General features: G+C 42.2%; 1 protein-coding gene across 2 annotated transcripts; it reads right to left on the bottom strand.

The window, feature by feature from the left end:
* Positions 1-13,278: 13,278 nt before the first annotated feature.
* KCTD1 (potassium channel tetramerization domain containing 1) lies at positions 13,279-114,374 on the bottom strand. Of its 2 annotated transcripts, none has more exons than XM_075270601.1 (5): positions 114,168-114,374; positions 34,185-34,363; positions 18,721-18,865; positions 16,470-16,775; positions 13,279-14,955 (listed from the first exon to the last, which is right to left on the bottom strand). In XM_075270601.1, exons 1-5 carry the CDS (start codon positions 114,174-114,176, stop codon positions 14,797-14,799), a joined length of 798 nt encoding a protein of 265 aa, XP_075126702.1. In that variant the 5' UTR covers positions 114,177-114,374; the 3' UTR covers positions 13,279-14,796. The 2 variants fall into 2 exon arrangements, with proteins under 2 accessions (XP_075126702.1, XP_075126701.1); XM_075270600.1 differs by lacking the exon at positions 114,168-114,374 and adding an exon at positions 66,527-68,396 and having other exon boundaries at positions 13,284-14,955.
* Positions 114,375-132,440: the final 18,066 nt, after the last annotated feature.

The raw sequence follows: 132,440 nt of genomic DNA, 5'->3' as shown, positions 1-132,440 counted from the left end.
GCAGCAAGGAGAGTTTAATCCACTGAGAAACACAAGCAGCCACACAGTTTCCTTGTCCACTATCTGGACATAGGTGGTATCTCCATTGCATACCCCTGTTTCTACCCAGACCATTTTTGAGCAATTACACCACACAACAAAAAAAAACAAACTTTCCACGGATATCTTAGTATACAATAATCGATCTTAGTCAATTTGAACATGCTGATTTCAAATATGCAAACCGTTTTTCTTTATCACCCTCCATTCTTGAAATATCTACGATTTAAAATTTTATATTTCAATTAATTACTTCAAAACATAAGAAATGTAATTTTGCACAAAAACTTATATTTTAAAAGTTATTGCTACATGAATTTTAAACATGAACATGGCTATAGCTAGTGAAATGATATAACAAAAATTCAGTTTGAAGTCTAATATCTGTAAAATATGTGCAAAAATTTGTTAAACATGTTCATGGTTTAAATTTCTTCGCTGTGGACTTCCATTTGTACTGATGAGTTGACAAATCACACTTAAGCAAGGGGCTACACAGTGGCTCAGTGGTTAGTACTGTAGCCTTGCAGCACTGGAGTCCTGGGGTCGAATCCCACCAGGAACAACATCTCCAAGGAGTTTGTATGTTCTCACAGTGTTTGCATGGATTTCTTCCCATAATACAAAGACATACTGATAGGAAAAAATGTACATTGTGATCCCTATATGCGGCTCACAATCTACATTAAAAAGAGAAAAAATCACGCTGAACGTCCAACAGTAGTCTGCCAACATCGCTGCACTCCACCAACCCTGATAGCGTGACTCCATCACTGAAATGTCCTGGTGGAAGCGCTCGTCATGTTCATCGCTGACTGCGCCTAGGTTTTCTGGGAAAACGTCCAGACATAAGTCAAGTGAATGAATTTTCAGAGACATTACAGCCAAGCTGTTTGTACACACTAATACATTTTTGTACAACATTCACGTAGTCAGCACTTTTCTTATTTCCAAGGAAATTGATTATGACTGACTTGAATGCCACCCACGCATCTTTTTCAGCAGCACTTAGAATGTCTTGAAAGTTTTCATCAGCCATGATTTCTTTTATTTGTGGACCTATGAATACACCTTCTTTTACCTTTGCATAACTCAACCCTGGGAACTTGTTGCACAGGTACCGAAATGCATCAGTGTCGCTGTCTAATTTGTTGACAAAACTTTTCATAAGTCCCAACTTTATATGAAGCGGTGGCATGAGAATCTTGTCACGATCATCCAACGGCTGCATTCCTGGCTGCATTCTGCCTCTGGCCAATTTTTCTTGATGTAGTGTTGCTTCCTATCTCTGTGGTCTCATTCGCTATGCAAGGATGTGATTAGTTAAAAATTATTTTTGCCAATGATAGAGCCCCTTTAATAAATAATTATAATGCAATATTCTTTATTAGAGATGAGCGAATATCGGGCCGTTCGGGATATTCGATTCCAATTGAATACCACGCGGCAAATGCAGTAAAAATTCGTATCCCCTCCCACCTTCTCTGGCGCATTTTTTGCACCAATAACTGTGTAGGGGAGGTGGGACAGGAACTACGACAACGGAGGCAATGAAAAAAATTGAAAAAACCCATTGGCTGCCGAAAACATGTGATCTCTGATTTATAAGAATAGCCACCACATCTTCATTTCATTTTCCGGCTTTCAGACATAGGGACAGACGTGCTGCTGAGGGCTAGATAGGGATTAGCTTCAGATAGGCATGGAAAATCAGAAGAAGAACAACAGCTCTTTTCAGTGCTATATACTTCAGGGAGAGGAGTCGATATACGCTCAATCCAGCTTTGCCGGCGGTGCCTCCCCAAACACATAACAGGGATAGGGTGAATTCACACTGAGTAAACGCTAGCTTATTCTGAACGTAAAACACGTTCAGAATAAGCGGCGTCTAAAGCAGCTCCATTCATTTCTATGGGAGCGGGGATACGAGCGCTCCCCATAGAAATGAATGGGCTGCTTCTTTCACTCCGTGCAGTCCCATTGAAGTGAATGGGGAGTGCCGGCGTGTACGCTCCGGCATGAGCAGAGCTTGCCGTATACGCCGGCACTCCCCATTCACTTCAATGGGACTGCACGGAGTGAAAGAAGCAGCCCATTCATTTCTATGGGGAGCGCTCGTATCCCCGCTCCCATAGAAATGAATGGAGCTGCTTTAGACGCCGCTTATTCTGAACGTGTTTTACGTTCAGAATAAGCTAGCGTTTACTCAGTGTGAATGCACCCATACTCTGCAATTCAGTCCAGCGATATACGCTCAACCCAGCTTTCCAGGCAGTGTCCTCCCAAACACCTAACAGGGATACAGAGCAATTAGGTCCGGCTATGTACGCTCAACCCAGCTTTCCAGGCGATGTCCCCCCAAAATAGGGATACAGAGCAATTAGGTCCGGCTATGTACGCTCAATCCAGATATCCACGGTGTGTACCCCCAAAACCTAGGTGGGAGACACAGAAATTCAGTCAGTCTATGTACGCTCAATCCAATTTTTTACGGTGTGTACCCCCAAAACCTAGGTGGGAGACACAGAAATTCAGTCAGGCTATCTACACTCAATCCAATTTTTAAAGGTCTACCCCCTAAAAGTTATGTGTGAAACACAGCAATTCAGTCACGCTATAAAAGCTCAGTCCAGTTTTTTAATGCTGTACCCCCAAAGCTAAGTGGGAGACACAGCCATTCAATCAGGCCATGCATGGTCAAACCTGTTTTTAATGCTGTACCCCCCAAAGCTAAGTGGGAGACACAGCAATTCAATCATGCTATATAATCTCAATCCAATTTTTAAGGGTCTACCCCCCAAAGCTAAGTGGTAGACACAGCAATCCAATCAGGCTATATCAGCTCAATCCAATTTTTAAGGGTCTACCCCCCCAAAGCTAAGTGGAAGACACAGCAATTCAGTCAGGCTATATAAACTCAATCCAATTTTTTGTTCAATCCAGTATTATTTGCTCTCCATGATGTGAAGTATGAGTTTGTCTCTTGAAAAGCAACGCAACATGAAGTCAGCCATGTGTGCCAGTGTGTTACTTGGCATGACTTCGCTGCCCCCAACCTTAAGGGTCACTCTCCATTTCCTCCATTTTCCACACCCCTTCACACCATCCGTGCTGGAGCAATGGGATGCACTGAACTTCACCCTCAAGCCTCGTGTGGGACAGTGACATGAAATGCCACTTCATCCCCCTCGTCTTCCTCCACCAGCCAACAGTGTGAAGATTACAAGAGTGTGCTCTGAATCTTTTCAGCCTAGCAGAGGCTACTTTTCACTTACGAAAATGGCCGCACTTTGACCAGTATATCAGGCACAATGGTGTAGGTTTCAAAGAACCTTTGCACCAACAAGTTGAAAACGTGGGCCATGTGTGGACCGTGTTTGAGTCTGGCAAGCTCCAGATCTGCTACCAGGTTCCGGCCATTATCACATACGCAAACATGCCTGAGCCCAGGTGCAGCGGGCAAACCATATTGCCATATCATCCTGGATGGCATCCCTCACCTCGGAGGCAGTGTGCTGTCCCCCAAGCTTATGAGCTTCAGCATGGCTTGCTGACATCTCCCCACGCCAGTGTTACAGCGTTTCCAGCTCGTAGCTGGGGTCGAGGTTGCAGCGCAGGAGTAGGCTTTCAGAGAAACCCTGCCATGAATTTTGGGCTGGGAGAGGAGATAGGGCACCCCAGTTTGCACCCTGGGCCCAGACTTCACTACATTCACCCGGCCTGTCATTAAAGAGAAGCAGCATCCCTGACCGCAGGCGCTTGTCGATGCGTCGGTGGTCAAGTGGACCTTGCAGCCCGACTGATGTTATGGGACACGTGCAGACGCAAGACGGGGACAGCACACCAAGAGAAGTAGCAACGACTAGGCCCAGCATAAGGAGGTGCCACAGCTGCCATCTGATGACGGAAGGCCTGAGTATCCAGAAGCATAAACGCCAACATCTCCAGGGCCAGCAGTTTTTAGATGAGGATGTTGAAGGCTTGGGCTTGTGGGTGACTTGCGCTGTACTTCTGCCTGCAATGAAACGCCTGGGAGATGGGGAGTGGCTGGGAAGAGGCGCATGATGGTGCAGGCAAAAAGGGCGGATGGGGGTGACCTCCCCAAAGTGTCAGAGACAGATGTGTATGTGTCCAGGCTGTTGGTCTGGACTGCAGCACCAGCACTTTAAACAGTGGAAGAGGCAGTGTCGGCAATGCCGGGTGGCGATTGTCCTGCGTTTGCTCTCTCCCACTGAGCTTGCCTTCCAAATCACAGCGCACGCAAGAGGTGGTAAGGTTGCTCTTTTCAGAGCCCCTACTCAGTTTAGACTTGCAAAGTTTGCAAACCGCACTAAATTTGTCATGTAACTGACATGTAAATGATGGGTCTATCCATTGGCTGTTCATTTTGATGAAAGTCAGCCGGTCAGCACTGTCAGCTGACATGCGGCTGTGCTTATCCGTGATGATGTCACCGGCTGCACTGAAGACACTTTCCGATAGCACGCTGGCGTCAGGGCAGGAAAGGACCTCCAAGGCGCATAGCGCAAGTTCCAGCCACAAATCCAACTTGGAGACCTAATAAGTGTAGGGCGCATAGGGATCGGAGAGGACAGGGCTGGGGTCGGCTGGTGACACTAGGCCCCTCAGTGGTGGTAGTTTGGCCAGGGGGTGCCGCTAGCCTCCTGTGTGACAATGAGATCATCTGCCACTTCGTCATCCTCCTCTTTCTTCATCAATATACGCTGTGAAGCGGACAGGAGTGTGCACTGACTATCCTGCTGGGATGGTTCTGCTCCTATGCCCAACTCCTCAGCGTACAATGCGTTATCCCTGATGGCAAGGAGGGATTCTTGCATCACGCACAGGAGCAGGATTGTTATACTCATGAGTGCGTCATCACAGCTGACCCTCTTGGTGGACTCCTCAAAGACATGGAGAAATCTCGCATAAGTCTGCCAACATGGGCCAGTTTTCCGTGAGTGGCTAGTACACGGAAAATCTTTGGCCTTGCTGCCTCTGGACATGCCTCTGCCTCTAGCCACCTTTTTTGCTGCTGAGCTTGCCTGCACATTTACACTGCTTTCGTCCCTACACATCACCCCTGTCCATGCCACTGCCTCTAGCCACCTTTTTTCCTGCTTAGCTTGCCTCCACATCTACACTGCTTTCCCCGCTAGACATCACCCCTGTCCATGTCGGGTCGGTGGCCTCGTCGTCCACCAACTCCTCTTCCAATTTCTCCCTCTCCCCTTACTACAAACCACACATAACCACAGCTTGCCCTAATGGCAACAGTGTCTTGTCATCATCACTGAGGCTGAGAAATGCCGGTTGTGGGTCCACAACCACAAAATTGGTAGGAAATGGCGGATGCTCCAGTATTTGGGCATCAAGACACAGACAGTCGTCTGGTAGCTCCTGCGATTCGGGAATTGGTTCAATAGATGGAGAGACAGTAAAATGACCCAAAAAGAGATCCTGGGAGGGGGTAAGGGTGGGATGCCTCTGTTGCGAAGATTGGGCATGTTGGGAGGAAAGAGGGGCAGACTCTTGGGTATGAACACGACTGCAGGTAGTGGCTGACTGGCTGGTGGAAAAGCAGCTGGTAGCATTATCCGCTAGCCATTGTAACACCTGTTCCTGGTGCTCGGGCCTGGTCTGCGTTGTACCTTGCACCCTGCTTAATGCAGCTGTCATATCAGGAATTGCGATGAGCGCATGCTAATGTTGATGAACCCTTGAATTTTGGAGATGGAACTCCATCAAAGGTTGCTGCTGCTCACACACCCTGCTCAACATATGGTATCTAGGGTTTCAGCATGTGGTGAGCTTGCACAACAGCCGAGTTACCTGGGGTAGAGGCAGCACGTATGCTCTTACAACTATCTTACCCTATCGCTCTGTGACTAAACTATAAGTGCCTATTGCTACCTTTACCTAATTGTCAGATCAGTAATTATAGGAGGTGTGAACTGAACCTCAGATCTGACTTCTAATTCCCCTATTAGTATGGAGTGGAGTTTATAATAATATCCACTGAGTACACTGTTGAACCATTGGGTTTTGTTATAGGGTGGATATCCCATCGAAACAATCTGGGGGTCTGTCTACCGCTCTAATATTATTAGTCCTCTGCATTGTTAGGGACTGTCTGAAGACACCATACACCGCAATATATCAGGTGTCTTCACAGCAACAGATTGAAGTGTGACACTGGGTGTTCTTGTGTCTATTCATTGTAGAATCCTTTTAACTGGGTATACAATAAATAGTCTCACTGTAATTCTGAATATATCTCTGACGAAGTGGGAGTCAAGTCCTTTAGGGCCCCTTCACACGGCGTAAGCGCGCCGCTCATTTAGACACGTATACACGTGCCCGAGCGCAGTGCTTCAAAACAGAGTCCACTGATTTCAATGGGAAGCGCGCGTATATGCCGTATGGTGACGGTGATATGTATTGCTGGCCATTCTCTTTCAGACCTCTCTCTCCCTTACACACTTTGGGAGCTGGGATAAGGTTACATATAGGCTGTACATATATCATATATGAGCAAATCATAATCAATGTGATAATTATATGCCCAGCTATTACATGGTGTAAATAGAGAAGTATATATAATAATTTTAGCTTCACAATTTATGGGCACAGCTCTCCCTACTGTCCACAGGTATACTTATGTAACTTATACAGTAAAAGGAGGTAGTGTCTTTTCAGGACTGCTATAGCACAGCAGTGGTGTCGTTACAATGGGATGCTTATATAGACTGTGGTATTTCATCTGCTCCCCCATCATTTAAGTTACCGTTGGCAAGTGACCTTACAGGATCCCTCCCCTGCCTGTCTTTGGTGTGGTAGATAGTTACAAATAGGGGATCCTCCACCCTCCGACAAACAGCTATATCTGATGCTTTCTTTTTCTTGGGATTACATATTTACCAAATAGTTAAATAAAAGTTTTCATCTCTTTACAATTTTCTTTTGCCATTTGATTCCATGTTCTATAAGGGGGGTGTACACCTTGGTAATGACTTTGGGAGTAGTAATGTTCCCCTATTCACAATAATATATAAGGGTTTAATTGGGAAGTATGCTCTGATATTAGAGTGTGTGTGTGGGGGGGTGATACTATGAACAAAAGTTCATGGCACCCCCTTCCCTGAGGTCATCTAAAATCAGGAGCGTGAGAAAGTATTCTCTTCTCCATGATCGTTGTTAGAACCATTAGACACTGGGTAATGCCATGGGCGTATCTACTAGGGTAGCAGACATAACAATTGCTACGGGGACCAACATCTAAAGGAGCCCATTTCTAATATAACCTAGGATGCAATTACTAACTAGGGATGTGGAAAACTAAGTACCGCTTCATTGCTTGGCTGGGACACTATAATGCCTGCATGTGACATTATAATCAGGGCTGTAGAGTCGGTAGCCAAACCAATGACTGAGACCCTTCCACACAGCCCCACTCCGACTCCTTCATAAATGGCTCACAGCCTTGGTCAGACTGAAGCACATGAAAAAAATCTAATGATTGAATAGCTAAGAAAGTAAATATGTAACAAAATATGCAAATAATACAGTATACAAAATGAATAATTGAATAATATAATTAAAAATAATTAATCATTTTAATTTAAAGCTGCAGTCATTGCCTTTATTTTACGACAACTCCCAAAACTGGCCCAGACTCCGACTCCACAGCCCTGATTGTAATTACCCATCATTATAATTAGACCTCGTCATCACTGCCTTATATGTGTTCAGTGAACGTTCTCCCCAATAATAAAAGACAGTCCAGAAATATTTTTTTGGAAACAAATATTTACAATAAAAAATGTACAAGGAAGAAATACATGTACATAAAAAAAATCTAACCATGCCCCACCCATAGACAGATATGGTCATTGTGTTTGGTCGTATGCAGACAAACTGATGGATTTTTACAAGTTACTTGAGCGGAATTTATTTGCCTAATATTCACAAATTAATCACATTGAAATGGTAGTATTTCTTCTTGTGGAAATACGCAATTCACATGATTCGGATGCCAAGGTACCCAAGATTTGGATTTGGATTGGATTTGTAATTTTAGGTCTGTTTAGGGGGTGAGGTGGCTCCTTGGGTTGTGCATTCTAGATGGTTTTCTACATTTTTTTTTTGTACAGAAGAGTTAAATTTCAGGCTCACACCATTGTACAGTTTATATATCATCTACATAAAAAATGAATAAACTTTGTAAATACAGCAATTACTTTGAGTTTTTTGAGTTCCATTGTGTGCTATAAAAGCTGCATTCACAGTTCTACTGGTTGTCAGTGTAAGCCATTGCCTTGCTTGTCGACAAACACCCTACAGCCTAGAGGGTATTCCCATCTGGGACATTTATGGCATAGCCACAGCATGTGCTCTAGGGCCTCAAGCGATCTCAAAGTGGGGCTAACCTTGCAGGTTCTGTGAGTAGAGAGGTGGCTATGCATGCATCAATCTCTTCATTCACTTATATTGGATATCTGATCATAGCTGAACATGGAGGCTTGGCTATTCTTGGAACTTCCATAAAAGTGAATTGAGAGAGCTAAGCATGCCCAGCTGACTTACAGTACTGGACAACCCTTTTATGTATGGTTTCAGATAAGTGTATGTAATATCATCCATTGTGCATCTACAGAAAAAATTCAGTTTTACATCCATGTTGAAGTCCATATGGTAATGGAAGAGACAGATTTGGAGACCGATCCCAAAGTCTGTGCCCTTCACATCACGGACTGAAATAGTTTGTGCTGCAATTTTTAACTGGAGCTCTAGACTACTTATATTGTAGCGTTACACTGTATATTATAAAGTATTGACAGATTTCTGTAATGTAACTTTTTCAACTATAAAGTGAAACCCCATTAGTACCTGAGAATGTGTGCCTGTTCCAGTCCTTCACGGTATGTGTCCATTTTTTACAAAGTAATATGAACTATATTTCTATACAAAAACAAAGGGATCTATGACCACTTTTTTAGGAGTTATGGTCCTCTAGACTATGATGGGGTGATCTTTTTATTTTATAAATCGCTGTGAGATCGGAGCCTGAAAATCTTAGCAACTGCCAATGAAAAATAGAACTGCCAGGATCCTATGCTTGGAGGAATCCCATCCACAGTGTTATAACTCGGATCGCAAATGGGTTTGTCATTTCAATGGTTAAAAAAGTTGCACATTTAGCTATGGAGTTGGGTGCTATGACATAAGCATCAATGCCACCGCTAATGCTGGCCTGCACCTGAATTAGCAGCGCCCAATAACACTCCTATAACAGTACCCCTTATGATCAACCAATTACTACAATGTGATTCAATGTGTTCTGTAATTGAAGAAGTTGCCCTATTTAGGATAAATCCCATCTATATACCCTGTTGGAGCATACCGCATCATAGTGGGCAATTCCTTGGCTCAGGCCCCCCTTGTATTAGCCAGAATAGAGTTTTACTAAAATAAAGCCGCTCTGGCCCTGGAAGACTCAGCACATCCTATTCATTTGTAGGACACCACACACCAGTACCCTGGGATTTCAGCTGTGAATCGGATCAGATGGTTCTCTAGGTTGTCCTGGTGAGATACACTCCCCTTTTGAATGAATGAATATATATATATATATATATATATATATATATATATATATATATATATATAAACTAAATATCTTTTTATGATTTCGGGTTAGAACACAGAGCAGATTTGGAAACTGTGTAACAGTAACATTATAAAAGTAGGAAATTAAAGGGTCTTCCTGTGAACATAACCATATTTAATGTTGTAGTAATTAAAAATCCCATCTTAGTGGTGACAGTCTTTTTCCTTAGTAGGAAGGAAATCACAGCTGGGTTTCAGAAAGGCCCCACACCATAGAAAGTTCTTTCATTCATGGTCATATAAACTGGCAACCCATCAAAACAAAAGGCTGTCAACACTAAGATGGCTACAGAAAATCTTTAAAATCCTTAAAAGTTTTTAATGATTTATATTTGCAAAAATGTTTAAGTTTTAATTGTCTACAGATTTAAATATGGTTACGTTCATGGGAAAATTCCTTAACTAGAGAGAGACAGCGTACCAGGAAGAAGGTTGGGAATCATAAAGGGGGCACAACATGCCAATCGTAGGCTAGGGGTCCTGACAATATCTTTCTTTAGTGACCTTCATCATAATGGACCATAATTGTGGTTTTACTAGTAAACCCTTATTGCATGAGGAGTCGATGATTTATACTTTACGCATTACAATATGGATGGCGAACAGCTTAAAAGAACCAGAAATAATACAGATGAGGACCTAAAAACATCTGATCCTCAGAAGGAAGGGAAGAAAAGACGATCAATATTTAATCACCATGTTTACTAAAAATTATGTATTCCAAATATGATCCCATTAAAAATTCCAAAGGCATAACTTATAACCAAACTACAAATGGCAGTAGTGTAAAAACAAACAGAGGTCTGTAAAATGAGGAATAGTTTGACGTTATACACAACCATAGACTAGTATACAGCAGTCGGTTTATACCTTTAGCTTCTAAACTCTTGTACCGCATAAATGAATTAGAGAGATGAACACACAGACAAAATAACTGGGCAACGTATACAGCACAGCGAGGTCAATGTGGTCAATGTTTGCTATAGTAAGTGCAATAGATGTATCCTTCACCTATCCTCTTGGCTCAACATGCCCCGAGGTTTAAAAAACAAATATGATTTTGCAATATTCTGTCATGTGATGTCTATCCCATTTCTGTCTCTGTGTGGCCACCCAGTAGTTATGAATTGCAGTCTGTCAAGGGTTTCCCTAACATGTGGCAATGAAGGACTTTTTAGGATAAGTTGTGGTGTGTGTACATGATGAATTGGGTTATTTCTGGTTGTTCTATGACTTATATTCTGCATAGTTTCCCCTCTTTAATTATTGGAGCAGATTTACAGACTGGATTTTTGTATGCCAGTCTTAATAAAGGGATTACAGGTGCAATACATGCCTCATTTCTTGGCACGCACCCGGCCATCAAAATAGAAATCTATGCCAATCAGGTAACTTGCATAGATTTTATGTATAACTCATACGAGAAAACAAGTTGTAACAAGTATGTTGCCAGAAAACTGCTGAACTGAATTAGATAGTAAATTCCACCCAACAAAATGGTTACCTGTGGACCCCATACACTATTATAATGGGGTCCACCGGGTTTCCGTCCGAAAAAGGTGGAAAAATACCCCAGATTTTTCTCTCCGCATTTTTGATGGAATCCCCAAACGAAGACCATGCACAGGTGTGAACCTAGCCATAGACAGCACCTGGATAATGCAGGAGATTCTTCTCCCTATGGCCCTCTCAGTTACAGCAGTGTCATAAACAGTATTGGCGTGTATAAAGCACTTGCCTCGAATAGAAACCTATTAGCTCCAGCCCCATGTCTCTGCTCATTTCTCCTTCTTTCTCAAATTTTCCTCCTCCTTCTCCCTCCCACCATATACTCTATGGGTACATGTACTATATTGGAGAGCTTGGGAAACAGCAGAGACTTCAGAATGAATGAAGAGAGCAGGAGGGAGAAGGAAAAGAGCCTGATAAGGCCGGGTTCACATGGGGATTTTTGGACCTGACTTTGAGGCAGAGGTCGCCTCAGAATCTGGTCCAAAAAAACAGCTAGCCGCGACTGGATGCCAGTGCACTACATCGGCATCCAGTCTCAGCATTCCGCTCTGGATTAGGCCCAAATGAATGGACTTAGTTGGGAGGGAGTGCCGCGCAATGGACACTGCTTGAAGAAAGGGCATGTTGCTTCTTTTTTCCTCGAGCGGAAAAGGGAACCCATTGAATTCAATGGAATTCCGCCTCAAAATCTGTTCCAAAAATCCCTGTGTGAACCCAGGCAAAAGAGCATTTTCTCTGATCAGATATATTGCAAAGCTTGCACTTATGATTTATGCAACGTCAGATGAAACGTTAGTGGCCATTCACCTAAATTTGAGCAGAGATGAGGTTGGACACTTCTGTACTTTTCCCCAGAGTGGACAATGATCTGTCACAGAAACAATAGGCTTTGTTATTTCTATTGTGACGTGGGCATTTAGGACAGTTCAGATGGGCACTTTTATTCAATATCCACACACTGGGATTAATTCTGTACTTTAGTTTTTGCTTAAATCCCATAAAAATCCTTCAATTTCCTGTCTGTGTGAAACGAATATGATAGCTATATAGAACCTGTTCAGCTATACAGTACATGTCCGTGACAAGTCTTCCCAGTAAGCTGCAAAACGCTGCACGTAGTGGGGTTTCCTATCAAGCGCCATCTCCCCCTCCTCCCAGTGTGACGGGGTCTCCTGCCCTGATATTCCTCTCACTGACATAGTAGTGTATGCCGGGATGCAGACGTCTCCTCAGAGAGGAGGAGGAGGAGATGGCCTTAGATGAAGATATCTGTAATGCCTTTTCTAATAGTTATATAGGAAAAAAGAGATAATAGATCTGAAAGCGGTGAAAGAATAAAATAAGAAGTAGCTGCAGTGTTTTTATATAGAAAGACTCCTTAGGTTTGGCAGACCACAATTCATTCATGAAGGGGTTCTCGATTTCTACAAAAGCGATGGCTTGCCTTGGGAATAGGCCATCACTATCGATCAGTGAGGTCTAACTCTTAGCACATGGCTTGTTTAGTAGCCCCATACTACCCTACTATTACAGCTCACTGAATCTTTAAAGGGGTTGTCCAGGTTCAGTAAATATGTTATACTTTGTATAATGGAAAGTTATATCATTTATACTATGTGATGGACGCACAGCTTGTTACAGTCATGGCACAGTAATCACACCTCTGTGTTGTTAGGCCAGGGTCACATATGTGAGTCTCCGCTGCAGGATCCACCAAAATTTGCAAAGAGAATTCCTGTACAGACATCTTTTCTGTCAGCCAGTTTCAGTATAAAATGGTGGAAACCCGCCGGACCCCATTATAGTTTATGAGGTCTGTGGGCGACTGCTGTTTTGGTGGAGCTGAACGATGGACACGTGACTACCTGGCCTTACTTGTTGGTTACCTTTGTGTCCATCCTATGACCATGGACTGTATATTACATCACCATGCGCTGATTTGTATCCCCTGGAGGTGAACAATGAATCACAACAAGCAGAGAGCCAGATAACTATGAGAACTTGATGGAGAAAATATATCTGATAAGTGTATTGTTTCATTATAGGAACAATGCTGAAACTGGAAAACCCCTTTAAGTGAACGGGTCTGAGCTGAAACCTCACACACAGCTGCTCCTAAACTATTTGGTGCCAAGAGTCAAATCTCCCGAGGGTAGGCCATCAATATTCTAGTCCCGGGAACCCCCTTTAATGTTAGCTGAGCCAGTTATTTGTGTGTGTGAACATTCTCTCCTGTTACCAGAAACCTCTTACATAGAGCAGTGAAGACTTTTACTTTATTTTTGGACCAGTCATTTCACTTCAAGCCAAATCTAGGAATAAAATTCTGTAAGGTCAATCATTTATGAAAGATTCATAAAAAAAATAAAATAATGGCCACCAGTTGCTATACTATCCTTCTGATTTAAGTTGTGCTGTCTTCAATATGTGTAGGCAACAGGTTCACTCCAAATTTTGTAATGCTCATACACATATCTGGATAGAAATAGAAGAGGTGACACTGCGCACAGCCCAAATTCATCTGCGCCCAGTTAACACTCACTTAATAACTAATCAGTAAAGAAATTCATCGCCAGTATAGCCATCGCCAACATGCAAGTAGGGGACGCACTTTGGCTATGATGATGGTACCAATGGCGGCTCATCTTCCATGTAAAATAAAACAGGCACAGGCAAAACTATGAAACTGGGCCAATGTCACCAGTCAAAATAGATAAAAGGTGCACAAGTTGTCAATTCATGTTCATCTGGGGTAGACTGGGTTTGGTCTACAGCAACGTAATTTGGCTCCAACTTTTATTCAGGCCATAAGTTTACCAAAAAAAATAAAAAGCTGAGTGGTTTACCAAATAGAACATTTTTTTTCTTTAGAAAGAGTTTTTATAAACCCATCATAAATAAAGATCAGATACAGATCATAAACTTGTTCCAAGTAAATTAAAGGGGGGCATAAACAAGGTATAAAATGGCTTTATGCATGAAGCTGGTATGTCTCACCTGGCAGTAGCCAGGTCTCCGACTGGTAGTACCCAGAGCCCATGGTACAGTCCAAAAAGACAGGGTTGTTGCCTGTGCCAACCAATCAGCAGTGATTTCTCTAAAATAAAGCAGTGATCTGATTGGCTGCTACAGGGACCGCCTCCTCGTTCTAATAATTTTATAAATAATCTCCTAGCTTGTATAAATAACCCAAGTATAAGTGAATTTGGGAGCGCTCCTGAAGGGGTCGGTGTGGGTCCTCAGCCCCTGACATCTTTGAAGGATTCTTTTCATTGGCTAAAATTCTATAATGAACAGAATACAAACTATGGACAGAAGTCATCTTATGGTATATGCGCATGTGTACATGGTCTTGGGTGGGAATAAAGTGTAGTATTACAGTACCCTTTTGTATTTTTAGAGTTTATTATTTGAACATCCTGCAGTTGCCGTCGTGACGTGTATTCCTGATACCGCTGTGTAACAGCTCTTAATGTCTTTTGAGGTGACGGAAATGTCTTTAAATCAGTGTCGATTATGGGATCCAAGTCCCAACTGCTCAGAAATTGTCCAATTTTGCATAAGAAAAGTGTCTGTTCAATCTAATGGCTCCTGCTTTATTCGAATAACAGAAGGTGCGCGAGATGTCCTTTTCAGTTCTCGTCTCAGTACATATTCACTAAACTGAGAAGAGTCAACGCCTCCACCGCATGAGCCCACAATTTCAAAGCCACGTTGCTGCAACCTCTCCAGCACCTAGAAAAAGAAAAGGCAATGATGTCCATAAAGACAGGCCGAGAAGTAACGTACAACATTGTAAAACTACTATACAATATTCTCAATAGCGGAGCATGCAACTCTAATACAGTGTGCTTTTTTTTTTTTTTTTTTTTTTTTTTTTTTTACAGATTTCGTAGCAGAATTTCGGCAGATTTTACACTATGCATTGTGGAAATTGGCAGAAGAAACTGTCAAATTTCATTGTGTATATTTTCTTTACATATTTAGTAGAAACTCATCCACTTTTTGGTATTGTAAGCATAGGGACACAAATTTAAGTTTTTAATAAAAAGTGATACCATAACTTCAGAAACTTCAGAAACTGCATCAACAAAACCTAAAATGGGTTGTGTCCTTACACTAATAAATTTTCCAAAAGTTGGTGTCCACCACATGTGAACATTCCTTAAACCTTTTGTTTATGTATAAAATAAATCTCATGTCAATCATTCAACTTCTCCAAAGAAGCCAATGGGGCCAATTTGTACTCCCTTTTGTCTGTCACCCACTACCTGTAAGGGCGGGTTCACATCTGCGCCCGGTCTCTGCTTTAGCCAATGCGGCGGGTTTCCGTCTTCTGCTCTGTGAAACTGTACAGGAGACGGAAACTCGGTGGTCAGTTTTCAAGCCCATTCACTTGAACGGGTTTGCAAAGGTGACCCTCCATGAGTGTCTTCTGCTGGTCCGTGAGGAAACCAGACACAAAGTCCTACATGTCCGACTTTGTGTTCGGTTAAAAAAAAAAAAAAAAAAAAAAAAAGTTTACATGCGGACAGGCAGAAGACGCACACAGGTTTCCGTCCCCTGTCCAGTTTCGCGGGGCAGAATACGGAAACTGTCCAGATTCGTTAAACCGGAGACCAGGCGCAAATGTGAACCTGACCTAACATGCTGAATGGAAAAAATGTAGGGGACAGATGGAAAAGAGTAAGGCTGTAGAATCAGACTACACAGCACTTGTTTGCTGTCTGTCTCTATGAAGATGCACGCAGAGGAGCTGTATACACACAACCAAAACTATAGGTAATTTGTGATCTTAGATAAAGTTCCTTTAGATGCACTGAGGCCTGAAATAATGTATATATGTGTATATATATGCCTAACTTCAGAAATTGTGTTATACCATCCTGATGAAGAGATCTCTATAGAGTCTCGAAAGCTCGATGTCATCAAAAAATTTTTTAAGTTAACCATTAAAAAAGGTATCAACTACTGAGGACTTCCCTCAAAAAATTTCTTTCATGTACAATTAGTTGTGAAGGCAGACATGGCCGCTAAAGTATAAAATGATGCTACGCTCAGAGTCTGGGGTGTATAATGTACCCCAACAGTTCAGCAAGTAAAGAAATACAAAAAACAGTTTACATGACTTTGTTAAGGGAATTGTATGCTGCCTATCCTATCCCTGAAACAGACAGACACAAGAGCTACAGACAAACTAAGAGCACAAAAATACCATATAAATTTAAGCAGTTTTTTTTTTTTTTTACCTGAACAGAGTTGAGGTGACAGTAGCCATTGAGCGGAAATCTAATAACGTGCGTAGAGTCGTGGTTCCAGCCCGCATTAACCGAATTACACATCACATCCCCGATTTCTGGAAAAACTTCCTCTATTAGAGATTTGTCTCCGCTCAACGTAATCCTTTCACCGAGATCTGGGGCCACTCTGACAACTAAGCACTCACAGGGCCTGGAAAAACGCCCAGCTTCCCTGTCCTGCTTCCACCTCTCCAGTTCCAGAAGCATGGGCTGAAGCTGAAAGTACTTGGCCTCTTCATACAGCAATGTATAATCCTGGAATAGTGCAATGAAAATACAAATAAAACGTATTGACGTCCATCAATGCTTCCACAGGACATAGAGTAAATGACAATAGCCATGTTTAACATTTATCTGTTCCATTTGAGGGTGAGCTACCATCTGTGTACATGAGAAGTTATACTACATCTGGTCATTTTATGTCTTTTTAGTGGTCTGTCCCTCTACATGCTGTAGCTGGAATATGGAGACGTCTCTAAACTGGTAAGCGGGGACTAGCTGCCATGTACTGTATACACTAGTGAAAGGACCTATATAGAGAAGTACTGAACCGTACTGATGTGAGTAATGTACATTTCTATTCAGCCTTAAAGTGTGTGTTTTTTTCTCGTATCTCCCATGTTTCCTGCTCACTCCTCCCACTGACTTGTCCATAGACTTCTCTAGGGATAGATAGTCATCCGAGTCATGTGACCTTCAGTCCATCTTGAGACAGACAGAGCAGTGAAAGTTATTTTAGCAAAAGAAGAAGGAGCTGGAAGACAACCTGATAAGAGCAGAAAGAGGCATTTCTCACTTTTACAAAGTTTCTTATAAACGCCAATACTATTTATTTACCGTATATACTCGAGTATAAGCGGACCCGAATATAAGCCGAGGCCCCTAATTTTACCACAAAAACTGGGAAAACTTATTGACTCGAGTATAAGCCTAGGGGGGAAATACAGCAGCTACTGGAAAATTTCGAAAATGAAAATGGTCGGAGTTTTTGGGTGCAGTAGTTGCTGGGTGCTGGGAAAGGGGAGGGGGTGTTTTGGTTGCCTGTCTGCCCCTTCCCTGAGGACTGTTTTTTCTTCCCCCACTTGGAACTCAGCCTGGCTGAATATAGGGTATCTGCAGTGCTCCTATTAACCCCTTCCTGACAGAACAGGAGCACTGCAGATACCCTATATTCAGTAGAATGGGCACTTTCAGACACAAAACATGTGTTTGTGTTTTGCAGTAATTTTCTACTTTTGTATGTATTCTAGGGAAAGGAAGGATTTAGAACTTTTACTTTTTTTAAATTTTTTTTTCTTTTGCACTATTTCATGGGAGATTCTATACATTGATATTGTGGCTGGTCATAGACACCCCCCCCTAAATAATTTTTTTTTTTTTTCTGCTGACTCGAGTATAAGCCGAGGGGGCTTTTTCAGCACAAAAGCTGGGCTGAAAAATTTGGCTTATACTCGAGTATGTTGGCAGATATGCATTACCTTTAAAGAGGTTAAAATGGGTTGTGTCAGCTAAGATATGTCAATGACTGATCAGCTGGGTCTGCCCCACTCCAATCCACTGAGCAGAGTATCAGTGGCTAGGAACATTGTGCCTACAGGCTGGCTCAGATAGACTATATCTAGAGGCCTGTCCATAGTCTGTCCTGAGACGGCCCTTTATATAAGAATCAAGCGCTGATAAATCAAAATATAATAAAAAAAACTTCCATTAACAGCACTGCTTTTATACACACTACTTCATAGCTACATCTGGTATGCATTGGTATTGCTATAAAAATTTGCACGAAGATCTGATAACTCTCTGTATTAAAGGGAGTCTGCTACATATGTGTCTACCCTTTGCTTAGCTCAGATTTATATTAAGGACTCGATACAATACTGCAACATGCTAGCTGCTGTAACTATGTTTCTGCGACTTACATTACAATCGCCTTGTGTCCACATATAACATATTACCTTGTGACACAATATCACAAATCAATATTGTCTTGAAAATCTGATCATCTTGTGACACATATACAAGTGTCTAGCCAAGAGGACAAGTACGGAAGGACACATCTGCAATCCTACATACAAGTCCATGGATTACCAGCCCTGTTACTGTTGGAGAAAGAATTATACATATTTAGGTAGCTAAATATAACTCTTATCACCTACAAATGTGAAAATGTGATAGCTGAATAGGAACAGGATTTACTCACTTTGAAATCATCAGAGATAAGAAGTTTTGATGTGCGCAGGAAGTTCAGTATATAACGAAACATTTGGCCATCTCTGTCGATAAAGTAATGCTGCTTTAAACTGTCCAAGACAATGGGCTCCGTTCCATCAAACAGCCTTCCGATCCTGCAGGCAGACAATTCACTTCATTATATGAAGATCATATACTACATGTAAAACACTTAGTGACATGACTGTAATATGCACAAAATCCTGGACAAAGCAGTGCTTACATACAAGAAGAGCACGTACAAGGCGCCTAGGCCTCGTAATGTAGGAATGACAGGTACTCCTTGGATTAGACAGAACATGAAGTTGTGATCTTTCTGTATTAACTACTTAGTTGTATAAGTGTTATCACAGTACACCACTAATATTATATAAATGATAAGGAAAAACAGAATATTCAATGAAACTCTGTACTATAGTAGTATAGCCTGAGTAAGCTTGCTTATACTGTATAAACATGCTGCTCCGCATAGTTTGACCACTGGGTGGCACTGTTCAGGTACCTTCAAAGCATTTCATTGAACTATACAGCGCCAATTACAAAGAATAAAGAAAAAATATCTAGATCAATACAATAAATTATACATATTGACAACGTAAAAAAAAAACATTTCGTAACATCGAGTGGTATGTCCAAGATGAGTGCAAGGGTTATTTTTATTACCATTTATCAATGGCTGAAAGCAGAATATGCTCTTGGCCTTATGGTACAAAGCCGAAGGGTATGTTCACACAGCAGTAAATTCTGCTCAAAGTTTTTATGCCAAAACCAGGACAGAGAGAAAGTTTAATGGAAGGTAATTTACATTGGTGTTTTCGGGAAATCCTTACTAATACTGAAGCAAATGAGACCTAAAAAATGGGGGCGAAATCCTTAAAGTGACAAAACAACAAGTCATTTATATGACACATACAACATGCTATGTACTGTCAGTCACTCCCCTGTGTCATGGCATGTTATTTTGTCAGCTACGTGGCATCACTTCCTGTCTGTCTGACCACGGACTGTTGTCTCCTAACAGATATAGCTGGAGAGGTCACAGAATATAAGGAGCAGTCATAGAACATGTCCCAGGCAGAGCTACACTGCTAGAACGTGTGCTTGAAGTCATGTATAAGTATAAAGTAAGGATGTAATACACATAGAGGGGAGTCTTTTGTCTGCCTGGTAACTGTCTATGATGGAATAAAGCTACGCATACACGTAAGATTGAGTCCTCCCGACTCTCCCTTGATGGTAGAGGTCACAATAGATAGGACTGGGCTGCTGGCGTTCAATGAGTCCTATATTCATTTTTCCAAGGAGAGATAACGTGCCATTAGAGATGTCTGGCAGGGACTTACTCATGTCTTACCATTGAAAGCACATGCACACTTGACCGAGACAAGCGAGCACAAGTATTGAGGTGTTGGCCAAATGTGAATGGCCAAGTTCTGGCTTTAAGTCTCTTACCAGTTCCCAGCATGTCAACCTAGCTCTGCAGATAGATTAGGGTCATCTGAACCAATAACGGTGTTTCCCCCTCTGTTTTTGTCAATATATAAATTAGAACCTTGGAGCAATGAGGGCATGGCTCTTGCTCCAATAAGGTAAGCAGCGACGCCATCATTTATCCAAAGATCCATTTGCACACTGAGAAACACAGCGATATTTCAGCAAGATATTCCCCAGATTCACAAAGGGAAAACACCACGAGATTCAGGCAACAGTGTTTTCTCCTCGGTGCCTCCATTGCCGAAATATTGCTGTTTTTGCTAAGAGGCAAAAAAGCTTTTTGGATGTCATGGAAATTAAAAGGGTTGATTTTCTTTTTTTAGAAATAGTGCCCCCTATTTATATGGGTAGTGCCTGGTACTGCGGCTCAGCCCCACTCCATTTATAATAGTTAATTTCATAGAAGAGACACCGGATTACAGCTTGTTCTTGGTAAGGGAAATCTGCCAATGCATAAGATTCTTCTTACTAATATTCACTACAAGGAAATAAGCAAATCGTCCAAACCTCTCCCTATTTCCAAGTAGAATCCACTCCCTAAAAACCAGTCTGTGCCAGTCAAAACTCCAACACGAAGAAGGTCTATATTTATGATCCGTTTTAGTTCTGAAAGATAGCTTACATACGCGACCTTACAGCGGACACATAAGGGGGTTATCTCAAGATAGAAAACTGTATAGAATAATGAACGTCCGTGGCTGCAGTGTCACTGCCGGTCCTGCAGCAATGGCGTCATTCATTGCTCACGTTACCCCAGTATCTAGTCACTGACCTCCGTGGTCACATGTGTGTGTGTACACTGTACGTTGTTGCATAAAAATGCATGTGGGGTTTTTACATAAAAATGTATGGTTTTCAAGTGAAAATGCGCCCAATGACTGACTGCAGTGGTCACGTTATCTGTGCAGGAGACATTTAATGGAAGAGTAATAGTGCTTATTCACACTATAGGGTTTGCTGGCTGTGTGCTAGCCATTTAGTGAGGGCCAGCACACGGCCCCATAGAAAATACTGGCTCTATTCACATCACCATTTTTTTTTTTATTTAACTGTCCGTGTGACCGATCAGATAAATGATAGAACAAGACTAAGACTAAGTCTATGAGGGATCTGTGAAAACGAGTTGCCCTTGGCACTTGGTACTTTCTCACAGCCGAGTTCACGGCACATTGCTGTAATATACAGGCCCTTTAAATAAGTCAAAGATAACATTCAATGAATCCCTGTACTAGAACCATGAACAGGACTTTGTTGTTTTTGTTTATGACACTGATGGTCTATCCTTAGGATAAGTCATCCATATCAGATTGGTGGGGAGAGGTCCGACATCAGCTATTCTTGACAGTCTCCAGAACTATACAGTGTACAGAGTCAAGAGCAGAAGGCTCCATACACCATTTAGTGGCCATGCCAGATTATCCTAAGGACAGGACATCTATATCAAACCCTTCCAAACCCCTTTAAATCCTTCTGTACCTCAAAACTGAATAGTAATATTTCAGTTTTATTTGCACTAAGTTTATGTAACTACAAAGAGACAACTTATAAAATGTCTTTCTATAGAGAAATAGTGCTGTGGTTAAAAGATATATTCATTTGACTAATAAAGGGATTGTCCACTTTCAGACAAGCATTGAAAGACAAATGTTTGTGTAATGAGAAATCTACAACTTTCCAAGACACTTTCTGTATCCGTTCCTCATGGTTTCTAGATCTCTGCTTGCCGCAATTTATTCTACTTACTCCCAGTGGATAAAAAGCAGTCCATAGTCATGTGATTATACAGTCCATGATCATGCCATATACAGTCCATGGTCAGGTGATGGACACACAGGTGCACAACTCATTACCAGGCAGATGTCTGTGCTGACTGTAATGAGCTGTGCACCTGTGTGTCCATCACATGACCTCTGATTGTATATCACATGACCATGGACTGTACATCACATGACCATGGACTGTATATGACATGATCAGGGGCTGTATAATCACATGACTATGGACTGTACATCACATGACCATGAACTGTACATCACATGATCATGGACTGTATAATCACATGACTATGGACTGTACATCACATGACTATAATCACATGACTATGGACTGTACATCACATGATCATGGACTGTATAATCACATGACTATGGACTGTACATCACATGACCATGAACTGTACATCACATGATCATGGACTGTATAATCACATGACTATGGACTGTACATCACATGACTATAATCACATGACTATGGACTGTACATCACATGATCATGGACTGTATAATCACATGACTATGGACTGTACATCACATGATCATGGACTGTATAATCACATGACTATAGACTGTACATCACATGACCATGGACTGATTTTTATCCACTGGGAGTAAGTAGAATGAATGAGAGCAAGCATTGATCTGGACTTGATATAGAAAGTATATTGGAAAATTCTTTCATCTTAACTTTTTGGTACAGTTTTTAATGCTTCACGGGTGAAATACATTAAATATATTTGTCATGTAAAATAAAAAAAACTGAACCAAAAACTGCATCAAATCCATAGGGCAAATGGGCCTTGTGGTACCAGACACAGAGTCAGTATGACCATCCTGCGTTTTTGGCGCTGGACCTCTGATTTGGACAGCAGGCCACGACTTCCACTCTATCTGCATCTTAAGGATGGGGCCCCACGTTGTGAAAAGGCATCGTCTTACAGTACCTCCAAAGTGGATGGGATTAGCCATAGTCACATTGCACGAAAAAAAATCAGCATCTTTAAAAATGCCTGTGTTTTTGAAAATCGCAGCATGTCAATTTTACATGGCTTTTTCCATATGTACGGTATATAAAAGGGGCAGAAAGTCAAAGAGGGAAAATTCAATGCCGCGTTTTTTTTTCCCTGTAGCGTTTTTGCTGGGTCTCGCTCCATGGGTCCTTAGCCTAAAATTTAGATAAAACTGAGTACAATGTAGGAACACAGGACTATTATTTCCATGCTCCACAACTCAGGCTTCAGCTTATCAAGTCTACAGCATGGAGGTGCAATGAGCGCAAAGCCGTAGACAGCACTACCGCCAGTGCCTACAGAAAGCTCCATGGAAACAGGGTTAGGGGATATACCTTTTTTTTTTTTATTGGCAGAAACCCTTATGCGGGGACTGTGGGGGTGGCCGAGTTATGAAACCTTTGCAAGGCCCTGGCAGTCTCTTCTGATGCTAATTTGATGTGGTTTTGACTGCACCCATTCTGTCCATATGTACGTGCCAATATAGACATGTAGGCGCACCTACTGACGTTATCTGGAGACCAGGCTATACAGGTTTGGGTGCACCCTGGCAATAGTTGTAAGTACTCCGTACATGCACGTATCATATTCTCCTATATATACAGTTTGTCCACAGCAAGAACCCAAAGCGCGTTGTGCTCCCAGCAGGAAATAACATCATAGATGCTTTTTTACCATAGAATTACAGTACCTCTGCTAAATGAAGGGTTATTATCTGAACCCTGCCATGGGTGGTTTGTCCTGTGGATTTGCGTCCTATTTTCTACACCCTGTTTAAGTGGATTGTGTACTGCCCATGCATTATTTTCCACTTGTGATTCATGAGGTTTTTCGACTGCTGAGAATGTAATAGTCCCTAGACTTGTACACTGTTTACTGTAGGATTACGAAAGGTTTGGTAATTATATGTGTGAACACGTGACATCACCTCAGAAGCACTCGGCTCTGCCGCTGCCTGTGAAGAATGCAGGAGTCACGTAAGGACACCCCGCACACTGCCTGCTTCTGTACTCGGGCTCGGCTTACAGGCACCCACAAGTGACTTGACAATTTGTTTGCAGCTTGCAGGGCACAACACGCCTCTCTGACAACACCTAGCACACGCCAATTGTTTGACAATACAGAGAGGGGCGTAAATAGAACAGTGGGAGATATATTCAGACATGGCAGGTCAAAAGAGAAGGATATGCTAAAAATGACCCAAAAAATCCATAAATAAAGCTAGAGAGAGGGAACTACACGCATACACAATGTATCCAGTCCTGCATTTAGAGATTCTCCTGTATAATTTTGAGACCAAATATAGTTTAAAGAGGATCCGCCGCCGCACCCAGTATTTGTGCGTTAGTAAATACGTGTACTATTTATATAAGAGAAATTCTGCGGCATCTTTCTTACAAGTCTGCACTGTGCTCAGTTAGTCTTCCTTGAAATGGATGAATAATTAACATCCTGTGCCAGTTGGGGGCGTCTCTCTACATTGTCTGACTTTGCCCAGTCAGTGCTGACACTGTCGGACTATGTAGGGCACACCCCTTTAACAAGGAGAACGCTGACACCCAATTTTCAATTTACTCATAAATATTCAGGAGGAATAACAGCGAAGCGGCAGAGTGTTACAAGAAAAGATGTTCCAGAAATTGTCATTGCATGAGAAATACACCTATTTATTAATCGGTCATGTCAGGAGAGGTTTCTAGGTATAGACACCGCAGGTAACGCCAGAATATATGTAAATGGCTGCATGAACCAGATATATTTCACACGTTACTGTCCATATCTTACCAGATAATAGCACAAATAGACAAAAAAAATCTGAATTAACTACCAAGACTAATGAAATCATATAGGGCTGACCAGCCATGCCTCCTATTGTAACGTGTATCATTAGACTCATGTTATGGAAGCGTGCACTCCCCATGTAAATGCACATATTGGACAGGTTGTGTGCATGGACTGTGGCCTGAGGTTTGATACATTTCCTACTGGCTTCGGGTAAGGCAATACACTCCGCTTGTAAGGCTAAAGTCAGAGGAGAGAGTGACACTACACAGGTGATTCTCATGTCCGTGACTTCTCACATTTCACTATGGACAGGTAAAAACGGTGTACCTGTGTATATAGGCAATGTGCTGTAATCATAGAGAGGATATACCTATAACATATGTCATCATAAAGATATGGTAGACATATGGATGCGGTATTTTTTATTTGCTGCAAATGACAGGTGATACAATCAGTCTACTAAAGGACAACAAGCGAGTCTGACATTTGTGGTACTGTTCTCGTAAATCCTGTATAATACAAGCTGTGAAATCTGAAAGTCACTATATAAACCCATATATATATATATATATATATATATATATATATATATATATGTATATATATTTTATATTTCAGCCAGTATTTTCCTATTTTGTCATTCCCTTCTGTCTGAAACCTTCTCTTCAGTAAGGTCACATGGACTCTCACTCTGACCTGAGTATGTATCTGATTTGAGGGCAGAGTTTATCCCAGAATGCAGTCAGATGAAACTCGGAGCAAAATAGGACCTTCCCTACAATCATCCATAAAGGGATCTGGAAGCCCCATAGATGTGAATGCACTTGGATGTTATCGGACTCCATACTGTGATAACTCAGCTCTCCTTGGATGCGCACACATGTGAAAGGGTCCTGACAGTAACTCCTGACTTCCACACAGACTCTCCCGCGGGGGGAGGAAACAAACTGTTGTCACTGACTGCGGGTGAGCAGACAGTTCCTGTCACACAGTTATAATGTCTGAGCTCACAGCTCAATCTCCTTAACTACAAACTTATAGGGGATGATTTATTAAGACTGCCATATTTAGTATGTCCCCTGCACCAGTGATGGGAGCTCTTAATTCAACAGCTGATCCTCAAGATTAATTAGGTACTGCTTCTCGACACCCCCAAGGCTACCATTTTGTCAACCATTACACCACTTTTTGGTGTAAATCTTGATGACTATGGCACAAGTGGTGATCCCGACCACTTTCGGAAAAGTCTTAAGGCCAACGCAAAAGCGTAAGTGGCGTTAAGTAGTTGCATACGCCAGTTTTGTGGTGTAGCGGATTTAATGAATCCCCCCATAGTCTCTTCTATTACTTAGGAGACTATAGAGAGAAGGATATTTACAATGCTCCCAGCAGGTAGATATAGCACAGTCTCTAGATGCCCCTATGATGCTATTCTAAGACATCATGGGATTGATAGCAGAGCAAAGAGAAAGGGAATCTAGAAGCCAAGATGGTGTCCGATCAGGAGCAGAGGACAAGATGAATTGCAGGGATATGAGTACAGTATAGAAAGAAGAAGTCTGGAGAGTGACAGGTGTTTTTGCTGGGGTGTTTCTTTAAGTTATTGGTATACAGGAGAATGCAGGGCTTAACTCAAAGACAAACAGCACTCACATTATCTGTCTTCATTTTTGCTTCAATGCAAGGGTAAAGAGATATGAAGGGAATATGGGATGTATGTAGGGCAGGTGCACGGGGAACATGCGGGAAGGAGAGTGAACTATATACTTGAGTTCATCTATCTTCATGATATAATGACTATTCTCACCGGTAAGAGCAATGCTTTACCTCAAGAAATACACTAGAGGACAATACATCAAAACAAGTTCTACAAAACAGAATGAAAGCCATGCTTATAGGCCCTTGTGTACACCACGAATGTTTACTCAGAGAACACAACACCATCACATATTCCCCAACTCCACTGGTAAAACCCTAAGGCTACCGAGAACACCTAAGAGAGGACTTGGCTGAAATGGCCACATTCGACCAACGCACCGTAATATGCGATTGTTCGCCATGACCAACAGCAGACTATTGTCAGACAAATATGATCTGTCTAATACTGCATAATAAAAGGCATAACTGAGCAGATTCCATCGATCTCCTGCCATGTTGACGGTCGGATTGTTTGTACAGATGATCATATAGGCTATTGATCTGGCCAATTCAGGGAGCCGCCATGTAAAACAACTGCAGCACTGTGCAATAAACTACTGTATTATATGCTAAGACTTCTTAGATTTAGAATATTTTCACATATATTAGTTGATATCACAGCAAAACTGAAAACCAAACAATCCTAACCCGGATGCAGGTGACTAAGGACCGATTCCATGGAAAATCAATTTACCTACTAACATAATGTGTATGGAAACCAAGAAGAATATGAAAAGAATATACAAATTCCATGCAGATGGTGCCCACAAAGCAGCAGATCAGCAATACTAACCACTCCGCTGCCCGGCCTACCCTTTATATATAGCCACCTGTAGCGTCTCCATGGCCTTGCCACTAGCTATGGCTTAGATCAGATAAGTATCAGCCATTGGTAGCACATCAGTATAATTGTATATTGCCAGAACCTACATATGAAGCACGTTCACAGTAAGCCTAGTAGGACTGTATTAATGTCATGCAGTCTGCTTGTCATAAAGGACCCTAAAATGTCATTTGTAGGCAGTACACATCCAGTATGTGTGCAATAAGATGAGTACTGGAGCTAAAATCTCAGCTGCCATCAGCATGTTTATGCCTCAAAGTTATCTTAAGACTGTCAAGCTGGCAGTGAAGTAACTTCACTTTAAAACAAGGAGTTCTTCTAAGGGTATGAATAGCTCCATAAAGCAAAGCAAGTCCCTGACTCTGAGGGGTGATGCTCTTCAGGTCACTATCCTCGAGGTAGAAGTTTGGCGAGTACAGGACAAATGTGTAATTCCCATCTGCAAAGATCCTACATTCCCTAAAGACGTCTGACACAGCCACTCTGGGGGCAAGACATGGAACTTGACTCTGCGGTCTGCCACAGGGCACTGCAGTGGAGCTGACATTTACTATGACAGTGTGTAACTGAAGGTGCAGGTCTCTAAATAGACGGTCAGACTCTGTTAATACAAACAGCATTACCGCCTTAACCAATATCACTCTTGACATGCGGCTTACAATTAGCAAGGCATTACAGGCACTGTCACTACACATACACAGCGGGGGCTTCACGCCGACATGAAATGGGAAGAAGCTAACAATCTATTTACATCCCAATTAATATTCACAATGAGTATACATCCTATACTTCTGCCCACTAAGGGAAAGAAGGCAAGATACACCCAAAAAACTAATGATAACCTGATAACACAAGAAAAAAATACCAAAAATAATAAATCTATTATTACAAAAATAGTTAGAAATTAAGCGTGAGAAACACAAAAAGGGGGCAAAGGTCGGACAATCCAAGGAGACACGGGAAGTTACAATATATCACACGGCTAATTACCGGTAATCAAAAAATTGGATTTACATTCATAATATTAACATAATATACAATAAATAACAAGATGGCGTGATATATGATAAATAACAGATAATACCTGCGCAGCACACATGTAATTCATGAATAAATAAATGATAAGTAACTATATAACATATGCACTTAATAAATATAAGGGATTTACAGGGAAAGTGCCCCTGCAATTCTGATTATTAGAACATGAGTCCATAAAACATGTAGTGGCCGGCTTAGTAACTATACTAGTCCGGTAGGCAGCTATGTCAGTATGACAGATATTAATGCAGAGTGACAATCAGTCATTTCAGATATATAGAAGAGATACACCTATTTAAGCAAGCACAGAAGTATACATAACAATAATACAGCAGTGCTACCTCTACCTCACAGCCCTCTGAGGAAGTAGGGGCAAAACGCGCGTTGTGGTGCAAGTGGAGGTTGTGGCCAATCCTTTGGATGAACTGCTGCATTATTCGTATTTACTACTTATGTATTTGTACTAACTTGGATTAGTTGTATCTCTTCTATGTATTTGACAAGACTGATTGTTACGTTCTATTAATATGTATCCTATCGGCACAGCTGCCTACTGATCCCATCATATATTTATTCATGTGTGCCGCATAGATATTATCTGTTATTTACTATATATCACATCACCTTGTCATTTATTATATATGACGTTACCATATGAATTCTGATCTAATTCTTTGATTAATTATTCGTGTGATATTTTGTAACTTTGTGTCTCCTTGGATTGCCGCGACCTCGTCCCCTTTTATTAAATTTATGACTTGTAATAATAAAGTTATTATTTTTGGTATTTCTTCTTGTGTTTTGAGATAATAGGTTACTATTACTCACAATGGCCTTTAATGCCAAATATTCTTATACTATAAATGTATATTCAGACATGCAGGGTTTGTTCAGGTTCTTGTTTGATGCAGTTTTTAAAGCCAAAACCAACAGCACTTTGAAGTCAGAGTTGGGTCCAATTGTGATTGGAGTTACAATTGAAAAAAAGTTACTGAATCTAACTCTGGCTTCAAAATGACTACTAATTAATATTGTATAAATAAATGGATAGTTTGTTCCATATTTACGTTCATAGGAAATCAATCATTAGAGGATTTGTACTGCTTGTGCCTGACCATGGCTGCCAGTCTTTTGTAAAGAAGACAGCATCGGTCATTGGGAAAAATAGAAGAGTCAGAGTTGGAAGTTTGTTCTACCGTCTCCTGTCCTGAAAACTAGATAGAGAAAAAGAAAGAGAAGTAGCCTCCTTTTTTTTTCATTCTATGATCCATCCATGATTTTGCTGTCAGAAAACCCAAAGAAAACCTATACATGTGAATAAACACTAAACGTGCCCACCGTATGGGAACAGATATTGCACCTTCAGTCATCTGAACAATAATCTGACAATGAGCACCATATAGTTGTATTATGCAATTTGGATTACAATGATGCAGATGCATTTGTAATGAAAAAAAGCCCCAAAACAAGGGGTTAATGCAGGTGAGACAGATAAGCAGGTCGATACTGTTATATTCACTACCTTCAGTGTCAACCACTCGCAGATTAACTGTGCAACTCCAACACTATACCTCATCCATGTCAGCGCGGAGCAGCCTTGACTAGCCATCACTTTTCATGATGGCAAGACGTAAGGCTCTGTGGACACAGACACTCACTAGGAAGCATCATTTTTTATATTTGCATTGACTGCTTCTGTTGCTCTAAGACAGGAAAGGTTTTCATTTGTTATCTAAGCTCTAGGGCCTCCATGTCCACCCTTGGCGCTTAAAGAGAGAAGAGAAAAAAAATCAATGAACTATCAGCAGCCAAGATGTAGTCTGCACAGTCAGGTTACCAAAAGGTTTTTTCTTATTTTAACTACAGCTGAACAAAGAAAGGGTCAAATGTCACATCGTACAAATACCTGCATGTACCTACAATGTTCACCTATGGCATAGGATACTATAAGCATGTACTCAAGGTTAGTCCACACAGATGATACTTGACCACCCCAGCGTCAGCCCATGGTTGCACTACTATGTAGTAGACTACCGGTAAAAAAAGGAGTCACATATATGACGGAGAAGGTGTGAATACAGTGTAAGGGCTCTTACATACAAGAATATGCCACTGAATGAAAGTGGAGCAACTTCCTAGGACTAGGGACAATATGGCTAATGTGTACTGTTACAGAGCTACAATATGTATGGTACATAAGGAGTCGTATGGAGCATGCCACTTTTTTCTGCTTTGCATGGACTATAATTGGAGATATATGCAGGTAAAGTATAGGCACTATGGGGGAGTTTTATGAAGCTGCCTTAGTTATAAATCTGTCCCTATGTATCTCTATCCCAGCCTTATCACTTCTCTGCAAAGCTTTTCCAAAAATAAAAAAAATATATCTGAGCCATATGTCAGCCATGTGCCTAAGCCCCGTTCATACTTTGAAGTTGTGTCATCCATTAGAAGAGAAACAACAGACAATAACAAAAATTCTACATATACATCTCATATAATAGAAGGCACAATATACAAGGGCTAATTGTAATTTTAGTAAAATAGAAGGATCGGGTTAGGACTACATGGAAACTTTTGACCATGTAACATTAGGATCACAACTGTCACCCAAATGAGAATAAATTTAGTTGGGCAGAAATCCAGGTCAGATTTCTGTTGACCATTGGTTGTGACCTTGTAACCAAATTTATTGCAACAATTAAAATTATGTTCTATCTAAATCAACCTAAACTGACCATAGACATTAGATGTATGCTGACCCAACCTGCAGATTTCATCAGCACCATCTGATCATCTAATGTGTATGGAGGTCTCTCCATATCGGGAGAGACAAGCCGCCACCAGAGGTGTGTGGCAGCGGGTTACTCCCCTTTCCCTATTGAGAACACATGAATACTCGGACCACACAAACATAAGGGAAAGGATGAGTTGACAACGGTCCCAAATTTACCAAGACAGTCCCGAATTTATGGTAAATATCCTGGCAAATTTAGGCATATCACGAGCCACAAAACATGGCTACACCAGTTTCAGAGCACAGGGGTTTGGAGTCAGAGTTGTGGCTGATTATGGGTGGAGTGAAAAACAAAAGTTGCCGACTTCTAAATAAAATGTTGAATTATTTAGAATTCTATTCTACAATTATTAATAAGTATAGTATAATTAATTAGATGCTTGGTTTGTTACATATTTACTATCATAGGATCCCACTAGCACAGGCTGTGGAAAAATAGAAGAGTCAGAGTTGGAGTCTACAGTCCTGGTGAGTACGCTCACATTCTGTGTTATTCAGGATAAGAAGCCTTGCTACCGCACTGATATTCCAGCATATAAAGTGAAATTCAATGGGCGTGCGCTGCTGTTAGCGAGCCGCTCTAAAAATGACAGCATAGACCACATTTATAATGTTATAAACCATTACTTGTACCCAGTCCACAAAGTCCTTTATTATTCACCTGGTCTCCTCTAAGCTCACATCTACTGTAACTAATAACAAGAAGCTGCTCAAAAACAGGATTTAGTGCAGGAGTGCCGCTCCTGGAGACGGCAAACAATATACCGGCCTTTAAATATCTCACATTTCCTTAAGTTGTGAAAAAGGCCTTCAATGAAGGAGCATTTTGCATATATAAAAGTGTTCCAAATATTTCTAAACCCTCCTGAATATGTATGAATGCCTCTATAACCAACGCTTAAGAAAAGCAACCACAAGGAATGAGTGCGGATAAGCTTTCTGCAAAGAGCACAGAAAATATTACAATTTACCCATCAGCAGAATATATCTACATAGAGTATTTTTTACAAATCTTCATCAGATCTATGAAAATAGCTTCGAGACAGAATAGAACTGAACCAAATTTAGATCCATGCCAGCGATTTGCTGCTTAACAATAAGTTGCAAAACCAATGCGTTTCCTGAACAATGGTTACCGGAGTTCCAGGAAAAACGTGTTGTTCGAAATTCTGGGAAGGCATCTGAGATGCTGGCATATTTGCCTCCAAGCTATATACACACCCTGAATGTTGCCCAGGGTGGAGAGCGGTTGAAAGGATCCGAGTATACTTCATTGTGCAATATCACATAGGTGCCAGGGCCTCTGAGTAACGCACTATAAAATAAGGACAGCCTGAATAATATCATATTTCATAAAGTGCCAGGGGAAACTGGCGCCATACCAAGGCAATGCTTACCATTCTACGAAGAGGTGGACTACTGTAACAAGTGGAAAAACTAAGAAAATGTACAACATACAAGGCTCCATGGCGCTCTAGCTAACCCTTCTTATACTAAAGGATATAATCTATTCACATTGAAATATCAAAAATGATAAGTATAAGCCCCCCATGGACATGGTGATGTGCTGTGTTGGTGTGCCAGACATATTGTTAGCAGCTAGTACATTGACCTATTATTTTCTTAGGTCCCTATAAACACAACTGTGCAAGACCAGGGCACCATGTATGGGGCCAGGAGCCTGGGATTGATGAAATGTATGAGTCCGTAAACAGTACACAGATCCCATCCATGTGGCGTCTGTGTTGTTTTCTCGCCGTCCTGCACATGCACACGTTCATGTCCATGTAGGCTTAATATGTAGGGCGTCCCATCCAAGAGCAGAAATGTAAAATGTGCACAATTATGCATTGTAAAGGGGAAAAAACATTGCGGGGACTGTTGTGCATAGCAATTAGAACAAGAAAAATTGCAATGTAAAGCATGGGGGAGAAAGAACATATCAATGGACACATTTATCTGTCTCTGTCATGGTTAGAAATAAGAATGAAAGAGGATTTCTCACTACCATAGAATCCAACATACTGCCGGTAAGCTGCTGTCAGCACAAGGACGGTACGGTTTCTCACTGAAGTAACACAACACTGTATGGTGACCGATTTTTCAGATTTTTTATTCTTAATTTTCATAATTTTTCTCCTCCAATGAAAAATAGCTCAAACCAGCTAAACCACAGACACCTATCTTCAGACAGCGGCTTGGGGGTCCTTCCCCTTATTAGTACAGATGGTTACTGGGGGGCTGGATGAAATCTTTTACGCTAAGTTCACACTAGTGTTCTGAGTCTCCATACAGTAGGAGATGCCATCCCACATTCTGCTTAGAATCAGAAGGACAAGTCCTGTGAAGGAGGACTTTTCTCTCCATTGTTTTCAGCGGAAATCCATTATAGTCCATGGTTTTCTGCATATAACCTCTTTTTAAGTGGACAGGGTTTCCATTTTTTGGGTTCCCAAAGTATGGAAACCTGAACTCTAGTGTGACCCTAGCGTTAGATGCAGTCAGGTGGTACTAAAGAGATGGGGTACGTGAAGGCTCAATTTAAGGAACAATATCCAGCCATTCAGTAACCCTGCTCTGTCCTCATGAGGGGAAAACCCCCAAAACTGCTGTCTACAGATGAGTCTCTGGTTTCATCACAGATCAAAGCTCTGTCTTGGCAACGTGAACTTCAAAAAAGAACCGGTCATGTCTTTACACCCCTTAAATGTTATACATCACTCGCTGCAGAGATATTGATGTCAGTTGGCAGCAGAGGACCCCTATGGTCAAGTGGGAATTTTGCAGTTTTCTGCTACAAATGCACAGGAAAATAGTTCAAGTTTTCAAATATCTCACCTAGTTTTATGGTTGCCTTCTTTCTTTACATATATATATATATATATATATATATATATATATATGTCATAAAACTTGCAGTAGTTACAGTAACACATTGTGTATTAACACAGCTAGACAAAACACAATTTCCCCTCAGAAGTGTAGTAGACTTACCTAGATTCAGGGTACTTTGTTAACGTCGCCAAACTGCTTGTGTACATGTGTCCGCCAACATCAATGTGAACAGGTGCATTGGACTTGGTGAGCTGTGCGGGGGTGGGGATTCCTTGATTGTTCAGAGGTGAGGCAGGGGATCTGGTGATCAGAGGTCTTGACATGTTGGGTCGGGTGTCCTAAGAGCACAAGATAAAGGTGGGATGATGATTTCTTGCACAGTTAGCATGTAACGCTGAATTGGAAAGGATAGACATTAATAGGTTCATATAATGACACATATCTCTAATAGGGCTTGTAGTGCACATTCAGCCAAAATATATAAAAGTGAACTCACTTATATACTTAAGATTTGATCAAATACAACTCTTTTCACCAAAATGCCAGAGAATAGTAAAAAATATTCACTTATGTACATTGTGATCCCTATATGGGGCTCAATCTACATTAAATTAAAAAAAAAAAATTCACTTGTTCAAAGGGTTGTCCAAAAAAGAGCTGAAAAACTGCATGCTGTCATGGGGATTTACTACATTTAAGGGAGCGTTCACACTACCGTCGGTGTCGGTGCATGCAGGGTTCCTCTGTCCGCTTGAGAAGTCGGACATCTTCTCTTGCGGACAGAGAAGGACGGGCACGGAGTGCAAAAGAACGCACCCAATGCCCATTCAAGTGAATGGCAGGTGTCACGGACACATCTAGTGTCCGCTCCTAGTGTCCGTGACAGATTTTGAGCGGACACTAGGAGCGGACACTACATGTCGGACACCGACGGTAGTGTGAACGCCCCCTTACAATGGTGGAATTAGTATAAGTTGTGCATTTATTTTTTTTTACAAGTGAAATGTAAAATAAAGGTCTTACACCTGTAAAAACTGTGCGGCCAAGTACCAAATTGCAAAACCACAGGAGATTTTTCAGGTGAAATTTTTAGAGTGTAGTATGTGTATATAAACTGTAATCGATCAACAGCCATATACTCAGGGTCAGACATAAAGGTGGTGTATGCCAGGGTCAGACATAAAGGGCTGGTTAGTGGGCACAGTAGCTTCCACAGGGATATCAGTCTATTGTTGATTTGCAAACTTGCAGTTATTCCACATATCACATATACAAAAAAAAACCCAAAAACTAGTTGTAGTACGGAGAGAAAAGAGCAAATCAGATGTAACCAGGGTAGAAGAAGAAAAAGGGCAAGCCATACAACCACACGACAGGAGAAGGTTTAACCTCTTAACCACCAATGACAGCTATATTTCTCATAAGGGAGTGCTACTTACAAGATATAACCTGCAAAGTGATCTCCTGGGTACTGTCTAATGTGTTCATGAGACTGTGTTAGGGCCACAGCTGGAGTATACACCTGGACCCCCGTCACATCTGCCAAGGCCAGAGATAACTCTGATCCTGACAACTCAAGCCCTTGGATAACTGATGACCATGGCATCTAGGGTTTTAGAGGACCTAGGCGGGCTTCCTCTGCTAGTCCATATAGTAAACAGTCAATAAAAATAAAAATGTTTTTCTTCACTTCTAATCTAAAAATCTTAAAATTTTTTGTACCTCAAAATGGTGCAGTTAAAAAATATAATGTGTTCCATAGAAAAAAGCTCTCGTGCAGCTACACTGATGGAAAAATGGAGTTTAGAATATGAAGATGAATCCTACTAATATTATAGATGTGAAAGTTTGTGTGTTTGGACGTTTGAGTGTGTGGATGTTTGCTCCTCAATAACGCAAAAACGCCTGCACGGATTTGGCTGACATTTCGCACATACATACATTGGAACCTGAAATGAAACATAGGCTACATATTATGCCAGTCACCACCACTAACACCGGATTCATGGTCACGGAAGGCTAAAGGACCCGAGATGACGTCATCACAGGTCCTTCAGCCGTTCTCCTATTGGATTGCGGCATAGTGTGGGCGGCGCAATGGAGATTGTGCACGCAGGAGAAAATGGTGTCTACTCGAAGGTCCAGAGTGTACAGAGAATGCAGTCTTGGTGTGGTGGCACAAGAAGTGTATCGTGTGTGAGTACGACAGTGGACAGAAGTGTTCGGCATCTGCCGGGGGTAGGTGAACATCCTTTCAGACTGCTGTACCACACCAGCTGCAGTAAATGTCTGCACTTGAGCGAACATGTTTTTGCGCGTGGGAGCAGCCGGCCACATGATATGGGGGGTTTGGGGGAAGCAGGGGCACGCAGTAGAGGGGGGCACATGTAAGGGGGGCCCGCGGGAGTGGGATTGGGCAGGGGCCAACGGTCAGCGCAAACACCAAGACGCGGACGAAGTCGCGGGCAGATGCTAGTAATAAATAAATATATTTGTCATAAGAGTATTCCAGAACTATGATTTTGATTGACATGATATCACCGTCCTGAGAAGGGGAAATGGAACTCAATATCTTAGTTGTGATCCAAGCATGCCTAATCATTAAGGGGTTAAGAAACAGTAAAAAGAGATGCAAGCAAACAGATAAGAAACTGGTAAAAAAAAGAAAGACAAAATTAAAATGGGAAAAAGAACATGCCCACCAATTTCAGTATGGACATCAATGTGAATCAAGTTGTTGCAACATCTTTTCTGATGGAAGATGTTGGAGAAAAGAAGGATCAAGTATGCTTGGCCAACAGCTATTAAAGGTATATGGCCAGCTTAAAAAAGGTTTTTATGGTTGACTCCAGACATATGCATAAATCAAGCATGTATGTGTATGGGGATGCAGAGTAGATGACAGCCATCTAATCTATTCATCAGCACTGACAGAAAAGGGCCACATTATACATATACGAATTCTACTGGTGCATTACTATATACACTGTATCTGAGGGTCAGCTCAGGAAGAGTAACGTAGTATACAGGTCTCTGAGCTGGTAAGGCAAACTTCTGACTCCAGCACCAACACAGAAGATAAAACTTAATGTATATTTAGATGATTAAAATTTCCTAAATACCCATTCTAAAAAATTGTATATATGATAATTAATAATATACTTTGATGTCAGAATACACTTCGGTACACTTCTACTGACTCCGACTCTGTGACTGAAACTCCGCACCATGGAATATATTAAAAAAGTTGCTGAACCCTTTATGCAGAGACCTATAACATGGCAGCCATAAGTAGATTTACCTTTTACATTCACCAGTGCCTGTATGTGCTTTGTGGTACGTACAGTTTATCCAAACAGCAACGGGGCACAAGACAACGTCTTGGAGATCCATGTCTGAGCTAATTGCCCTCTTGAGAGATGGGGACAAGGGCATATCGCTCTCAATTACATCTGATCCTGGAGTGCGAGCGCATAATGCAATGCGAGGGAAACAACAGGCCTTAATTGATGTAACGAGAGGGTCTTAGAAATGCTCCCCACTCTGTGCCGAGAACTGATAAGAAATAAATCCAGCCGTAAAAAGCAGAATCCACCCCTGCAGGAATCCATCATTTCTAGACGGGAGGGCCACAATTGCTGCACAGCTTGATTTGCAGTGTTTCAGTCTTGGCACAAACAGTCAAGCGACAGCTCAATAGGGCTTGCTTACAAATGATAGCGGCACACCGGCAGCCTGCCTGTGAAGTATACAGCTGCTGTATTCATATAAACTGGAGTTTACCCCTTATAGACACAGATTTACAGAATATTAACCTGACTGAAACTAAATCTTATCAAGTAGCAGGAAAACATCCGATAAATTAGAAGGCCCATGAGCGAAGCAGCAAGCTGAATTATTTATACCCACTATCAAAAACAGGTAGCCGCAGCCGGTCAATTTAAGGTCTCTCGCAACACTGCTAGTCCCTGTTCTGTCTGCCATCAATCACTTCTACACCTCTGTAATGGGGGTCCCCACACAGGATAGATTTACTGCTACTGAGATAAGTTCTTCACTACTTTTATGACCTTTTTGGGGACATACCATAAAAATAGAAAGTTAAAACAAAAAAAAGAACAATAGAAAAAAATAAAACAATCACGTCAATCATATTAACAAAGTCCTAGCCCTGATGACCTTAAAGGGGAGTCTGCCACCAGAGCCCAGCATAACAACTAGTTCACATATAGATAGGTTAGGGTCATCAGAATCAGAAGGTGGTTTCCCCTTGTGAATCGGAGCCGCTCTTGCCAAGATACTGCGTTTTTTGTCAATATGCAAATGAGATCTTTGGAGCAACAAGAGTGTCACAATTGCTCCAAAGAGGTACGCGGCAACTTCCCCATTGCTCTAAAGAGCTCATATGCATGTCCATAAAAACTGTGATTTCTTGGCACCAATTCACAAGGGGAAAATACTGTTTGATTCAGGTGACCCTATTCTATCTGCGGGGCTGACATGATATGCTGGGCTCTGTTGACAGACTCCCTTTAAAGGGGGCTTCCTGTGGTCAAACAAAATTAGGGAAAAGGCATGGAGACCAGTGGTTGCATTCAGGAGTCAACAAGACATTGCTGCAGCCCAACCAAAGATCTGTGGAGATCAGTGAAGTGGTAGAGAATAAGCCCCGATGCACATCTGCGATGGTAATGGGAGGGGGGGTCCCGTGACGGACTACCAAACGCATTGGCAAGTGGTGTGCAGTGAAAGCACATGGACCCCATAGACTATAATGGGGTCTGTGTGTATTCCACATGGAACATGCGGACAGAAAAGTAGTTCACTATCTACTCTCCTGTGCGCGGAGACCGTGCAGATAGCACATATCATTAGACAGCATTATAGTCTATGGGTTTCATGTGCTTTCACTGCACACCGCTTGTCGATGCGTTTGGTAGTCCGTTCGAGGGGGGGGGGGGGGGTTTCGGGCGTACTCCCCCAAACGGATTACCGACGCAGATGTGAACCAGCCCTTTAGCTTCTTTTGTGATTTCATACCCTTGCCTAGCTGTGCCCTCATTTTGTCAATCTCCGATCACCCCTGTAACTAAGGCATTTCATTTATCAGAACAAAAAGGTCATTAGAAATGTATCTTATTGTGAAAAAATGGATTTCTTACACAAACAAAAAGACTGCCATTTGGTAATCAAACTTGGGAAAAGTGAAAGCCCCATTTGTAAAGAAAAAAAATATTACAATTACTTAATTACAATAACCTAAAAAAATAAACATAATTAAAAAAAAAACAAAAGTTTAGTTGTACATTGCAACCAATGGGTTGTTACTGTTACAGAGTAACCACATACAGATTATTTTATGTTAAGAATAAACTGCATTCATTGTGAAAAAAAACTAATATTATATTATGAAGATAATAAGTATGGCATTGACCTCAAATATATTTTTAATACCCAGTTTCTCGCTAATATCTTAACACTTCTCCTAACACTTTTTTTTTTTTTGCTTTACTACTTTTAATATAAATTTACAATATTGTACCATATTATTGCAATTTTTGGATGTATGACTATATTTTGTGGCCAGAAAAAGAAAAAAAACTGGCCAGATAAGAACTTGACCACACAGGCATTGTGATCCCCTGACTCCTAGCTATGACATGTATTTTGTCATGGGGTGTGATAAAGGTTATTCGGTGCATCAAAAGAGGTTAATAAGTAGGCATCTCAGGAAACTGGAGCAACGTTGGGTGGAAGAGTTTGCCTATGAAGCATCATTATATAATATATTTCTCTTTTACATACACTGGGTTACCTAGATTAAACCCAGTGTTAGGATTGCTTTATGTAACCACCCTATGCAAACCGAACAGTCATGAATATGTAGGTAATGCCACCCTTCAGGTAATATTACAATCACTTTACCTGTTACGCCCTTCCTGTAATCTCAATCTACAGATTATCCTGTTGCAGGTATACTGTTTATTTATAACTGCATAGCGCTATATAATATGGTATAGTTTGCTATGCTATTCTATATGGACATATACCTGCAAAACGGGGTACAAAAGGCCATTCTCTCATCCTCTGTGGAATAATGAAGCCTATGGATACCTCTACATGTATGGCTGATGCTTTTGCTGATGTTAACATTAGGCAGATATTACAATAGCACCCCACTGGTCAGTTACTATGGGAAGCCAAGGCCAACGGAACTACATAGTGTACAGAGCAGGCAGCGTATACGCTTGGTATTGGCAGTGCTGGGATACTGCAGCTCAGGGGCCATTCACTTGAAATGGAGCTAAAACTGCAGCAATCCAGAAAGACCACTACACAGTAGATGGAGCTTTGTGCTTCTGGCTCTGTACACTGTTTAGTTTCATCTAGCCGCAGCTTCCCAGATAAGCTACAGTATCTTAAAGATAGGTCATCAATATCAAAGGCTCACAAAACCTCTTTAAATATTATGTGTGAAGCATTTTCTGGAAATAGCAGATAACATGTTTTAGAGTGCACCGAGTCTATACACTAAGCGGCAGCCCAATAACTACCTGCTTGGAAACGCAATGTCAACATTATTGGTACTTCTGGAAAAATAACCAATCGATAAATGATTACAGTTGGGCATTTTCGCAGCACATAAATCCTGTATAACTTCCATAAACTTATTGAAAAGCGCCTGTGGCTTTAAGTCCTGAAATCAATGCAATCCATTAGATATCTGTATTTCACTGGTGCACAGCTCACTTGCTCGGCAAAGAATTATTATCAAAGAAGATTCATTTTCTATTCTGTGGTTTTATAGCATGTCAGGTCAGTTTTTGTGTTATTTATAAATCACTAGGCAATGGATCTTGTTAGGAAACAAATCAGATGTGCAGGTTTTTGGTCTTTACCTAGTAAATGCTAATGAAAAGAGCAGCATGATATCCTGATATGCAGTTTGGTATCTTTACTAAAAGATTCAACACAAATTGGCTCTCATAGAATAAAATAGCTTTGTTTACAAGGTCTTTCATATACCGTACTGTATTTGTAGACTACCTTGTGCTAATGGGTATCCTCTCTCCATACTTTGAAACATAAAATTGTAGCCCATATGTTCCTGAGATCTAGAAATCTGTCTGTCTATAAACATTCGGTTAATGTTGCCCCCAAACCTACCAATTTGGGTGGGACTGGCTCGCTATCTGAAGTGTAAGAGGGGAATTCCAACTTCTGTTACCCTAAAAGTACAGTTGAATGAAGAAATATTCTGTGGTGCCGTTTCCACCTAAGTTTCGGTGCATTTCGTTTCAGACACCTTTATTATGCAGATGAGCCACAAAGAATGATGTTTTATATATCCTTGGCATTTCCCATTTTTAGACTACAACATAGATGGTTTAGAAACCCCCAATCAAAGAACTGTCTGTAGTTAGGTCTATTAGTTTGTTAATATCTCCTGTTTGTGGTTGGGTCTATTAATTTGGCTACTACCTACTGTCTGTAGTTGGGTCTATTAGTATGCTAATATCTCCTGTCCGTAGTTGGGTATTTTGGTATGCCCAATATTCCATTGATCACTTGTAGGAACAGAAATTGTTCCAAAAATACTAAGTAGTTGTACTGGCCACTCAGTGAGCAGACAGGCATATCTATGTCGTGGTATCCTACATATTCCTATGATGTGTGGCTAGGTGAGGCTATGAAGAGTCCTCCTAGGTGAAACCGCACCTTATATAATTACTTTCATTGGTGACTGTTGCATCTGGAGGAGTAATATCTTACAGCATCACCCAGGGATGACTTACTTGAGCACTAAATGTGCTGTTATTATAAATACATCAGTGTTCATTGGTTTGTTAGTTTACTCTGTGTAATATTGGTTCTCAAGAAGAATTGAGACAGTGCTTCAATATATAAAAGCACTGTCTGATTACCACTCAAATAATGCTCTTCACATCATGGTATTCAGCGAACACAGCATCCCCTAAATAGGTAGACATACTGTATATTGTAATGTGGCTAAATTATGATTGCAAACTATGGAAGGGCAGAAAACCTGTCCTTCCCCTCTGCCTGTATACAAGAACATCTGTCCTTTCCCTCTGCCTGTATACAAGAACATCTGTCCTTCCCCTCTGCCTGTATACAAGAACATCTGTCCTTCCCTTCTGCCTGTATACAAAAACATCTGTCCTTCGCCTCTACGTGTATAAAAGAACATCTGTCCTCCCCCTCTGCCTGTATACAAGAACATCTGTCCTCCCCCTCTGCCTGTATACAAGAACATCTGTCCTCCCCCTCTGCCTGTATACAAGAACATCTGTCCTTCACCTCTGCCTGTATACAAGAACATCTGTCATTCCCCTCTGCCTTGTATACAAGGGATCAAATACACTGGACAAATTAGAAAGGAATGAAGAAAAACGTTAAAGAGAAAAAATTGAAGAGAGCAGGAAGAAAGATGGTGGGGATGAGGAAAGGCTTCCGGCAGGGTGGCCAGAGCTGGCTAGATAACGTGGAACAGGTGCTTTCTATATGGAAAACAAGGGTCTGTCAAATAGAGATATAATATTATAATCTATCCAACAGGAATATAGAGCAAGGGCCCGTGCACACGGAGTTAACGTGCGCGCATTTTAGCATAATACACGTGTACATGATTTTTGGCGCTTTTTTTTTTTTTTTACACGTCTTGAAGTCTATGGGAGTGTTATTTTTACACGTGTATTCCATACACGTGTATTATGCTAAAATGCGTGCGCGTTAACTCCGTGTGCATGGGCCCTAAGAGTTGGGACCAATTTGGAGTGAAGTCGGAAAAAAAACTCTCTGGCTACAAAATAAAATGATTAATTAATTAATTTTAGATGTATAGTTTGTTGTACTTTTACTTGCATAGGAATTCAATGATTGGGTTTTTAATATATCAGAGATCTTTCCTGCTTCTGACCGATCACCACTGTCAACCATTTTAGAGGGAGTCAGAATTTGGCTGTACAAAAATGGAGTATACGGAGTCAGTGGTTTGGCCTATCATGGAGTGCCAAACCCTCAGAAATTTTTCACGTTTCTCTGACAGGATTGTTGAATGTTTCTCATTAGTCATGTACCCGTTTAGTCTACATAACTAAGAGTCATGAGTGGATTTTTCCCCACGCAGAGACTACAGTTTGGTTACTGGTTTGGGGGAACGTTCTCAATCTGTCTATTCAATAGGGCCTCCCAAGCCTTCTTTCATATATGGAGACCAGCCACTGACTATATAAGGTCATAGAATCTTATCCAAAGCCTTTGGCGTCTGACCACCAGATGTGAAGCATCTCACCAGATAGAAGCACGCTCTTTAGCAATTGTTCGGATATCCTGAGACTATATGTGTGATATTAGTGGGCACCAAGTACCACCTGAATAAGACTTGGTACCTACTACCGTAAGAGGTTTCTAACATGAAGGTCTTCTGAGCACTTTAACAAGTCACCTCCAAAATCTGGGTCCTTTTCTCATCAATTAAAGTAGAGCCTAAATTAGATTTCCTTTTTTTTTTTTTTTAATGCTCACTTGTATAGCGCCATTATATTCTGCAGCACTTTACAGATCTATTGTCAGTCACTGTCCCATATGGGGCTCACAATCTATATTCCTTATCAATATGTCTTTGGAGTGTGGGAGAAAACCGGTGTAACTGGAGGAAGCCCATGCAAACACGGGATGAACATACAAACTCCTTGCCAGGACTCCAGTGTCGCGAGGCCCTAGTGCTAACCACTGAGCCAAGGGTATGAGGAAGTTGAGTGTAGTAGGAATAATGAACCAGGATGGAGTAGATCTGTGTGATAAGACCCACAGAAAAGGGGTATTTCAAGCAATATTCAAAGGCAGTGAGTTTTAGGGGAAAGGAAGTGTTCTGAAGGACAGTGGAAATAAAATGGCATAAGTGAAGGAAAAACAGAAAAACTTTGAAGAGGGTAGGTTAAAATAATGCTCAAGGGAGGCAATGGAGGAGATTCCCTCCAAGGAGAGGAAGGTAAATTGTGGTCAGACCTCTGTTGGTCAATTTACTTAAGGCCTGGTGGGCATCTTCTCCAAGAGGAAACGGGGGATTCCTCATAAGGTAAAAGAGGCAAGTGAGGGGGGATGGATTGTGTGGAGTACTTCACAGAATCCCAAAAGATAAGAGACTACTTTATAATAGGAGTCCAAAAATTGCAGGTTTTTGCATATGTAAAGCAATGCCCCTCCAATTGGTCCCACCCCATTTACTACCACAATTTCTCCCAAGTTTTCCTTTAAACCATACCTGGACGGATATCCAGTAACTTAGGAAAGGATGATGTACCTCATACAGTAGCACAATACTGCGAAACTAATAGGTATAGGCAGTAGTTGTATTGACCATTTCTCATATATCACTACTCTGATCAATAGTAGTTAGACAACGAAATCTGGGGTTTATTTTTGTAAAAATAAAACTTTACTATATTTTATGAGCTAAATCCCCCCGTGAGGGAATAATCTGTGGCTCGCCATATGCTACGTCTATAACTTCGATAAGTAAAACACTAAAGCCGCAGTGTAACGTAATTCCATTTGCCGCGTAGCATGAAGTTATTTACTGTTCCCTGTAATCAGCCATTTCAGGTTGGGGAGCGGCTGACTGTCGTGTTCTACAATGTGCCAAAAATGGAAACTTGGCAGCGCTTCTGAATCTTTATGTGCAGACCTTTTCTTGAAAGCTTTGTCGTTCGTACTTCCATCAGACATTTATAGCAAATCCACAAGATACGTCTGAGTGTCTGATAGATGCCAGTCCTACCAGCGCTTCTGTCCTGAATAGTTCCATGGCTACAGCTAAAGAAAAAAAAAGTGGGCACATATGTATGGCTATTTCTATTCACTTATATGGGAGTTCAGAAATTAACCCCTTAGTGACCAGCCTATTTTAGACCTTAATGACCAAGCCAAATTTTGGAAATTTTCCCTGTGTGACTTTGTTAGTGAATAATTCTGTAACAGTATAGCGCATCCAAGCGATTCTGATATTGTTTTTTCGTGACATGTTGTACTTTACTGAGAAGGTAAAATTAGACTGATATAACTTGTGTAAATTTATTAAAAAACTCACAAATGCTGAAAATTTTTAAAATTTTTTCAATGTTTTCCATTTTCAGCTGCGATATCTCAACTTATGCACAATAATACAGGGCAAAAAAGTTAGTAGTTATATACCTCCAAATGTTCCTTTTGTGTTTCAAGCATATTTGAAATAATTTTAGCATATTTGAGTAATTTAGACAATTTACAAGTTTATCAAGTTTATAAGCAAATTTTGGAAATTTGGAGTATGTGATTTTTTCCTGTACCAAGCTATGTTTGCAGACAGGAATCGGTGGCATAATGACAGAAACTCCCATTAAATGACCCAATTTGTAAAACTAGACCCCTTCAGGTATTCTTTGAGGGGTTTAGTGAGCATTTTGATCAAAAAAATATTGTTTTGCAAGAATTATTACAAATGATGAAAAAAATTACATTTTCATTTTCTTCAAATATGTGTCATTTTAAAGCCAGTTTTTTTTGCACACAACACATCAAAAAGAAGAAACACACCCCAAAATATATCACCCCACTTCTCCCGTGTTAAAAAATGTACACTTTGTGGCCTTAGTCCTATGTACGCACATATAGTAGGGCCCAAGAGGTAGGGAGGGCCAAATTTATTTCAAAACACAAATTTTGCTTTCAGATATTTTAGGCCCATTGCACACTTGAACAAGATTTCAGTTACCAAAACAATTGAAAACCCCCATAAATGACCCCATTTTATAAACTAGACCCCTTAAGGTATTCATTGAGGGGTATAGTGAGTACTTTGACACCATAAGTTTTTAGAGAATTTGCGTCAAACAAAAAATTTCATATTTTTTTACACAAAAGTTTCATTTTATAGGCAGTTTTTTTGCACATAACACATGAAAATGAAGAAAAACACTCCAAAGTAGATGACTCCATTTCTCCTGTGTTCAAAAACGTACACTTTGTGGCCTTAATTCTATGTACGGACGCCCGGTAGGGCCCATAAAGAAGGGAGCACAAACTGGATTTCAAGACACAATTTTTGCTTCCAAATGTTTCAGGCCCATTATGCATTCAAACAAGATTTGAGTTACCAAAACAATTTAAAACCCCAATAAATGACACCATTTTATAAACTAGACCCCTTGAGGTATTCATTGAGGGGTATAATGAGTATTTTGACCCCATAGGTTTTAAAAGAATTTGTGTCAAACAAAAAATTGTCATATTTTTTACACAAAAGAGTCATTTTAAAGGCAGTTTTTTTGCACACATGCCATGAAAATAAAGAAAAACACCCCAAAATAGATGGCCCCATTTCTCCCGTATTCAAAAATGTACACTTTGTAGCCTTAATCCTATGTACGGGTGCACGGTAGGGCCCAAAAAGATGGGAGCACCAACTGGATTTCAAGACACAAATTTTGCTTGCAGATATTTTAGGCCCATTGCACATTCAAACAAGATTTGAGATACCAAAACAATTGAAAACCCCCATAAATGACCCCATTTGATAAACTAGACCCCTTAAGGTATTCATTGAGGGGTATAGTGAGTATTTTGACCCTATAGCCGTTTCACAGATTTTACTAACCTTGGCATGTGTAGGTTAAAAATTACTAAAATGTCCCTTTATCCCCAAAGTTTTCATTTTCACAAGGGGTTAAAAGAGAAAAAGCCCCCCACAGTTTGTTACACAATTTCTGCTGAACACGGCAATACCCCATATGTGGCCATATTCTGCTGTATGGGAACATGGTGGGGCTCAGAATGGAAAGAGCGCTATTTGGCTTTTGGAGGGCAGATGTGACTGGAATAGTATTCAGGTGCCATGTTGCATTTGCTGAGCCCCTAAAGTACCAATACAATGGAAACCCCTCAAATGTGACCCCATTTTAAAAACTACACCCTTCAAAGAATGTATCAAGGGGTATTATCATTTTGAGCCTAAAAATGCTTCCCAAAAATTAATGTACAAAATGAAAATTGAAATTTTTAAAGAATATGCCATTTCGGTGCCCAATACGTTGCCCCCACTTTGTGTTGTCAGAGACCTGCACTCCTAAAACTATTAAGGGGACATCCCGAGGGGCAAAAAATTATATATGTGGGTGTAAACTGCTGCTTGGGCACACAGCAGGGCTCAGAAGGGAAGGACCACTGTGCGTTTTAGCTTTTGGGGTACAGATTTAGAGGGACCCTCTGGGTGCCATGATGTTTTTGCAGAGCCCTGGAGTTGACAGTAAACTGGAATTCCCCAATAAGTGACTCCATTTTGTAGGGGCAATTTTAGGGTCTCTGTAAATGTGACATGGTGTCCAAACACCAACAATCTAAATCTGCACTCCAAAAGCACATATCGCTTCTTCACATCTGCGCCCTGCTGTGTACCCAAATGGCAGTGTATGCCCACATGTATGACACTGGTGTACCCCAGATAACGTACTTAATACCATATGTGGGTAGAAATGGCTGTTTGGGCACAGCCGGGCACAAAATCGAAGGAGCACTATTTTGGTTTTTGGCGCAGTTTGGTTTTTGGACGTCATGCCACTTTTGCAAAGACCCTGAATTGCCAATAAAGTGGAATCTGCAGACATGTCACCGCATTTTGGACACTAGCCCACTGATGGGATATATCAAGTGGCGTAGCGAGCGTTTTTAACCCTTGAGGGTTGCATTTATTTAGTTTCCAGAAATGAAATCGCAACTGAAAATGAGAAGTTAAAAATGACATTTTTCCAGAGATTCGCCATTTTAGTGCCCGATATCTTGTGCCCAACTTATGTCAGCAGAGATACACACTCCAAAAACTGGTAAGCGGGTATCCCGGGCACAACAGCTTTTAGAGCGTTCATCTCTGATACAAGGCAGGCACAACATATTATGCACTGAAATGACGGATTCCTGGAAAAATTGGTATTTTCACTTCTCACAATCAGCTTCGTATTCATTTATGGATAATAAGTTATAGCAACACTTGGGGGTTAAAAATGCTCTCTGTACCCCTGGAGAAATCCTTCAGGGGTGTAATTTCCAAAATAAGGTCTCATATCAGGGGATTCCACGTTACTAGCGTTTCAGCTCTACAAAAGTGTCATGGCATCCAAAAACCAAACTGTCTGTGCTCCAAAAACCCAATAACCCTTCTTCCCTTCTGTGTCCGGCTGTGCCCTAATATCAGTTTATACCCACATATGACATTACGTACATTATCCCGGGTACACCAGTGTCATACATGTGGCATGAACTGCAGTTTGGGCACACAGCAGGGCGCAGAAGGGAAGGAGCGCGATGTGGCTTTTGGAGCACAGATTTGGATGTTTGGTATCTGGATGCGATGTCATGTTTGTAGAGCCTGTAAGGTACCAGAAAAGTGGATTCCCCAAAGGAGTGACCCCATTTTGAAAACTGCACCCCTTATAGAATTTATCAGGGGGTGTAGTGAGTATTAGTATCCCAGACGTGACTACACAGCGGATGGCGAAGAGTGAATATGTAAACTGTGCGGAGGACATTGCAGACACCACATTCCCTACTATGTCCCAGGAGCTCCTATGATTGGGGGAGTCACTCTGGGGGTCACTTTGGGGGTCATTTCTGGTGTCTGTTCCCTCATAAGCTGTAAATCTGGGGTGTCCCCTGATATTCGCTCGCACAGCTTATATATTCCATCCTGATGCAGCCAGTCGTGTTCTAATGATTTGGCGATTTTGCAGGTTTTTGTCTTCACATTACTAGATGCTATATTTTCTTTATTTTTCTGGTGACGCGGCCATATAAGGGCTTGTTGTTTGCGGGATGAAGTGTATTTTGTAATGACACCATTTTTGGGTGCCTATATTCTATTGAATACATTTTATTAACTCTTTTTTTGCTGGATTTAAAAAAATAAAATCAATTCTGGCATTGAGTTTTCCCTTTTAAATTTTGCGCCATGCAGCGTACAGTATAAGTAACATGTGACCTTTATTCTGCGGGTCGGTACGGTTACGGCGATACCTCATTTATAGTATTTTTTATGCAATACTAATTCTGCAGAACAAAAACACATTTGGGGACATAAATCAGTGATTTTTGCATCGCCATCTTCTGAGAGGCGTAACATTTTTATTTTTTGGTTGACAGTGTTGGTTGAGGGCTTATTTTTTGCGGGACAACCTGCGCTTTTTATTGGTACTGTTGTGGGGTGTATATGACTTTTTGATCACTTTTTATAGCATATTTTCTAAGGTGAGATGGCGAAAAATCACTACTTCCGGCGTTTTTTTTCCGTTTTTTTCCCCCGACGTTTACTGTATACATTAAATATTGTTTCAGTTTTATTGTACAGATTGTTGCGGACGCGGCGATACCAAATATGTATTGTTTTTATTAATTTTTAGGTTTTTTTTTTACATAACTCATTTTCTATAGAAAAAAGGGGATTTTTGGGGCTTTATAACTTTATTCATTTTTTTCAAAAGCTTTTTTTATTTATTTTTCACTTTTTTTCACTTTTTATTTCACTTTTTTTATGTTTCCCTTTTAGGACACTTGATTCAGCGATGATTTCATTGCTGAATCAGTGTTACAGGCTGGAGACACAGGAGACACAGGCTGCACGTGTCTCCAGTCTGTATCAGGAAGCCAAGCGATGTAGACGCATCGCTTGGCTTCCTGAGTACTGGGGGCAGGATCAACCAGGTAATGGAGGCTCAGGCAGTCTGGGGTCACTGGCCAGACCCCAGACTGCATGTTAGAGACACTGGCACCCCCCGATCTCGCCGCGGGGGGTGCCGATCTGACCGGCAACACAGCGGAACCGCTTCAGTTCCGTGATCATGTTTGATCACGGAACTGAAGGGGTTAAAAACCCCCCCATCGGAGCCCCCTCCGATGGGGGGTTATGGAGCAAAGTCTTAGCTGTAAGATACAGCTAAGACTTGCTCCAACTACATCGGCACTGAAAGGGAATCCTTCCCTGACTACCCGACGTAGTTTTCCTATAGGGCAGTCAGGAAGGACCTGTCAGTGCCGACGTAGATTCCCTATGGGCCGGTCGTTAAGGGGTTAAACTACATTAGCTTGAGACATTTGCCTTTAGTTTCTCATCCAAAGACAGAGCTACATACTGTCCATCATATTAAGCGGGTTCTTTCATCCTACTGATGGCCTATCCTTAGGGTGCATTCACACAGGGGAAGTTGGCACTGATTCTAGCACGGACCCCGCATCAGAATCAGCGTTGAAAAAAAAAAAAAAAAAGACTCCCATTGACGTCAATGGGTTTGGTTTTCCATGCGAAACCCATTAAAATCAATTGGAAAAAAAAGCCACCCCCATTGATCTCAATGGGTCCGCGCGGAAAACGGAGCCCATTGAAGTCAATGGGAGTCTTTTTTCAGCGCTGATTCTGACGTGGGGTCCGCGCCAGAATCAGTGCCAACTTCCTCCGTGTGAACGGACCCTTAGAATGGTGGTGGCTTGACTCTCAACACCCATGCCAATAAACAGATGAATAGTGACCATCTAGTATTGGAGCACATAGAAACCTAGTCCCATTGCAGTAAATGAGAGTGAGAGTGAGTTGCAACGACCAACACAACTACTACTAAAATAAGGGGATGTACTTAAAAGGGACATATTGAAAATGTCACCACCTAAAAGTACCTTCCTCTAAAGACTGGTATGCTTATATTAGTCATAGTATCGTCAGACAGCAGTCTCTTCATAGGCCTTGGATTCATTTTATATTCTTGAAGACAAAAAAAAAAAAATGCACCCAGACAGAAATGTCAGATTGCTGCAAACCTGCCATGCAATGATGTCTCAAGCAGAAATGTAAACAATTTCAGGTGTGGTCCGATTAGAAACTAGATCTTGCCATAAAGGTGGTAGAGGCTACTTTTGAGTAGTGTACCTCTCGGTTGCGAGTTCTTTGACAGACATACATGCCCCTATAATGCACTCAAAGACAGTTTGCCCAGTTGACAGACTGAGACTTTGGACTGAGATAAGCAGGATGGTCATCTCAACAAACTGCCCGCCACTTAAGCTATCTTGACTAGAGATGAGTGAGTACTGTTCGGATCAGCCGATCCGAACAGCACGCACGCATTGAAATGAATGGATGCACCTGGTACTTCCGCTTTGACGCCGGCCGCTTAACCCCCCACGTGCCAGCTACGTCCATTCATTTCAATGCGTGCGTGCTGTTCGGATCGGCTGATCCGAACAGTACTCGCTCATCTCTAATCTTGACTGCTGAATCCAGGTTTTGTTTGGGATCTGACAATGGTCAGGTTCAAGTATGGAGGCCACATAGCACTTCAATCCTGCTTTTGCTGTTGAGTACATCCTGAAATATTGGTCTAATGATCTGGGGATCCATCACAAACTACAGTCGGTTATCCCTAGTAGTGAGAAATGGACATTATAACTTCAGCAATATGTGCAGGATATCCTGCGGTCACATATGTTGCCTCTCATGGCGGGGCTTTCAACAGACATTTTTTAGCAGGATAAGGGTGCATGCACACTGAGTAACGCCGGGCATGTATGAGAGCCGTACACGCCGGCATTACGGCAGACTGCCGAACACTTCCCATTCACTTCAATGGGAGCGCTCGTAACAGCGGCGTTTACGAGCGCTCCCATTGAAGTGAATGGGAAGTGTTCGGCAGCCCTGCTGTAATGCCGGCGTGTACGGCTCTCATACACGCCCGGCGTTACGTAGTGTGCATGCACCCTAAGGGTGCATTCACACTACGTTTACGGCAGCTTATTCTGAACATAAAACACGTTCAGAATAAGCGGCGTATAAAGCAGCTCCATTCATTTCTATGGGAGCCGGCATACGAGCGCTCCCCATAGAAATGAATGGGCTGCTTCTTTCACTGCGAGCAGTCCCATTGAAGTGAATGGGAAGTGCCGGCGTATACGGCAAGCTCTGCTCATGCCGAGCCGTACACGCCGGCACTTCCCATTCACTTCAATGGGACTGCTCGCAGTGAAAGAAGCAGCCCATTCATTTCTATGGGGAGCGCTCGTATCCCGGCTCCCATAGAAATGAATGGAGCTGCTTTATACGCCGCTGATTCTGAAAGTGTTTTACGTTCAGAATAAGCTGCCGTAAACGTAGTGTGAATGCCCCCTAATGCTGAACCACACAGGACACGGCGGTTCCAAGAAATGTCTCTGTCAGATTGCAACGCTTCCTTGGCCTCACCAGTCACCAAATTTATTACGAATCGAACATTTACAGGACCAGCTGGGACGCAAGCATCCGCAATCTACGGGTAAGCAGAAACTACAGGTCGAGCTTTAATACCTGCAGGCAAAATGTGTGGCAGAATACCCTACTGAACCTGTATACCTCCAAGCCCAACTGTATCTCATCTTGTACCTAAGCTACAGACAAGTACTGCAGGGGACTAGAGACCTCTTTGTCAATTGTACAGTTTTCACCAATAAAAGTATTGTCTCTATCCAATATTGTAATAGGTTGCATATATCATTACACACATGGACAGTTTGATTCAATCCCAAAAACTTCTTGGTGCATTATTATTATTTTTTATCAGTGAGTGTAACCCCTATGCACTGCTGGGTCTGTCACTCGATACATTACACTGACACCCAATAGTCCTCTTTCACTTATAAACTGGTTCATATTGTTTTGATGGTAAAAATGGTGCTGCATATGGAATCTGTCAAAGAGTCTCCGATCACAGTGTGAACATAGTCTTATACAGCCCAGGCCACATAAACACCAATACAGCATCCAGTGCCACCCAAAATACCCCCCCTTATATGATCCTAACCTAGGAGCCAAATGAAAGGGATATGGTTCTTATCGCTGGAAGTTGACACCAAGCCATGGTCCTGACCCTGGTGCCAAGTTTCAGTAGTGCTGTTCCATCCCAGGTGTCATCTGATCAATAGTGGCAGCAGCTGTCAGCAACTAGAGGTCTACTAGGAAAGAATCTTCTGGTCTTCTAACACATGAAATTGGCTCTGAAGCTGCATTTACATAGACATCAAGCAAAGCATAAACAAATCAGATGCTAAAAAAATTGTTAGATGGCCATTTCCAAAATTACAAATATTGTACACCATAATACCCGAAATTTGATCACAGATTTGACGTCAGGCTTTGAAAATATACTTTACTTTGTCCACAAGCCATACAGTGACAAATATAGGGTGAAAAATCACTTTTGAACCTGTTTTTTGAGTTCTATGACATACCACAATGGGGGAAATTTATCAACCCCCATCAGTTTTCTGGTATAGATGAGTGACCTTGTGGTGCACATTTGGCATGAGGCCCCTTCTTGCCACATTCCTCGTTCTCCACCACTGTCAGCGGATGTGGGCAAATCGGGGCAAGCCAGGGAAGTACAGGAGTTACACAGGAAATCTACGCCAGTTACTATTTGCCATAGATTTCCATTCTGGTATACAGACGTGAGCATGATTTATGGTGAGGCCGTGCACCCGTCAGGCCCTTTATTAAGACGTACTTAGGGTATGTTCACATGGCAGAAAATGGATTCCGTGTGTGAACATACTGCATTGCTATCTGCAATGGTAAGCCAATGCAGTGCACCGGTATCCCGTCGCGGCATTCCGCTCTGTATTAGGCCTGAAGACAATGAAGACATTGAAGACAATGGGAGACATTTTTGGCAGCGGGTTTTGAGGCGGGTTCTGCCACAAAATCCACTGCCAAAATAACTATGTGAACTAGCCCTTAAGGGTTGGTTCACACTTGCGCTTGTATTCCGTGCAGGCAGTGCGCGGCAAGCACACGGAGCCCATTATAGTCTATGGGCTCCGTGTGCTTAACTGCACAGCGCTTGCATTAGCGTTGGTATTCCGTTCGGGGGGGGGTCTCCATGCGGACGGGATACAAGCGCTAGTGTGAACCACCCCTAAAGAACATAACCCCAGTCTTAACAAATCTGCCCCAATATGTCTAGTGATTATGAACTGACTTGCAACAGCGCGACACAACCAGAGCACAGTGTATAGAGCCAACTCCATACACTGTGCTGAAAACAGCTGATCAATGGGTGTGTATGGTCTTAGACCACGACCGATCTGATACTCATGATTTGAGCTATATTCACACAACAGTGAACAATGCCCATGTGATGTTTTTATTTTTTATGAACGTCACACAGCAGCATTGAATTCAACGCAAGTAAAAGGGGGCTACGTACATGACTGTTATTTTGATGGCCCATTGTAACGGCCCATCAAAATATATACCGTAGCATGTTCTATTTTTGTCGCTTTTGATCCCTTCGTACACTCAAGTGTCTGAGAGATCCATAAAAACGGGAGTCACTTGGGGGCAAGACCATCATGAAAAATTTAGTTTTTTTACATCTGTTTTGCACATCTGTCGTGTGAATGTGCCTTATCCCAATCGGTATCGAGTATTGGAGACCTCCTGTAACATTTTCATCTGCTATAGACAGTCCTCATATAGCCGAACCCACTGGGGAGTTTTTCAGTTTTCACAGATATTCGCCAGGTACCTTTGCATTCTATGTACATTGGAATATTCTTCTGTATATCAACTGATGTGAACACAATTCTGTGCAAAGTTCTCTCCTGGCTGGTGTCAACACAGAGGGCTCAGGCCAAGTGACAACACAGTAACCAAGGGGCAGAAGCAATGTCATCACCAAATAAATAGGGGTCATGTGGTCACACATCTGGTCCCAACTACTACATTTACTCCTACGTACACAAACATTGGAAATGATCAACAATACAAAATAATCTGTTACACGGCCAAGAAATTATATTGGCATCATCACTGGCGTCAAAAAGAAATGCTGGCCATAACCCAGGTGGGCAAGATAGAAAATACACAAGCAAGCAACCCATAGACATACCTAGCACACGGGTGCCTCTGATGAAGCAGTGATATGCAGTGGTATTTTGGGCATTCTATACCCCCATTTACTTCAACAGAATACATTTTGCACTTTAGTATTACTATTGTTTATATTATTTATTTTCTGATACTGCATTATGGTGGTGAGCTAATGTATTTTTAACTTGCTGTACCCAGTACGTGGTATTTCTATCCTGTGTATGCAGTTTGCTTGTGCCCCCAATGCCAACATATTTATTTAGCACTAAAGATGGCTCCAGTGCTCCACACTGTCCTAATACATGGCGCAAAATCAAGAACATAAGATCAAGCCAGATTTCAGCACAGCGACATGGCCCTGTCTCTCAAACAAGGGAGGGGATAAGAAGGACATATTAAGGCAGCGCGGTGCATAGCAGAATGGAGCAATGGAGCCGACCTCTGCACTCCCGACTGCTCATTTGCTTATTTTAAAATAAATGAATATGTCAGAAACAGTGACACAAACTTTCAAGGGAGAAAAAGGTGTTACATTCAGACCTATTTAAGGGAGCCTGCACACGGAGTAAAACTCGTTCAGAGTGAGCAGTGTAAAAAAAAGATCCCATTGACTGGAATGGGTGCCGGCATACGCTCGTATCACATTGAAATCAATGGGAGGCTTTTTTACCTATTGCTTTCAATGTGATACGCGCGTATGCCGGCACCCATTCAAGTCAATGGGATCTGTTTTTCACGCTGCTCACTCTGAACGAGTTTTACGTTCAGAATGAGCGAGCGGAAACTCTGTGTGCAGGCTCCCTAATAACTGTGTTGCTGGTTTAGTATTACTCTCCCTGATGACAGACTCCCTTTAAGTCACCTGTGTACTTTATATATTTGCTATCTTTCTTCTAAAAGAAATATCTGCTTTTGTGCAACCAGTTTGTGTCTTTTTTGGTTATAAAACATGACCACTGTTACTGTCACTTATTTTGCATTGAATAGAAAATCTTTTTTAATATGCACCACAAGTTTTCCGATTACAAAAATGATCAGAATAGAGATCAAATTGTGGGAATATCTTTACATATATGGCCAGGTTAACAGACATTTCAGGGAATAGTGATCAGATTGTGGGAAGATCTTTACATGTATGGCTAGTTTACCAGACATTGCAGGGAATAAAGATCAACAACAAGAAACATTGTTAATGTGCTTTTCTCAGAATAGACTCAAAGCACAGTCCGCTGGTTAACTATACAGTATTTTGCAGTATTCTATATACAGCAAGAGTATTATCTTCCATCAAATGCCAGACTGAAGACATTTGCTTTGAGTCCTGATTTAAAATTGTCCGAGGATGAGATCTGTGATCGGGCCCAGAAAGTTGGCACCGTATGGCAGAAGGCTCAGCTTCCAAATTATTTAAGGTGGATCCTGGGAATGGATCAGATTGTGGGAAGATCTTTACATGTATGGCTAGTTTACCAGACATTGCAGGGAATGGATCAGATTGCGGGAAGATCTTTACATGTATGGCTACGTTAACAGACGCTGCAGGGAATAATGATCAGATTGCGGGAAGATTTTACGTGTGTGTCTACCTTAACAGTTCAAGGTGACTTTGCCAGATAATCTTTCTGTGGAGATCCATCTGTTTCACCTCAGATTTCATCTATAAGACAGGCAGCCATCCCCAGCATTGTGACCCCCAGAGCTGGAGCACAGGTTGTGACTTATGGAGTCATTTTACTCTTCATTCAGCAATATGTCAGAGCTAGGTGTAACTGGTCGGAGATCCGCACCTTACAGGATTATATTCTGCTACTGCTTTACATATTTCCTCAAAAAACAACAAATAAGAAACTGAACAAACCTACAACAGTATTTTCCAATTCCTACGACACAAGCGTGGACACGCGGAGGTTACTGTAAGGGTTAAGCACATTACTACAAGTTAGTTCTAGAAAGACACCAATCCCCGTAACAAGATGTTCAGTCCACATTCAGAAAACATTGGCCAATGATTTGCTATAGTTTCTTCAGGCTCAAGAAGCGCCCGAGGGAAGGAATTTGACGTCAGAAGAAAAAGAATAACAACAACCGCAGCCATTGACCTCTCATGTCAAATGAGGTGAACAGTAAACCTCAGTGAACCGTCACGTGTGCTGGGCTGTGCTAATGAAACGCCAGGCATAGAAAGATGACACCCATTACATCTTGCCTGGGATCTCTCCTAAGTTGCAGTGCAGAAACACTCCACAAGTACAGCTCAGCCCTGCACTTATGGGTTAAACGTGTTAATAAATGACGAAAAATCTGACCGACAGAGTATTTACTAAGCAGAACTGAGGACGAGCCCTCTATGTGTAGGATAGCAGTGATGTTGTAGCATTCATTGTAAACTGGGAGGATTACTGGCCGCTCGCCAAGACCATTAACAACCCTATAACCAGTTATTAGCTTATTACACAGAAAAAATCAGGACCGAGCATGTCGTCTATTATGTGCAAAGCCCTGCCACTGCATAGAGCAACACATCAAACCTGTCCTCAGGATTCCCAAGCAGGTCATGGCTGAGGATAAGTGTGCGGAAGTACAGAGGAGTCATCTGGGGACACAGCCTATTAGATTCTCACTAAGTGATTAAACTGGTTTATCCGTATAGGGAACAACCTGTGGCTGTTTAACCATACGTCTTAGATACAGAGCTGTTATGTATGATGACGGGCATGTTTATAGAGGCAATGACGGTATTATATGGATAAAGCTCTATGCAGATTTACATTGAGTATAATATGCTACAAGTGGAAGATTTGTTGCAGAAATTTCTGTGGCTTTCCCGTTCATCAGAATGGTGCTTTCTACACAAACGGCCCAATGAAGAGTTGATTTTTCACAACAAATCTGCAGCATGTGAATATGCCCCTTAATATGACGTATTCAATGACTTTCCTTGTGCTAAGGCTATGTGCATTTAATGTATATAGTTACGGTAATATTAATGTTTACTACATCCATAGTTGTGAGTGATTCATAAACCTTCCTGCACACTCGCATTTTGAGGGAGAGTGCTTCTTTAGTTCAATATAAAGTCTTGGCCATGGTTTGCAATAAGAAACCGTTTTAGGAAGATATAGCGTCCACAGGAGACATATACAATGAAAAAAATTGCAAAAAATTTACAGCACTTAATGCAGCAGCAGGAAAGTGGAAGAGAGTTAAACAAATTTCAACTACACACTGCGCAAAAAATCTGCAGCATCATAAAACCTACAACGGGGATTAGAGGTAGATCTCCACAGTATGTACAGTACATTTGTGCTGCGGTTTTTCTCTTGCATATGGTGAAAGCTATGGCAAACCTGCAGCATTTGGGCTAAGACCCCATGGTGCGGAAATAAAATGGGAAAGAAAACTGCAGCAATGAAAAACACTATGGAAAAACAACACAGCAGAAACACAGCACTTTTTTTACATAGCGCTTTTCATTTGGTTTTTGCTGCATTTTTCTTTGCACGTTTTCTTCCATTATTGAATCCATAGGGAAAATGCAAGTATTTGTACAGGAAACACATGCTTTTCTTCAGTGTCCTTTTTTCCGCAATGTGTGGATGGGTTAGCCATGATACATCACTTACTGCTGAAGGATAACGCTAGGTCTGCTGCTTTGTCCGATCTGTTCCTTTGGTCCACTGCAAGACCAGAAGAACAAAAAATGTCCTGTCAAATGACAGACAACAATGTATCCCTAGGGAACCCATTGACTGTAACGGGGTCCATAAGGTGTCCAGTTTTTTCCCTTGCATCACCAGACGGAATATCAGTCTTGCCGGACTTTTTTCTGGGATTTCTGATGAACACTGTGATGGAGACTCTAAGCACAAAATATAACTATACTGTATATATAGCATTTATATAATCTATATAAACAAGAATACACAATTAGGGGAAAAAATCTGACCTCACAATGGCAAAAACCTTTTATATAAAAACTTTCATATGGGCTGACATCATGAGGCTGGCTGTCACTGCCATACTAGCCATGTGTACACCACTGAAACAAATTTGGCGCAGCTTCTGCCTGGTCTGGTTAACACTCTCTAAATTTAGGACGGTATTACTAGATCTCCCCATCTGCATTTTTACAGCTGACTCCAACATGCTGAGACAAACAAGAAGGTGAACTATACACTTTCCTTTCCAGCCTCTGTATTGTGTATATTCATTAACTTTCTAATGTCCAATATCTGTTACAACCAGGTAAAATGTAATCCACATTAGTTCTAAATTCTCTTACAATAATAAAAAGAAATAGCTCTGTCTGTACTTAATGATTAACCCTGTAAATGCCAAACCCTGGGAGAGGCAACCCTTCCCCAACAGATATAGCAATGTGTTATGGCGGGGTAGTCTGCTCCCTATAGTCTCAAACAGTAACGCTGTATTCACAAAGATGTCAAACTCAGAAAGCAAAATGCTCGGAGGGATTCTGCGGCGCATTTGTTCTAGTGTTCATTGGGGGTTACAGGATAAAGACCCCCACACAATGCCACTTTCTGACATGTATCCTTTAGGCTGTCTAATCTTTATCATTTGTATCATTCACAAATTTCATAGATAAAATATAGATTGTGATAAGTAGCTCTCACAGCCTGTATATAGACCTTGTCTCCAGACCACGTCAATCTCTTAAAGGGCATTGGCTACTACACAGCCCCATGTCAGCGATACTGCATCTGACTGCTGTGGCCATTGACTGGCTGCAATGGCTACCGAGTGTTTGCATCATGTCAACGTTGCAGCCAGAGACCAAGAGGACCAGCGTTGGATTGTGAGTACTGATACTATCCATTATAAGATGATATAACAGATAAAACACTCTAGAGAATGTAATAAAAGGTTCCTAGTCTTTTATATGCATGGTATATATAAGAAAACAGAAAATAACACATGAAAAAGGTCGAAAGAGGTCGAAATAATTTACTATTCATGTATATCACATGTACCTTGATGTATTCCACATAGACTGTCCATACAACAGCCTATACTGACAAGCCTATGTATACAAATAGCTATCGTAAGAACAGTGCTAAGGGCCACATGCTTACTCAGAAGAAGAACCACCCATGTAGCGTGATATAATCCATAATTACAGGGGTGTAACTTGAGGGGGTACAGATGGTACAGTCGCACCTAGGCCCATAAGGAGTCTCCTCCCAGTATGAGGGGGCCAGTGCTATAAAACAATATATTATCATAGGGGGCCTGGTACATATTATGCACTAGGGCCCAGAAGCTTCATGTTATGTCCCTGCAGATTTATCTACATCTGTGAACCACCTATAAAAGCATGCATGCATTACGTTAATAGGTAACCAAGCAAAATACATTCTATTGCTTAAACAGGCCAGGGCAAACCTTTCCCAACCCTAGAAGCAAGCTATGGGAGAACGCCTAAAGCTGGCAACTTATACTGCTGCTTAGTTTTTACTATTACAGTATGACCCCAGAATCCAAAAGGAACAGGTTTCAAGCCTACCTGTGGATACGAGAAACTATAGATAGCATCAATTGCTATTATACACAGTGTGCAGAGCAATCAGCAAACATTTGAATGGGTTTGAAAGATGTCCGGCCATGAGCGCTTTATGCTCTCCGCCGCGAAACCGTTTTTTTTTTTTAAATCGGACACAGAGTCGGACATGCAGTACTCTGTGTCCGGTTTTAAAAAAAACAGTTTCGCAGCAGAGAGCATAAAACGCTCACCGGCGCTCACGGCCGGACCCGGTCTGACAGCTTTCTGTCTTGTGCATGCACAAGACAGAAAGCTTAGAATGGACTCCGGGCACTAGTGTGAACCTAGCGTAACTGTGGTAAAGGGTAACTGGGGATACTGGGGATTTAGTGACTATAAGGATATAGGTCACACACCTTTCTTAGTAGGACTTGCAGAAATACATGTGCTTTCCACCAAAACAACAAATCTGCCACTTCTGATTAGGTCATATTCACAATGCCTTAGTAACCTATATCAGACATATGCTTTTTCTTACAATGCTACAAACATTAATAAGCTATCAAATGTGTCAAAAAATGACATAAAAGCAAACTGTACAGAGCTGGAAACAGCTGAAAGCCAAGTTTCTCTTTTACATTCCTTACCATTGTGGACCTTGGATTTTAGGGCACCATGTTTGATAAGTAACATATAAGGCCCGGTTCACATCTGCGTTTGGGATTCCGTTCAGGGAGTCCACTATAGGCAAAGAAAAGCGGGTACCTGAGAAAACATGTGGACCCCATAGACTATAATGTGGTCCATGTGGTTTCCACACAAAATAAGTGGAGAGAAAAGTACAGCTTGCAGCACTTTTCTCTCCGCATGATTTGTGTGGAAACCGAGAGAAAACCACACGGACTCCATTATAGTCTATGGGGTCAGCGTGTTTTCTCAGGTCACCGCTTTTCTATGTGTATAGGTTTCCGTTTGGGGGTCCCCAAGCAGACTTCCCAAACAGAATCCCAAAGGCAAATGTGAAACAGGGGTAAGCTGTAGTGCTCTTCAGACAGGTGGAGGTTCTACTAGAAAAACTGAATCTACAGCAGACACAGATGTGAACAGTGCCTTAGTGCTACAGACCACTCTACTTTGGCAATCAAAAAAACAACAGAACTCTAGGCAGCATTTTATACAAGGCTCCTTGCTGGTCCCGGTAAGAAGTAATACCCTCTATCCTCATAGTTCAATGTACTATGAACCACAGTAGGTTATTTCAGTCCACAGCCCTTCCAATTTCAGTCACTAGTGAAACTTCAGGCAGCAGTCACCTACTCATAAAGAGACTAAGAAGCCTTAAGGAATCCCTGCAAGTCACCCCTAAATGTGAACACTGCTGAGTGCTAGGACAAGAATGACTTGGATCCATGCATTTGGTGTGGAAATTTCATTGGGTACCATTATAAAAAAAAAAAAAACTAATGGAAAAGTGAATTTATGGCTCAGAGTGAACTACTGTACTGAGCAAAATCTGTCATAAATCTGGGTTTCAGGATTTAAGTTAACAACGCACTTTAATAGTGCCAACAGAGAATTAAAAAAAAAAAGTTTGCTATGTGTCACAAAATAAACCATTATAAATCACATATATAATAGCATCGAAGTGACATCATTTATGTAACATATCAGAGAGGTTAGGGGTAAATGGGCAGAAGCAAATTACCCCAATGTAACAAGTAAAAGGTGTGACCAATGGACAGTTTGGTTGGTACCATTTCTCTAGTAATGGGCATCAATAGAAGGTAGTTACCTCAATTGATACCATATAAGCCCCCTATATGGGCAGCTCCAAGTGCTGCATTGTAGTTGATACCATGTGAGCACCACATATGGGCCGCTCTACAATACAGATCTCAGTGTAGTAGATACTTAGGTGGACACATCTATGGGCAGCTCTTAGAGAAAGTCACCTTCATGCAGCTAATACGAAAAATACTATGTGTGAACAGTTCTAGTTAAAGAGATCCCTTCACCACCTCCACCATCTGCATCATTCGATAGGCGCTACTCCACCGATTCTGTCACAACTGAATTTTTTTCTCCAACCCCCCCACCGTTGCTGGGCATTCATTTTTGTTAGTTTCAGGATCATTATGCTTTCTACTGTCATGTGGGCAGTCCCCGGTTGTGTGCTCAAGCTCAGGACCACCCACCTGACAGTTAATAACATAACTGTGCTGAAAATATCCAACTGCACCAGATTCAGTGGAGTGGCGCCTATTGATGGATGCAAAGATTTGGAGTCAGAGGAGGCAGTGAAAGGTCCTGTATAAAGTGTCAGTAAACTTTCCAACAACTTTTGTGATCTTAAGTGTTACCATTTTACCTTCTTTCCATCAAACCCTGTGCTGAAATCCACTTTCTGTCCCTAATTTATTACTTTCTGCCAGCAGAAATCCTTTAACTGGAAAACCAGTGGATAGGCTACTGTATAATACAGAGAAGCTGAGGCTGGTGGGGTTTCTTATAAAACCTAGAACAGTGGTTCTGGTGTCATAGGAATGAACTCCAATATTCTGACTGTGATATCTCCAGAAATAATAAAGGTAGAGCTGCAATGATGGTGTCATATTAAGATGAGAATCTCTGCTGTAGATTTTATTACAGAAGAAATTATTTCCGTCAGGGCTCGTTCACATCTGCGCCCGGTCTCTGTTTTGTGCAGGAAACGGAAACCTGCAGAACGGAGGCAGGATACGGAAACCTGCAGGACTCTTTCTCACCCATTCATTTGAATGGGTGAGAAAGCTGTCCGGCCGTGAGCGGCGGTGAGCGTTTTATGCTCTACGCCGTGAAACCGGGTTTTTTAATCCGGACACAGAGTCGGACATGCAGTACTCTGTGTCCGGATTAAAAAAAAAGGTTTAGCGGCGGTGAGCGTTTTATGCTCTCAACTGCTCACGGCCGGACTCGGTCTGTGGTTTCTGTCTTCTTGCATGCAGAAGACGGAAACCACAGAACGGAGACTCGAATGCAGGTGTGAACCTAGCGTCAGTGTGACTGCTACAATGTCGGCATAAATCTGCTGCAGTCTGCTTATAAAAACATTATGTCTGCAGGATTTTTTCATCTGGCGGTTTTGGTGAACACTCTGATGGACTCTCTCAGAGACTCTGACACAGATGTAAATGGCATTGTGTGGGCAATATATACAGAGATGTTTCTCCTCAATGTAGTCCATATTAAAGAGCACAGTGGAAGGACACTATAGCCATAGTTTCCTGAGGCTTGCTGGTACTACTTGGTCACAGTACGTGGGCAGGTATAAGTACGTCAGAGTAGATGGTATTGTGTGGGCACTCTGTGTGCGATAAGAAATCCCACGGTATAACTTATACTATGTGGACACCCTGTGTGGATAAAGTTTTCTCCATGTAGGTGGTGCTATGTAGGCAAAGCATTAAGCTCAATAATTGCATTACATATTATGAGAACACTGCACCGCTATAGACCCCGGAATATCTGGTCTTCTGGCAGAACAATGTGTGGGCACCTAAAGTTCTATCAGTGCAGATGGTATAATACAGACATGGCGAGGCAGATAAACTAATACATAAACCCCAGAATTCTTGCCTACATACCTTACACTTGCTTTTTTATATGTTTCAGACACTTTCTAAGTTTCTGTACCTCATCTGAGTTGGACGGGCTTGTTGAAAACAGCTTTGTATGAAAAACTGTAAGCTAAAAAAACTCAACAAAACTTTGTCGGAAACTAAGCCAACTAATAAGTGGTATAACATAACTATGGACTAGACAGTGTAAAAGTACACCAGATTATAACAGGATTAGACACTGTGGAAGATCTGGTGCACTTTAAGACAGTCTAACTAAAAGTATTTCTCTGCCCAAGTGTGTAGAACGCTATCCTTCCCGGTGTAGCCGCGTCTATGGGAGCGCAGTGTGCGGACAGCTATACTTTCTGGAGGCCGGTATTCTGTGGGCACCTATAGTTTCCAAAGTGCAGAAGGTTTTATGCAAACATAGAGCATGGGAATCTACATATCTTATACTCTTATACTATAGGGTCACAGTATGCGAACAACTATACTACTCTTAGTCCAGCTGATAACGGGTGGGCACTGTGTGCTTACAGCTAAGCTTCCCTTAACGTTGCCAATACTATAGACACCCACTGTGTGGGCATCTATGGGTGGTATGTGGCAGTATACTCATGTCAGTCTAGCTGGTGCTCGGGGGGCACAAGTTGGGAGTACTTATAGTTTTCTTAGTGAGGATGGTATTATGTGAGTGTAAAGCGTAGAAAGCTAAACTTCCCTCAGTTTTGCTTTTACTTTAGAGATACACAATGTGGATAGTTATACCTCTCTCTTGGAAGCCAACAATTTATGGGTACAGTGTGTGGACAGCTACACTACCCTCAAAGTTACTAGTCCTATGCGTGCAGCGTCTGCACAGCTATACTTCTCTCAGTGTAGCTAATACAGGGGTCCTGCATGTGGATGGCTACACTACCCTCAAAGTTACTAGTCCTATGCGTGCAGCATGTGTACAGCTATACTTCTCTCAGTGTACAGTAGCTAATACAGGGGTCCTGCATGTGGATGGCTACACTACCCTCAAAGTTACTAGTCCTATGCGTGCAGCATGTGTACAGCTATACTTCTCTCAGTGTACAGTAGCTAATACAGGGGTCCTGCATGTGGATGGCTACACTACCCTCAAAGTTACTAGTCCTATGCGTGCAGCATGTGTACAGCTATACTTCTCTCAGTGTACAGTAGCTAATACAGGGGTCCTGCATGTGGATGGCTACACTACCCTCAAAGTTACTAGTCCTATGCGTGCAGCATGTGTACAACTATACTTCTCTCAGTGTACAGTAGCTAATACAGGCGTACTGCATATGGATGGCTACACTACCCTCAAAATTACTAGTCTATGAGTGGTGTGTACGCGGACATCTAAACTTCTCTCAGTGTAGCTAATACAGGGGTACTGCATGTGGATGGCTACACTACCCTCAAAGTTACTAGTCTATGAGTGGTGTGTGCGCGGACATCTATACTTCTCTCACTGTAGCTTACAATATGTGGGTCCTGTATGTGGACAGCTACACTACCCTAAAGTCACTAGTCCTATAGGTAGAGTGTGTGCACATCTATAATTCATTCAGTGTAGCTCAAACTATGCAGACTCAATGTATAGACATCTACATACACCTCAGTTTTGTTAGTACCAGGTGGGCACAGTGTGGACAGTTACTTGGTGTAGCAAATACTATAGGAGTCCAGTTGGTTTGGCAACTACACTCCCCTTTAGTGAAGCAGGCACTATACGGACAATGTGTCACCACTTATACCGTTTCCCTGAAAATAAGACAGTGTCTTATATTAAATTCTCTTCCGAAATATATGACCTGTGTTATTTTCGGGGGTTGTCTTATGCAGCAGGGGACAATCGGCAGCCATGCTGGCGCTTCCTTAGCGGAGCTCCGGCATGACTGCTGGTTGTAGGTGGTCCAGGAGGTGAAGGGGATGTGTGTCTTATTTTCGGGGAAACGGTAGTTCCCACAGCATGGCTGGTACTCTGAGTCTACAGTCTTTGAACAGCTATACTTCATCAAAGTACCTAATACTACATGGGCACAGTGTTGAGCTGAACTCCACTCAGTATTGCCTCTACTATACCCAGTGGACAGCTATATTACTCTTGGTGTAGCTGGTATCATGAGGGCCTGATATATGGGCAGCTATATGGCCTCCAGTGTTGCTAGTACTATTCAGGCACAGTATGTGCACAGCCAACTATACTCCTCACAGCGTAGCTGGAATTAATGGGGCACACTGCAAGGACAGCTCCCGTCAGTATAGTGGGTGTTATGGAGGTACAATGTGCGTCCCCACAGGACCAGCTACATCCCTCATTGTATATGAGGCACAATGTGTTACCAACTATACTCTCTAAGCAGCGTGCGGCTGCTATACTTCCCTCAATGTAGTTGGTACCACGTCTACCCAGCAAAAAGTCACTATAAAAACATCTGATGAATTTCATTACCTGTACAGGGGAGAGCACGGCTGGGGAGGTGACCGCTGGGGAGGCTGCCAGCACCATATGACCATTGGTCTCCGGACAGGGGGGCTGAGGGTCATTCTTGACAGACACCAGAAGGACACAGTCCGAGGGCTCTGTAGGCCGCACACATAGTCTTTTTGGTGAGGGTGGGCTGCATGTTTCTCCGGGAGGGTTTGCCTCAAATAGCGGTCTCTTGGTGGGCACCTCAGACTTCAGGTCAGGTTTGGGCAGGATGTAAGAATTTCCGGCAGCTTGTGCTGACCTGTGTCTCGTACCATTCACATTGTCCATAAAGTAGGGGGGACCAAGCTTGGTGCCAATGCCAGCTATACTATTGAGTGTAGCTACAGACACCGCACCAATGCAGTGGTTGGTGTAGGTTTTGGAAAGCTTGGCGGCCTTGGAGAGCATCTGCATGCGAGTGCCCAGTAGGTTCTTGCCAATGGCTTTATTCTCATACCAGGTAACATCAGCCTCGCTGCAGTGGTCTCGGGGCCGCTGGAAGAACGCTTTGCACAGAGGGTTGCGCTTGGCCAAGTACTTGACAAAGCTGGCATATGGGCAGAACTCAGTGCCAGTTTCGTACATACGGGGAAGGTTCTCCTCATCACCGTCCGTTGTGGTGGCTCCACCAGGCGCTCCGCGCTTCTTGCCCCATGATGAGGAGCGAGATTTATGATAGGGCCCCAGCGCCTTGAAGTACACAAAGCGCCGGCCATCCTCGTCCATGGCTAGGCCAAAGGAGTCTTCTTCCAACTCCCTCTGGTTCTCCCTGCCCCTGGTGCAGAAGTACATGCAGGTCTCGAACCAAACCTTGTTGAGGAGCCCAAATGGAGTGGAGGCGCTGAAGACGCAGGAGGTGTAGAGCTTGCGCAGGTCAGCCCGGGTAATCGCCTGCTTCTGCACCACCGGGCCGGCCCCCTGCTCCTCCAGCTTGCGGATGACCGCGGCCAGGGTCAGGTTGGCGCTCCGCAGCTCGGGGTCCTTGGTGAGGTCCAGGGTGCGGCAGTAGGGCGGCTCGTTCAGGTAGCGGTTTAGGGACGAGCGGATGCTGATGAGGGAAGACTTGCTGTACAGCTGGCCGCTCTTGGAGCGAGCCTCGGCGTAGAAGGAGCGCAGCACCCGGCACAGCGCCTCCTTGTCCATGCTCTCAAAGTCCGGGCTCTGCGCCTTCTCGCTCAGGTACTCCCGGAAGATGCGCACCGCGTAGCGGGTGGCCAGGCGGGTGTTCTCGCTGAGCCGGGCTCGCTCGGGGCGCTCGGAGGAGGGAGAGCCCGCACAGCCGGCTCCGTCCATGCCGCCCCCAGCACCCCCGAGCTGCAGCAGCAGGGGCTCCACATCCTCCACCACCATGCCGGGGCGCAGGCCGGGCGGCAGCATGGGGCGCTGGGCAGAGGAATGCGGGAGCATGCCAGGCGGGCAGCCGTACGGGCTCTCCAGATGCGCCCCGTCCTCCCACTCCAGCTGGATCTCATCGTCCTCATCCTCCTCGTCCTCCAGCTCCTCATCCTCCAGCAGCAGCAGCTCGTCATCCTCCTCCTCATCTTCCCCGGTGATCTGCACCTCCTGGATCTCATCACCATCATCATCTTCATCCTCATCATCATCCTCCTCTTCTTCTTCTTCTTCCTCCTCTTCTTCTCCCGCGCTGCCCGGCTGTAAGCGGTGCTGGGCTGCCCGGGGCTGGGCATGCAGGGGATCGCTGTCCGCGGTGCCCGGGTTGCAGTCTCCGCTGCCAGGCATCCTCGCCATATTGCCTCTTTATTCCCCTCTGCCTGCTGTGTATACGAGCCTGTGCCGCCTCTCTCTGCCAGTCCCCGGGCCCGGGCGCATGCGCTATATTGGACCGCGGCTGCCTGGGTGTAATGACCTTCACAGACCGGGGGGAGGGGACGGGGAGGACGGGGGGCGGGCGGCTCTGGAGACAGCCTGTGCCCGGGGGAGGAGGAGGAGGGTGCGCTCGGCACCGCGGCTCTCTTGTTATTATTATGACTGCACACGTGTAGGGAGGGATGAGGCTGACACACCGTCATGTGCCGAGCTGCCCCGGCCATGGAGCTGCCACCTGTGCCCAAAGTGTCAGGGACACAGAGAGAGGGTCTCACAGGGGTCACAAGACTCTATCATGTATCCTGTGCTGCTATTGGTATAACCTGCCATCACTGTGCCCACCAGCTGTTATGTGGCAACATGGATGACCCAGGGGCAGCAAATACTAAATAAAAATATATTGCACAGAACAAACGTATACTATGTGGTATGCTATATTCTGTTATACTATATATCTCTGTATATAGAATAGTGTAGTATACCTCTATTACTGTATATCTCTGTATATAGAATAGTACAATATACTTCTATTATTGTATATCTCTGTATATAGAATAGTACAATATACTTCTCTTACTGTATATCTCCGTATATAGAATAGTGTAGTATACTTCTCTTACTGTATATCTTCGTATATAGAATAATGTAGTATACTTCTCTTAATGTATATCTCCGTATATAGAATAGTGTAGTATACCTCTATTACTGTATATTTCTGTATATAGAATAGTACAATATACAGTACTTCTATTACTGTATATCTCTGTATATAGAATAGTACAATATACTTCTTACTGTATATCTCTGTATATAGAATAATGTAGTATACTTCTCTTAATGTATATCTCCGTATATAGAATAGTGTACTTTGCTATGTGATATACTTCTATTACTGTATATCTCTGTATATAGAATAGTACAATATACTTCTCTTACTGTATATCTCCATATATAGAATAGTGTAGTATACTTCTATTACTGTATATCTCTGTATATAGAATAGTACAATATACTTCTCTTACTGTATATCTCCATATATAGCATAGTGTAGATGTAGATGTAAATTACTGTATATCTCTGTATATAGAATAGTACAATATACTTCTATTACTGTATATCTCCGTATATAGAATAGTGTAGTATACCTCTATTACTGTATATCTCTGTATATAGAATAGTACAATATACTTCTATTACTGTATATCTCTGTATATAGAATAGTACAATATACTTCTTACTGTATATCTCCGTATATAGAATAATGTAGTATACTTCTCTTAATGTATATCTCCGTATATAGAATAGTGTACTTTGCTATGTGATATACTTCTATTACTGTATATCTCTGTATATAGAATAGTGCAATATACTTCTCTTACTGTATATCTCCATATATAGAATAGTGTAGTATACTTCTATTACTGTATATCTCTGTATATAGAATAGTACAATATACTTCTCTTACTGTATATCTCCGTATATAGAATAGTGTAGTATACCTCTATTACTGTATATCTCTGTATATAGAATAGTACAATATACTTCTATTATTGTATATCTCTGTGTATAGAATAGTACAATATACTTCTCTTACTGTATATCTCCGTATATAGAATAGTGTAGTATACTTCTCTTACTGTATATCTCCGTATATAGAATAATGTAGTATACTTCTCTTAATGTATATCTCCGTATATAGAATAGTGTAGTATACCTCTATTACTGTATATCTCTGTATATAGAATAGTACACACCGTCATGTGCCGAGCTGCCCCGGCCATGGAGCTGCCACCTGTGCCCAAAGTGTCAGGGACACAGAGAGAGGGTCTCACAGGGGTCACAAGACTCTATCATGTATCCTGTGCTGCTATTGGTATAACCTGCCATCACTGTGCCCACCAGCTGTTATGTGGCAACATGGATGACCCAGGGGCAGCAAATACTAAATAAAAATATATTGCACAGAACAAACGTATACTATGTGGTATGCTATATTCTGTTATACTATATATCTCTGTATATAGAATAGTGTAGTATACCTCTATTACTGTATATCTCTGTATATAGAATAGTACAATATACTTCTATTATTGTATATCTCTGTATATAGAATAGTACAATATACTTCTCTTACTGTATATCTCCGTATATAGAATAGTGTAGTATACTTCTCTTACTGTATATCTTCGTATATAGAATAATGTAGTATACTTCTCTTAATGTATATCTCCGTATATAGAATAGTGTAGTATACCTCTATTACTGTATATTTCTGTATATAGAATAGTACAATATACAGTACTTCTATTACTGTATATCTCTGTATATAGAATAGTACAATATACTTCTTACTGTATATCTCTGTATATAGAATAATGTAGTATACTTCTCTTAATGTATATCTCCGTATATAGAATAGTGTACTTTGCTATGTGATATACTTCTATTACTGTATATCTCTGTATATAGAATAGTACAATATACTTCTCTTACTGTATATCTCCATATATAGAATAGTGTAGTATACTTCTATTACTGTATATCTCTGTATATAGAATAGTACAATATACTTCTCTTACTGTATATCTCCATATATAGCATAGTGTAGATGTAGATGTAAATTACTGTATATCTCTGTATATAGAATAGTACAATATACTTCTATTACTGTATATCTCCGTATATAGAATAGTGTAGTATACCTCTATTACTGTATATCTCTGTATATAGAATAGTACAATATACTTCTATTACTGTATATCTCTGTATATAGAATAGTACAATATACTTCTTACTGTATATCTCCGTATATAGAATAATGTAGTATACTTCTCTTAATGTATATCTCCGTATATAGAATAGTGTACTTTGCTATGTGATATACTTCTATTACTGTATATCTCTGTATATAGAATAGTGCAATATACTTCTCTTACTGTATATCTCCATATATAGAATAGTGTAGTATACTTCTATTACTGTATATCTCTGTATATAGAATAGTACAATATACTTCTCTTACTGTATATCTCCGTATATAGAATAGTGTAGTATACCTCTATTACTGTATATCTCTGTATATAGAATAGTACAATATACTTCTATTATTGTATATCTCTGTGTATAGAATAGTACAATATACTTCTCTTACTGTATATCTCCGTATATAGAATAGTGTAGTATACTTCTCTTACTGTATATCTCCGTATATAGAATAATGTAGTATACTTCTCTTACTGTATATCTCCATATATAGAATAGTGTAGTATACTTCTATTACTGTATATCTCTGTATATAGAATAGTACAATATACTTCTATTATTGTATATCTCTGTATATAGAATAGTACAATATACTTCTCTTACTGTATATCTCCGTATATAGAATAGTGTAGTATACTTCTCTTACTGTATATCTCCGTATATAGAATAATGTAGTATACTTCTCTTAATGTATATCTCCGTATATAGAATAGTGTAGTATACCTCTATTACTGTATATCTCTGTATATAGAATAGTACACACCGTCATGTGCCGAGCTGCCCCGGCCATGGAGCTGCCACCTGTGCCCAAAGTGTCAGGGACACAGAGAGAGGGTCTCACAGGGGTCACAAGACTCTATCATGTATCCTGTGCTGCTATTGGTATAACCTGCCATCACTGTGCCCACCAGCTGTTATGTGGCAACATGGATGACCCAGGGGCAGCAAATACTAAATAAAAATATATTGCACAGAACAAACGTATACTATGTGGTATGCTATATTCTGTTATACTATATATCTCTGTATATAGAATAGTGTAGTATACCTCTATTACTGTATATCTCTGTATATAGAATAGTACAATATACTTCTATTATTGTATATCTCTGTATATAGAATAGTACAATATACTTCTCTTACTGTATATCTCCGTATATAGAATAGTGTAGTATACTTCTCTTACTGTATATCTTCGTATATAGAATAATGTAGTATACTTCTCTTAATGTATATCTCCGTATATAGAATAGTGTAGTATACCTCTATTACTGTATATCTCTGTATATAGAATAGTACAATATACGGTACTTCTATTACTGTATATCTCTGTATATAGAATAGTACAATATACTTCTTACTGTATATCTCTGTATATAGAATAATGTAGTATACTTCTCTTAATGTATATCTCCGTATATAGAATAGTGTACTTTGCTATGTGATATACTTCTATTACTGTATATCTCTGTATATAGAATAGTACAATATACTTCTCTTACTGTATATATCCATATATAGCATAGTGTAGATGTAGATGTAAATTACTGTATATCTCTGTATATAGAATAGTACAATATACTTCTATTACTGTATATTTCCGTATATAGAATAGTGTAGTATACCTCTATTACTGTATATCTCTGTATATAGAATAGTACAATATACTTCTATTACTGTATATCTCTGTATATAGAATAGTACAATATACTTCTATTACTGTATATCTCCGTATATAGAATAGTGTAGTATACCTCTATTACTGTATATCTCTGTATATAGAATAGTACAATATACTTCTATTACTGTATATCTCTGTATATAGAATAGTACAATATACTTCTTACTGTATATCTCCGTATATAGAATAATGTAGTATACTTCTCTTAATGTATATCTCCGTATATAGAATAGTGTACTTTGCTATGTGATATACTTCTATTACTGTATATCTCTGTATATAGAATAGTGCAATATACTTCTCTTACTGTATATCTCCATATATAGAATAGTGTAGTATACTTCTATTACTGTATATCTCTGTATATAGAATAGTACAATATACTTCTATTATTGTATATCTCTGTATATAGAATAGTACAATATACTTCTATTATTGTATATCTCTGTATATAGAATAGTACAATATACTTCTCTTACTGTATATCTCCGTATATAGAATAGTGTAGTATACTTCTCTTAATGTATATCTCCGTATATAGAATAGTGTAGTATACCTCTATTACTGTATATCTCTGTATATAGAATAGTACAATATACTTCTATTACTGTATATCTCTGTATATAGAATAGTACAATATACTTCTCTTACTGTATATCTCCATATATAGAATAATGTAGTATACTTCTCTTAATGTATATCTCCGTATATAGAATAGTGTACTTTGCTATGTGATATACTTCTATTACTGTATATCTCTGTATATAGAATAGTACAATATACTTCTCTTACTGTATATCTCCATATATAGCATGATGTAGATGTAAATTACTGTATATCTCTGTATATAGAATAGTACAATATACTTCTCTTACTGTATATCTCCATATATAGCATGATGTAGATGTAAATTACTGTATATCTCTGTATATAGAATAGTACAATATACTTCTATTACTGTATATCTCCGTATATAGAATAGTGTAGTATACGTCTATTACTGTATACCTCCGTATATAGAATAGTATACTTTGCTATGTGATATACTTCTAGTAATCTATATCTCTGTATATAGAATAGTATACTATACGGTCAATGAGTCTATACTTTTATTAGTGTATATCTCAGTATAGAACAATATAGTATACTGTACTATGCTATTTTCTACAGGAAAAAGTATTTTGGCATGCTGACATATACCAAATGAACACCCCGTTATGTGAACAGTGCCTAAGGCTTCCTTCTCAGTTTTTGGGCTTGTAAAAAACAGCATAAAATTCATGAGCTTTTTACATGTGTTTATTTTTTTATTTCTTCTTTTAGCCATAATTCTTTCCTATAGAGAAGCCTTTGTAAAAAGACTTAGGTAAAGAATATGCAACTAGAGCTTCTTGGTAGAAAAGAGGAACTTGTTTTAGCACCACCTATCGGATGTGGCGTCTCCTTAATAAGACACAGTGCTCCTTTTGCGTAGACGTATAAATATAACAAGACCATGTTGCATTTTTCAAAAAAAATCCTCCGTGGACCCATAAGCTACACTAAGGCTCAATTAACATTAGAGCTAGTTTGTCTTTTGTTCTGATCCGTCATAGGAGAGAATAGTGCTAGTGTCAATCTTGCCTTAGGCTAAGGCCACACATTGCAGAATAGCTTGGTTTGTTTGCAGATTTTGCATCTTTTTGTTTGAGTCAAAGCCAAAAGTAGCTTTAAAAAGTAATGAGAACTAGGGCTAGTTCACACAGGGACATGGAGGAGGATTTTGGCAGCGGAATCCATGTCATAATCCTCCTCCATACAATGTTAGTCTATGGAGACTGCTAGCTTTTTTTTTTCTGCTAGCAGATTTTTCGGCTAACAGAGAAAAAGAAGCAACATGACCTTTCTTCAGGCCTTTTCCGCCTGTAGAAAGCAATAGAAGTGAATGGGAAGTGTTTTTTTACCGTGAGTTTTTTTGCAAAAAACCGCGTCGCGTTTTTTTTTTTTTTACAAAAAACGCATGGTACAGAACGCGACACGTTTTTTGCGGCCCGTTCTCTTAAAGGATGGAAAACCGCCTGGAAGCGGTTTAAACAAAAAAAGCTCCACAAAAAGCATGCCAAGGTAAAAAAAAACTTCCTAATTAGGAAGCGAACTAATGTGAACTAAGCCTAAAGGAATCACTTATACTTTTCACCTCTGCTAAATCCACCCCTGATCAAAAAAATGCATCAAATTTTGCAACAAAAAACACAGCTTTTCTGCAACATATAGCCTAAGGCTAGATGCATACAGCCGAGGTGCAAAAGGGCCATAAAAACATTCAGAAGCTGCTGAATTTACAGTACCTGAGTTCTCAACCAAAGTTGAAATATGTGCAGGGTCCTGCTAGGCAATCTGTTCTCTGGCTGTATAAAAGCCTTCATATATTGTGTCCTATCAGTGTTTCTGCTGCTAATAGCTCTATTATGACTACAACTGCGACAGTGGGTGTGAACAATATCCAGCAGTTTGCCCCCCCCCCCCTTTCTTCTATACAATACTACTACTGCTGGTTTCTTTACATGTAATTCTGCCAGGAGTAACTGTAAAATAGCAAATAAATAGTAGAGAAAAACCAGAGGGGCCATAACATAGGAGATCCAGATACAACGGACTCCAAATCCAGGATATGCTGTAGCAAAAAAGACCCCTGACACAGAAAAAGAGAAATCTGAACACAATAATAAAACTGCTAGTTGTGTATGACTAACATTTCAACAGCAACAACACAAGTAGCTAGTCGGGAGTATATAGAAGAACATAGACTCTAAATACACTTAGTTTGAGGGAAAACTATGTGGAAACATGCAAAGGCTGTTAAGAGAGACATCCCCCTCCTCTGACTATGTTGGCTTCTTGAGCCTGCTGCAGTGGCGTAGCTACCGGGGTAGCAGCGGTAGCAGCTGCCACAGGGCCCGGGACATTAGGGGCCCAGCGACATCCGCTACTGCTGCGTTTTTTTTAATAAGCCGTTACCGGCTGGAGTTACTCTAGCTGCTAACGGGCCCTACTTACTTAACGATCCTGGCAGGGGCTGGGATTGGTAAGTGACACCATGGGCCCTACAAGCACTTTTATACTCGGGGGTCTTTTCGGACCCCTGAGTATAATGTTTGGAGGTGCAGGAGAGGTAACGAAACATAAAAAAATTGTGTTACTTACCTCTCCATGCTCCGGGCTTGCTTGGGGCCTACATGCGTGATGGCATATGACTGGGCCTGCGTCCTTATGCGTGCGACGCAGGCCCCCCGGTCACATGACATCCCGGCCCTCATTGAAGATGGCCGAAAGTGCCGGAGAATGCAGCGGAGCTGGGAAAAGGGTAAGCAACAGTGTTTTTTTTATCCCCCTGGGTCTCCTATTATTATACTCTAGGGTCTGAAAAGACCCCAGAGTATAATAATTGTTTATGGGTGTCCACAGTGGGCATAATACCGTGTGTAAGGGCCACTATGGGGCATAATACTGTGCACAGGGGCCACTATGGGGAATAATACTGTGTGCAGGGGCCATTATGGGGGATAATACTGTGTGCAGGGGCCACTATGTGGAATAATACTGTGTGTAGGGGCCACTATGTGGAATAATACTGTGCGCAGGGGCCACTATGGGGAATAATACTGTGTGCAGGGGCCACTATAGGGCATAATACTGTGAGCAGGGGCCACTGTGGGGCATTATAATGTGTGCAAAAATGCAGGGGGGGGGGGGAGTGGTAGTCAGTTTGTCGAGATCTTTGGGGGGGGGGGGGGCATGTCAAAAGTTCACCACGGAGCCCCGCCATTCCTAGTTACGCTACCGGCCTGCTGGTTTCTAGCGATGGAACAATCCAACTAACAGGGAGTAAACAGCAAATTAGCAAAAAGGGAGCCATCTAGTTGCAAGATCTTTATCGTAACTTCAGACAGTGAAAAATAAAGAGGAATTTGTGGCACACATTCCGCCTCAAATTCCTCTTCACTTTTTGGTACAATTTGCTTGCTGATTAGACTCAGATGAATGGTCACAATCAGCAGAGGGTCTCGCGCTGCAGTTTCAGTGACTGAATTATCTGCAGATTCCACGACAAGATCTAGCAGGATGCTTATTATTTTGGTGTATTTAGCATAGAATCTGGTGCAGATTTTGAGGTGAAATTCACCTTAAAATCAGCGCCATATTCCTTAGTGTGAACTTACAGTCAGAGAGGTTTTTCAGTCAGAAAATAGCAACTTTTTAAATAAAGTACATTAAATATTGGTGCAGAATCACATGCTCTAGTACAGACCCAGGCAATCATACCTCCCAACCGTCCCGATTTCCGCGGGACATTCACGATTTGGGTGACAGGTTGCAGGGAGGTATGTCCGGATCTCAACTCAGATCTGTGTCCAGAGGATGCAGATCTGAGTTGAACATATATGCGGCTGAAGCAAGGAGCTGACACAGGTCAGCTCCTCGCTTCGGCCGCATATGCGTCAGCGAGAGAGGCGCGCAGCGGCGAAGCGAGGAGCTCACCTGTGTCAGCTCCTTGCTTCAGCCGCATATGTGTCAGCAAGAGAGGCGCGCAGAGAGCTGCGAGGGAGTGGAGGAGAAGGTAAGTGTAATGTGGAGGTGGAACGTGAAAATGGGGGCAGATGAAGGAGAGGACAGCATGACACTGGGGGCAGATGAAGGAGGGGATGGCATGACACTGGGGGCAGAGATGGAGAGGACGGCATGACACTGGGGCAGAGATGGAGAGGACGGCATGACACTGGGGGCAGAGATGGAGAGGACATGAATCTGGGGGCAGAGATGTGGAGACATGAATCTGGGGGCAGAGATGTGGAGACATGAATCTGGGGGCAGAGATGGAGGGACATGAATCTGGGGGCAGAGATGGAGGGACATGAATCTGGGGCAGAGATGGAGGGGACATGAATCTGGGGGCAGAGATGGTTGGGACATGAATCTGAGGGTAGAGATGGGGGGGACATGAATCTGAGGGTAGAGATGGGGGGACATGAATCTGGGGGCAGAGATGGGAACATGAATCTGGGGGAAGAGATGGAAGGGGGACATGAAACTGGGGGCAGATGAAGGGTGTATATGAAACTGGGGGAGAGATAGAGGGGGACATATAATTTATAGGTGACTGTAGGAGGATTATACTGTGTGCGGGCACATGAAAAATTAACGAGTGGGTGGAGTCAACAAAAGTGGGCGGGGCTAAATTTGCAGCAGCGTGCACCGCACATTTTGTCCCTCTTTCGTTTCTTCAAAAGTTGGGAGGTATGGGCAATGTACGGCCCACGGGCCATATCCGGCCTGCTGACTGATTCTGTCCGGCCCGCAATAGCTTGTGGGATAAAAGCATAGCTCCCTACATGTCCCTTTAGTGTTTTACTTAAAAAACCTTTCCCCGATCACCCCCGCTCTTATAACACTGATAACAGCAGGGAGTGACCGAGGAAAGCTTGTACTACTCTACTAAGAGGACCTGTGTGACGTCAGACGTCACGTGACTAGGGAGGCGTGTCTTTGTGCCAGCAGGACAGTGCAAGAAGATGGAAATGTGAGATGCAGGGTGGAGAGAGAGTGTGTGTGTGTGTGTGTGTAACCTAGGGGAAGAGATGGAAGGGGAATGTTATACTGGGGCACAGATGGAGGGGGGGGGGACATGAAATGGGGCAGATGAAGGGGTTATGAAACTGGGGGAGAAATGGAGGGGGGAAATTTAATGGGGACAACTGGAGGGAGCATTAAACTGTGGAGGTAGCAGGAGGGGGACCTGTCTGCCTCTAGTTGCCCCCAGTTTAATATCACCCTCCAACTACCTCTACGGTTTAATGTCTGCTTCCAGCTGTCCAAGTTTAATGTTCCCCTCTAGTTGCCCCCAGTTTAATGTCCTACTTTATCTGCCATTAATTTATTGCCCCCTCCAACTACTCCCACTGCTAACGTCCCCCTCCAACTGCTCCAATTTCATGTCCCCTCTAGTTTCCACCAGTTTAAACTGGGGCACCAGGAGAGGGACTTAATACTGTGGGGCAGTTGGAAGGGAACATTATAATGTGGGGACATATAATGTACGGGTGACTGTAGGAGGATTATACTTTGTGGGGGCACATGGAAAGATAATTGAGAATGGGCGGAGTCAATGTAGAAGTGGGTGGAGCTAAATTTGCAGCGGCACGCATAGCCCTCTAGAATAGTTTCAATTTCTTATGCAGCCCCATGGGAAAATTACCCACCCCTGCTCTAGTAAATAAGAATAAGTTGTTTGAAAAGATAGGGACCATTTAAGGAAATTCACTAGTATGTTTCTAGACTCTGGATTCACACATCGTAACTTTTTATTTATTTTTTAGCACTTTTAAAATAAAAAAACAAGAGTTTACACTGGGGTATTACAAGAAAAAATATATATCCTTGTACCGTGTTAGCCAGTGGATATGAAATGAAAGAAATTTTCTGAGAGAAGTCCTCAGTAGTTGATACCTTTTTTAATGGCTAACTCAAAAAGTTTTTTGATGACATATCGAGCTTTCGGGACTACTATAAAGGTCCCTTCATCAGGATGGTATAACACAATGTCTGAAGGTAGGCATATATATACAGAGAAATGGAGTGTTAGATGCAAAATAGATGGAAAACAGAACATAAACAGTTTAAAAAAAAAAACACATATATATCAGTTCGCAGGAAAGTTCTCTGGGTTTATGGCTTCTTTGATCAGTGACGTGGTGTCTAGTGGTTATAAAAGGCCATAAAACCCTGGGCCCTGTTTAAACCTTGTTGGAGAGTGCGAAAGGTCTTCATGAGTTTAAATTCCCATATGAGGCGATCTTTTCTGTCTCTGAAATTCCCCCTTAGTACCAGGATCTTCATATCCTGGGTCATATTATGATTTTGATTGCCAGAACACTTCTGTAATCAAAATCATAATATGACCCAGGATATGAAGATCCTGGTACTAAGGGGGAATTTCAGAGACAGAAAAGATCGCCTCATATGGGAATTTAAACTTATGAAGACCTTTCGCACTCTCCAACAAGGTTTAAACAGGGCCCAGGGCTTTATGGCCTTTTATAACCACTAGACACCACGTCACTGATCAAAGAAGCCATAAACCCAGAGAACTTTCCTGCGAACTGATATATATGTGGGGGTTTTTTTTAAACTGTTTATGTTCTGTTTTCCATCTATTTTGCATCTAACACTCCATTTCTCTGTATATATATGCCTACCTTCAGACATTGTGTTATACCATCCTGATGAAGGGACCTTTATAGTAGTCCCGAAAGCTCGATATGTCATCAAAAAACTTTTTGAGTTAGCCATTAAAAAAGGTATCAACTACTGAGGACTTCTCTCAGAAAATTTCTTTCATGGGGTATTACACTTAAACTCAGTTGGTTATATAGTTAAAGGGGTATTTCCATGAACATAATCATATCTATGTTTGTAGATAATCAAGCAGCAGCATAAGGAGGTCACAGAGTGGCAAGGTGATACAATGTGGACGTTGCAGCAGCCTTAGGAGGTCATACAGTAACCCAGTGGCAGAGTGGGAAGGCGACCGCATCGTGAGGAGGTCATACAGTGACCCAGTGGCAAAGTGTGGAGGTTACAGCAGCCTTATGAGCCCATACAGTCATTCAGTGGCAGAGTGCAGAGGTGGCAGAAGCGTGAGGAGCCCATACAGTCACCCAGTGGCAGAGTTGGGAGGTGCCAGTAGCGTGAGTAGGCCACAGAGTGGAAAGCTTATATAATGTGGTGGTAGCAACAGCCTTAAGAGAGCATACAATGACCTGTTGACAGAGAGTGTTGAGGCAACATGGATCATTTAATCTGCTGCATTAGGCATTGGTGGGTGGAAATTCTGGCTGATCCACGCTTGATCCACCTTCACAAAGGTGAATTCTCCTTTGGGTAACTGTTGCTCCTGCCACACTAAAGACCCGCTCTGATGCCACACTACTCGCCGGCAGGACAGCTTTTCCAGGGCAAACAGCCAATTTCAGCCACAAATCCAGTTTTGGCTGCCCAGAAGTCCATCGGATCTTCCAAGACAGGTGGCCGGGTGCACTCTAAGTATGTCAGCATCTTCTGGTTCACATTCTGCTCAGTGTCTAGATGCCATGGTATGTCTGTGTCATTTTCCTCGTCCTCCTCATCGTCCTCTTACTGTTCCAGTTGCTCCTGTTCCTCCTGTCTGCCAATTTGGCAAGACATTGCTTGTGCACCAATGTCCTCCTCCAGTTCTACCCCCACAGGACTCATGTCCACGAAAGGTTGGCACCACATTTCCAGTCCCCTGACTAGTTAGATTGTAAAGTATCTTCTCCAGGATGTGAATCAGTAAAATGACATACATTTCATCCCGCAGTCCTGGCACTGACTAAAAGTGGCTAACATTTATGGCTTTTCTCTGTTCATATAGTCAATCCAACATATGGAGGGTTGAATTCCAACGGGTGGAAACATTGCATATTGGCCAATGTTGTGAGAGGTTGTTCTGCCGCTGCAGCTCAAGGAGAGTATGTTTGGCTGTGTACAAGTGGCTGAAGTGCATGCAAAGTTTCCTTGAGATTTTTAGGATGTCTTGCAGATGGGTGGAACACTTAAGGAAATGCTTGACAACCATATTGAACACGTGCGCGATGCAGAGTGCATGGCGCAGCCCTCCTTGACGCAGCGCTGACACCATGTTTTTCCCGTTGTTGGTCACTTTGGTTTCAATTTTAAGTTCACGTGGAGAAAGCTAGGATTCGATTTCTTGATTGAGACAATGGAGGCATTCCTCTCCTGTGTGACTTTGCCCAGGAAAATGAAGTGTAGAACAACGTGACACCGCTGTACTCTGCGCATGTAGTATGCTGGAGGAGCACTAGGAGCTGTCCCTGCAATGGTGGCTGAAGACACAGCCTCCACTCCACTGAGGATGAAGCAAACATTGCAGGACCAACGGAAGGCAGAAGAACATGGAGGCAGAAGCTGCATCACCTGTCCAAGTTGCTGATCTGTCTGGGCAGGCATCACATTAACCCAGTGGGCTGTAAATGACATATATTGTCCTTGACCTTAGTTACCGTTCCACACATTGGCACTGACGTGCACTTTATTAGACACCGACAGGCTCGAGGACCGGCCCACCTTCTGTTCTACATATTTGTGAAGGGCTGGTACTGGTACCTTCTTGACAAAGAACTGACGGCTTGAGACTTTCCATCTCGGTGCAATTCATCAGTTCTCTGAAAGGTGCAGAACTCACCAATGGGAAAGGGAGTGACTACAGCACCAACAACTTGGACAGGAGCATGTTCAGCTTCTGCACCATTGGGGGAGTGCACGCATACTTTAGTCTCCTAAATATAGATTCTCTGATTGATTGCCGACGCAATGACGGACTTGGAGGAGGAACAGCAACAGCATCACGAGAAGCAGATTATAGTACAGACACCCAGCTTCCTTCTGCTGAGGTGGTGGAGCCTTGACTGCCTGAAATGGGGTGTGTGTCACTGGGTGATGCAACAGTTCCTGTGGTAGGCTGGACCACCACATTGGAGCCACGGTTCTCCCAGGCCACTTTATAGTGCCACTGTATATGTTGACACAGGGCTGTGGTATCAACATTAGCACCCTGGCCACACTTCACCGTCTGCCCACAGATTGAACATATAGCCAGGTTCACCTCCCCCAGCGGCTCAACAAAAAAGTGCCACACTGCCAAGTAGGTGATTTTATCCCCAACACTGCATTAACTGACTGCTACCGCCACTGCCTCTGCGAACCCCTGCACCATTGCTTTCTGGGCAGGTAGGCCGCTGCGAAGCAGGTGGTCTACCCCAGGCATGTTTGGCTCTCGACCTCCCACTGCTTCCACCCAGCTGACTCCGCCGCTGCCTCATGTTTAAGCTGCTACCCTCTTCTCCCAATGAAGATGATGGTGACACTGTCACCCAGCTCCCAATTGTGATCGGCCACATGGTCATCCACTAATGTCTGTAGGTCACTGATGTCCTCCTCAACAGTCTCTGAGCCAAGAGTCCGACCGTTCACAACATCAGCTCCCACACCACTCTCCTCCTCCGCTACTTGCCAGCCTACCGGAGGATTTTTGGCTGGGCACTAGCTTCTGAATGTCCTGTAGTATGTTTTCCTCACTTTATAGTGGTTCTGAGCCCACAGCATAGAGTACTTCTCTGGCTGAGGGAACAGAAAAGGATAGAAGCAGGTTCAGAACACGAGGGTAAAAAAAACATGATAAAGGCAGAGATTACTGATAAGAATTATGATTTTTTTGGCAGTACTGTACTGCAAAATGGCGTGTAATGTTATACTTGGAACAGAACGATAATTATGCCCCTTATATGTTTTCCCAATAATAAACATCTTTAAATAAGTGTGAAATAACCGCTAATTGCAGAGATTAGTTGCTTAGAATTATTGATTTTTGCCATGACTGTATTGAGAAATGGCCTGTAATTGTATACTCTGAACACAATGGCTAATCTGCAAAATAACGCGGCATTTACGATCCACGCTCCCATCGAAATCAATGGGAGCATATACGGCCCGCAAAATCTCACATGGCGTATACGTGCCAGGTCACGCGGCACGTTACTCCGTGTGAATGGGCCCTTAAAAGGGTGTGAGAACAGCAGAGTGCGGGTATTAGTGGATGATTCACTGAAACCTGACCGCTAGTGTGAGCCTAGCATTAGGCCAAATTAAAAAATTCTGCTGAAAAAAAATCTGTGAAAATGATTTTCTTTTCTACAGTATTTTTTCTTCCCCTATGAAATATTTAGAGAAAAAGCTAGCAATTCAACAGCTAAAATTAACATGCTGCATTTTTCTAAGGTAGGGATCACACTACTGTTGGTGTCCGCTCAGAAGGAGTCTGTTTAAAAAAAAACCCCAAAAAAACAGACACCTATCATAACAGACATTAATGGACACTAACTGATGTTAATGTGTCCGTTTTTTTTTTTTTAACTGATCCATTATATATTAGTATCAGTTGGTGTTGGTCTTTTTATAATGTCCGCTTTTTTTTTTTTTTTTTGCCGTTTATGCTTTCTGAGCATGCACAAAAAATAAACGGACACAAAAATGACCAGTAACTGATGGCTATCAGTTTCTGTCCGTTAGAAGTCTGTTACCCAAAGACTTCAATGTTAAAAAAAAATAGCAGACACTTGCTGTCCGTTTTTTCAAACGGACAGAAAAGTCCTGCTTGTAGGATTTTTTGTCCACTTGAAAAAACGGACATGGGTGTAAACAGAGACAAATGGACACAAGATAAAATCCCATTGAAATGAATGGAAATTTCAGACGAACCAGGTAATGTCCGTTACTAAAATCTTGTAACGGACAATAGCCACGGACACTGCTGACAGAATCCAATGGTAGTGTGAACACCCCCTAATACTCAGTTTTTCTGCAGCTCTTTTTTTCCCCTACAGTGTGTGTGTATGAGATTAATGAAATCTGGCTTTGTTGATTCTGTAAAAGAGCATTTTTTCTGCTATGTTTCCATAACGTGGGGCCTTAGCAAAGATAGAGAGATCATCCGGTTTCTTTGATTTTTGAGTAAGGGGGCGTTCACACTACCGTCGATGTCCGACAGGTAGTGTCCGCTCCTAGTGTCCGCTCAAAATCTGGCACGGACATTAGGAGCTGACACTAGCTGTGTCCGTGACACCTCTCATTTATTTCAATGGGCATCGGGTGCGTTCTTTTGCACTCCGTGCCCTTCCTTCACTGTCCGCAAGTGAAGATGTCCAACTTCTCAAGCAGACAGAAATACCCTACATGCAGGGTTTTTCTGTCCGCTTGAGAAGTCGGACATCTTCACTTGCGGACAGCGAAGGACGGGCACGGAATGCAGAAGAACGCACCCGATGCCCATTGAAATAAATGACAAGTGTCACGGACACAGCTAGTGTCCGCTCCTAATGTCCGTGCCAGATTTTGAGCGGACACTACCTGTCGGACACCAACGGTAGTGTGAACGCTCCCTAACACTGAATGGTTACCTAATAGAAATATCACAATTATATGCTTAGAACAGCACCCTCTGGTGCTCAAATGTGCATGTCATTATATTGAGGCTCTATTAGCTCTACATAAATGCTGCTGCCTGTGCTGGACTCTCTCTCAGAGAAGCAAGAAGAAAGCCTATGTCCTACCTAAATTATATTCCTGCTTCTTTCTTTAAGGATAAAGAAGTTATACTGGATTTTTGTGGACAGGTGCTATAACAGGTAATTGTAATATTTCTGCGATGAAACGTTTTTGGTTTTTTTTAAATAACAATACTTTATATAATGCATTTTCAATTTACTTACTGCCATTTGTATTGATAGCAGTCTAAACACTGCAGCGATGCCTCTGGTCTGCTCTAGTCACTACATTGGTTGCCTATTCCATACAAAATACAATATAAACTTATCACCCTCATCCACAAGGGTTTCCATAATGCTGCACCTCCCTACCTTTCCTCCCTCATGTCTGTTTATCGCCCCACCCGTGCTCTCTATTCACTCAATGACCTAAGACTAACATCCTCTATTATTAGAACATCCCACCCCGTATCCAAGACTTCTGAGTTGCACCACTTCTCTGGAATGCTCTATCCCACATTACCCCACAGGATATGATGATGTATCGGGCTTTAACCTTATATGTCCAGCCAACATATGCACTGTAGAGGACACTGACTGGTGATGGCTCATGCAGCTTTAGTTATGTGTAATGACAGTAAACTCTATTACAAAAATGTCTGGACCATTGTAGAAGCAATGCTACTTCCAATGTCACCCCAGCTACCTCTTGTGTCACCCCCTCTACCTCATAGATTGTAAACTCTTGTGAGCAGGGCCCTCAGTCCCATTGTGTGAACTATTAGGGCTCGTTCACACGTGGGCAAAGGGGCGGATTTTGACAGCGGATTTCACTTCAAAATCCACCCCTTTACAATGCTGGTCCATGCAGACCGTCGGGCTTCTTTTTTCTGTTAGCGGCGGGCTGCTGCTAGCGGAGAAAAGAAGCGACATGTCCTATCTTCAGGCGGAAACCGCGGCGCGCTGGACCGCGGCTGCCGCCTAGCGGCAGCACCCTCCTGTGTCGGCTCATTCATTTGAGCCGACATAGGAGGGGAAAGCCGCGACCGTTATGGTCGCGGCAGGCGGGTTTTGACCAGAGAGAGACATGGCTCGCCGCGTCTCTTTCTGTGTCAAAACCCGCGCGGGACTGTGAACGTGTGAACATACCCTTACTCTGTAATGTATCTTTTTGTCTGTACTTGGTAATTGGTCATAAATGGTCTGACCAAAAATAAACAAATTTTTTTAATCCAAGACTAGTAGATGCTTGACAAATCCCTAAATAAATGGGTCCATCGGCAATAAACAGCAGAGTTGGGCATCTATTTATAATAAATAACATGTTTGTGCAATATAGGGACACAACCAGTACAAAGGGAGCCATTTCTCTTACAAAAATTCAGTACATTTTGGACAAAGTGGCTGATAAAACTGGTGTAATTGCATTGATAAAGTATAAGAATGAAAAGGATTTTACATATCATTCAGAATATCTACATGCATACTATACATTCCTAAGATGCAAATCATTTTAGGAATGTATCATCATCTTCAAACATACACTCACCGGCCACTTTATTAGGCACACCATGCTAGTAACGGGTTGGACCCCCTTTAGCCTTCAGAACTGCCTCAATTCTTCGTGGCATAGATTCAACAAGGTGCTGGAAGCATTCCTCAGAGATTTTGGTCCATATTGACATGATGGCATCACACAGTTGCCGCAGATTTGTCGGCTGCACATCCATGATGCGAATCTCCCGTTCCACCACATCCCAAAGATGCTCTATTGGATTGAGATCTGGTGACTGTGGAGGCCATTGGAGTACAGTGAACTCATTGTCATGTTCAAGAAACCAGTCTGAGATGATTCCAGCTTTATGACATGGCGCATTATCCTGCTGAAAGTAGCCATCAGATGTTGGGTACATTGTGGTCATAAAGGGATGGACATGGTCAGCAACAATACTCAGGTAGGCTTTGGCGTTGCAACGATGCTCAATTGGTACCAAGGGGCCCAAAGAGTGCCAAGAAAATATTCCCCACACCATGACACCACCACCACCAGCCTGAACCGTTGATACAAGGCAGGATGGATCCATGCTTTCATGTTGTTGACGCCAAATTCTGACCCTACCATCCGAATGTCGCAGCAGAAATCGAGACTCATCAGACCAGGCAACGTTTTTCCAATCTTCAATTGTCCAATTTCGATGAGCTTGTGCAAATTGTAGCCTCAGTTTCCTGTTCTTAGCTGAAAGGAGTGGCACCCGGTGTCGTCTTCTGCTGCTGTAGCCCATCTGCCTCAAAGTTCGACGTACTGTGCGTTCAGAGATGCTCTTCTGGCTACCTTGGTTGTAACGGGTGGCTATTTGAGTCACTGTTGCCTTTCTATCAGCTCGAACCAGTCTGGCCATTCTCCTCTGACCTCTGGCATCAACAACGCATTTCCGCCCACAGAACTGCCGCTCACTGGATGTTTTTTCTTTTTTGGACCATTCTCTGTAAACCCTAGAGATGGTTGTGCGTGAAAATCCCAGTAGATCAGCAGTTTCTGAAATACTCAGACCAGCCCTTCTGGCACCAACAACCATGCCACGTTCAAAGGCACTCAAATCACCTTTCTTCCCCATACTGATGCTCGGTTTGAACTGCAGGAGATTGTCTTGACCATGTCTACATGCCTAAATGCACTGAGTTGCCACCATGTGATTGGCTGATTAGAAATTAAGTGTTAACGAGCAGTTGGACAGGTGTACCTAATAAAGTGGCCGGTGAGTGTATATAATCGTTATCCAAAGAGCAGCTCCTGGTCACACAGCACTTCTCTTCTTTGCGCAGTATTTGCAAAATTTACTTAAAGGGGTTGTCCGGGATAACTTGAAAGCCCTGTTCTAATCTAAACACCCTTTTACTTTCTAAATAACATTATGAATTAAAAACAAATGTATATTTACCCATATCCCTGGGGTGGTCATGTGTCTGCCCCAGGGACATTTTCCGATTATCCGCTGACTATCCGTTTCCCCATTTCCGGAAACAGATCGTCATTATAATGCTTCCTCCCATCCACTCCATCATACATACCATCCACAGTTTCTTCCAGCGAGGCGGCTCCTCCCTCTGTACTAGCAGGGTGCGCGTTCTTCTCCAAGCACTGTGTGCGCAATTTAATCGGTAAATCACCTCTACTGCGCGTACACGCATGTGCATTAGCGGTGACTCGTCGCTGGAGAAGAGCACGCACACAGTGCAGGAGGAGGAGGGTCCGTCTCACAGGAACAAGCATCGAGGATAAATATGTAATATGGGGTTGGGATGAGTAGATAGGGAAGGACAGGATAGCTAGAGAGACAGGGAAGGGGTGTATGGGTGGGAGGGAGGAAGGAGAGGTGAGAGCGGTTAGTAAGGAAGTTACATAGCATCGTTGTACAATTTTCCAATATACTTTCTGTATCAATTCCTCACGGTTTTCTAGATCTCTGCTTGCTGTCATTCATTCTGTTACTTCTAGAGGATAAAAGTCTGACCATGGTCATGTGATATACGGTCCATGGTCATGTGATTTACGGTCCATGGTCATGTGATGAGCACACAGGTGCCGCTCATTACAGTCACAGCACAGTAATAAGACATCTGCCTGGTAATCAGCTGTCACCTGTGTGCTCATCACATGACCATGGACCGTAAATCACATGACCATGGTCAGACTTATGGACAGTACAGAGATCTTTCCATTTATCATTTTATACTGAGGCCTATAACTGTGACAAGGATGGCGCTTTTTCCCCACAGTGCATTTTTGCTACGGGACACTACGTGGGTCCTTAATCTATAATTAGTTTGCAGAGAACATAGCTATTTGCGGCTGGTAGACAGAGAGTTAAGGGGTGTGGATTTAGTCATGGGTTGGGTGTAGCATGCTTTGTGAAGACACTTGTCTGTTTTGATGTGTTTGAAGATAAGAGAAGCTAGCTGATCTCCTAGGACATGTATGGAAGATTTATGCAACTCTTTCTTTAATTGCAATATGAGAAAATTTTGAATCAAGACAGGATGATTTGCTAGTGTTTCTTCATTATATATTTTCTACTCCTAGTGTTCTTATTTCTTTATGTAGATGATCTTGTATATCTTATCAGTTTTCCTCTGCAGACTTATATATGCAGAAAAGCCAGCGATTTCCATATAGATACAATTGACACACTGTGATTTAAAAAAAAAAAAAATTTCACTGTGGATTTTTTTCTGCAACGTGTGGATGGGATTAGCCAGAATCCCATTCACTTTGAAGGCACTGTAATACGCAGCGTTTTTTGCTGTGGCATTTCCACCATGGCCAAAATGCTGTGTGTTAACATGTAAATCCTAAAAATATTAATGACCAACAGGTCAGCTTTCATTCACTTGAGGGAGCCAAGCTGCAGTGACTCGATTCAGCCATTACACAGAGAATGGAGCAGTCTTTGAATGCATTTTTTGTTATTGTATTGTATAGTCATAGTTATTGTTTAGTCATTTTTCTGTTACAATCAGGGTAAGTTCACATGGTTTTTTTTGGACCAGAACCTGAGGCGGAGGCTGCTTCAGGTTCTGGACCAAAAAACAGGTAGCCACGGCTGAATGCTGGTGCACTGCACCGGCATTCTGTCGCACACTCCGCTCTGGATTAGGCCCAATGAATGGGCCTAGTCCAGAGGAGGGAGTGTCTTCAGGCCGAAACGCAAGGCGACTCAGCCTGAAGAATGAGCACCTCGCTTCTTTTTCCGGGAGCCGGAACTAACGGCTCCCTGAAAAAAGACCTGACCGGCTCCCATTGATTTCACGTTCAGGATTTTGAGGCAGATACGGCCTCAAAATCCTGTCCAAAAAAACCCTTGTGAACTTACCCTTATACATATGGGGAAACTGTAGGCATTTTTGTAGGTATAATTGACATGCTGCAATTTCCAAAAACGCACCAGTTTTGGATATTGCAGTGTCCGCACCGCGATTTTTACCACAAAGTGGGCATGGGATTCGCTAGAATCCCATCCACCTTGCCCTGACTGTAAAACGCCTCGATTTTTCCTGTGGCATTTCCGTCGCGGGCACATCACGGCATTTATGTTCCGTGGGCCCCTAGCCTTAGGCTTCTTCAGCCTGCTTGTTTTTTCATCTAGTAGTGCAAGCTGTTCGATCACGTTCAGGGACCAATTCTTCAGAGAAGCTGCCTGATGGCTCAATCTGTAGCCCTTACATCTGCCCTTTTGATGGCTCATGAACATTTTGACTGAGGCCCCATGTTGCAGAAACATAGCTTTTGTTTTTGTTGCAGATTTTGCTGAGGTTTTTTGAGACAAAGCCAGGCGTGGATTGGGCATATGGTAGAAGTATAAGAAGCTTCCTAGATATTTCCCCATTCCTTTTGACGCCATTCTTAGCTTTGGCTCAAAAGAAAAAAAAAAAAGCAGTTTTTCCACAGTGCTTTTCAAGGAAAGTCCGCAGTTTTCCACTATAGTGTTTCCTTAGGTATAATTGACATGCTGCGATTTCTAAAACTGCAACATTTTTGGAAATTGCAGCGTGTCCATTGGTTCTATTTTTCCACAATGTGTGGATGAGATTCGCTAGAATCCCATCAACTTTGTAGGGATTGTAAGATGTTGCAGCGTGCACGCCACATGGGGCCCCGGCCTTTAGCTGATTTCTTAGCATTCTGTGTCCCCAGGAAAACTGAAATAAAAGCTGCAAAACGAAGTGTTGTGGTATTTTCTCTGAACAGAACAGAGAATCCTGACATGTATGCAAGGTCATCCATACTACGAAGGAAAGTTTGTAATTGCAAAATTCTGCCTGTATCCACAAGGGGGAGCTTGTTGTTTTAAAGTTTTAACCCCTTAATGCTTCATGACTTATATATCTGTCATGAACGTGGGCAAGTGGGACAAAAGTATTGGGACACATATACAGTACAGAGCAAAAGTTTGGACACACCTTCTCATTCAAAGAGTTTTCTGTAATTTCATGACTATGAATATTGTAGATTCACACTGACGGCTTCAAGACTATGAAGTAACACATGTGGAATTATATACTTAACAAAAAAAGTGTGAAACAACTGAAAATCTGTCTTATATTCTCGGTTCTTCAAAGTAGCCACCTTTTGCTTTGATTCCTGCTTTGCACACTCTTGGCATTCTCTTGCTGTTGAACTGATTCTTCCTAAAAGTGTTTGATGGGGTTGAGGTCAGGGCTTTGTGCAGGTCAGTTATGTTCTTCCACATCAAACTCAACCATGCCTTTATGGACCTTGCACTGAGGAACAGTCAGGCTGGAATAGAAGAGGGACTTAATATGTTCCCACAAAATAGGAAGCATATAATTCTCAAAAATGTATTGGAATGTCCTAGGATTTCCTGATACATACCAAATCCATCTTGCCCTTCACACACTGCGCGTACCACATTGAAAGCAATAGGTAAAAAAGCCTCCCATTGATTTCAATGGGTAGCGCGCATATGCCAGCGGCCATTCGGTCAATGGGATCCGTTTTTTTACGCCGCTCAATCTGAACGATTTTTACGTTCAGAATGAGCGAGCGTAAACTACGTGTGAAGGCTTCCTTAAGATAATTTGCATGTACTCTACAAGGGTACTGATAAAAACTACAGCTTTCCCCAAAAAATATGCCCTTATTCAACTGAAAGAATGATGCCTCTTAATCAGTGGCATAACTAGGAATGGCGGGGCCCCGTGGCAAACTTTTGACATGGCAACCCCCCCAACCGACACCGAAGATCTCGACCGACCCCCTCCTCTGCACTCTATTATGTCCCTTAGTAAGCCCTACACACAGTATTATGTCCATTAGTGGCCCCTGCACACAGTAATATGTTCATTAGTGGCCCCTGCACACAGTATTATCCCCCATAGTGGCCCCTGCACACAGTATTATCCCCCATAGTGGCCCCTGCACACAGTATTATCCCCCATAGTGGCCGCTGCACACAGTATTATGCCCCTTAGTGGCCCTGCACACAGTATTATGTCCCTTAGTGGCCCCTGCACACAGCATTATGTCCCTTAGTGGCCCCTGCACACAGCATTATGTCCCTTAGTGGCCCCTGCACACAGCATTATCCCCCATAGTGGCCCCTGCACACAGTATTATCCCCAATAGTGTCCCCTGCACACAGTATTATGTCCCACTGTGGACACCCATAAACAATTATTATACTCTGGGGTCTTTTCAGACCTGCGCATATACTTAGATGTCGTAGAACCCGGACGCAAACCTAGGCGGATTATTGCCAGCACCCCTTGCATATGTATACGCGGGTCGGCGCCAACAAACAACCCGCGGACGAAGTCGCGGGCAGATGCTAGTCTTTCATATATTTGAATTGTTTTTCCTGTTGTCTGACAAAGGTTTTACAACCTGAAACGTTGTATCTATAACTCAATTAAACTATCTAGAAGCACATCCTTATGGAGTGGGGTTCAACTTTGTTCACTTACCTGTTATTCTGATCCATCATAGGATCTGAACAATAGACTGAAACACTAATAAAATGATGGATGGAGACGAAGCATGTACTGTCTGCAGCCATCATCATTCACTTTGGTCTTGTTTGCTTACTTTTCAAACAGAAGATAAAATACTGAACACAAAATTTTATCTGCCATCTAAAACAACAACAAATAAGAGGGAAGAAAGCTTGTACTTTACATTACAGTCAATGATGACAGATGCAGACAGAATATGCTCTGTCTCTAGCCATCATTTTATAGGTTGTTCATGTCATTGTTCTGATGACGGATCAGAACAATAGACTGATGTGAACTTAGTCTTAATTGGGTATCCCTGTTAACATGTCATTTACACCACACAGTGACAGGTAGTAGAATGAAACCCAACCCAACCCTTGCTATTTTCTATTTAACCTCACAAAAATCAACAAATTATATGTACTCCAGAATGTTTATATTAATAAATATAATCTGTCTTCCAAAAACAAGCGGTTTTATGGCTCCTGTATGTTGAATTAAAAATGAAAAAAAAAGCAATAAGTAGCCAATTTCAATGTATGATGTAGCTCTACCTCCTAGTTGGGGTAGATTTAAAGAGGACCTTTCATGTTCTCATCAATGTGCGGTATTATATACTGCTAGAAGGCAGACACTATGCTGAATTCAGCCCACTGTCAACTTTCTCGGTATGTGCCCTGATGCTGGAGATATCGGTGCCATTAATTTCGGCACAGATATCATCCCAATGCCAGAAAGGCGTCCCTTACAGCCTAGTGTCATCCCTGGACTGTTAGGAACGCCTCCTCACCCCCCGACTGTAAAGAGTTTTTTTTTACTAGGCTATGTAAAGTGCACAGTCAGGGAGGGCGTTCCTCAAAACTAACCTGTGAGGAATGCCCTTCTGAAATTAACGGCATCGATATGTCCAGCACTAGGGCACAAAGCTGACAGTGCGGTGAATTTAGTAGTGTTGGCTTTATATCGGTATATACAACTGCACATTGATGACATGAAAAGTCCTCTTTAAATTTTGGCTCACTGACTGCCTGAGACACACCACAACTATTATGAGGTGTGCACCTCTTAAAGGGATTCTATTATTAGAATCCCTTTCATAACTAATACTATGTAGGAATAGACTTAAGAAAGGCTATTTTCCCCCTACTTTTAGAATTCTTCTCCGTGCCGCCGTTTCATAGATATCCTGATTTTTCTCAGTATGCTAATGAGTCTTCAGACAGCATAGGAGGCGTTCCCCCCATGCTCAAATAGCTCTGTGCTACTTGAAAACTCTCCAGCACCGCCTCCATCTTCTACAGCCGCACCTCTCCACTGCGTTGTCTTCTGACGATCCTGTTTTTGGGATGTAAATCCAGTGCATGCGCAGTCAGCTCTGCCATCGGGCAGAGTCAACTGCGCATGTCTGTTCGGTCATTTTACTGTGGCTGCTTACAGGAACAGTACGCTCGGCCACAATAAAATGGCCGAATAGACATGCACAGTCAGCTCTGCCTGAAGACCGATGGCAGAGCCGACTGTGCATGCGCCAAATTTACATCCCGAAGACAGGATCACCAGAAGAAGAGGAGAAGGTGGCGCGGTGGAGAGGTGCGGCTGTAGAAGATGGAGGTGGCGCTGGAGAGTTTTCAAGCAGCACAGGGGTCGCCCCAAGTGCTGTTTGAGCATGGGGGAACACCCCCTGTGCTGTCTGGAGCCTCATTAGCATACCAAGAAAAAACAGGATATCTACAGAACAGCGGTGTGGAGAAGAATTCTAAAGGTAGGGGAAGAATATCCTTTCTTAAGGCTATTCCTACGTAGTATTAGTTAAAAAAGGGATTCGAATGATAGAATCCCTAAAGCACATTTGCCGTCAATGGACCAAAGATTAAAATGGATCTTAAAAAAGGCCTATCATTACATTAGTTTCCCCTAACAATTAGTAGACAAATTTAGTTTCCAAATTATCTGATTATGTGTGACAATTTTGAAACAGATAGACAGATAGATAGATATATAGATAGATACTGTTTTTCCACTCTGCGTTATAGAATTGTATGGTTCCAAGGACAGCATCCCCAATGGCTGATAAATGGACAGTCTAGTAATTGCACTTGTTCTTCCAATTTTGATGGTAATTGTTATTGTATGTGTAAACTTTATTCTCCCTGTGGGTCAGTGCCATTACATGGATTGTAATATATCTAAGCTTTGCTTCAGGGTACTCCAACTCATGAAACATGGTTTGAAAGTACAAGAGTCCTATACAGTTATAGTTCTGCAGAACAGAAATTCAAGGATTGTGAACCACTAAACACAAGCTAGTGCTCCTGGTGAGCAGGGAGACTTTCTACTCTGTCAAATACCGGAAAAATCCAGACAAGATGAGGTCCCAAAATGATGCAAAATACACCGTGGACCTAATTAGTAAGTACATCACAACACGAAGCTGAAAGTTTCTCCAACTACTGAATACAATACATGAAGGAATAACTTTCTGGTTTGCAGTTTGATGCCATTAAGCTTACTGTAGAACGTCTAAAGCATACAAACAGCAAAGTGGCAACAGGAAGACACCAAGTGGTCACTCTAGTCACTATTTAGTTATCAAAAACTGGCCATACACCATTTTTACTGACAACTATGTCTTTTAATTTCCCAATAGGCATGCACTCTTGAATTACCCAAGCATGCATGTTTATTTCTTTAGGGAGTGGGTCATCCTCTATATGGCACCTCACAGTGCATATCCCCTGCAGAGACAAAGGATTGGGCATGTCAAAATTCACCATGCCCAATCTTTATTTTGTCTGAAAGTAGATGTCTTGATACATAAGGACTGCCACTATACATAGTGTACCATTGGAGATTCCAAGAAATCCTTAAATTATGCCAATTTTTACCTAATGTGAATGGACTGCTATATACTGTACAGTAATAGTATGGTCTTAACCAGTAATTAAAGGGGGACTTCCACCTCCCCAAGCATATTCACCTGTCAGCAGGTTACAGAACACATTACAGTGACAAACAAGATAGCTCTGTATTATTTGTCATTTTTGTAGATTTGAAGAATAACTGCTCTTAATTCTTCTGCAGACGAGGCAGTTGGTGCACTGTGGGTGTGCGTGTGTGTGGGGGGACCTTTAACTTCCTGGAGCACTGCTCTTACTGCTTAGATCCCTTCTATCTCCTGCCAGTACCACCCCTTGCATTGAGAGTTGATCCTCCCACTGTTATGACACCAACCATCCTTCTTGAGCAGTAAGAACAGGGATTCCAGGCTGAAGGTCCATCCCCAGAACACCAAATGCCTCATTTGTATGACACTTTGAAGTTGTTTTTCTCTAAATCTACAAAAGCTGACATATATAACAAAGATATGGTGTTTCACTGTAATGTGCTCTGTAACAGGGTGGCAGCCGTACAACATTCTTTAGGGAGGTTCTATTCACCCTTTGTCCAAGTTACTTGAGTAATATTATTTTGTACAGGGTGGGCCATTTATATGGATACACCTAAATAAAATGGGAACGGTTGTTGATATCTACTTCCTGTTTGTGGTACATTAGCATATGAGAGGGGGAAAACTTTTCAAGATGGGTGGTGACGATGGTAGCCATTTTGAACTCGGCCATTTTGGATCCAACTTTAGTTTTTTCAATGGAAAGAGGGTCATGTGACACATCAAACTTCCAGGACTTCTCCTCCAAAGGTTGGTCATACCCAGTTTGATTTAGATTTTATTTTTGTTCTTTCACTTTAGTTTTGTGAAGTAACAAAATGTACTATTCACAGTTAATATATATTGTACTAGCAGTTACCCGTGACTTCGTCTGCCCCATCTCTGGCCCCAGTTTCTTGCCCCCCCATCTCTGGCCCCAGTTTCTTGCCCCCCCATCTCTGGCCCCAGTTTCTTGCCCCCCCATCTCTGGCCCCAGTTTCTTGTTCCCCCATCTCTGCCCCCAGTTTCTTGTCCCCCCCATCTCTAGCGCCAGTTTCTTGTCCCCCCATCTCTGCCCCCAGTTTCTTGTCCCCCCATCACTGCCCCCAGTTTCTTGTCCCCCCATCTCTGCCCGCAGTTTCTTGTCCCCCCATCTCTGCCCGCAGTTTTTTGTCCCTCTATGTCTGCCTCCAGTTTCTTGTCCCCCCTATCTCTGCCCTCAGCTTCATGTCCCCCCATCTCTGCCCCCAGTTTCTTGTCCCCCCTTCATCTGCCCCCAGTTTCTTGTTCCCCCATCTCTGTCCCCAGCTTCATGTCCCCCCATCTCTGCCCCCAGTTTCTTGTCCCCCCATCTCTGCCCCCAGCTTCATGTCCCCTCCTACATCGGCCCCAGTGTAGTAGCACTCACCTTGGCCACGCTCCCTCGCCGCTGCTCTCTGCTTGCTCAGTGCACATAGTTCTCGGGCTGCTGCCTGTGTGTGGCGTGTATGAGGCCCCGGCGTCAGGTTGCTATGACGCCGGGCCGCACTCTGCTTCATATATGCCACACACAGGCAGCAGCCCGAGAACTATGTGCACTGAGTGAGCGGAGAGAGCGGCGGGGAAGCGTGGCCAAGGTGAGTGCTACTACACTGGGGCCGATGTAGGAGGGGGACATGAAGCTGGGGAATGTGGTTGATCCCTGAGGACACCCCCCTCCCACCTGGGACACCCTCTCCCGGGACACCCCCTCCCCCCGCTGCACTGACCTGTATGTGGAGTGTCGGGTACAGCAGCCTCCTCCTTAGCCGTCCGCGATGTGTGCAGGTGGCCTAGTATAGCTGCGGCTTCGGGACCATGTGGGCTGCTGCCATCTTGTCACTGTGTCCCTGCTCAATCGGCACGCCCACATTCAGCCCCCAACCTATGGTGCCGCAGCCCTGGCTCTATAGCCCGCCCACAGCCTGCCATGCACCAATAGGAGGTGCGTGGACAGACCAGCGCTGGTGGAATGCCAGCTTCTACAGCCGAGCCTGGAGGGGTCTTTGGAGGGTCACGGTGGCGATTTGGGGTGAGTGACCCACATTTTAAGTAGCCTACTACCTTTTCCTGGCAAATATGTGTGTTTGTGTGTGAAATTTCCCCAAAATCCATTCAGCCGTTTGGCTGTGATTGAGGAACAAACATCCAAACACACAAACATCCAAACTCACAAACTTTCACCTTTATAATATTAATAGGATAAAGTACCTGGTTTATTGGTTTCAAAAACTAGGTCTACAAAGACAGACAATAATTCATGTCAATCAAAGCATGTACATACAGGCTGACTGACGGCCTGGCCATCAATCTAGTTATAAATGGTGACATTTGAACCGAAGCAAATGTATATATGTCCAGAAGCTCCAGAAATGGAGAAAAAAAAAATATTGGAAACCATCTTTGTTATAATCATTCCCTATCTTTGTGCAGAACAAGATGTCCATACATTCCATACATTGTACAGGAACAATGAATAATCACAGTCACAAATATGGCAGTACTAGCTGGTACCCGCGACTTTGTCTGCGGTGATTGTAGAAGTGGGTAAATACAGGCACGGGTAAGGTTTTCGTACTGTGTATAAGGTATGGGATATGAAATGTAACTTTGTATCTTGTTTTTGCTGTAATTCTGAGAATACATGAGACTTTTGTGTTGAATGCTGCTCTATATTTTACAGCTAGAGATGAGCGAACACTAAAATGTTCGAGGTTCGAAATTCGATTCGAACAGCCGCTCACTGTTCGAGTGTTCGAATGGGTTTCGAACCCCATTATAGTCTATGGGGAACATAAACTCGTTAAGGGGGAAACCCAAATTCGTGTCTGGAGGGTCACCAAGTCCACTATGACACCCCAGGAAATGATACCAACACCCTGGAATGACACTGGGACAGCAGGGGAAGCATGTCTGGGGGCATAAAAGTCACTTTATTTCATGGAAATCCCTGTCAGTTTGCAATTTTCGCAAGCTAACTTTTCCCCATAGAAATGCATTGGCCAGTGCTGATTGGCCAGAGTACGGAACTCGACCAATCAGCGCTGGCTCTGCTGGAGGAGGCGGAGTCTAAGATCGCTCCACACCAGTCTCCATTCAGGTCCGACCTTAGACTCCGCCTCCTCCGGCAGAGCCAGCGCTGATTGGCCGAAGGCTGGCCAATGCATTCCTATGCGAATGCAGAGACTTAGCAGTGCTGAGCCAGTTCTGCTCAACTACACATCTGATGCACACTCGGCACTGCTACATCAGATGTAGCAATCTGATGTAGCAGAGCCGAGGGTGCACTAGAACCCCTGTGCAAACTCAGTTCACGCTAATAGAATGCATTGGCCAGCGCTGATTGGCCGAATTCCGTACTCTGGCCAATCAGTGCTGGCCAATGCATTCTGTTGGCGTGATGAAGCAGTGCTGAATGTGTGTGTTTAGCTCAACTACACCGGTGGAGTAGTTGAGCTAAGCACACAGATTCAGCTCTGCTTCAATCAGCGCTGGCCAATGCATTCTATTAGCTTGATGAAGCAGAGTGTGCACAAGGGTTCAAGCGCACCCTCGGCTCTGATGTAGCAGAGCCGAGGGTGCACAAGGGTTCAAGCGCACCCTCGGCTCTGATGTTTGTGGAAAATTTCAGCCAAATCGGTGGAGCGGGTTTTGCGTGATTGAGGTACAAACATCCAAACCCACAAACATCCAAACTCACAATAATATTAATAGGATCTAGTTGAAATATTTTATGTTAACCTAAAAAGATGCGTTCACTTCCAGGATGGCATATGCTAGTAACCAAATAGACTTTCTATAATACCAGTGTCCTAATATTCATGTCTACACTGCGCCAGTTATAGACTGGCGCAGAGCAGATATAAATATTAGGACACAATATTTGGAGCAGTTTAGAAACACTACGCATTCATGTAGGTAATACTTATTCCTGCAAGCATTGTATATCATAGTAATATTGTGGGCTTCAAATTGATTCATCATATTTTAGACATTTATTTTTTGATTAATTTGTCCTGATACATTAAGTCAACATACCAAAATAAAAAAAAATAAAAAAAACATAGCGTGGACCCTAAGGGAGTTTTGACTACACAGCTGGTTTCCTTTAGCAGCTCTAAGTCTTCTTATATCAGTAAAGCTGGAGAGAAACAGTTGTGATAGCCACAGTCCCTGTTATGTGCAGAGGCGCACAGTCTGTGTCCTCCAAGATTGTCTCTAGTTTTCAGGCATAACTGTTCTCACCCTCTTCCTGAGAGGCAAAGAAGAATATGCGGATAATGCAAGCCCTCTTTCTCCTTATATCCCCGGAAGCAGCAGAAACACAACTGTATCCAGAGAAGAGATAAAGAAGGCCTTAGAGAAAAAAAAAAGAGAACTTTTCCCAACTGTTGGACATAAACAAGCTCGCCTTCTTCCCGAAGCCTTCCATATCTGTTTGGGAATTGTTTTTATAGTCTAGAAAATAAATAATAAATCAAGTGAAGATATAATTAATATGCTGAATGAAAAGCACCATACAGTGGCTGGGGCAGAATCCTAAATTATGAAGCCACCAGAGGAGTAGGCAGAGATTTTCAGATATTTATCATTTATTATTTTTAATACTTAGTTGATTTATTTTCAGAGCAGCATTAATTCCATGGCACTATACATAACAAAAGGCTTTACATACGTAATGCCAAACATTAAAAAGTATCAAGGAATCTTAGACCTAGGACAGGAGCCAGGGAAGGTTAAATAATTAAAAACTAAATAAATTTATACTCACCTCTCCTTGGCGCTCTGGAGCTTGTCCTGGCATAAGTCCTCGCCACACGTCACCACTGAGGCCAGATTACTGGACAACCCCTTTAACATAATGAATGACTGGTAAAGAGGTAGCAGGGGCCTTTTTTGGAATATATTTGGGAATTGCATTAAACTCGAATATGCTGTAATACAGAGACAGACCTTGAAAGTTCAGAGATTCTTAGACTGAAGGGGTTGCACTCAAACAGTTGGCAATGATTTTGCTAACCAGAAGACTCTGACAAACACGTGGACACCATTTGGCTCCAACACTGGCAGGGAAACTGTTAAATCCTACTATGGCCTACTGACAACTAACTGGTGTCAAAGCTTGGAGAAAAAAAATAAAAAAAAAAGGGAAAAAAAAAAGGGGTAAATAAAAAAGGGGAGAAAAAAAAAGACGGAAAAAAAGGGGGGGAAAAAAAGGGGGAAAGAAAAGAAAAAAAAAAAAAAAAAAGTCCAAACCTTACTGTTTGAAAGATAGCCATGTGACATAAGGGTCAAATAGTATTTTTTTCTTCCTTTTAATATGCAATGTAGCCAAGAAAAAAAAACAAAAAAAACCACACAAAACCAAATAAGTAACTCGCCAGAAAGGAAAAGTTGTGGGCCATAGTTAATATATATATATATATATATATATATATATATATATATATATATATTTTTTTTTTTTTAAGTACTAACCCTTGTCTGTTAGATTACCTGCCTCTCCAGCATCAGTGTTCCAGAGTCATCTTTGCCTCTGTTGATCATGCTCCCTTCTATCACATATCCACTGCAGCCAATTACTGACCATAGCAGTATGATATAAGGCCATTGAAGTCAGTAGCGGCCAGGTGGGTGGACAAGGACAACATTTCTGCAGCCAAGTAATGACAGTGGTGCTACAGCAGTAGAGATTAAACTGGTAGAAATTGATTCTTTTGTTATTTTATACAATTCTCTTTCTTGGGCCACATTTTCTATGAACTTGGAAAGCCCTTATAAAGCACACTTTTTCAGATGTTTTAACGTTTCAGATAACTTTTCAGAGTATATAGTGTCATAGGTGTGTACAGTACATTAGGAATAAAACTATTTCTGGTCATTATCTGACTCTAAATTCTTTGTAGAAGTTTTCCCCTCAACACTGGGCTGGTAGGTGGGGACTTGCTGCTGTGATGACTCCCATACACGGTACATGGTGAAAACAAGAGGTTATGCACTTTAAAGGGGCTCTATCAGCAAAAGTTATATTAAACTGCCCCCCCCCCCCCAGTTTTAAAATAATACCCTAAAAAAGAATGTGATCTACTTACGCATCGTGCACGCTGGGCGGGCATTCAGGGTCTGCCTTCTTCTTCTTCATCCATGCCTCCTCTTCCTGCAATGTCATCGGGTCCTGTCTTCCTCTGGTGCTCGCGAACTGACATTGCTAAAAAAAAAAAATGGCCTCGGCGCATGCGCAGTAGCCGTAGTAGAAGCAGCATGCTACTGCGCATGCGCCCAGGCCATTTTTTTTAGCAATGTCAGTTTGTGAGCGCCAGAGGAAGACAGGACCCGAGGACATCGCAGGAAGAGGAGGCGTGGATGAAAAAGACGGCGGACCCTGAATGCCCGCCCACTGTGCACGATGGGTAAGTAGATCACATGATTTTGCTGATAGAGCCCCTTTAATTCTCACCAACTCAGAAACACCAGGTGAGGAGTGATGATTAAACTTACTACTAGCTGCAGCAGCCTCTGTGTCTGTACTCTCGCACTTCCCCTCCTCTCTCTGTAGACTTCTAATGACAACTGTAATTTGATACTTCAGTTAGCTGACAGTCCATCTTGAGGGACAGTATAGAATTTATCAGAAAGTTCAGAGTATCATCTGCTTAGCATGTGCTAAAATAAGGGCTATATAGTTGGAAAAAATCTACTGAGTAAGGCTGGCTTCAAGATAAAATTATTATTTTAAATGATCAATATTGTATAATTAACCACTTCCTGCCACAGGCATTATTTTTTATTTTCGTCTTTGACTCCTTGCTGTCCAAACCCCATAACTTTTTTTGTTTTTCCATTTGCAGAGCTATATGAGGGCTTCATGTTTGCGGGACAAATTGTACTTTGTAATAGGACCATTTACTATTCCGTATAGTGTACTGGGAGGTTGTAAAGAAAAAAAATAATTAAAAATGGGTTGGAATTGGAGAAAAACTGCGTTTGTGTGACTTCCTTATAGGCTTTGTTTTTGTGGCATACACTGTTGCCTGTTACATGTCCTGTAGAACGTTACCTGTATGGTATGGGTTGGTATGATGCCAGGGATACCAAATGTATATAGTTTTATATATTTTTTTAACCCCTTTAAAAAAAATAAAGAACTGCAAAATAATTTTTTTTTTTTTTTGAAGATGCCATATTCTGACACCTGTAGCTTTTTAAAATTTCTGTGTACAAGGACACATAGGGGTTTTTTTGCAGGGAGAGATGTACTTTTTAGTTAGATGATTTTGGGGAAGGTCTATCGATTGCTTTTCAATAGAGGCGAAACAACGAAAAAGCATTTAATTTTTTTCCCCCCATTATGGCGTTCACCGTACGGAAAAAATCTTTTTAGAAGTTTTAGACCAGACATTTTCCTTTTGTATATATGTTTCACTTTATTTTTTTACCTTTATAATGTATTATAGGGAAAGGCGGATTATTTTAATTTTTAGTTCCTTTTATTTAATTTTTTCTGTAGATAATAGACTCCTATGCATCTTGAACTCCAGGGGGGTCTGATCACTAATGCAATGCATTACAACGCTAATGAATTGCAATGCATTGCAAACTGACAGTATAGAGTAGCCTGTAATATAAATGAACGCCAGATAGGCCTGGGAGCTTTCAATCCTCCTTTTTCCTATTTTTACACTGACCAACTCTGCCACCGACTCCTGCTCTGACTCCTTTATAAATGGCTGACAGCCATGATCGGTTAATCAGCTGATTACCTTATTACGGAGGATGGCAGGTACTTAGATATGGTGGCTGTTCAGCAGCTGAGTGGTGGCACTAATGCATGTGATTAGTGCCAGCACGATCAAGGTGCCATTTTCCTGGTGACTGCCATTTTGGAGAAGAATCGTCAGATCCGTGCCTCTTTCCCAGAGGTAAGCTCTGATCATGTCACTCTTTCCTGAAGGAGTATTGCAAGGAGATAAAGGTCTTGATGCAATGCTCAGCTGCATTCAATACACGCTCAGCAAATTTGCATGTGAAATTATATACACAGTCCAGTCACATTAATGTGACCACCTGTCAAAATCCAGAATAACCATCTTTGGCAGAGCAGACCGCTGCGAGATGTGCAGGAAGAGAGGGGATGTTGTGATGATGGTCACTGGGATGTTGAGCCATGTTGACTCCAGTGCCATGGCCAGCTGCGCTAGGTTACGCGGTTGAGCATCCATGGTGTGAACAAACCGATCAAATTGGTCTCACAGATTCTCAATTGGGTTCAAGTCCGGGGAATTTGCTGGCCAAGGGAGTACGGTAAACTCATCCTGGTGCTCCTCAAACCACACACGTACACTGCGAGCTTTATGACACATTGCATTGTCCTGCTGGTAGATGCCATCATCCTGAGGAAACACAATTCGTATGTAGGGGTGAACATGGTCCGCAAGGATAGATGTATACTTGTGTTGATCCATCGTACCTTCCACAATGATGAGCGCACCCAGATGGCTGCTGATACGTTCCTTCTGAGATTGGTTATTTAACGTTGACGTCAAAAGTAGGCGGCGGTCACATTAATATGACTGGACTGTGTATTTTTATTTATTTATGCTCATTTAAAGTAAGAGTGCTGATGAGTTTAATGATGATTTTTTTTTTCCTGACAGACTCCCTTTAAAGCTTAGGCCCCACGAAAAACCGGAGTGGCAACGCTTTGAGGTTCTTACTGCAGCGCTTTAGACAGAAAGTTCGCACAGGTTTACTCTGCGGACTTTCTGTTTCATTTATACCTATGGGGAAACCTTTGACATTTATGTAGGTATAATTGACCTGCTGCGATTTCCAAAACTACGACAGTCTTGGAAATCGCTGCGTGTCCATACTGTGGTTTTTACTACAAAATGGGCATGGGATTCTGCTCAGACAGGTGGGAAGAGACAGCAGGAACTGAAGAGTAGTGGGAATCTAGGCACAGTGCCTGAACTGGAGTAGTGGAAAGTTACTGTATATACTTGAGTATAAGCCGACCCGAATATAAGCTGAGGCCCCTAATTTTACCACAAAAAAAACTGGGAAAACTTATTGACTCGAGTATAAGCCGAGGGGGGAAAATGCAGCAGCTACTGGAAAATTTCAAAAATTAAAATGGACGGAATTTTTGGGTGTATTAGATGCTGGGGAAGGGGAGGGGGTGTTTTGGTTGTCTGTCTGCCCCTTCCCTGAGCTTGAGGACTGGGTCCCCCCCCCCCACTTGGAATTCAGCCTGGCTGAATATAGGGTATCTGCAGTGCTCCTATTAACCCCTTTCCGACGGAACAGGAGCACTGCAGATCCCCTATATTCAGTAGACCGGGCACTTTCAGACACAGGGAGACCTAATGTGTATGTGTCTCACAGTCATTTTCTACTTTTATATGTATTCTAGGGAAAGGAGGGATTTAGAACTTTTATTTATTTTTTTAAAGCCTCCTTTTTTTCACTATTTTATGGGAGATTCTAATCATTACTCTTGCGGCTCAAGTATAAGCCGAGGGGGGCTTTTTCAGCACAAAAACCGTGCTGAAAAATTCGGCTTATACTTGAGTATATACAGTATCTTATTTTATGTTATAACCCCATGTTTGTCACTTTTATAAAACCCCCTTCCACCAATAAGGCTCTGTACTGAACAGTGGCTGCATGGGCTTGTTAATCTCTGGGCAGAAGCATGTTTTCTTGTAAAAAAAAAATGAAAAGAAAAACAGCAAGAAAACAATAACTATTCCTTTTTCTCAAACACGGCTACGATAGAAGAGCGAGCTGAACAAATGATGATATTTCACAGTTTCAGATGTAACAGGGCCCTCTAGAGTAAGAGAACATTCTGTCTTGTGCCCCGGGCATAATTAATACACCAAAGTTACTGCAGTAGATTTGAAAAAAAAAATTTGCTGCTTTCATTTCAGGAAAACTATTCCATAGTGATTAAAAAAATTAAAATCATGTATGTTAACATAAAAGCAGTTAATTAAATACTTTAATCTTTCAAGTGATGAGCGGTAGGAAAATATTTTTAACAAACAAAAATTATACTAATGAAAAATTTAACTAAATTCACAGTCTAAAATTGCAGAAAAGAACTGGAAAGAAATAGCTATTAAATCGGTAAAGAACGTTTTTTCGACAAAACATATAAATATTCAAGAACGGATTTCTAAGAAGGTTTTAATAGCTGCAGTGCATGTCTTAAGAGCAAGGCCTCCCAATAGAGACTACTAAAGCATATGGAAGTAATATACTGTGTATACAGTCCTATGAAAAAGTTTGGGCACCCCTATTAATCTTAATCATTTTTAGTTCTAAATATTTTGGTGTTTGCAGCAGCCATGTCAGTCTGATCTATCTAATAAGTGATGGACACAGTAATATTTCAGGAGTGAAATGAGGTTTATTGTACTAACAGAAAATGTGCAACATGCATTAAACCAAAATTTGACCGGTGCAAAAGTATGGGCACCCTTATCATTTTATTGATTTGAATCCTCCTAACTACTTTTTACTGACTTACTGAAGCACACAATTGGTTTTGTAACCTCACTGAGCTTTGCACTTCATAGCCGGCTGTATCCAATCATGAGGAAAGGTATTTAAGGTGGCCAATTGTAAGTTGTTCTCCTATTTGAATCTCCTCTGAAGAGCGGCATCATGGGCTACTCAAAGCAACTCTCAAATGATCTGAAAACAAAGATTGTTCAACATAGTTGTTCAGGGGAAGGATACAAAAAGTTGTCTCAGAGATTTAACCTGTCAGTGTCCACTGTGAGGAACATAGTAAGGAAATGGAAGACCACTTGGCCCAGAAGTGGCAGGCCAAGAAAAATATCAGAAAGGCAGAGAAGAAGAATGGTGAGAACAGTCAAGGACAATCCACAGACACCTCCAAAGAGCTGCAGCATCATCTTGCTGCAGATGGTGTCGCTGTGCATCGGTCAACAATACAGCGCACTTTGCACAAGGAGAAGCTGTATGGTTGAGTGATGAGAAAGAAGCTGTTTCTGCAAGCACGCCACAAACAGAGTCGCCTGAGGTATGCAAAAGCACATTTGGACAAGGCAGCTTCATTTTGGAAGAAGGTCCTGTGGACTGATGAAAGATTGAGGTGTTTGGTCATACAAAAAGGCGTTATGCATAGTGTCCAAAAAAACAGCATTCCAAGAAAAACACTTGCTACCCACTGTAATATTTGGTGGAGGTTCCATCATGCTTTGGGGCTGTGTGGCCAATGCCGGCACCGGGAATCTTGTTAAAGTTGAGGGTCGCATGGATTCCACTCACTATCAGCAGATTCTTGAGAATAATGTTCAAGAATCAGTGACGAAGTTGAAGTTACGCCGGCGATGGATATTTCAGCAAGACAATAATCCAAAACACCGCTCCAAATCGACTCAGGCATTCATGCAGAGGAAGAATGACAATGTTGTGGAATGGCCATCCCAGTCCCCAGACCTGAATATCATTGAACATCTGTGGGATGATTGGAAGCGGGCTGTCCATGTTCGGCCACCATCAAACTGAACTGAACGCGAATTGTTTTGTAAAGAGGAATGGTCCAAAATCCCTTCATCCAGGATCCAGGAACTGATTAAAAGCTACAGGAAGCGACTAGAGACTGTTATCTTTGCAAAAGGAAGATCTACTAAATATTAATGTCACTTTTCTGTTGAGGTGCCCATACTTTTGCACTGGTTAAATTTTGGTTTATTGCATATTGCACATTTTCTGTTAGTACAATAAACCTCATTTCAATCCTGAAATATTACTGTGTCCATCAGTTATTAGATATATCAAACTGAAATGGCTGCTGCAAACACCAAAATATTTAGAACTAAAAATGATTAAGATTAATAGGGGGGCCCAAACTTTTTCATAGGACTGTATATTCAGGTTAGGAGCTTCCTCTATTGACCACAGAGTCAGTGCACCTTACGCATTGGTAGGCTTACATTACTATCTATAATATACAATATTACAATATTGTCACCATAAATATACTTTTCCACTATGGCTCATCCAGACTCCACAGACAGTATGGCCATACAAATCCTATATTAATGGTTCTAACTCAGTAAGAGACAATTCAGCTCTTACTTTTACCTGGTCTTCTTACCTCGCCATGTTTCAATAAATCGGAGACGTTTATTGGGCACTGGTGACCAGATGAATGTTGGGGCAACTTGTGTTACACAAAAGGTTCTCCAGTTAAAACAGCACCATTAGTCTAGTTTCACACTAGCACTACAATGTTGTTGTCCTGCTCGACAGAAAGAATAGACCACTTATATGAGAATGACAAATACTTGTAATGGGCTTTTCTCACACAAGGGTCTCAAAGTGCTAGGAGCATTGTGGGGTAGGGGAGCTAGTGGCCGCTGTATAGGCCCTCATCCCCAACAACCACTAGGTTCAAATAGCAGAATATTTTTGTCATGTGGGAGGAAAGCGGAGTACCAGGGAGAACAGGCACACTCCATGCACATGTCTTTGCTTGGTCCGCTTTAAACCCAGGACCCCAGTGCTGCAAAGCAACAGTGCTAAGCACAGAGCCACTGTATCACCCTGCTGCTAAAGCACCTATATACTATAGTCTGCTGTTGTACAGACTATTAGAGGCAGAGTGAACAATCTTGCTCCAGTTTTGCAGCAGTTTTCATCTATGTCTGCCACCTAGCACCACCCTGTAACAAAGATTAACAGGCCCTGAAGTGCCGTAAGAAAGCTGAAAATGGGGGCTCAAGCAGATCAGGCAATTCCCAAGGTGCACCGAGCAGAAGTATTTAGCATTATTGTGCAGGCTTGTCTTGTACATTACATAGGAGGAGTCTACCCACCAATTCGTCACTGAAACCAGAATGTAGATGGGAGAAGAGACAGGAGAGTGGATGAAACCCATAGATTAGGAAACCCCTTTAATTATATATGGTTGATACAATTCTATTATAATAATAACATAACATTATATATACATATATATTCCCTAAACAATCTGAGATAAGTAAACTGCCAAAAGAAACTGGATGCAACACAGTTCTGGACATTGTCTTTTTACACATCCAAAGAAACATGAATATTCCTAATGTCCACATCCACCAGTAGAGGGAGCTTACCTGCAACATGGGGCCATAGCCTCATAGACCTTAGATGTCATGCAGAAATGAGCAGGTTCAGGTTCAATGTTAATCAAATGTATATAACTACATAGTTTATGGAAAAGAATCTAAGACGTACAGTTTTATGGTGACTGAGGATCAGGTCACACATTGCACAATAACTGTGGGATTTTTTATTGCAGAATTTTCAGCGTTTTTTTTTTTTTTTTTTTTCTTTCCTAAACCAAAGCCAGGAGTGGATGTAGCAGAAGTGAAAAGAATAAGTACTTCCCTTATGTTTTACATTCATTTTGAAGCCATTCTTGACTTTGGCTAAAAAAAACACAAACAAACAGCAAAATCTGCAACAAACACACTGTTTTCTGCAATGTGTGGCCTCAGCCTAAGGCCAGGGCTCCACATGGCATAAGCGCTGTGGATACAATGGACATGCCATGGTAAAAAAAACATAAATAAATAAATTGCAGCATGTCAATTATACCTACAGAAACGCCAGCGGTTTCCCTATAGGTATGATGGAAGAATTTCACCTTCTGTAAAAGGTGCTGTGGGAGAAGCCGCAATGTGTTGCCGCCATGGTTTTTCCCACATTCTCCAGCTGTCAGACCCACATGAGCTGATGCTGATGACCTAAGGGGGTTTTCCTGGACTTCAAAATATAGATGTCCATACAAAAGGCCATCAGTATGGTTGGGGTTCCAGCACCTGGCCATATACCCAGCTGATGGAAGCGACTACAGCTCTAACATTGATAACATTTTTGCTGTGGTGCTAACAATTTTTTGTATCAATTTTCCTAATAACAGACACAAGTTTCTACACCGATTACCATATATACTCGAGTATAAGTCGACCCAAATATAAGCCGACCCCCCTAAAAATGGGGAAAACTTATTGACTCGAGTATAAGCCGAGGGGGGAAAAATGCATGACATTCTGTTTGTGCTCATGTTAATTCTAGCCGGATTCAGGCCTATATGGTAATATCCCAGATGTCACGTGGTCTGGGATATTACCATATAGGCCCAAAGCCTGTGGTAGTAGTAATAGCCTGTTACTGCTAGCACAGGCTTTGGGTCTGTATGGGAACAGGCTGCTACTGAAACCATAATGCTTTGGGCCTGTCAGATATGCCCCAGACGTCTGGAGCGGAGACCGGCTGCAGTGAGTCAATACGGTCGAGTCAATTACTGTACTCCTGTGGTAATTTCACTGGTCCGCAGTGAAATACATCTGTGGGAGGCCGCTAGAACAGTGCTGCTGCCGATAGGTGGTCGGTGAGGCAGCGCTGTCTCTCGGGCCGCCTTAAGATGTTTCCAAGGCAGAAAAGATGCTGTGGAAACATCTTGGGGCAGTCCTGGAGGCAGCGCTGCCTCACCACTCACCTATCGCTGCTCCAGCGGCCACCCACAGATGTCTTTCACTGCGGACCAGTCATGTGACATTTTTCAATTACTGTATTGACGCGAGTATAAGCCGAGGCGCACTTTTTCAGCACAAAAACTGTGCTGAAAAACTCGACTTATACTCGAGTATATACGGTAAACTCAATATTTTAACAACAAATGTGCATATTACATAGGAGACTAGCTAAAATCTCAGTACCTTGTAGGGCTGTCAGCACAGTTTACAATAATGTATTTCTTATTCAGGACATTCTTGTAAAAATCGTCCTTTTATCTCTTTGCAAATGAGCAGAAAAGGGCTTTAGGGGCGGACTTTCCATCAATGGGCTTCACTATTTGCAGCTTCTAACTACTGCTCAGCTCCGCCTACTAGCTCTACTTTGCATGTTTGGAATGTTAAAAATAAAAAATAAAATCAGAAAAAAAAAAAAAAATACGTTGCACATAAAAACTTGGTTTAAAAAAAATAGACAATTTTCAGGGACACATTTCCTTTAAAGGGATTCTTTACTATAGCTAAGAGGGGGAATTCATGAGTAGGGAACCTCACACTATGATGCCCAAAGTGGGCAACCCTATTAGGTTGAGGTTACTCATTGTGGAAAAGCTGCATTTTTTGTTGCAGGTTTTGCAGCTTTTTGGGGTTTTTTTACCCGAGTGGTTTCAAAATGAATGGGATAGATAAAGGAACTGATTATTACTTCTCTCTACTGCTAAATCCACTGCTGACAGGCACACAAAAAAAGTAACAAAATCCACAACGTGTGGCCCCCGCTTTAAGGGGTCTTTTTATATCAGTATCTGAAAGGCCTAATTAAATTGACTGAGTAAAACATGAAGATGTCCAGGAGGTGGTGAATACTTTCTACAGACTCTGGGGGAGATTTATTATCACTGTCCTAAATTTAGACAGCATAAAACTAGACAAGACAGGCAGAAACTGAGCCAAATTTATCACACTGGTGCGCGCTGTAGGAGAAATTTGGCAGGTCTTCTTAGACATGTTAGAGACTTTTCTTAATGCCATTTCTTGGCTGACCTACAAGACATTACACCAACATGGTGCACCAAAGTAATGGCACGAGGTAAAATAAATAAATAAATCTTGAGTAATTCACATCTTTTGTAGACACTTCTCAAAACTGCTTACGCCCGATCTCCATTTCCAGGTTTCTGTCTTCTGTTGACAGAAGATGGAAACCTGGCAGACCATGACCGCCAGTGAGCGTTTTGTGCTCTCCGCGGCAAAACCGTTTTTTTTTTTTTTTTTTAATCGGACACAAAGTCGGACATGCAGGACTTTGTGTCCAGTTAAAAAAAACAAACAAAAAAAACGGTTTCATCGTGGAGAGCACAAAACGCTCACCGGCGGACACGGCTCACGGCTGGACACTTTCCAAACCCGTTCAAATGGATGGGTTTGAAAGATGCCTGCAGGTTTCCATCTCCTATCCAGTTTCGGGCAGGAAACGGAAACCTGCAAAACAGAGACCGGGGAGAAGATGTGAACGAGCCCTTAGTGAGACATAAAAGTGTCTACAACAAGATAAATTTACCACGTGGCATGTATACCAGTTATTTCACATATTCAGAAATACATCTTCTCCACAGTCCCAATTTATTCTGCTATGAACCTGGACAAAAACTAGGATATGTATGCAAAACCACCCACTCCGACTCTGACTTTTATCTCAGCCTGACTCTAACTCCCTCAGAAATGACTGACAGCCATAGTCACTCAGAAGCAGTAAAGATCCTCAAATTCATTAAAAAACCCAGAGACTTAATTCCTGTGAAAGTAAATGGCCGACAAACTGCATTTCATTAATTCTACCATAGCAATATTTGTATAATATAATTCAAAATATAGATATTTTTTAATCCGGAGTTGGTAACTTCTTTAGAGTCCCGAGTCTCCCGACTTCCACAGCCCTTGATAAAAGTTTCCCAAAAGTGAAACTTATTTAAATTTTCTACAATATATGAAGAGGATCAGGCAGAATCAGGTCCACTTTGGTAAGGGAATGTAAAACAGTGTTTTTAGCCACTGCATTTTCGCTACATGGGGTCCCAGCTTCAGATTAAAGAGGGCCTTTCAGGTCCTGCTGTACATGCAGCTTTATTTACCGCTAGAAAGCTGTCAGAGCATTGAATTTAGTGCACTGTCGGCTTTCCTGCTATGTGTCCCCGGGCTGTAGATATCAGTGTTGTTAGTTTTGGCAACTATCTCTGTCCCTAGTCAGAAGGGCATCCCTGACAGTCAGCTTTGAGGAACAACCCCCCCCCCCCCCCCCCCCGACAGTACTCGTCCATAGCTCTGTACTGTCAGAGGGGGCGTTCCTTACTGTCCAGCGATGACGCAGAGCTGTGAGCAATGACCCCCCCCCCCCCCCCCCGTACAAGTTTATGGACAATTACTATCATAAGGGGCTTTCCTCATTGCCCAGATAGACAGTCAGTAGCACCCTTTTGATGGTGGGCAGAGATCGGTGCCAAAACTAACACCCCCTACATCCTCAGCCCGGGGACATATAATGGGAAAGCCGACAGTGCGCTGAATTCAGTGCACTGTCGGCTTTCTAGCGGTATATAAAACCACATTTGCAGGAGGACATGAAAGGTCCTCTTTGGGCTAATTCATGTGGAGTTTTTTGGCAGCGGAATCCATCTTAAAATGTGCTGCCAAAAACGGTTCCCATTGACTTCAATGAGAGCCGCTCGCTTCTTTTTTCCACTAGCTAGTAGTAAGTCCTATCTTGCCGCAGATTCTGCGACTGAATCAGTCATGGTGTCCGCGGCTCGAGACACAATCCAGTGTCGGCCCATTCATTCCGGCCCACACAGGAGCGGGACGCCACAACAGAATGTCAATGCTGCGTTGGCATTTCATCACGGCAAGTGGCGCAGAACGTTCACACAGTGGAAAATGTTTCCGTGACCTTTTCCTCCATGTGAACATACCCTTTAAGGTCCCACCTTACGGAAAGCAGCATTTTTGAACAAAAAAAGACACAGAAAAACACAGCAAAAACTGCGAAAATAAATTAAAGGTGACTTGTGAGGATATAACCTATTCATCTCAGCATTAAAGTGACCTGAAGGAGAAATCTCAGTCCCTGAGACACTTGTATTTTACACTACGGTCACACTAGCGTCAGGAAGTCTTTTCTTCTGATCCATGGAAGGACCACAAGAGCGGAATAACAAGAAATGACGGACACAGACGGATCCCATCGACTAGAACGCGGTCTGTCAAGTGTCCATTATTTTAATGGAAATCATTGGACAAAAAAGTCAAGTATCTGGTAAATTCTGACTGATATGTGAACATAGCCTTACACTGATGTGCTGCCTATTGTACATTACTAATAGGACAACAGCAAGGCATCCATAGGACACAGTATCCTGACCTGGTTCCATATAGGATCACATTACTAATTCTATGACATGTCTCATGATATCCTCTCTTCTCTACACTACAAATCCATCATTTTTTCCCTCAGAAATCCCGATTCATTAACTCGTGGCTTCTCCAACTTCCACACAGATGCCAGGCAGACAGGGCAAAGCCATCACTTTGATCAATCTCCCAGCAGACAAGCACCCACCGCCCTCTAGTGTCCCCCGGCGGTAACTACAACATCCTTCCTCATAAACACTCTGCCCCTTTGGTGTTGTCTTGCCTGCTGTGAAAGGTGATAATGGCTGCGGTTAACCCCTTCCAGGAGGACGGCGACACATCATGGCATCACCCTTAAAGGGTCTCCTGGGCACTACAACCCTTACCCTGGCCGTATAAGAGTAAAACTCCCTCCATGCCCTGAGGACAAATCTGCGGCAGCACAATGGCGTCTTTCGTACAGAGAAGATCGGAAGCCAAACGAAAAGAGGAAGAAGGAAGAAGAACTGCAAAGTAACTGGAGTTTCTCATCAGGTGTGAGCAGGGCACCGGCGTGCACAGCCAGGGGCAGCCAGCTGTAGCGATCAGCCCTGGCACTGCCCTCACTCCATGCCCTGCGCACCACCAGCTCCCCCACTATACACACACAGCGGTAGCGCAGACACCGATCGCTGCCGTATTTCCCAGTGAGTGCATCAAGGAAGTGGTGATGATGAAAGGAAGGGAAAAAAAGATTAACCAGGAACCTGGCACATGCGTAAAAGCAAGTTGCGCCCTAAAGTCCCCAGCCATCCCCTCCATAGCACATAATAGAGAAGCTGCAAGCATCAGATCTTACCTGGAACATGGAAAGAGCCAGTGTGCTGCTGCTGCCCAACTTCCCCCTGCTCTGCTGGATTTCTCCCCTTATTTGTGGCTTCTTGCTCCTGATTTCTTCCAGCGATCTGCTCTGCTCGCTACACCAGAGAGAAATGCAATAGCTTGGCTAAGGTAGACAGAACAAAATACAGAGAATAGTTGCTCCAGGGCTTTGAAACCCCTCAAGGCAAGGATCAGGATACAATTAGCTCATGCCTCTACCTCCAGTCTAAATCAATCTGCAGAAGAAAAGATGAAATGAAATTAGCCTGGCTCCCCAGTCCTAGCCCCTCTCATGTATACACACACATAGCTGCAAATACATACATACTATAGTATATAGCATGGATTGGTGCTGATTTTATTTTCTGTGTGTAGTCAAAGCTCCAGCCTCCAACTTGCTTATTACTCTTCCCTTGCACAGAAAAGCTGATTTTAATCGTTGTGATTAGTTTTGATGTAAGGTTTCCCCAGGCAATTTCTGCAAATGGATGGAGTGTTTCTTGCCAGAAGAGAGAAAAGCAGCAGATGATGATAATTATTAGAAGGATTGTTGCTTGTTTCTTTTTATTTGTATTTAGATGATGTCTCTCTCCTTCCTCTTCCCCCAGCTGACCTGACATTGTCACCATGCTAAGGTCATATCCAACTTGTTGATAAGGATCACCTCCCGTCTCCAGTGTTTGTGATCCCCTGGCACATTTTATTTCCTCCCCTTGGGTATAAAACTTCCACAATGGGAAGAGGAGGTTGATGTTTTTTGTGTTTTTTTTTTTCTCCCCCCCAATCTAGTCGGAATCATTGCCTGGGGGCAATGCACAAACTCATTTCAAATGTTCAACCATGCAGAATTACAAAAGCGATTGAAGAAGTTCTCTGCATTTTACACTGATTAGTTTCCGACATCAAACATATGACGGAAAACAACATAGTTCTGTGCCCAAGTGGATCTGCTATATTAAGAGCAAAGCATCATGTATAGAGACACCTTGAGGATGAGGATATGTGGGATAGGTCTGGGTTTGTCAGGATTCCTTTGTGGCAAATGTGTCTAAGGCCCAGTTCACATCTGCATTCGGGTTTCCGTTTGTGGAGTCTGTTTGGGGAACCCCGAACGGAAACCTATCTGCATAAAAAAGCAATTACCTAAGGAAACCCACGGACCCCATAGACTATAATGGGGTCTGTATGGTTTCCGCACGAAAAAGGCAGAGAAAAGTGCTGCTTGCATATTTCATGTGGCTAGGGGAACAGAATGGCCCAAACCTAGATGTGAACCGGGCCTTAGGCTATGGCTACACTTGGCGGTCTTATGTGGAATGTCCACGTACGTTTAAGCCCTGCTGCTAGAGCAGTTTACAATATTTGCATTGGAAAGGTATAAAAACTCAGCTGAAGTCACAGCAATGATTGAAATGCTGCGGGGTACAATCCCACAGCCTGAAACATTTGTGCCCCAAGCTTTGGACAGGATTTGTTTAAACCCCATCCACCTCATTGCTACAGGTTAGGGCCCGTTCACACCTGCCCTGATCTCCGTTTTCAGGTTTCCGTCTGCCGAGAAAAGACAGAAATCTGGCAGACAGTGTCCGGCCATGAGCATCAGTGAGCGTTTTGTGCTCTCCGCAGCGAAACCGTATTTTTTTTTAACCGGACATAAAGTCCTGCATGTCCGACTTTGTGTCCGTTTAAAAAAACCCAAAAAACTGTTTAGTCGCGGAGAGAACAAAACGCTCACTGGTGCTCATGGCCGGACACTTTTCAATCTCATTCAAATGAATGGGTTTGAAAAATGACTGCAGGTTTCCGTCTCCTGTCTAGTTTCAGGTAGGAAACGGAAACCTGCAAAACGGAGACCGGGGCGCAGATGTGAACGAGCCCTTAGCTGCCCAAGGATTCCACCATGAACTAACCCACAATGAACTTGCAACTTGTAGTCTTGGCCTGAAATTAGGTAATTTTTTGCACAGTTTTATGCGTATCCCACAGCTTTAAACCTGTGACCAGAATCCAGCAGGTTTGAGTTTTCTGGCCTGTTGAATTTCGCAGCAGGACAACATAGAAATACATTGACATTTTCATTGTAGTATGTAAATGAGATGATGTTGGACTCTCATCCTCTGTAGCAGATTAGTGGTAGACTAGAGGGTCTTTTTCTGCTAGAAGTTATTGATCCTTCTATTCTACATCATGTGGTATCCCAGCCTAAGGCCGGATTTACAGGGGCAGATTTGGTCTGTAAAATACAGAGTAGATATCGGCCGTATTTCCTGGATTAAACTATAAAGGGGCTCTATCAGCAGATTTACAGGTTAGGAGCTAAAGATATTCCTGAATAACATTTAAAAAGGCTATTCAGGTGCTGCTATTAGTGTGTAAAAAGACCCCCCCCCGTTTTTGTTAATTACCTTGATAATCGATATGAAAATTAGCTGGATCGTGCACCCCTTAGCGTCATAGCTTCTGCATGCCCACCGCTGCCTCCAAGCCCTCCTCCTCCTGCTTATTCACGTCAATTTCTATTAAAATCTATTGAAAGCACATGTGTGCGCACTAGCGCTCCCTCCAACGCTCTACTGCGCATGCTCCAGCTCGCAATGGTCTCTGTGGGAAAATGGTGCTGGAGCGTGTGCAGTAGTATGCCGGAGGGAGCGCTACTGCGTAGGCACGTGCGTTTAATAGAAACCGACATGAATAAGCAGGAGGAGGGGGAACTTTGTGGCAGCTATGGGCGTCCAGAAGCTATGATGCTAAGGGGTGCAGAAACGCCCACTGTGCACGATCCAGATAATTTACATTTTGATTGCCAAGGTAATTAACAAAAATGGGGGGGGGTCTTTTTACACACTAATAGCAGCACTTGAATAGCCTTTTTAAATGTTATTCAGGAATATCTTTAGCTCATAACCCGTAAATCTGCTGATAGACCCCCTATAATGTTAGGAGTCCCTGCTTGGCTCTGCTGTCTTGCACTGTAATCTAGTATTCAGTCCCACACAGAGGCAGGGATTCCTAGCATCATAGATGTCTGTGCTTCCAGGATGTCCAGGTCTTTGCTTAGTGTTGGTCAAGGTAATATGGTCATCATCTGGTCTGTAGCTTACAGACTAAGGGTGCGTTCACACGATGTAAAATGGAGCGTGATCTGGCACGTATATGGCATGTCAGTTTGAGTGCTCAAAAAGATCCCATTGATTTCAATGGGAGTTACGAGCGTATACGCAAAATAACACGGCGTATACGCTCATAACTCCCATTGAAATCAATGGGATCTTTTTGAGCGCTCAAACTCTGACACGCCGTATACGTGCCAGATCACGCTCCATTTTACATTGTGTGAACGCACCCTTAAATATGCTTATATGAAGCCAACCTAAGGGCCCCTTCACACTACGGATACACTGACTCATTCTGAACGTTAAAATACGTTCAGAATCAGCGCATATAAAGCAGATCCCATTCATTTCAATGAGAGCCGGCATACGAGCACTCCCCATTGAAATGAATGGGCTGCTTTTTTCTCTACGAGCGCTCTCATTGAAGTGAATGGGAAGCGCTCGCATGTACGGCTCGTTCGGCTCATTCCAAGCCATACACACGAGCGCTTCCAATTTCAATGGGGAGCGCTCGTATGCCGGCTCCCATTGATATGAATGGGATCTGCTTTATACGCGCTGCTTCTGAACGTGTTTTAACGTTCAGAATCAGTCAGCGTATCCGTAGTGTGAAGGGGCCTTAAGGCTGACAACACATGGGATAGATATATTACTGATTTTCCATTGTGGGAAATCCGCAATGGGTTTGTGCTATTTGGGATGCTTCCTCCTTGGAGCTCCCTGACGAAGCAGGGTGCGAAACACGTGTCGGGGCTCTGAGTGGGGGTCTCAGTGGTAAGCATACCCTTTACAGCTTTATTGGGATCATCTTTCATTAATATGGCCTTGTTTATAATATATCCGGTTTTCCACCACAATATATGAGGTAATACTTCTGTGTCTATTTACATGTGTGTATGGCTGGACATGTCTTGGTATTCTTATTAGATTGCTCATTAATCCGTCGTGGTTTATACTCCCCTATTCCAGTCCATTATACCGCACCACAGTCAGTCTGTACTACCCTCAGTATATTTTTTATCTATTGTTAATATGTCAGTATGGATACTATGAGATCATCAGACCATCATACAGGTTATATTTACCCATTGTAGATCATTTTAACTGCGGTGGTCAACAGCTTTTGAATATACTCATAGTGTTTATATTGTCATGTTCTAGTACCACAGTACTTCTATATATTGTTGTATAGTGACAATTTTTGGGCTTCATTTGTGACCCCCCACTCACATGTCGATGCGATTTTAATTGTATTTAACGCAATTTGTTCTCTCTGAATATTTTTGATAAAAATTCTTTTTGATTAAATTCCTTCTCTTTTGTTTATGTATATTAGTGATACAGATACCGAATAGGTTATATGTTCCTGCTCTGCCAGTAGCAGAACTGGGTCTGGATGCCAGTCATGCCAATCCAGTTGATAAAAATACATCTGGATCACTGAAGCTTGGAGAACCGTCTACATTAACTTATCGATTCCCATTCCCAAGTGGATGAGGCCATGGACACGAACAGGGATCGGTAAGTTACTAGCTAATTCAGCCAGTCACAAACTATTAATAAAACAGCAGGGAGCTAGTAGAGCCCCTTAAGGGCACGTGGGCCAAGGGATTACTGTTGGTGGCTGTGCTTGGAATTTCAGCTCAGCCCATTCATTTGAATGGGACTGAGTGTCGATCAGATCATATGACCGATGAAAATGATGATCTGTGAAGTGCCACTGCTACTTCAAACTTCAAGCTACTTCTTATGCGCAAGGGTGCTGTGTGTTGGACCCACTGTGATCTTCAATTGATGTCCTCTCTAAGGCTAGGTCATCAGTTTAAAACCCATCTAAGTCTCACCCACTTTGCTGCTGTGCATTGCCTCAGATTCACCACATACAGAATACGTGGTAGCTAATCCACTGCCTGTGTGTCTTGTATGGGCATACCATTAAAGTAAAGCATGAAAACCATGTATTAGTATATAGGCTGCTACCTTCAAGAAAATGGCGGTAGTAGCAAAATCCTTTTTTCACCAGTGATGTCTTATTTGCATATTCCTTACCCATAGTCCTTATATGAGAGTTCCAGTAATAACCACCAGGGAATTCCCCTCACTTGTACCAGAGCCGGGCACCATTTATGGCATCCTATAGTTGTCATACACCATTAACAGAGGCTGTCATTGTGTCCTGACAGTCATTGCAACAGGCTTTGTCAGCATTTCCTTGGCTGAATACAGACTTGTGAAAACTTTTCCTCTGTTCTGTTGGCAAATACTACACAGCAACAGTGTGAAATCTGAACCAGTGCACAGTCAGAGCAGGGTTAGTATCACTCTCACTTTGAAAGGTCGTAAAGGCGGTTTTACATGACTGCGGTATTGATGGATTTTAGTGTTTGTTTTATGGCTACAATACTTTGATCCCTGATTTCTATTGAATAAATCAGAAAATTGCTAGTTACAAAGCTCTCTACTATGCAATTTAAAGAGGACCTGCAGCTCTTCTGACTGTACTATGACATACTATAACAATCTAAAACCTCTTTTTGCATATCTCTGTGTTGCACCATTCCTCAGTTATTCCTACTGGAAATTTATGAGTAAATGGATAAGACATTGTGATCCCTGTTTCCATTCACTAGGGATATTAACAGACTATGTAGGGGCTAGAGATGAGCGAACCAAATTGTAAGGGCCAGTTCACACGGAGTTTACGAGCGCGCATTCTGGCACGTATACACGTGTCAGAATGTGAGTGCTCAAAACAGATCCCATTCATTTCAATGGGTCGTTATGGGCGTATAACGTGCGTAATTTTGCACGCGCAATTTTGCGGCCGCAAAAAAAAAGCAGCCTATGGGAGCATTCACACGGAGGAAGTTGGCGCTGATTCTGGCGCGATAACTCGCTTCAGAATCCGCACGGAAATAAAGCCTCCTATTGACTTCAATGGGTTCCGTTTTCCGCGCAGAACACATTGAAATCAAAGGGAGGCTTTTTTTTTCAGCGTGGAAAATTCATCGCCAAATAAAGCGCCATTTTCCTCCATGTGAATGGACCCTTAGAGGGCAATTACTTTTTGCACATAGGGCCAGGTTGCTTGGGATATCTTTTTTTAGCCCTTAATAAATTAAATTATCATTGAAAAACTGTATTTTATATTCACTCAGGTTATGTTTGTCTGAAATTGAAGTTTGTTTGATAATCTGAGAAATGTAAGTATGATAAACATGAAAGAAGAAAAAAAAAATGTGTAAGGGGGAAAAACTTTTTCATAGTCCTGCAGGTTATTTAGCCCACATGGAGTATGCCATATAATCAGAATAGCTGTGCCTTGATTCTAGAGACAGATCTTTCACAGTCACTACTTTTCTGTGTACTCTCTGTAATTAATTGAAATACCACACGAACCCATTACATTAATGAGGAGAGGGGAGGAGCACTTCAAATAGATATAATTGGTACATTAAAACTTAGGCCTGGTTCACATCTGAGTTTGGTATTCCATTCGGGGAGTCTTGAGGACCCCCCAAAGGGAAACCTATACGCATGTCTGTAGTTTTTCACAGTCTTACAGGCAGGGAGAAGAGAATTGTGGTATGTGCTTTATTTTTCTTTTTTTGCTCTGGTCTCGGCCAGGTCCATGGGTCCTTCAAATAAGCATCATCCATATGCTGTCCATTTATAAAAGTCATATTTCTAGGTGATGCTGAAAAATAAAGACAACATCTGGATTGAACACTGATACAACATGAAAATAGGATTTACAACATCCAATTTTTTTTTTTTTATATAGTCCTCAAAATGTATAGTTAGAATGAAATCCGCCTCAGGCTACGGCCTATCAGTGCAGAAAAGCTGGATTTTCAGTTGCAGTTTTTTTGAGTCAAAGCCAAAAGTATCTTCAAAATGTGAAAGCTAAAGGAAGCTGTTGTCCTTCTTCCTGCTTAATCCACTCTGCTTTCCGCACTGTTTTTAAGGGTGTACTTATATATTTAGTTAACATTTTCTCCTCCTTTTTTTCCTTCTGATGAATGTCTGCTGAACACATCGGCAGAAATGTAATAAGACGGTGCAACGTAAAAGTGAAGTAGTTGTCCATGGCAATCAGTCATATCTGTTTTTATTTACCATTGATTCTTTAAAAATTTTTGGATAACATTAAATCTCATTGGTTGCCATGGGTAACTGCACCATTTTTCCTTTGCACCAGTTTTCTTTATTGTCAAAAACAGTTTCCCAGTCCATTATAAGGCAACTGAAGTGTTCTAAGTGGTTAAATGGTTGGTAATTTGAGGAAAAACTATATTGTTTTTTTCCTAATTACATATACGGTAACATCCCTCTAGGTTTCTCTGGGGAATACACGTCTGACATTAAGATTCTGTTCATTTTTACTATATACCCTACTTCTGCACCATGCAGACAATATGTAATATGTAGCAACAGTATATTTCTTCTTTACATAAGACGTCAATGGACAGATGGATCCACATGAGCGACATTTGTTTACAGAGTATAAAAAGCCAAAAACCACAGGCTGAAAAAATGGCACTGCAACCATTAAAACCCTATTTGGTGAGCTTAGGGTCCATTCACATGGAGCAAAAAAAATGGTGAGGAATTTAGTGTGGAATTTCAGCGCTGAAAAAACAGCCTCCCCGTTGACTTTAATGGGTTCCTTTTTGTGCTAGCATGGTTAGGACCTATACTAAGAATAGGACATCAATACCATGGTCTTGGAACTTGCTTTAAAAGGACCTTTTACCACTTCTACCAACACCAGTTCTTAGCACCTCATACAGTAATAGGGGCCACTTCACTGGCAAAAATGGGCAATTATGTGGGGACTGTCAAAATCAATAAGCTGTTTCATAGATGTGGCACAAGTCACCTGTTACCATTTTAAGAAGCCTCATATCAGTTTCATAGGTGACACAGATTTACATATTGAATGGGGTCCGTGTGTTTTCCGCGCAGTGTCTGCACGAGTCATGCGGAGAGGAAAGAAGTTCTTTATGGGTATATTGCAAAGTATGAGAACTGCATGTACTCCATTATTTGGGTTAGGGTTAGTAAATATTAAAAAGATCCAATATAAAGGATAGTTCCAATTGTAGTATGGTTGTTACCACCACCCAACAGAACATATAAGGGTCTTTTTGGGAGAGGGTAATATAAAAAATAGCAGTTTTTTGCTGAAGCCTATTATAGGGCAGATAATAAAATATATGTGTGTTTATTTTTTCTTATCAGAGGCCTCGATAGAATATTTGTAATGGGGCTCCCACTTCTCATTTGCTATCTATAATATGGTGTCATCTTATGTTGTATTGAGACATTTGAGCCCCTGAAGCTCCAGGGCCTGGTAGAGATTACTACCTCTGCACTCTCTATAGCTACACCCGTCTCTCAAATCACCTAATATTTCACTTCATAGACCTGCAGTCCTTACTGATATCAAGGAGGCACCAAATTCACAAGGGTAAAACCCCATTTAATTTGGGTGATACTGTTCTATGTAACTGTGGGCCTGGGTTCATATACGAGGTTCTTGGGACAGACTCCATCCACGGCTATGAAATATTGGCTTTTGTTAAATAGTAAACTATATAAAAGTTATCCAGATATATCACATTGCAATTCAGAAATAAGTAATCCATGTTTTTCACCTTCGGAGGGCTTGCTAAAGGGAAATTCCCTTAGGATGGGTTCACACAGAGGGTAGATAGTAAACTGTTTAACCAGCTTGGAAACCCTCACCAGAATCGATGACGAAATCCATCTTTTTTACATGGACTTTTTTGTGTATTAAACCATGGGTTTCACCCAGTGCATTAAAAAGGATGAAGTCTGTATGGACATGTAGTAAAAAAAACCCTGCCATATAGCAATTCCTATCGATAGTAATAAGTATACTGTATGTATAAGACACTAAGGACTAGATGTGTTCTTATGTTGTAAAAGAACAGCTAAATCTGGGTGTAGTCACTGCAGGTAAGCCACCGTGTACTCGCCAGCGGCTAACCTGCTCACTAAATCTCATCCATATGCTGTGACTAAAACCCGCTGTTTACAGTGACCTGTTCTGCAGGATGTAAATCCACATCGTTAATTATTGCTATGGATCTCACAAGTCATTTTTACCCATTACAATGAAAAGGTTGAATGTTGTGGGAGGAATCCCTGCAGGTACGCAGCTACAAAAACCACCCAAATTCAGGCACATCCCAGTAAAGCTGACAGTACACTGAATTCAGCGCACTGTTGGCTTTCTAGCAGTATGTAATACTGCACTTTGATGTGGACATGAAAGGTCTTCTGTAAAGTGAATGTCTGGCTATATTATCTTACTCTTGGTTCACATCTGCGTTGGTAATCCGTTAGGGGAGTCTGCATTGGGACTCCCCCAAATGGAATACCAAACGTAGATGGCAAGGAGTGAAAGCACACAAACCCCATAGGCTATAATGGAGTCTGTGTGCTTTCCACTAGATCTCCGCACGAGTCATGTAGAAAGGAAAGTAGATTGTGAAGTACTTTCATGTCCGCATGACTCGTGTGGACAGCGCGCAAAGAGCACACAGACTCTGTTATACTCTATGGGGATCCGTGTGCTTTCACTGCACACCGCTTGACATCTGCGTTTGGTATTGTGTTTGGGGGGTCCCCATGCAGACTCCCCCGAACGGATTACCAACGCAGGTGTTAGCGAGGCCTTAGTTGGGTCAAGCTTATGTTCTCTCTAAATTTCAGAACATTTCTTAATGACAGTTGAAGCTCTCTTCTGCTTGACGCTGGGTTCACACTAGCGCCCGGACTCCGTTCTGAGCTTTCCGTCTTCTGCATACAGAAGACGGAAAGCTGTCAGACTGGGTCTGGCCGTGAGCGCTGGTGAGCGTTTTATGCTCTCCGCCGCGAAACCGGTTTTGTTAAACCGGACACAGAATACTGCATGTCCGACTCTGTGTCCGTTTTAAAAAAAAAACTGTTTTGCGGCGGAGAGCATAAAACGCTCACCACCGCTCACTGCCGGACACTTCTCAAACCCATTCAAATGAATGGGTTTGAAAGAGTCCTGCAGGTTTCCGTCTCCTGCTCTGTTTTGTGCAGGAAACGGAAACCTGTATGAACGGAGACCGGGGGAAGATGTGAACGAGCCCTAAAGAGCACAGTTACTCCCTATCCACAGGGCAGGGGGTATTTTGCAGATCAGTGGATGTACCCTCACTGATCACGAGAACGGAGGTATTTTGCACCCCAGTTTTAAAGAAACTCCTAAAATCTTCAGTTATCACACTAACCTCTAAGCCTAATAACATGTTATTACAACCTGTTCTGTGCACTGCACACCATTCTATTCACTTCTCAGCAGACATCTGGTTATCATCACTTGCAGGATTACAATTAATGATAACACCTCTATTATAGGATCCAACATTCTAAGTTGGTAATGGTCTTGGCTTATCTCCTCCTTTTCCCTTCATGGTGACCTCTGCACTGGACACAGAACATGTTTTAAAGAGGACGTTTCACCTCCTGGGGCACATGTGGTGTAATACACCGCTAGAAATTGGCTTTCACATTTTGTGCTCACGCTGTAGAGCTATCGGTGCTGGTGCCATAGCTCTTCACTGTCAAAAGGGCATTTCTGACAGTCAGGAACACCCTTACTCACAGTAGTGTCTATTCCGCTATACTGTGAGAGGGGGCGTTCCTCACTGCTCAGCACCATCGCTGGGTGATAAGGAACGCCCCCTCTCACAGTATAGCAGAATAGACACTACTGTGAGTAAGGGTGTTCCTGACTGTCAGAAATGCCCTTTTGACAGTGAAGAGCTATGGCACCCCAAGTACTTGTCTATGGGCGAGTACTATCAGGAGGGGAGGAGGCGTTTCTCACCGCTCTCACAATACAGCACTATAGACACTACTGTGAGGAAGGGCATTCCTGACTATCAGAAACGCCCTTCTGACAGTGAAGAGCTACGGTATCAGCACCGATAGCTCTTCACTGGGGGCTTTCTAGTGGTATATAAAACTGCATCCTCCAGGAGGTGAAAGGTCCTCTTTGATAACTCTCCAATTGAAGCCAAATGGACCAAGTTATCATGCTTTGTGCTCCAGTTTTCTGTTACACAATGTGTGAAAAATTCTCAATCTTTGTCTCACTTACCAGTTTCTTGTGGAGTGGTGATGAAGGTGGGTCGAGAAAGGGATGAGTAATTTATTATAAATTACACCAAAAACTGGTGCAAATTATATCTGAAACTAGGTTACAGTTGTAGCGCACAGGACCTTCAGCAATGTGCCTGGATTATTAAAAGGCCAGAACCTCTTAATATTGGACACATCTTGTGTCAATACACAAAGTGGTTAAGAATGAAAGGCTGGTCAGAATAAATCAGCCCCAATAAGTCATTGCCAGACTATTGTGTCTATGGATCATATGACTGCTGTAAAGCATATTTCAGAAAATAGAATAAAACATTCAGTAAGTAAAGACAGTGAAACATGTCCTTTCCTTTTGTATTCTATCTGCTTTTAAGTAGTACAAAATACTTTTTAGGGTACACCTGTGAAGGTTATAATCATGCAATGTATGAAAAACATTGTTATCCTTAAAAGCTGAATGCTAGATATAGTTGCTTATGCTTGAAACTGGTATAATGGTATATGATAAGATGGCGCCTGTATCCAGGATGGGTTAAGAAAAACAAATGCTTGGCTTGCTGCCAGAAGACAGCTCCCCAAGGTTACAACACAGGATCGGGAGTAGCTGGCTATATATGGAACTGCTTAAACTTTTTCTGTTTGATTGAAATGTACCATACCAATCAGGAATTGTTGTTATCTCTCTTCCTTTCTCTGCTGCTATTTAACCCCATGTTGTTTTAATAAAAGTGTGTCAGTATTTCCTTCTTGGTTGAGAGAGGAACTAAAACCAACATAGTGTGTCTGGTGTCATTTCCTTACTGCTGGCACTCAGCCTAATTAATTGGGACGACAACAGTTATCTAGGATTATTGGTCAATTTGTCATAAACACGGCTTTGACCTTATCACACCCTGGTGTTCTTTAGAATTTACTGCTAAATGTCACGGTAGGAATGTTTTCTATGTATGAAGAAATGTGAGTGGTGGGCCTGAACTGAAAGCTAACAAATATATATATATTAACTATATCTAGACGATATCTAAAAAAAGATCAACTGAAACACTGGTCTATTTTGCGTGAACAGGGAAATGTTATTTTTGTGTTTGTGAGATATCCCATTTAGTTTAAAGGAAGATTCTACTTAAAAACTAAAGAAACAACTTTAGCTATTTTGTCAAAAGCTTTCATGGCTCTAACAATGATTGTTAGTGGTGTTTTCTCCATCCGATAGGATGTGACAGGGAACAGGTTGTGATGCATTTTTACACAGCACTTCACAAAGTGATGTAAACCATATTTCATGCTTAATTGAAATGACCTTTCTGATAGAGCAGTGTTATCCGAGCCCCCTCTGATAACAATGTAACCTATAGGAATGGGAAATGGCCATGTTGTTGCTAATGAAACAGAACAGCAGTATATTCATGTGGCTTTTCCTTTCCCTTCTCCAGAGGTGATTCTTCCCCACAATGAAAGGATGCTGTCTTTTTCAGCTTGACCTTGCTGTAAGTAGATGCCCTACAGTAACATGATTTTCATACCTTTGCAAAGCCAGAGAGAAAATAAAAATCAATTATGATATGAATTAATAATAGCTCTGCTGAAGCAGCCACGAAAAGCGGGAGGTAAAATGAGTTATAAGTCTAAATTTCATATTTTGTATAATAGTATTATTAATGATAACTTTTCTATGCATTATTATTGCAAAAGCAAAAAGAAAAGAACCCTATAGAACCCTATATCATGAACTTATTGTGTACCTGGTCCAGGGATTTTCTGAGATAGGGTTATTGGGAGATTTAGGCAATATGGACATGGCACAGCATTAGTCTTCCTCTGTATCAAGACAAAGGGGCCCAGAAGGTAAGTCGGTGAACGGCCAAACAAAAACAATTTACAGCACTTTATTGTAAAACATTTAGATAGAAAAAACATAGCTCACACTTACTGAATGTTAGATATTATGGAATACCCAATGATAAGCTATTGGATAGCCCATAGACATGCAAGAGGCCCATATATGTTCTGCGGTCTTTAACCATCTTGTTGCATGCATTTCAGAATTTCTGGAATTCTCAATGGTTAGATACCACTTTATTTGGCCTCTCCAGTGGATATAGGAGGTCTATTACTTAAGTACATAAATGGGAGTGGGGGGACAATCCACCATTGGAAGAAGTCTCTGTGGGGCCATGAGATGCATATCTTTCAGGAGTCACGGACTCTTTAGGAAGAAGGGGGAGCAATTTGCTAAGAACAAGGGACTCATTCTATCAAGGGTCAAGGACTGTGTAGGGGACGATCTCCATGTACTTGACCCAAGATCTCTATACAGGGAATGGGGACAAGAGCTCTGTCAGTAAAAGGGGAATAATCTACTGTATTAGGAATTATGGGCTCCTTAAGGAAAGTGGGGACAATTTACATGTGCTAGGGACTCTGTAAGATGAGACCAGATAAATAACCAGCAGCTTCAGTATCTCCAGCATTATCCTTCTTTTTGCTCTATGCTGTCCTCTCAGCCATGTCTGGCTCTGACATGTTCCCACTCCATATTTGCAAACACTTCTGAAAGTTTCAGGACGCTCCCTGAAAAAGGGATCTTCCACGCTCCCATATATATAATACATGAAATGGGCACTTAATATGGGAGTTATGTCACAAAAAATGATGAGGATGAGAGCTTCAAATTTCGGGTATATCCCTATTAGAAAAAGCGGACATGTAACTGACACATGTGCCATGATATGTAACGACTTTTGGGCAGTTTACATGATGCAATGTCATATAAGGTAGACAGAGTATAAGATCCCATTAAGATCTTATAACACAAATAAATGGGTATAAAACCAAGAACCAGAATGCCATCATGTTTAGCTGCATGTCTATTAATAAAATCCTATACTTTACTTGTAAGCTGAACTGTTGGCCTCCAGAGCTTGCAGCTTTTCTGCAGCTCTTTGTTCCATGCATGGACAAGAGTAACCACAATCTCATTCAGTTTGCTGTTACTGTAAAATTCAGTGTTTCTTTCCACAGCGATTCCACAAGACGCTTTTGCATTATGGGACCTTAGCCTTAGAAAATCCTCATGAAATCTCCCAACATGCCTAATTGCCCAATTTATTGAGGATTGTTCAATGGGTATCTTAACCTACATAAGGTATTATCTATCTAGTTCTTAATGGATAAATATTCTATTGATACGGTTTTGCACATTAATATAAATCATCTACAAACCTATAAATTGTACTAAATGTATAATTTTGTCTTAAAACACACAGTAGGGTCACTCCCGTATTGAACAAATCGGCGCTGTCACAGGTGGTTATCTGGGGTGTTGATGTAGATCTACTGACATGTTTATTTCTAAACCGGTGTTATATGTAAATACTGCTCAGCAAGTCAAAAGGAAATTGCCAAATTATCAGAGCATTAAATTACCGCTACCTGCTGTAAATTGTACTTTCTGAGATTTCCTTCAAAGTTCAAAGCACACATTTCAGAATGTAGGCCATTAATATGCTAATTTAAGATGAGTGGCGATTCCCTGTGTAACTAAACTGTGGAATACTGAAGTTCTGAACTTATATTTCAAGTTGAGCCCATGTTTGGAGCATTATTTCATAGAGCATGTAGAGGGGGTCTAACATGTTCCCTGTCTGGGATCACCCTTCTTCATGAGGGAGAGCTTCACCCAAAGGTGTCTCTTGCTCTGGGGTTAATAGTCCAACCGTAAATTCTATGGTGTCCTATTGTTTTCAATTTGCGCCATGTAATATTCATTTTTCCATGTACACACCTGTAGATTTCCATAATGATAGTAGTTGGTCATGGGGGTTACAGCAGCCGGAGTGAAGATTAGCTGAATGTGTGGATGGAAAGGGGACTGTTCACACCGGAGAGCTGCTTTATAGATTATATAGTGTAACTGTGCTGCCAACAATTGTCTAATACACTGTTATTATCTCACTAGCTCCAATTGCTGAGCAATTTCAGTAATAGCCCCTGGTGATTCCAAAATATTCCATTGTGTTCTTGCAATCGCTGTTAGCAGAATATACAGTAGGTGCGGTTTACAGCAGCTTGTACTCTGAGTTAGAAGCAGTCAGAGAAGATGCTGCAGTGTCCATGAGCACATCCTAAGAGTATCTGAACAGACCTGGAAAGAATACAGGCTGTTATAAACTGCAACTAAAGCAACTGCAAGGAAGCAATAGGAATTTAAAGATTCATATAGACATTGCAAATGTTCTATCATAGTTTAAGTGACTTTGAGGGATATATCTTCTAGTGCTACCACTCTAGTAGTCCCCACCAGTCACTTTTGATTTTCTTGCAATTTTGCAGTGATTTTACATTCATATGCAGCAAATCACTGATATCTATGTCAATGCTGGAGTGTACAGCAAAAGATTACTGAGACCAGTGATTTGTTCCAGCAGTCACATGGGTGAAGAGATCCCATAGTATAATAGCAGTTCCAGTTCAGACATTTTTATAGTATGTTTGCTCACCTCCTTTGGGCCTCCACCAGTGGCGTAAATAGGAATGGTGGGGCCCATGGCGAACTTTTGTCATGGCTCCCCCCCTCTCGACCGACGCTGAAGACCTAACGCCGCCGCCCCTCCCACGTGCATTTCTGCGCACGCTATAATGATCTATATTGGCCCCAGTACACAGTATTATATCCCCATACTGGTCCCAGTACACAGTATTATGTCCCCATACTGGCCCCAGTACACAGTATTATGTCCCCATACTGGCCCCAGTACACAGTATTATGTCCCATTGTGGACACCCATGAACAATTATTATACTCTAGGGTCTGAAAAGACCCCAGAGTATAATAATCGGAGACCCAGAGGGATACAAACAACAAACTACTGTTACTTACCTATCTCCTGACTCCCCTGCATTCTCCGTCGCTGTCAGCCAGTTTTTTATGTTATCTTACCTCTCCTGGGTCTCCGATCGTTATACACGGGGGTCTGAAAAGACCCCCGAGTATAATAGTGCTTGTGGGGCCTACGCCATCACTTACCGATCCCGGCCCCTGCCAGGATCGGTAAGTATATAGGGCCCGTTAACGGCTGGAGTAACTTCAGTCGGTAACAGCCTATTAAAAAAAAAATGCAGCGGTAGCGGCTGTCGTCGGACCCCTAATGTCCCGGGCCCTGTGGAAGCTGCCTCTGCTGCTACGGCGGTAGTTACGCCACTGGCCTCCACTACCCCATAGTATAATTAGCGTAGGCCCATGGAAGGTGAACAAATATAAAAGACAGTGTTTCTCACCTCCCTTGGGCTCCAGCACTTCTCTTCGTCCTCTTATGTTCTTCTGAATGATTGCAGCATCTAAAGGGTTAAGTATGCTTATTGATAATGGGTGGGGTGATATCTTGTACAAAAGTCCATGAAACCCCTCCCTGAGGTTATTTGAAGTAATAGGGGAGAAGAATAAAAACATCATTCTCCTCTCCCTGCACATTGTCAGCTGCATGTGTTCTCCAGCACACTGGTTAAAGTGAAGCTGTGAGTATAAGCAGCACAGCTTTAACCAGTCATATCTCAAGATCCAGTTGGGCTAAAGGTGTGATCTTTGTCTTATTTTAATGGAGTTAGAGCCAGGGGTGTAGCTAGCAAAGACTGAGCTCCATAGCAAACTTTTGAATTGGACCTCCCATCCACAAAGGCTTAGCGCCCCCTTTCCTGGTGCCCACATGCCATAACATCCCCTTTACTTGCCCCCACACACTCCATTTACTGCCATAAGGTCCACTTTTCTGGACCCATGTGATATAATTCCTTACCCTCACTTGCTTCCACTTACCCCAGACTCTCCAGAATTTGGCCAGTTCCTAGACAACCCCTGTAAGAATAATTGGATTTAGTGCCTATCATTTGTCACTAGGGTATATTTTTAGTGGGATAGTTCACAAATAACCTTCTGTATTGAACTTTATTAGTGATATATTCTGTGCGTCCAATAGTAATTAATAGGAATTACTGTTTAAGGGGTTCAGGGTCAAACTCTCCAACTAGTATACTAGAACTTCTCTAATATGTCACAGTGCTAATACTATAGTCCAGTAGACGATAACGTCATAGAAGGCGAAACAATCAAACATATGAAGGATCAGACATCCAGTCATCTCCATACAGTGTAAAAATCCTTTTCCAGAGCCCTGATTGTCTTGTTATATCATCAACTGCTTGTGTGAAGTCATCTATATATCAGGAGTCCCTGTCTTTCTGCAGCACTTCTGTCCCATACTATAATCATGTTATCCCATGGGCAAGGACTCCTATCATCATTGATGACTGTGGTGTTGGAGTCTGGATACTTGAGGTGTATTCTATGTGCAAAATGCAATCAACATATGGTCCGTATCTCAGGGTGAATATGCTCTTGTAAAGGAGACATGAGGGTAAGTTCACACTTAGTGTTTTGGTCAGGATTTTGAGGCCGTATCTGCCTCAAAATCCTGACCAAAAAGACGGCTCCCATTGAAATCAACGGGAACCGCTCAGGAGTTTCTTCCGGCAGCCGTTTCTTCCGGCTCCCAGAAAAAAGAAGTGAGTTGCTCATTCTTCAGGCAGAGTCGCCTTGCGATTCAACCCGAAGACACTCCTTCCTCCGGACTAGGCCCATACATTGGGCCTAATCCGGAGCGGAATGCACAGCCGGATGCCGATGCAGTGCATCAGCTTTCAGTCACGGCTACCCGGCTTTTGTGTCTGGAAGCTGAAGTGGCCTTCGCCTCAGGTTCCGGATCAAAAATTACCGTGTGAACTTACCTTAAGATTGATCCTTATGTCAGTTTTTTCATTCACAAGAATATCTGAAGTTGCTAAGAGTATGGATGGCCCTATATAAAATTAAAGGGGGTGTATTTTCCAATCTACGTGTATGCAATAATAGAAGCATCAATTTAAAGAATCTTTGATTGTCTAAAAAAATCTCTTTTGTAGGATTCCCACGGAGGAAGAAC

The sequence above is a fragment of the Leptodactylus fuscus genome, chromosome 4, assembly GCF_031893055.1.
Source record: "Leptodactylus fuscus isolate aLepFus1 chromosome 4, aLepFus1.hap2, whole genome shotgun sequence".
NCBI lineage: Eukaryota > Metazoa > Chordata > Amphibia > Anura > Leptodactylidae > Leptodactylus > Leptodactylus fuscus.
The sequence above is the reverse complement of the archived record's forward strand: the minus strand, read 5'-3'. Positions and strand labels throughout refer to the sequence as shown.

Bases quoted from the DNA above. Each gene is read 5' to 3' on its own strand.
- KCTD1 (XM_075270600.1), bottom strand. From the start codon at position 68,296: ATGGCGAGGATGCCTGGCAGCGGAGACTGCAACCCGGGCACCGCGGAC. The intron at 34,364-66,526 runs GTAATGAAATTC...TTGTGCTCTTAG, and splicing joins CCGTGCTCTCCCCTGTACAG to GACACCCGACCCAACATGTC. The intron at 16,776-18,720 runs GTGAGTAAATCC...GCACTATTCCAG, and splicing joins TTATCTCTGATGATTTCAAA to GATTATACATTGCTGTATGA.